Source organism: Pagrus major, chromosome 12, assembly GCF_040436345.1.
Source record: "Pagrus major chromosome 12, Pma_NU_1.0".
NCBI classification, from domain to species: domain Eukaryota; kingdom Metazoa; phylum Chordata; class Actinopteri; order Spariformes; family Sparidae; genus Pagrus; species Pagrus major.
In genome coordinates, this window is record NC_133226.1 from 14,479,976 (window position 1) to 14,624,154 (window position 144,179).

Consider the following 144,179-nt stretch of genomic DNA (forward strand, 5'->3'; position numbering starts at 1 on the left):
TAAAACACAAACAAGAAAATGGCCTGATCAAAGGGCCTTGTTCTGCCCATTGCTGTTACCCCCACCTCCAGACAGTATTGCTGCAATCATTCTGCGCTAAATCAGATGCAGAAATAAACATCTCTGGGGTGTGGGTCTGTAGCCAAAACACTCTCGGATCAGGGATCTCAGCCAACTACTCCACATCTATAAAGAGGGAAGGAGCACTTGTGATCTGGGATGCAGCACATGATAAAGTATTATTGAATGTGATCGATAGACAAGCAAAAATAGATTTGTAGACTAGACAGAAAACAGAGGGTGAATCCTGTTTAGGAACAAGACAAAATTACTTCCCAAACACTCTGTAAATACAAATAAACACATTCTACGTCTAATTTTATTAACATCATGACTGTCCACAATACACAGTGATGGAAAGTACTGTACTTAAGTACAATTCTGAAGTACTTGTACTGTATTTCCATGTTCTGCTCCTTTATACTTCCACTCTTCCACATTTTGGAGGCAAATATTGTACTTCTTACCGATAACTTTAGTTACAAGCTACTTTGCTGACTTCATGTGGCATCAGAGCCAAAGTAGCACATTGTTAAAGGAGACCTATTTACCTTTATTTTCTTTCACGTGTTTTATTTACCTTCTTGTGCATGTAAAAAATCTTGAAAGTTAGAAAGGTCAAAGTCCGCACCAACTGAAGCTCCTCTGTCCCCCAGAAAACACCGCTCCTGAAAAGCTTCGTCAGTAGCCCCGCCTTTAATTCAGTGACTTTGTGACATCACACTACATCACCATGTCACATATTCGCATAACTTATGCCTAGCAGGTAGCTTGGCACGTAAGAAAAAAACTGGGTATTCAGGAGGGGCAATTTATCGGCAATCTAATATTGAAAAAAGAAAACACACTCTGATAATCAGAAAAATGCTGAATATGTGATCAGATAATTGGCCAATAATCTGTCAACCTAAGGTTTACAGTGTATATATACATGTAAATATAGCCTGCGTATAATTTCTTTTTTTTAAAGACTCAAACTCGAGTACTATTTGTATGGGTGACTTTTACCAAAGTAATATTTTAACACGATATCTTTTGGGTACTTCTACAACACTGACGACACACCGCTCACAGTGTTTCTGTGCCGGTGAACCTCCCTGTGCTCTGCTGTCTTGTGGTCTTCCACAGTCGTGTAACTGTATCTCAGTGACCCAGGTTAGTGCCGCCAGCAGAACTGCAGTCGGCTCAGTGATGTCAGGAGAAAGCATCAGCGTGCCCAGAGATGGTGTAGTGGCTGTTGTAGGGGAACACCACTCAATTGAGGAAATCACATCTGCTATCATCACGGCAGGCGCAGCACCGTCAAATCGTCGAAGCGTATGGCTTTTTTCCCACAGCGAGAAACCAGAGATGCGAGGCTGTAATATGTGAAGTCATCCTGATGTGCCGCCTGGAGCAACAATCAAGATGAGGCTGAATTCTGTGAGATTATTTGTGATCTTTCGGTGTTGTTAGATTTGAGTCATAAAACGCACCTTTTCCCGGAGGAAATGTTCCAGCATACTGTTACAATCACCTATTCCAAGTTTTCCAATTGATTCTCTCTGGAGCTGTGCACCGGTCACAGATTGTTTAGCGTTTCTGACTGCGAGGGGCTGCATTAAATGTCCACATACAGGAGATATATTTGATAATGCTAGAAATATTATATTGTAGTGTTGTAATTCAGAGGGGCTCCCTCTGTGGCTTCGAGAATACTTCTCAAATAGAAGATCGAATCAGGACGGAGCCTCTGTCGTGACTCTGATTCCTCTCATCATCTCTTCTCAGTAATGCTTCATGGATTCTACCAACGAGCCAAATGTAGATCACTCAAAAGCATCTTTGCATTAATATCATCTTTTATCCATTAGACTTTGGTTCAAAGACCGTCTTAAGATGCCTCAAGGAAACAAAACCCGTCGATTTTGAGTCATTTTGATTTGGTTTGCTTCAGAGAGAAGGACTTTTAAGTGTTCTCCATCAAAGAAGAGCCTTGTAGTAGAATTAAAACCTTGTTTTTCACCAACAAAAAAACAAAAAATGTGTCTATGAAGTTTGGGCCGGTGCTGTGACGCAGAGTAAAGAGAAATTCAGCCATGTTGTAATTTGGAAACGCACTTTTTGTGTTTTCTTTACTGCATGTACCGTGTGTACACATGTTTGTGTGTTTGAATGCTTTTTTTTATGTGTGCGTGCGCACGCTTTCATGTGCATGAATGTGTGTGAGTGTGTTTGTGGGCCACAGTAGGCTGCAGGCGAGGTTACATCTTGCAGCAATTAAGCTGCATGCGTTACTTACGCCCCTCCACTCGTCTACTGCAGGGTCTTGTTTCAAGGCCGGCCTGTGTTAGACAAACTGAGAACATTTGACGGCTTGGTGGCTGAGGCTGGATGGGCGAACACAGCAACAACACATTTCACAAATCAGTTAATTGCTCGACAATAAAATATGGTCGTATTAGATAGAGCGTAAGTATGTTAGCAATGTTGACAAAACCATAGAGATGTGCAGCAGAGGGAAGAGATGAAAGGAAAGAGGGAAGGAAAGCAAAAGAGGTGAGGTAAGTGAAGGCTGTGATGTGATGACGCATAAAAACAATAACCAGTGAAGAAAACATTTTCAGATTTCTTCTCGGTTTCATGCCACCACTTCCTATCACAATACACACTTAAACGCTGCTGTGGTCTCAATGTCCTGCCAAGGAGAGAACCATGGCTCAGTGACAGTCACTCTCTCTTTCTGCCATCGAGTTCCCCAATGACAACACGGCTGTTATCGTGGCAGAGATTACTCACATGCCGAAACCTCCCCTTGTTTACAGCAGCCTGGATGCCAAATGCCAATAGTCCCCAGCATCGCTTAGAGGCACTTAGTACAGCTAAATGTCACAATATGATTGTTTTTAGCTGCAGCTCAGCGGATAATCATCAAACAAATAATCCTTTGTAAATGTAGGCTTTACATGGTTTTATTACATTAAAGAAATTTTGTGCTAGCTGAGTCTTGTTGGTGGTGGTGGTTCAATGGAATTTGCCTTAAATACACAAATAAATGAGGCCAGGCGGAGGCGTATGGAGATTTAAAGGTCACTTTCAAGTATCAAATGCCTACTACAAAAGTTTAAAATAGTGTCAATAGATGTGACACAAGTGCAGACAGAGGGCAAGCAGATGCAGAAAACAACAGTCAACTTTAGAAAACTGCGGGCATAATAACAGTGAAACTACACAGCTCACAACTCAACAAACAAGTCACAAAGACGGGGAGACAGGAAGTGGCAACAAAAAGCTGCATCGTTAGGGACCAAAGTCAGGAGTCCTGCTTGACAACTGTGAATGAAGCTCCTGTGCTGATTGTGGGATTTTTTTTTTTTTTTTTTTGGGGGGGGGGTGACTTCTTTAAAGGCTGGGCAACGAGACACAGGTGGTCTCCAACTGCTGTGGTAACTCTCTCTCTCCAGCTCTGTGCCCTTTCCTTTCCTTTCCTTTCCTTTCCTTTGCATTTTATCATGCTGCCAAAGTATTTACCAAAGAAACGTTACTTCAGTAAATACACCTTGCGTGTTGTGAACATGAATGATTCTAGTGCATAGAAGGTTACTGTGGCAATCGGAGAGTGGTATTGGAATTACAAATGTACAAATATCAGGTCATTTCTTGGTGAAGCTACCGTGGGGCAATCTTAATTCTTTGTGGGACTATAGCCCCACCCTAATGCCAACTATGGCTGGCTAACTGATGTTTGATGGGGTCAACATCAAGCCTTTGTGCAGTCCTGTTCTCAAAACTTTAAAACTAGGGTCAGAAACAAAGCAAACAATTGTAGACAAGGGTGTACGTGTACTCTTTTGTTACATAGAGAGGCAAAGTCCCTCTCTAGAGACAAGTAACTTTTTGATCTCGTTTGAGTTGTGCCACGAATTAAACATGAGATGTTGTGAAAGTGTGTAATTAGAAAGACTACACACCCAACGATGTTTAAGTGAAGCCGTCTCGTTCCCGCATATTAGCTAGCTGACAAACTCTATCTTCACATAAACTGCAGCTGATAGTAAGGCCAGACTTGTTCTTTTCTGGGCCAAGGTTACGTATTATGAGCGAGACGATGTAGTTTTAATAATCTGTTTCACTCCAAACTAAACGGTACTTTACTATCTTGAAAACAAACTCCTAAACTTACAACGGCCGTATGCGTGATTCACAGCACAACTGAACGGGATCAAAACGTGATTTGTCTCACCCCGTCAACCACCGCGCATATTTTTTCAGGAATAAGGACTTCTTCTGTCATGTAGGTTTAAATGCCTGACTGCACATTATTTGTCTGTTGACACTGTCTGTAATAAAGCAAATGGGGACGATCCCTGAAGATTAATCTCAGATCAATCCACCTTGCCGTCTGATGCAAACATCCTGTAAAGCCTGTAAAATCACAGCCCTACAGCGCTGTGACACGTGATGTTGTGTGTGTGCATCTTTTTATGCACACATGCCAGTCTGTATATTTCCCACGGTGGGTGGAAAATGCAAACCACAATGGAGTGATGCTCTTTAACAGTCTTTTTGATACAACATTTTATTGTGGGCACAACTAACCACAGTCACAGGGTTCAGCTGCTCCCAAATATGTTGAAGATTGTCCACCAGGCAGAAGAGCCTCCCAGCTTTAAAGGGCTTTAGATATAGATGTAGCAGCTGCTCTCAAGTCTCACAGCTTGTTACGGACACAACAATGTATTTTAATAAATATTTCAAAGATAAATGATTCACAGTCCAGATGTCTTCTTTAGCAGCCAAACGTAATAGGAAATACTTCACTCAACATCACGTACGTGCTACTTGAAGAGACAATTACCAACACTTGAGCCGATAACGCAGGCCTGCTCCCTGAGACCAAGCATACGGCCTCTGACGCACATTAGTGCGAAGCTGTTCATCAGTATTTACTGAGCACACGAACCTTGATTGCTAGGAATTACACAGTATAAACAAATAGTTAGCAAAGACACGGATAGAGCATTAAGAAATGACTTTATTGCTGCCTTGCTTCATCACTAGTGAGCCGTGGTCGTGAAGAAAACTTCCTCCTCATCAGCTCTTCTTCCCCTCCCAGCTTGTTCCCCTCATGCTCCTGGCAGCTAAAACAGGTTTATGCGCTACTTCAGAGGAGTCTCTCAGTCGCAGATTAGTCATCCCTCCAGTGGTTCAACATATACACTTGTCCCTCTCTCCTGATCTGCTGCTCTTGCTTCTCCATGTTTTTTCTCTTGGCCACAACCTCTTCTCATTTCCTCCCCGAATGGGCTCCTTCAGCCGCAGTCTTCCTCTCCTGGGCTTTGACCTTCTGTTATGACTTCTTCACATCGTCTAAACTCTGTCTCCACTCTTCTTTTCTGAGCTCCTTTTTCTCTATACAGAATTATCCACGATCCAGGGATATTTATGTAGCTCTACAGGGAGAATCAGTTCACTCACTTTTTTAGGATTCATATATTATTACCTTACCTTCTTTGTGCTTTTTGTGGAAAGCGTCTCAGTCAGAAAATACTTAGCTGCAGAGTGATGGAGGGACCCAGAACTAAACCCTGAGGCATCCCAGAATAGTAGAAAAAAAATCTATTAACGCGTTAAACTGCATGGGTTTAATTTATAAGGCTGTAATTTAAATTTCAAAGATGCGCACAAGATATTTACAATAGTCAACTAGATGGGATGTAATGGTGCAGTTGTACAAACCACAACATCTGGTTTTTAGTACTTTTACTTAGTATTTTTCATCACTGATGATTCTGCAGATCACTTTTTCCACTGCAAATCAATTACTATTTTGTCTGTAGAATGTCAGAAACAGAGCCAAAAGATAGCATCAGTCCAAAACCCAAACATACTCAGTCATACAAGATAAACAGAAGCCATTAATCTTCACAACCAGGGATTTTTTTTAGCATTTTAAGGTTGATAAATTATTAAAGGGGCTGTGTGTAGTTTTGGAGAAGAAATTCAAGCTCACAGTTTTAATATTTGCAACATTAATGAGGTAATAGTACAAACTCAGAAATATTTTTTTTTCCATGACTGAATAAACAAGCTGTTCTCAGTGGAAAATAAGGTCCCCAGAACACTGTTTGAAGCTAGAAAGGTGGCAGGGTCAAGTATAACAGTATAACAGTATGAAATTGTGTTGTCCTTTAAGGTCAGTAAGTTTATTCAGTCATGAAAACAAAGAGAAATGGTTTAGGCTTAAAAAAAATCAGTTATTGAAGATCTTTCTCTTCTGATTAAAATGTCTTCCTCAAAACCACATAGGGCACCTTTTTAATTATTTTTTAAAAATTTTTAATGATTACCTTTGTCTGTCAGTAATCAATTAATTGCTTTCTAGCTTGACCATTTTGAGCGTATAAAATAACATCTTGATTCAGTCCCCATCTACTTCATTTGTTAAGGAGAATCCTGCAATGCTGTCTCGCTGTGAATCTCCACAAATGTTTTGTGGACTGTGAAAACTTAACCTGACCCTACATCAGCATGAGGGTGAGAAGATAATGACAATCATTTTTGGGTGAACTGCCCCTTTAAAGCCACTCAAAGAAATTAGACATTAAAGGAAAACGTTGAAAGGTCAGTTTGATGTCAGTTAAATAACCAGGAGAAATACAGGAATGACTATAAAAAAAGGTCCATGTTTAAACATCCTCTTCAAATAACATCAAGTTGAATATTTCAGTTCGTCCGTGCAGAGTTCACAGATGTCAGAGTTTGAGATTTGACTTCAGCCTGCGATGCTTGACAAATATGGGCCCTAGCTGGATTAGGATCACAGCACTAGATCTTTCCACTAAACCCCCGAAGCCTGAGGGCAGAACGTGTGGGAAAGCAAGATTGACAGGAAGTTGTCGTGTAAAGGCAGAGGTGTGTGTGCTTTTCTTGCGTGCACACGTACGTGTGTGTTTGACCAGCGGGCAGAACACAGGGCCAGGACAGGAAACGAAGTGGTTGTGCCACCGGTTAGAGGAAACAGAACGGCAGATAAATTACTCTGAGTTGGGCTGGCAGGACTTCTGAGAGCCAAAGCTGAGTGGACATTGAGGGAGGACAGAGTGTTGACAGGGAGGACGGTGTGCCTAACCCAACGGGAAGATAAACAATGCACCTTTTTTTAAAAAATCACACAGTATTTTCAAGTGAAAAAGTTTTTTTCATACTCTGATTCTGGCAGATTATGAATAGAAACAGAACATAAGATGTAATATATCAAGTGTATGTATGTGTGTATAGATGGAGACAAATTAAAGAGAAACATTGTCAGTTGTTGGACCACAAGAAGCAACCAGAACAGCTTCAGGGCTCCTTTGCATACATTTTAGAAGTCTCTGCTGGAGGAATAAAATATCATTTTTAAAGATATCCCCTCATTATATGTTTTGTTGACGAATTTCCATTGAAATTCATACTCATCAAATCATTATGTTTAATTTTATTTTATGTCATTTATTCAGCTTTTCCTTTAATTTGTCACGCGTCTGTAAACTGTGAGCGGGACGGTACAGAAGCAACAAGAGATCCAATTTTGTCAAATGCTGCCATCTAGTGGTCATTTATCGCCAGTTCAGTCTCATCCTGCTCTTGCGCTTCACCTGTCAAAATCAATTTTACAATGAATCTGAACGAGAGACAACTTTGAGCTACTGTAGGAACAGCTTCAACAAGAACAGTTTAATGAAACTGAACATTGAATGGGCCCCTAAGAATCTCCAGCTGACATAAAAGCCCTGAATCATATGCCAAGTCTCTCCACAGATGCCCAGTTGACAGCTTGTGTTACTCCTGTGACCACTGAGGTTAAAAAATATTCAGGAGGAAAATAGACCGTGTGAGCATTGTGATTTGGGAGAAGTGGGCAGTGCGTTCGTTTTTCTTTGCTGTGATGGAAATACATTGATGATTTAAGAGTGTCAAAACCCGGACACATTCCAGTTTTGATGTGTTAAAGTTTGCAAAATTTGTCTCAAAAACAGGAAGTGTTGTGTTACATGAAAATGAATCTCTGGCTTGTATTAGTCTATGGTGGGTTGTTGAGTAGAGCTTCTACACTTAATCAATAAGCAGATCGAAAGAAAATGACTTGCTTAATTTTCAAGTAAAAATGTCAAATATTTGCTGGTTTCGGCTTCTTAAATGTAAAGACTTGCTGCTTTTCTTTGTCATTTATGATGGTGAATGAAACGTGATTGGGTTTTGAAATGTTGGTTGGACTAAAGAAGCAAGTTGTGGATGTCACTTTGGGCTCTGGGAAATTGTGATGACTATTTTTCACAGGTTTTTGACATTTTATAGAGTGAACAGTCAATTAATTGTGAAACTAATGAGCCGATTAATGGATGATTAAAATAATGGTTAGTTGTGTCTCTGTGGTATCCTTGCAGGCTGGGTGTACTGCAGCTGTATGCATGACACAATAAAAACTAGTTTCAGTTAATCACTTCCCGTTTTTCTGCTAAAATGCTATTGTTCTTTCTTACAGTTATAATAGGTCATTTTCATATGTTTTGATATATATAATTGACACAGACACATGATGGTACAGTATCTTGAAAATTTATTAATGTGGGCAGAAAAGCAGTTGGCAAACAAGCATTTTTTCATGTCACTACAAAACTGTTAGTGAAGAAACAACCAACAAGAAAGTTGTTTCTGTCTTTTCCCTTTCTTGTTACAAAACATCTCATTCAAGACCTACAGAGAAAGAGAGAAAAGTTGTTTATGATATTCTACAAACTGTGAAATAAAGCAAAAGCTCTACTCACAATCTCAGTCAGGTGTAAATCATGTTCAGTAAAAAAGTTCCTGAGTGAGAAAGGAGCTTCAGTCGGATACAAATTCATTGAATCGGAGCGTTAGTGTTGGGTGTGTTCTCAAGAGGAAGGGTGTATGGCTCTAAGTACAGTACTAAGGCAAAGGAGTGTGACGTGAAAACAGTTCAGAAGTCTCTTGAAGACAAGTTGTATTCTCAAACACTGTACAGTTTATGTCCGTACCTGCAATGAAACACTGAGAGAGACGGGAGCATCAGAGACAGAAAAAAACATTCCTGGTAAATGAAATAAATTAATGAGATTGTACAAGGAAGCCTGGTGAAGTTGGCAATGTGGACAAATGAGAATTGTTGACTGTAATTCCAGAAAAATACTGTCTGCTTACAGGCACGAGACGACAGACACAACTCTAGTTTTATGCAAAACTCAACATTTTTTGCATGCGTTTCAAGTAAGAACAAAAGAGTCAATATTGAGCCCGTACTGTCGGACATTTGTAACAACTGAAATGTTTTTCTATTACGGTAAACAATTATATTCAACCCTTTATGTGTAGAATATGAATACTTACAGGAAAAGCTAATTCAGGTGTCGCTAGACCAAATAGTGCGTTGTTATACTTGAGGAAAAGCATCTCATTCACTCGGACACAAAACAAGGCCATCAAAAATACAGCTATCAAACCTCTTCATTAAAGTACAGTAACTTAGAAAACATGACATGATAATACAATTCAGTAAAATACATTTTTTATAAATTTTTGTGCTAGTAGGAAAATAGCAATACAAACAGTATCATGCATTTTCTTCATAGAAGTGCGACCAAAAAACGTTTCTATGTGATTTTTGGGCTGGCATAGAGCAAAGTCACATGCATTGTTATTAAGAGGGCACGAATAATTTAGATTGTATCAGAAGCATTTCGACAACCGTGAAACATTAGACAAGTACAAACACTGTTGTATCATAAAATAGATACTATTAACAGCAGCGCTAAGTGAGGCTTTTAGTTCTCTAAGCGCACATTGTAACAGAAACAAAACACACTGAACTCACTATTTCATCAGACTGATTTATCACACTGCATGTGATTTAAAGTTACTGCACATTGACAGTGTTAACGTGCACATACTGAGATTACAAGTTTGGCTGGTACAAAGACCTGGTTCACCCATTCATTTGAATGGTCAGATGGCTGATGTACAGTATCTGTATGCTGGGCTAGGCTGGGCTGGAGTTTCCCAAAAACATCTTCAATCGTAACATTAATGACCTTCAGATCTTAGTTGGTCGATTTGACATTAACAAAGGCAAAGAGCATATGATTGTAAACCTTTTCCTCTTTAACAAATACTCGAGGTTTATCCGGAGGCACCGTGTGTTGGTTCCTTGCTTGTAAGCAGCACAAGCAACGTGTGAATTTGGATGGGAGGACATCAGTTCAGTTTTGTTCACATCGTGCTTTTGGAAAACTGGGCCCAGTGAGTCTCAGCAGGCCTCCTTGGCAGGGCTTGGCATCTTGCACATCATCAAGATCTGCTTCAAGGCTTTCTGCACGTCCTCGTCCATCTGACCCTGAAGGCACACACAGCACGGGTTCAGCAAATTCAATACATTACCATGTGATTTAAAGGTCATATGCATACTTTTATTTTGGGGGTCTACTAGAACATGTTTACATGAGTATTTGTAAAAAAAAAACACACACATTATTTTCCCATACTGTCCAGTGCTGCAACATCTCTATTCTGTCTGTTGCTTTAAGGCCCACCTCCTGAGCCCATGTCTGATCTGATTGGTGAGCTCTTACAGGCCTGAGCAGGCAGCGCCCACTGTGTTACTGCATCAGCTCAGTCAGCACAGCCTGGCTGGGGGCATGACTGAGGGCAGGGGATGTATAGTTGTGCCATCACAAACGTATGGTAGCACTGATGGCTCATTTAAAGGTTTCTGAATACGGGCTGTGTGCATTTCCCGTGGACTGAGCGTCTTGATACTTTCACAGTATTGGTCTCACCTAGACCAGCTTTATGATAAGAAAAGAAAAAGACAAGGGAATATGACTTTCTACAAGATGAAACCTTTAAAAGGGCCAGGTCACCCAAATAAAAACGTTTTGATTGATTTGGACCCGTTTAACTCAACAATATTGGAATGGAGGCTGAAATTGTAGAGATGAATATTTCAAAACCTTGGCAAACAAACACCACAAGTGAAAACATATTTTCCCCCCCATAATTTGGGTGAAACATTCCTTTTAAATTTTAAGCCGTAAGCAAGCTGTAGCCAAACTAATGGATGGATTTACCTGGACAGCGTAGAGGAGGTGCATCCTGTAGACTGACACTATCTCATGGTGCTGCTTCTTTGACTCCTACACAGAAAACATGAGGTAAACAGAAGGTTTTTCAAAGAACAGTACACACTCTTGTAATTGTGCTTTCCAGAACATGCTGGACAAATCTTACAGCTAGCTGGTACTGTAGTTGTTTGATTTGTTGCTGCATCGTCTCCAGCTGCTGGTTTTGCTGCACTCTCTTGGAGGGAGAGCCTGCGGTGTAGGAAAGCTGTGATAGGCTGTTTAAGGCGTCCTTCAGCTTCCCCACCTCCCGTGAAAGGTCGTCTATCTGAGAGGGGCAAATGGAAAACATGCAGTTAATGCTACAAAACTGTAAAGAGTTTTTTTTGTCTGATTAGTTGGAAGTTTAGGTTAACTGGTAAAGCTTCCACAGTATTACTCACCCTCTTGTTCTTCTCTCTCTCTGAAGCAACGTGATTCTCCACCAGCTGTTTGAGCTGACACACAGCATCCTGAGCCTCGGCCAGTCTGGAGGTCAGCGTCTGGTTCTCCTTCTCCCTTGACATCACCAGCTCCTGCAGGGCCTCCCGCTCAGCACCATTCTCCCGCGCCTGATGGATTGATGGATAAAGGGTTGTAAATTATACAAGGGAAGATTATTTATAGTCAACATTTGAAAGTTGTTTTAATCCTCCTCTAACCCTTTCTTCTCACCTTCTGCCATGCATCAGCAGCCTCCAGAGCCATCTCGTCCTGCTTCCTGAGGGCCCCCTGGAGGAGCTGCGTCAGGTGGTTCACCTCGCCCTCCAGCTGCTCTCTTGTGGTCTCGTGCTCCACACGTGAGACTGAATCATCTGGGGTGACATCCTTCTCTGCTGTCAGCCTTTTTGAGAAATAGACACAAGAACCACATGATGATAATTTAATAATCTTTATATTAATATCATTTTATAAACCCCACCTCCACCTCCACCCCAGCATTCAGCTGTAGTCTCTAGCAAACGCAGAAAAAGATGATTCTCTCAGCCACATCAGTTTTTTTCCCCTCACCTGTTCTGAAGAGCCTCCACCTGCACAGTTTTCTGGTGTAGCTGCTCTTTTAGCTCCTCTGACTGGCTTTCCAACTCTTTAATGGCATTTCCCAGAGACGACATCACCCTTGTGTGGTCGGCGAGAGCCACCGAGCTCTGCACCTGAGCTTCAACCTCTTGCCTCAGAGCTGAAATCTCCTCCTGAGCAGACGAATACTTCTTCTCCATCTCGGCTAGCAACGTCTGCAGCTCCTCCACCTTGCTGGTCAGCACCTGGACCTGCTGTTGTTCTGAGGAGGGAGACGAGGCTTCACTGCTCACAGCTTTGGCCTCAGCCAGCTGTTTCTGTGCAGCGCTTAACTGACTCTTAGTTTCACTGTAGGAGTGCGATAGTTCCAGCAAGCGGCGCTGCATCCCGGCGATCACCTCGTTTAGCTCCGTCTTCATCTCGTCAAAGTCTTTGGCTGCAGCTTCGACTGGTACTGTGCCCCTCAGAGCCTCCTGAACAACAAGAAGGAATCGATTAAAGAAGGAATAAATGAAATAAAAATAAAAATGTCAAATTTAAGAGACTTTCTACAGAAATTCAGAGAGAAAGAGAAAAAGAAAAAGAAGCCCATAACAACCTGGAGCATCCTAATCTCGTCCTGTGCCTCCTTGTACAGCTCCTCAATCTGTGCTTTCTCCGTTCCACTCTGTCTTTCCTCCTCCATCCTCCTCAGCGCCTCCTCCAGCTGTCTGATTTGTTGAGCTGCTTTCTCTTGCTCAGAGCGTCTCTGGACCTCCTGTTTCTCCATCAGCTCACTACCACCCATTCCCACCTGCACTCTCAGCTCCTCCACCTCCTCCACAGCCTGGTGGTATCTCTCCTGAGTGTCTGTCAGCTTCGCTTGAAGCTCCGCTAGAGTCTCCATCAACTCTTCCTCTCTTCCTTTCTCCCTCACGCTTTCATACTCCTCTCTTTCTCTGCTGCGCTCAGGTTTCAGCTGAGCCTGAAGCGAGCGGTTTTCCTTTCTGGTTTCAAGGAGTTTCGTTTGAACACTCTCAAGTGCCTGTCTCAACAGTCTGATCTCCTCTTTGCTCCCTCCTCTGCCTCCTTCACTCTGCTCTTCCTCACGGAAAACACCGCCTGATCCATCTTCCCTTCCCACTTGTGGCACTGACTCGAACTCGTCCTGGGTGGAGTGGAAGGAGGAGTTGGAGGCCATGCTGTTTGGACGGCTGGTCTCCTTCGGGTCCTCGCTTCCTTGGCGGGACGGATGTTTCTGTGAAGAGAGGGTGCAGGGTGAAGATTAAAAAGAGCAATCAAAAAACAACAAAAAGACAACGTATTACATCTGAGTTCAAGTTCTGTAGCCAAGGTCTGTCATTACATGGCACCAAGACCAAGAGAAGCAAAAATACTAATACTTCAGAGCCTTGAGTAAAAGAATGTTGTGGCATTTTGACTCAAAGAAATGAGTTCAATGATTGTCAAATTAGGCGCCAACTAATCGTCGCACAAATAATAAAAAGTAATTCACTGCATATAAAACAGAACTGGGAGAGGGAGGGCAATCTGAACACAGCCTCCTTTGGCTGGACTGATATTTCCTGGTATGTTTATGATGGATTAGCTTCATCTGTGAAAATATGGGTATATTACACCTTTACGTCCATCATTTGTTACTACATTGATTATAGCCAAGTTTGTTTCATTCATTCAATTTTTTCATTCATTTTTGGGGCTGTGACGATTAAGCGATTGACAGAAAATTAAAATTAGTCCGCAACAATGTTCATTCTTTTAAATTTTCAAGTACAAGTTTGTTCCTTATATGAAAGTAAAGAGAATATCTTTGGATTTTTGACTGATGGTCGACAAAAACAAAACGATATAAATAGATAACTTTGGTGGGAAATTTTGACTTTCTGCTATTTTCTGATATCATGTAAACGATTGAGAAAATAATCTGGGAACTAAAAAATTATTAATCTTATCATTAGTTGCGGCCCTACACATTTTCATTTTATACTTATAGATTATACATTACACACTTTGAAGGATAGGACCACATTTTTTCAAGATGACCTTAATCTTTCAAATTTTTACATGATAATTCTTTTAATTAGTTTCTACTACTATATAATAACTACATTAGTTGTACATTGACTTGTTATCTCCAAATAAAAAAGGGTCCTCTGTGAATTGAGGTACTCCCCTCCCTTTGACTGTGTTCATTCATTGCTTCATGGTTGAAGTCATGAGCATGAATGAATGGGTTACATACCTTGAGTTTGCCTGCAAGTTGCTGGTTCTCCAAAGTGAGAGCAGTAATCTTGGCTTGCAGAGCGGAAACCAGAGCTGCAGACGCTGTAAAACTGTGCTCAACCTGTCAACACACACATACATTCGCATTCACACAAGCAAAGCAATGTTAGGGACCACTCGCTAACTACTGAAAAACAAAACGAGTCGTGACACGTCTAAAGCTCAGGTTAGACCTCCTTCAAGAATGCCCAAGGTGAAAAGGTTCAGCGGTACACAGCTGGATGTTGTCAGAGTGTAGGATTTAACTTAGAGAAGCAGCGTTGATACATGATTTTAACAACAAGAAAGACTTTTGGTTAAGTTGTGATATACAGAAAAGTTAAAAAATAAAACGAATCAAATGAGAAAGTAAAAACATGTCATAGAAAGAGGAAAAAACATTTCAGTTAGAATGGTCAGATAATTCATTTACAATATGTTTATAGTTTTCAATAGTTATATTCAGAATATCACTTGTACTCTTCACTGTGTTGAAAAGCTCTACTTTTCAAAGTAAAACTCAGATGTCATTTACTTCCTCTGTTGTAGTCACCACATCTGTTTTCAAATCTGCTCATATGTAATCCGAACACGTCATTGTAGCATTGCTCAGTCATTAGTCACCTTTGTATCCGTTTCAGGTAAAGTCACCGTCTGCTCCACCGTCTGCTTCAGGTCTTCGATTGTCTCCAGCAACATGTTTCTCTCCTCATGGAGCTTCTCAACCTCCTCTCTCAGTGCCGTGCCTCCAACTTCGTCCTCCTTTGAAATGAGAAAGGGGAGGAGTGGTGGGAGAGAGGGAATGGGAGGAGAGAAGAGCAGAAGATGGACAAAGAGAAGAAGGAAAGGAAAAGGCGAGAGACGGAAGAGAAAGTAGAAGGCAAGAAGTTAGCTAATTGGATGGTACTGTACAATAAATCCAAATTAATTTATAAAAACCTCTTCTGCTGTGGTTGAAATGTAAGACTGATGCTTATTTGATGTCATTCTTGAAATATGTCATCATTTTTTATTCCTATTAGTTTTTCTATCCTTTTCTTAATATATTTGTTTCTCATTCCTATCATGTGATGTCATCCCTTACTGCTTTTATTTTTATATTATTTGTATTGCTTTTATATGAGTTAGCCTTTTGTATCACTTTTATTTGTTTTACTTGTATTTATTCATATTGACAATGTGTTTTGCCTTGTTTTAACTTTAACCTTAGACTAGGCGTCCTTGTGTTCGACCTGATCTTCAAGTGTTTTTTCAGTCATATTGTCCTCCTGAGTTTCCTACTTTGTCTGTCAAAGCACATTATAAACTCTGTTTTTAAAAGGTGCTATATAAATAAATACTATTATTTTTTCTATTGCATGTTTTGTGTAAATACATGAAATAACTGTATTTATTAAAATGTGTATTTTCCTTTGATACTTTTGTATGTCCTGAAGTCCCTGCAGCAAAAAAAATTATATTTAAAGAAGGCCGGTTGTTGACCACACATTTCCTATGGAATAAAGAAAAAGTATGGAATAAATTATTCAAGTTGTTTTACCTTGTAGTTGAATCTTCTGGGAGTGTCACTCTTGCTGGATGCAGGTGTCCCTGCAGAGGTAACAACTGAAGGAGAAGAGGGTCCAGAGCTCTGAAGAAGGATTAAGTTACTTTTAATGTGATTCTTTTTGGGATTTGTTTTCCTCATAAATGCTTGTCATGATAAGTGTTAAAAACAAATACGTTCATGTTTATAATCTGTTAGTGGCCCATTACATCTATTGAGTAACAAAATTAGTTATTACTACCCAAGATGTTCGTATTATGCACTTTATTTTATTTTAACTCTGGTAAACAACATATGTAGTAATATTAAATGAACTACATGAGTGAAATACTCTTTATACTATCGTATACTGATCTAACAGATAATATTTAAACAGACAAACAGACCACACACATACAGGTCTGACGATTCCCTTTGTGAATATACTCCTGACATGCATTAATATAAAGAGTGGCATACTGGTACAAGCAGACAGACACACAGAGAGACATGCATTTACCTGCAGTGGGCTAATAGGAGGTGGAGGTGCTTTTCGTTTTTTGGGAGTTGTGATCCGTTCATCACTTAGCTTAGCTACTTGATCATGCTGAGGAGCCAGCAAAAAAGACAGAAGAAAGGCAACAGGAAGAGAGAAAAAAGAAAGGTGGGATTCAGTGCTGGTTAGTAAAAGGGAGATAATCAATGAGTGCTACAGTAAGACTGAAGTTGTATCTTCCAAAAACAGCACCTGAAAGATTTTTCACAAGCTGAGAAATTTGAAATTGGCACAAAACTGATGCTAAAAAAAAATACTCATTTTAGCTCTTGAATCACATTTTAGTACTAGTACTACAACTTCACAGTGATGAATAGTCGATTTGTTGTCAGTTCGAGAGGTTTAGTAATCTTGATTCCCTGTTTGTGAGGACCTCTAAAGAAAAAGTATAGAAAAATTAAACTAGTGTCTTACCTGAGGACTTCTAGGAGACTTTGCATCTGTTAAAAGGAGACGGGAAGAACATACAATCTTAAAGAAGTAGTAATTACAGCTTTTTCCAAACATATTTAACATTTTTCTACTGCAGGTGAAGAACAGTTTACATCAAACAGAAAATAAGTATTACTAACGGGAGAACTCCTCTAGATGGCAGTGTTGACTTTGTGTTAAAACCAGAGAAGTACAAATCTCATTCTCCAGGCAAGTATTCATGTATCTGTGTGTGTATATTGCTATTGATTATGTTGTAAGGACAAAGACCTAAAAATGGTAACATTATGAGGACTTCATTCCCATCTGGGGCAAACAGGTAGTCTGCACAAGGTCAACCATTAAAAGGTGAAGACTTTTTAGAGTGGTACGGGACAATAATGCAAGTAAATGCAGCTTCCTTAAGTCACAGATCAAGTATGTATGTGTGTGTATAAGGCAGGCATAGGCTCATAAAATGTATTGTCTAGCTGATGTCATCTTCTGCTGCCTCAGTGTGACCTTCATGCACTCTCTGTGTGCATGTCATTGCATAACTCTTACCTGAGATCTGTTGTGTTTTCAGGGCAGCAACGAGGGCAGTTTTGACCTCAGAGTTGCCCAAGAGCTTAATGTAGTGTGTCACATCGTGGCCTTGTGAATCTACAGCCGACAGATCTGCTCCTCGCTGAACCAAGACTTCAACGACAGAAACGGCGTTGGACTCGCTGGCCAGCATCAAGGCTGTCCTGCAACACAGAAACATAGACATTTTTTTTCCCTGTACCGAGTATTTAAAGTTTAATCCTTTCCTCTTTTTTTTTTTTACTTTTATTTATTGGTGGAAACATAAGGTATACTATTTAACATTTCCACTTCCAACAAACCAGTGGAAACTATGAAACGTACAAATATTGATCACCAGTGCAACATCTATCCATCATCGAAGAGCACGAGTGTCTTATATCTGTCATCACTACTTTTACACATTATGTCTGAATTGTGTGTGTGTGTGTGGGGACTGTGTTTGTACCTGCCACTGTTGTCAGAAGCATTGATTTCAGCACCGCAGTCCAGCAAAGTGCTGCACACCTCAGCATGAGCGTGTTTGGCTGACAGCAGCAAAGGGGTGAGCCCGTCCTTTGGGACAAACAGACATAAACATTAGATATGCCTGAAACCATCCTATGGAGGGAGCACAACACACACATGCATGTGACAAGAGTACGAGGGCCTAGACATGAAGTATGCCGAGTGTCTGTGTGGTGAGAGAAATCTCAGATTCATGTGAAAAAGGAGTGAATGTCTCCTAAATGAATTTCCCAGCAGATAAACAGAAAAGCCAAAAGTTGTTCTACTTATAGAGCAGTGCAGCTTTTGGGAAAATCCCCCAAATGATATATTTACAGTTCTAAATGACTGGGCTGGCTCAGCACAGTTTATTGCCTTGAGTTAGGCAACTGGGGCAGTATTTCATGCAACATAGACATCCCACATTTTTCACCAGGATTGACAGATCCTAACCCCAAGTATGGCATTTAACCTAACCTTAACTATCTATGACCTAAGTCTGACATAAACATTTGATTGGCTGGGCTTGTGGAGGGCGGCACACAGCCTGGAAGGAGCTGCTGACTACATCATCAAGGATGAGGAACTCTACATTACACTGTTTGAATATATATTCCCATGGGTCATTTATAACATTTTTACACCACTATTGCTTATGTGTTTTTTTTAATCGCAGGTAAACCAGCTTAAAATGATAAAGGTGAATGAAAGGTGATTGACTTGTCTTTCCATTTTATTCTGCCATGTTGTGTTCGATGAACACCCCGAGGCCAGTGACAATGTAACGGTGGTTTCTTGTTTTAATATCTTTTATTTCAGGCTCTCAAACTCGACGGCAATGGCAACAATGTTCAAGTGTGGTTTGAACGGAGACGTATAAAATGTGATAAAAGATGTACTTTGGTCTGGAACACAGAAGTTCAAAAGAAGAGACAGATCCTAACCCTAACACTGGCAAAAGTAAAGAAAAAAAAAACTTATTTAAATGGCTATTTCATGCTAAATTCCTTAAAAAACATTGACAATGCATTTTTAAAAAATGAGCTAAGTTGCAACCCACGCATAGCAACACAAACGGCCTTCTTCAGGGTGTGAAGGCGGCCATTTTTGCTGCTATGCTGTGTACCAGAGAAGGGCCGAAAATGTGCGTGCCCATCCAGTTGTCGTGTCCATCACAGCTGATCTGAGCTGGAGCCGATAAACACGGTGACTGCTGCAGAGACGTTTGACCCGAGAATGAATGCCGATTGTACCCTTTCCCACTGAAGACAAAAACCAGATGTTAGTGGGTGTTGGTAGGTTTTTTGTCCAGTGAGAAAGAGGTATTACATTGTTAAATGTGAAAAAATCCAAAGTCATGTCCAACTGGAAAAAAGCTAAAGAATGTCGAGAAACAGTTAAGTGTGTCAGCATAGTTCTGTGTTTTATATTACAAGACTGCTGCTTCGACACGCCACAGAGAACAAAACTATGTTGTGGGCTCCTCTGAGCTCTGCTGAAGACTTTAACAGCCCTGAGTCTGCTCTGCTCAGTCTGTGTTTCTACTGAACTCTTCCTTCTCTGGAATCTAAAAGGCAGAAACTGTTTTTTCCTCAGAGTAATAAATTCAGTGTCTGTGTGACTGAATGTGAGAGCACAGGTGTATAAATGCTAGCTTGTCTACACTTATTGTTTACAACCTGTGGCCAACTTGTCACTTTCAAGCCAGAACACATTTGGCCAAGCAGCAACCATCGCAGCAAAGTGTGATAACTGGAGAGACCTGTCAATCAAGGCAAGCGCACACAAACAGGCACTTCTTTAAAGCTTAATACACTCCTTAATGGGACAATAATGATCCCAGCTGCCACCCAAACATGCTGTTACTTCTCCAAACATAGCACAGCTTCTATATTTACTGTGGTTTTAAAGCACTGAAGTGGGATGGCAATGAATTTGCAAAACTACAGTTACGACCTGATAAAAACAGGATCATAATTTCACAACAACTCTCAGTTGTGGTGGTTGTATCTTGATATAGACAGATACTTTTGATACAGATCTGTGCTGTATGATAGACTTGTTTGGAAAGGGAATTTTTCCATGCCACCACTTACTCATGAAAAAAGATATGTGAAATGACTCAAGTGGTGGTTGTGCCCCAACAAGTGCGCTACCTCTAACACTGAAGAGTAGAGAGTAGGGGGAGGGATAATATGAACCAGTGCCTCTCAACCTTTTTAGCATGGGAACTTGTAAAAGGAAGCTATATCTGTTAGTGCACCCTCATCACATGTTATATATGTCAAGGAGTTGTGAACTGTTGACCTGAGAATGAAAACTACCCACAAATCATTTTTTAAAACTCCATCTGAGTACAACTAAACATGTACTTCAGTACTGGTGGAAGTTATCACTCAACATGCTACTTCCTGGTACGTGGATGTCCAGTGGACCAGCCTAGACCTGACTCATCCCTGTTTAACTTTTACCATATTGCCTAGAATACACATGCATACTGTTATTTTGTCATGTACAACTCTTAGGTCTAGGATTCACAATCGGACTACAAATATTCCACAAACCACAGCGTACTGCCATCTGTCTTTAACATGAATAAACCAACAATCCCATGGAGCTAAACTTTTACTAACATGTGCTAAGCTAAGATGACCTTGCCCAGGCCGATTTATAAATATTCTCTAAAGAAACTGAAAAGTGTACTTCTTTCCAACTGAGAACATAAGGAAGCTTTTATACAACGCAGTACCACTGCCTCTGAGCAGAATTTATGTTTACATTTACTTGATTTTCTGTAAACATTCTTTGTTCTATGACCTGGCAGATGTTTCTCCATTTCTTCCAATATCTTTCTGTGTGTTTATTCAAGTCAAATATAGATCAGGTATAGATATTTGTTACACATCCATGATGTATGCCTGAAGCCAACGAGCTGGCATGTTCTGCTCAGCCCACAAACAGCAATATGTTCCAGATGACTCTGCGGTCTATATGTCCACTAACGGCAGACAGGGCTGCTCAAATCTCACACACACATTTGCGGATGATTATGGCTTTGTTGTCTCACACGTATGAAACCTTAAATGTCCAAGTATGGAGAAAACTAAATTTTGAGTGAAATGAGTCATTGCATTTTTCTGAACAATCTGGATTGATTAGTAAGAAATACTTGAAGACTCCATGTACATGTCACAGAAAAAAACCCCACCAAGTCTGGTTGGGTTTGCTCCAACTGTAAGCATTACAGACACCCTATACTTTAGCTTTAAAATCCTCACAGGCAGTGGTACAAAGTGGTAGCATGAACCAGTTTCTAAAGCCACAACATACAACTTGTCACAGGCTTAAACAAGCATGAGTCGGCAATAACTTTTAATGAACAATAACATAACATCTTTACATGTAGGCTATGAGACCACTGTGTGAGAGTGTTTATCTCCAAGACGCCAGCTGTGGCATGATAATAAAAAGGGAAATAAAGGGGCAACACATTCTCCTCTCTTCCATTTCTTTCCTCTTACACACACACACCAATATCATGCTCACACACCCCAGTTGGGTAAAAACCACAGGCATGGAGCATCGCTGCAATGGAGACCACATGTCTGCGGCTTGAGAACAGAGTTCCCACAGTAAACTGACCCTCTACCTCACACACATTCACACACTCACATATGCACTCACACAGAGAATAATATTAATCAATCTTTAAACAGAGAAGGACAAACAAGAGGAAATGTCAGTTAATGAGGATCCTTCACATTGTGGATTACAGCTGTGAGAGACAACTCTAGTTAATTTATGTTTTTAAAGCCCATATAGGGGTGCAAACAAAACTATAATTAGGCAAATACTATTTTTTAAGCAGGTAAATACAAACACAGAAACTATAGACAAGTAAATCTTAAAGCCAATCCAAAGTGTACAAACGATGGTTAACCTTCCTTGAACAAACTGCTCTCTGGAAAGCGATATGAATGAGAAGTGAATGAAGAATTTCTGTGGTCTTCAGTCTGTTTCAGAGCCTTTCGCTATCCTGCCAGGAAAAATAAGTCTGGGAGAGAAAGAGTGGAAGTAATAATGAAAGTACATACTGCATCTTTCATGTTGATGGGACTTTTGAGTTCACACAGCAGCTGGACGGTCTGGATGTTCCCACTGGCAGCTGAGGAGAAAATAAAACAGCAGTCAGACAATGAAAAGAAGCACACAGGTGTTCAGAGAGCAGTGAGGTTTAGCCTTGGATTGAATTAGGCAAGAAATGTCTCCCTCTCTGATTTCCAAAAGACGAAATTAATCGAAGAATAACATGTGTTGAACATGACTGGACTGCCTTGCTTGAGGTAGCTGTAAAGCTGTTTGACACTAGAAAAATATTGCCTCTACTTTAAAAGTTCAGCACTGATTAAAACGTAGAATAATTTACCTTAACAGTGTTGTCAAGAATCGAAAAGTAGCTCAAAAGAGATCTGTCATAATCAGCGTAGACAGACATTGTTAAAAAAAAAAAATTAGAGACAGAAATTGGCAGCCTCAAAATTATTAAGTCTGAGAATCTTCTCATGTCTGAATGAAAACAGTATTATGGGAACTTCTGATTGAAACAAACTGAGCTGAAAGCGAGCTTAATCACTTAATTCCAAACGTGGTAGATGAATTCATCCAAATAAAATTAGAGCTTAAACTTAATCTCACAAGAATCTTTTCCACGTTCTTGTCGAAGCAGACTAATCTCCAATAAAAGCACTTTTGTTATAATTAACTCTCAGGACACTGAGACACTTACCAGCGTGATGCAGAGCAGTCTTTCCTGAGCTGTCTGTAGCATCGATAGGTAATTTACTCTGGAAGAGGAGCAAAAACATATCAGACGTGAAAATCAATTGTTTGTTACTAGTGGTAAACAACGAGCCAACAGTTTGTGACTAACAAAATTTTGGCATTACTTGGTGCAACGTCTTGTGCAGTAAAGACAGAACACTTGTCAGGACAGTACAGTACAGTACAAAGCAGTTTGGGGCAAAAAGGTGTTTAGAGTTTTTAAACTTTGCTCTGTGTACAAGTAGACTTTTATGGATATTTGACCAGGCAAGTGTGTGCTGAGATGCTGCAGAATGTCTTGGGATAGTTACAACGCATGAAGAAGGTGTGTATATGTGTGTGTTTGTGCCTCCTCCTGCTGAGAGCTGCTGATCTGCACACACATACACACACGATCAGCAGACTACAGAAATGATTCAGTGACACTGTCTGGTTTCAGACATCTTAGAGGAAGAGTGAGACTGTTCAGACTGTATGTTTCATACAGTTCATGCTCCTGCCTTCACACATTCTTTTTTGTATCACAGAGTAATGTGTCCAAGAAAAAGTCCTGCTGGGTGACTGGATGCTGTGCCATTAAAACATTCTGACTTCCATGTTTCTTGCACTTTTTGTTTTATGAAGTAAATGTGGGATTATCACTCATCATGGTCATACATTGTGTGCAGAATGTATGGCTTGATTGATTGCACTAAGTGGTCACATTATTGGTCATTTCACTGCAATAAATACAGTATGTCAAATTGATTTTAAAGATACTTTATTCATCTTACCTGAATGAGCTTCTTGCAGCACTCAGTGTGATTGTTTTTGGCAGCCAGGTGTAACGGATTGTAACCTGATCATAAGACAAGAAATGTGTTAGTCAGGTTAATTAGGCCAAAGAATTTGGTAACAAATTGGATTCAATAAAAAAGAACACAAGCACAAGAAAGTGGCACTAGAAAGCATGTGAATCCTTTTGAATTATCAGTATAAAGTCGACCTTTATCAAATGCTAAAACCAGATCACAGTCCTCCAGTTAAACAAGTAAGACAACAACTTCATACTTTCTCTTTACAGAAAAAGAGGGGGGGGGGGAATCAAATTTATGCAGAAATACACAAGATTTGAAACAATTCTCACATTTTCTATCACTTCTAAATATAACTGCAGTACATACCTGCAGCATCAGTGATTGACAAGTCAACTCCGTGGGCCAGGATGACTGACAGACAGTCTGTCTGACCTCGTGCAGCTGCCACATGAAGACTGATTACACAAACCCAAAGCAAAGAACAAATTAGAAACGCAGTAATTGTTAGCTGTAACAGCTAAACAGAGATGTTTATAAGACTCTTAAACCACTCCACTCTTTAACGTCTCAGTGCAGTCTGTCACTCTGCCCTTAGAACTACAACTGGCTTTAGAACACAACATTGTTTATAATATGAGAGTTGGGAGGACGGCGCTGCATTTTATTTATTTACAAGGCACTTCTTGGCAAGCTACTTGAGTATCTAACTGCCTTTTCAAGTGAAGATCAAACACGCACAGTCCTTAAAAATCAACATATTAACACTGAGCTAGAGAAATTGGCAATGCCACTTTTCTGCCGTTCTGTCTAATGAAGCTGCCTCTTTAAGATCTTTTACTCCCTATCAAAATGAAATAGATTACATTTACATAAGAAACTAGGGCAGCATCTGACGATTTCACTGTCATGGGTTATAATCTGTCAACTATTTTCTTGATTAAATCTTGATTAGTTGCCTGGTCAATAAAATGTCAAACGGAGAAAAAAAAAATCGATCAATGGTTCCCAAATGTTTTGGATTGTCCACAACCCAAAGATATTCATTTTACTGTAATAGAGGAGCAAAGAAACCAGGAAAAAAAATCACACTTAAGAAGCTGGGATGAGAGAATTTTACCTTTTTCTCTAAAAAGAAATGCTCAAACCAATATATCAATTATGATATAGCTGCCGATTAATGCAATACTTGACTATTAATTGATTCATCATCGCAGCCCTAAAAGTAACAGTTCAACATTTTGGGAAACATGAAGCTTCAGTCAGTAGTCAGTTAGCTTAGCTTAGCATAAACATTGGAAACCCTGGGATAAAACTGGCCTGGCTATGACCAAATTCAACAAAACTGCTACCAGAACCTCTAACTATCTCGTCTTTTGAATTGTCTTTGCCAGGTGCAGTGACTCTACTCGAGTCACCGCACCCTGTCAAGAAATATTATAGCACATCACATAAAACCACAGCATTTAGTTTATACATTGTCTGTTTGTGCGTATGTGTGCAGAAGGCAATCAATACAACCACTTTCCAGCTCAGTGAGCAGGGTGAAAAAACACTACACATGCCAAGCTTTCCCTTGCTGTGTGTGTGTTTGTGTGTGAGAAGGGAACACACTCACACACTCTTACACACTCACAACTATGCCCACATGCCTTTCAATCAGGTTTTATCACCATAGAGATACTGTAGACTCCTCCTTTGTGCGCCCTGAAAAGACTGGAGCGCTCAGATCTCAAACCACCATATTCACTGTGATTTCCAAAGGCTGTGGGTATGCATCTGTATGTGTGCGTCTGTGCTCCAGTGGCACAGAGAAAAGGTCAAGGATGTGAACTACTGGCGAAACAAAAAGCCTGTGTGTTTGTTTCGGCATGTGAGAATCTGTGCATTCGTCTCTCCCTGCTTTTGTCCCTATGTTTTGATGTCCCTGGCTCCGCGTGAGCTGCTTAACACATTGAGGTCAGTGGGTGTTGTGTTTCAGAGAAAGAAAGAGGTCAAATATTAACAGTGAGCCTCTGTGTTATCAGCAATCTCAATCGGTGAGGCAACAAGCTCCCCTGCCTTATGCAGAAATGAACTGGCTCTCAAACACTGAATGTCAGGGAGGCTGAGTGAATGGTCGAAAATGTCGACATTTGAGGAAGTCATATTTTTAGATTGGCCATTCATTTTTAACATTGTGCTGTGGAGCGTGAAAGTGGTTGCATAAGCCCAAGAATCTTAGCGCATGCTGGAGAGAAAACACAAAAATCACCAAGACTGGATCATGTTTACCTGAAAATGAATTCATCCACTTTTATTTTACCACAATCAAACCATTTCTTATCACACTGTTGTGAAAGTGTAAGCTTAGTCCTACATAGCACCTAAATATAAGCACCTTGTTTTCCTATACCAGGCAGAAAATTGGAGATTTGCATATCTCATTCTCCTTTGGTTTTTTGGTCTGCATCCTTGTCAGTGTAGCAGATCTGAATTAGTGTGTCTTTCTTTTTGATTGACGCGGCTACAGAAGCAACTTCAGACCATTGTCTCTTACAATAAATTACCCAGCAGGAGTATTTTTTTAATTTATTTTGCACCAGGCATGTTGAGATTCTGTGTCCATGTGGAGCCTGGGGCCTACTGGGATGCATACACTGACATAATTCAATATGCAGCACAAACAAGCGCTAAAAAGTAAGTTTCCTTGATTACTAAATCTGTGCAAGAGCCATCTTTTATTCTTTAAGATATATAACATTAAGAATGCTTACGCTGATTTGCCCTCACTGTCCAGCTTTACAGCGCTGGCTCCTTTCTTGGCAAGAAGCGATGCCACCTTCTCCGCCTCGCCATGCTCCACCGCAGCAAGCAGGCGCTCGTCATTTTTGTTCCACTCATTGGCCTATAGGGAAAAAGAGCAAAGAGAAGGAGAAAATAAGAGGTGGTGTGAGAGAAAAGGCTATTAAAACTAATTAATGGGGAACTAGAGGGTGGAGGACCATACGATGTAAATCTCTTTAATATATAAGTTTTGTTATCATTGTGATGTATGTGTCCATGGTTTTAATTCTAAGAAGGATCCTAATCTCTAATAATAATGTGTACATTCCAAAGAATGACATACATTATTACACATCGACATCAACATTAGCAAATCTTACTCTGCAGCCAAAAAGACCAGGATGCCCTGATTGTGAGTAATGTTTCTCAGAAGGAGACAATGTTTTCTTGGCTCTGCTACGGCCCACACAAACATTTGTGTCCATATGTGTGAACACACACACACACACACACACATACATACACCCACACACACACACACACACACGCACACACACACAAGCAGCATCCAGTGTGAGCATGCACACTTACACACACTTACACAACGAAATGGCCCCACATTTGTATCACTGACAGGCTGTTCAGATAGAGAGAAGTCTGCTATTGGGAAGCTTCAAGCATGAGCTCATACAGAGACTGTGTTGCTACACTGCAGTCTGAAAGTACAGCACAGCAAGCTTTAAAAGCTGTACATTTGAGCATTTACTCCTGGAAAACACATCTACAAATACTGTATACCTACTCACAAACTACAATAAAAAAACAAAATCAGAAATACCAGCCTAAAAAAGAAGAAGTCTGGCCATAAACATACAGTATAAACACAAATTTGAAGGAAAACATGCTGTATAGAAGTAAGATTACAGAATGTGTAGAGTTGGAGAGCGGACTGAACTTGTGCACACCAAACAAGTTGGCAGCATGACTTGATCACTCAGCTCTCCTGGTCATATTAGGCTGCAGCACAGTATTAGATTTGACCTGATAGCCTACTGACCTACACGTGATAACGGGGTGAACTCTCTGACTCCATAAATACTTGAGGTGGCAAACTGTACCCTATTTTGGGGAGAGCAATATGCCAACGTGGTGATACACAGTGTAAATAGCCTCTGTGGCAAACACCCAGATGCAATTACTGCAATACATTTTGCACAGCTGGTGGAAAAATGTAAGGCTATAAAAATCCCCTCCGTCGCTCAAGAGCTTGGATGACCACTGAGCTCTGCAGCCCGCAAAGTCATTAATGAAAAATACTAAATTGTTGGTGTTTTGGAAAACTGGAAATGAGATGACTAAGAGTGGGGAAACATTCTTGGTATTCAGGCAAGGAGCTCTGGGTAACTGTTGTAAAAGAATACCCACACATGCTCCTTGTGATCCTGGCTTCAAAGCACTGAAGCAAGTGGTGAGATACTATTTAGGAGGCGGTGTAAGACGAGAAAGTTCTCCACCAGACTGGAAATAACAAATAGAAAGACACTCAGCCCCGCACTGACAGAGACACGTGAAGGAGATATATGAATCCACCAGGTGCACCACCAAGTCTTTGATGGCACACTTCAAGTATTTCCAAAAATATCCAAGAGCAGTTTAGAGTTACAACAAAATAACAGCAGGATCAGGGAAAACCTTCCTTTACAACACATGTACAGTGGAAAGAATGTTATCACAGGAGACTGATAAACAAGCCAGGATCCAAGAGTTTCAACCTTTTGTCAGTGGGGTTGGGAAATCTAACAATGTGAGTTCATTTCAGTTTTAATAGTTTGACTGCACAATTCCTATATTATTGGATATGCTAGCAATACAGCTAGCATTAGCTCTTTACTAATTACTAGCATGTTTATCAGTATCTCCCAGAAACCTCTGCTGTGTGCAACTCAGTGTTTCTGTATGTGCAGTGCATGTGCACATCTGTAAATTGCAGTTGCATTGAAGTTTTTCAGCCACTGTACCTTTATCCTTTAAAAAAAAGACCCACAAAATTGTGCATTTGACATGCATCGACAAGGTTCATTATGTAGTCAATTTGGCTCTGATTTCCTTCAGAGGATTGAGTTTTACATTTTATAGCATTGGTAGAACACCTTGCCTGACATGTTCAGCATCTCTGCAAATATCAAAACAAATTATAACACTTTCATGAAATAAAACCCTGAGGAGCTTTTTCACACATGAAAAGCCATGTCATCTATAAAAAGAATTGACCGTAAGATGAGATGAATCAGCACCTGGGTGGTTTACCACCTCTGCTAAACAATTTCCTGGGGTCTGGAGCAGAACATTCACAAAGGCACTGTGGGGTTTGACGGGTGAGCAAAAGTGGAACAGAGAAGTCAGAGAGCGTGCGTCTGTCCATCACTATGATCAGTGTGCAGTGAAACATGACACAGCAGGAGATAGATGCAGCTAAGCACATATCCCATATGGTTTAGGGGTAAGGGCTCCTTTTTTTCACAGAGGTCGACTGGTCTCATGATTTTCATACAGTCATGTGTTGTTCAGTCAGCGTGCAGGGTACTGAGGCAACCAAATACTAAAAATAGGTACACTCAGGAGATGGTACAGGAGCCGAACAGAAAAAAGATGAATATACATAACTGAGGCATGACTGAAGAAAATGGAAAGAAGTATGTACGTACACATGAACATAGCCTGTGTTTCTGTTGACCTAGTTTAACCAAAATCTTCAAAGGGAATGTAAAAGGAACCTGGAGAGTGGTTTGTGTATATAATTTACCACAACACACAGTAATCCTCTTATCATGTTTTGTGTACATCAGGAAGGGTGGGACTAGCTGCTGTAATTGAGTGCCTTTGTGACCCGGAAACAGCAGCAAAACAAACCCAGTCCTGTACATGACAGACTGAATAACAAGAGCAGTCACATCTTGCAGATAGTGTTGTCCTTTAAAGTGCCTTAATTAACAGTTGAAAAAAGAAACATTACAAATTCACTTGATATTGTATCTGATTCTTTACTGGGAATTGATGCTTTGGACATTAGCACAATAATCTTAACTGTGCTCATTAACACAGATGTTAAAAATATTTTAATTTCCTATATCTGACCCTGACCATTGCTTATATATGTGAAGACCTGTTATTAATGGCCACTTCTTGCCTGTTCAGCCGTCTGATCAAACCAGACTCTGTAAGTTTTCTAAATAATTTAAACCTGCACTCTGCTTATTCCAGGTCTAAAGACTATTATAAATATATGCATTTTTATGTTCGAGTGACTGAATTTGCTTTTCTAAGAGACATTTTCCACTCTAACATTGAGCAGGACAGGAATACATCTCAGTTTCTGAAATGACTTGCATGTCACAAATCATAAAGAATGACATTGAGAAGATAAAATACTGGTGCAATGCCTTGAATGTATATATTTAAACTACAAAAGTTTTCTGTGAAGATGTCTCACAGAGAAAAACATGAGCTTTTAAATGCACCATTCACTGAGAGTACAACCAAAGTTTATCTTTAAGATGTACCCACCCTAGATGTACATAAAAACCCAGAGTCAGAGCAAAGTTGCCATGAAATATGGTCAACCACACAAACCTGTCCAACCTAAGAGGGCAGTAAGAGGAGGAACATGGCAATTAGAAACTTAGAGGTGCGGTTATGAAGAAACAAGGTATAAGCAAGTGCAGCACTTTAAAAAACTAAGGTCCAGGGATCTGGGTACTGTGCACCATCATTAAAAACACTACCAACCAGTTATCACAACCAGTTCTGTGTGTACTCGCTTCAGTAAAGATTTCTTCATGCTGGCCTTGGTTGTCAGTTGCTTTAGATCAAGAAACTGCAGAACATCTAGGGCAAAGCAAAGGGCAGGAAGACCTATCACACTGTGTTTTCTAACAAAAGTTACACTGAAAGTTATGAAAAGCTTTTACGAAAGGTTTAACCTTATCTGAACCCTCACTGTGTCTACAGAGAAGAGTCAACACTCCGTTTCTCTATCAAATAGAAATATGTATTGTTATTGTTTATTAACATGCTGTTTATTCCAACCTAAAGGGGGTTAGATGACAGAGAAAGCAGTCTTACAACATCTGTGAAAACCCTGTGTACTTTCCACTGGTTTCATATTGAGCAGGAATTTGCCTTTGCACACTGAAGCGTCACACCGGTCACGCTCGACTGCAGCCAGGAACAAAAGCAGATACATTTATTAAGGACTGGAAATAACGGTTATTTTCATTGTAGATTAATCGGCTGGTTACTTTTTGTTAATGAATCAATTAGTCGTTTGGATTACAAAACAAAAATAGTGAAAGATGCTCATCATCATTTCTTAGAGTCCGAGGTGACAGAATGAAAATGAGTTTTCTTTTCTCCAAAAAAAAACAGTCCAAAGCCCAAAGTTATTCAAATAACTATTATGTAAGACAAGAAAAAGCAGAAAACTGTCATTAAAATTAAGGTGGATGACTTTTTTGGTCAAACCAAATAGTTTAATTCCTTATATGACTATGACACATCTCTATCCAAAACAGACACGTATACAGCTGACATTTCCACTGAGTTCTCTGCTCACGGTCTCATTAGCAAGAACTGCATGTGGGAGAGAAACAGGAATGGACTAAGAACCCCTACCGGGAGTCATAGAAAGAATTAAAGGGGAAATACTGATGTACTGTATCGCATGATCCTGCCTAATGGCTTCAGTGATTTTAATAGGCTAAACAAAAAGTGAAGGGCCGTCACGACAGGGCAGCATGACACCGATGGCGTCAGAATACATTGTAATGGACAGCTTTAAGTGGAGCGGAATGCACTGCTCCAGTTTCAGCCACATACACAAATAGTGTCATCTCAGGAAGGCTGATGAAATAATCATGCGCTGTCAGAGGTGGTGCAAAATCAGTGCAGGACTCGGCTCCAACAAAAAGTGATTAAACAAAGTCTATTAAAAAGAGTTCTAGTTGGAAACTAAATATGTTGTTCCCTGGAGAAAATGTTTTGTGTGTGTGTGATGGGAAAACTGGTTTTGAGACCAGAATCTAATGGGGTTAGTTTTCCAAATCTAAACTAAAATTTTGAAAACATGCTTAAAAAAAGTGTTATATTCAGGAGATACTGTTGTTGATTCATTTTTAATATCCTAGTGCCAAAACGAAAACAATAATACACGGCTGGCCCTTGCTGCTGGCATGTGTGCTAGCCCTGAAGTCCTCATTAGAGCTGAAACGATTAGTAGACAGAAAATTAATTAGCAACTATTTTGATAATCAATTAATCATTATTTTTTCAGCTTTAATTAAAACAATCATTAGTTGCCGCCCTACTCTTCATGGTGTGTAGTGTGGACACAACACAACAAGAACATGTCAAATATTGTACAAACACACATTAAAAAACAGCTAAACCAGTGCTCAACACATGAACTCTAAATTACTTACTTACAGACAATAACTGCTGGTATTGAACACTATAGGCTTAGCCTACATTGGCTTGCACTGGACAGCATGGGTTTGGCCCACATTGGTTTGAACCTGCAATAAATCATGGGCCACTAATCCTGAGATTATAAACACTGTTGTTCTGTGTGTGCCACCAGGAGGTGAAAAGGATCTCACTTCCTTGCTTGCTTCCAGTTTCCCTGACTGCCAGCCGTCCTCTCCTGCTCTATCCGTCTGCCTGCCTCTCTTTCAGGTTCTTGTGCTGCGATAAGTGTGTTTACAGTGGGATCAGGGTGTGGACGGTAGTGTTTGTTCCCTCTCTGTCTTTAGCCTGACACTCATTAAGACACACAAAGAGTGGGCTGATAACACTGAGTGTTTCCTGTTTGTCCAGGCCTGAGGCTGGCTGCAAGGACAAGGGCAAGAGAGCAAGGAGCAAGAGAGGTAAAGGGGTACGGAAAAGAGAAAGCAGTTCATTAACTTAAACATGTTGTAGACATGCTGCGAAACCTCCCTCCTTGTGTCCCCCTCTCCTCATTTGTCTCACAGGGGTTTATTTCTCTCTATAAGACTTTGTAAAGTACTAATAATTTATGGAACCACAACTTCAAACATCCAGTCATTACTACAGTTTTAGAATAAAGTGCAAAGAAAACATGCTCATCAAGTGTGTGTGTGTGTGTGTGTGTGTGTGTGTGTGTGTATGTTGTTAACCCAATGTTTTTTGCGTAACCATTTCTGCTCGGAGTGTGCTTCTCAGAACTTTCTCAGTTCTCTGAAGCAAAAATAAACTAAGACTGGGAAACAGTAACTCCTACCTCACGTTCTGTATGTTTGTACAGTTCAGCCACTGACTTAGAGTAAGTGGAGTTTAACAGAAAAACATTTACTTTAGAAAGCCTTTAGTATTTATCTACAAAACAGACCTAATAACATTTTTGTTGATCTACAGATAAAAAGGTGTTTGTTCTTCTTTCATTTTCTTGGTTGTCCTGTTTGCCTTCGCTACGTTCTAATTCACTACAACTTTTTTATTGGAATTGGAGGGCTCTACTGTTTATTTCAATGCAGATGCTATAACTGATACAAAGTGGTGACATCTTATAAAACTAGATAAAACTACGTAAAGCTTGACCTGATAACCAACGAGCCCAGGAGTCCTTTTGGCTTGTTTTTGCCAAAGATGTACATTTGTGCACTTGGTGAACTCTGGTGACACTGAAAAAGGAAACGCATGTCAAGAGAATCCTTTCCCAGGAAATCTAAAGATTAAGAAAACTTTATGAAAGGCAAAACCAGGACTATGGCTTATCCACAGTAAATTTCATAGAAAACCAGGAATTACTTTTCCAGATGTCTTGTGATGGATTACAGTGTTTTTTGAGGGAAATTTGACCTGACGGTGGCACTGCAATCACTGGTAATTATATTCTGGGGATGAAAAGAATCCTGAACAAATTTCATGGGGATCTGGCCAGTAATTGTCAGGAAATCTTGCTCTGGACTGACAGACTGACAAACCAGTTAGGTATTGTTATTGATTGGGCAAGAAGAATGAAAATGTTTGACATAAAGAGGAAATAGAAGGGAACTAGAAGGAAAAAGACAAAGTGACTTACTAGAAGGCTGACACATGGAAATGAAATGAAACAGGCCAGGTCAGGGTATGTCAAGTAGAAAGGGAAAAAATAGCCAAAGCGACACAAGATTATTACAAGGAAAATACAGGGAAAATACAGAGAGAGGACTGAACAGATCATGGACACACAACAACATACGATGTCTAAGGGATTACATTTAGAGATGAAAGATAAAGCTACAAAAATGCAGGAGGAAAAGTAGGTTAGATGGGAGGTAACACACACACACACACACACACACACACACACAAGCAAGACAGACTTAACTCCAGAGGGGAATAACCTTTACACAGGTTACAAGAATATTCTTTGTTTGAGCGTTTGAGAGACAGAGGAGGGCAGTACAGACAGGAAGTAAAGGAGAGAATGCACGAGTGAACAATGTACAGAACAGAAAGGAAAGAGACAGTGAAAGGGAGTAGAGAGATTGACACATCGACAATACCTCTGCCCTTTGATCAGTAGTGGCTGTTAACTTCAGACCCCTTATCTGAAACAAAGCAGATGCTCAAATGTCCTCAAACAATACATCCTTTCTCTCGGGCCACAGCTGAAACCGCTTACTACCCTCTGTGCTACAAACACACACCAACACGAGCACACACACACATACACACCGCAATAGTTTACTAGACTCTGAGACTCAAACCCAGAATAAGAGAGTTAGTAGACAGAACTGTTAAACAAAGACCAGATGTTTGTTCTCACAGTGAAAGATGCTGCCATGTATTTCAAAATACCGCCTTATCTGGACCGCATGTTTCAATAATCAAATAAGTTTACATCATGAGAACATTTTTCTAATGTGGCAACTTTGCATTAAAGTAACTGCAACTATAGTAGTAGCACCAGCCTCTCTTCTTTTAACTCTCAAAACAAGTGAATGTTAGTAATACAGCTGTACGATATTGGAAAAAACTAACATTGGGATATTTTGGTTTTCTGCAATATGAAGAAATATAGGAATTTTCAACTGGTAACTTCAATAGTACAGTTTGGAAATAATCTCCAATGATTGGGGTGAGTTGTAGGGAAGCACATTTTATCCAACAACCAAAGTAGCCCCAGTTTTGCTTAATAAATTGAACAAGAATGATCATATATTGTCCATATGTGAACAACAGATCCATCAATTTAGCATTGCACTCCTCAAACACTGCTGGACACTTTTACAGGGAAAAAAGGAACAAAAAATCGATGCAGCAGGACCAGATATATGTCTTTTTTATTCCACACTTTTTTGCCAAAGATGCCTACATTACCCTCAGTGCAACCTAACAAACCATAGTTAGAGAATTGGGTGTGTTATGCTAGTAGTGGCTAACTTGGCTATAAATTGTAAGCCTTGAGAAGAATTAGGATCAGGCTTCAGAACTCTGGTAAACTTCCTTTGTTTTGACTCCAATAAGCTCCCTCTGGAGTCCAAAAGGCAGCATCTTTTTTTCACATATGCAGTAGTACTACCCAAGAACTATAAACACACTTTGATGTATAAAAATTGGTGGAGGCCCCCTTTCCAGACACCAATGAGAGCCAAGTTAAACGGTGCCCTGATTAACACCCAATGTCTGCCAAGGGTGCTTCTTTGTACTAAATCTGCCAACATCCAAGACTGCCAAAGAGAATATCTGTGCCTAAGCTACACTTATGATAAATCATTTTCAAAGGAATCAAGTAGCTAACATTGATTATTTGTAAAATGTGATATGTTCGCCAATAATATGCAAAGGAAATGTTAATGTGCTTTGCATAGCGCCTCCAAGTCTGTATTTCAATTGTCTCTAGCTCTACTCTATTTATGTTTATTATTACTGAGATTCAGTCACTGTTTACATGGATTTTTCTTGGAATACTACATGCAGTGTAGTGTCAGCAGGAGATAGATGAGACATGCCTCTCAGATGGACATGCCTGTGCCAAATAAAGAACTGTGTTCACACTTAGAGTTTTTCAAAGAATAAACCATGAAGATAGTTCTTTCCAAAAGATGGTAAAACTGTTTATTTTTTAGGGCACGATGTGAACGTGTTATTGTTTAAAAGTCTCTCAGCCTTTTCACTGTTGACAGGGCATCAACACTAAGACTTTACAAAGAGGAAAACAAAAGAAAACCAAAGCCCCCCATTTGCCTTCACTTTTCTTTAGTACTGGAACTTGAAAAACTCACATTAGTCTACATTTCCCTCTGACTTCTCTAAATACCTCTTATTTTACTGCTTAACTGTGTCCCTCTTATAAACAACTCTTGGAATTACAGCAACACTATGAGGTCACCATGACTCTCCAAATTGAAATCCATTGTACCCCTTCACTTGTTCACAGATGTTAAACGTGTAAAATCTTAGCCTTAGTCCTTTGCTTGGTACATGACAGACTTCCCCCTGTTAGAAGATGCAAAAAGAAACAAGCCTACGACATACAAGTTATTTTCCCTTAATCTACTTATTTTAAAGCTCAAGAGTTGGTGCAGAAGTCAAGCATAAGACATTTATGGGTACAAGAAGACCTCCAGTAAAAAATAGCCCTCGTGCAACGCTTCCTCCTGACACAAATAGCCTTTCCTGCCCTATAAATAAATACTGCTGGACTTGGAAAGCAACCAGGCTCATTACGGGTTGAGGGCTGCTCATAAAGTCAGTGGAGTAGGGCAAAAATATATCCCTCACTTCAGTCAGAATAGGCTAATTCATGCACACTAACACACGCGCACACACACACGCACACAGTGTGAAAGAGTCAAAGTCAAATAAAAGTATACGTTACACAGTCTCACTGATCGTTCTGTTGTACTCAAAAGACAAAACTTTATGCAACAAATCCAAAACGGGAAACAGTGTACTACCCTTCTCTACTTCTTAGCTGTAGCCATAAAACTGTCTGTCACTTCCATCATTTAAAAATTACGAGACAAAACAAAAAACAATTCTCACAAACGCTTGCGAGCAAAAACAGTTTGCGGAAGTGCACTGCAAATCAAGCAGGCCAAAAGTCTCTCATGGAGGAAAGTTCTCAAAGTTTTTTCAGGTGAACTGGGTCTAACCCTCCCTCCATCCATCTCCTAGCATGAATATTGTTCCAGTTGTTCAGCGAAGGCCAAACTAAACAACCCGTCTGGACCAAACTGGGGGTGGGGGACTGCCTTCCTGCCCTTCTCGCCCAAATAGGGTTTCTCCCCTCCTCACTGTCATCCCCAATCTTTCGTCCTTCCTATCCGGCTCTTGCTCCTCATTAATCCTTCATCCTTGTCTCTCATCTCTCATTATTCTTTACAAACTTTCTCACAACCTTTCAACTGAACTCCCCTCATCAAACTTATCTGCTTTCATCTATCTCTCTGGTGCTGCCATCTTTATCAGTGATTAGTTGTGTCTGACAGCTTTACTTCATCGGTCTAATGAGTCATGCTAATCTGGAGGTACAGCCACTTTAAACTCACACTGATAAACATATCTTAAACAAATTCTCATAAAAACAAATGCACAAAAATACACAGTCGACTTCTGAGACCTGTACCATGTTTTTTTTTTAAACGCCCTCCACCAGAGAGCACAAAAAAGTTGTGAGTTGCCTCTCCATGTCCCGTTTATTACTTTCTTATTAAACCTACTGTGCGAGGCGAACCCAAAACACTCAGTTACAATGTTGGCAGCTGTGTTTCTTTTCTGTCGGTTGCTATTAGTGCTTCTCTCAATCGTGCCATTGTTATTTGTGTTTTCTTAGCTGAGCTTCCTATAGCTAGCCAGCTAAATGTGTGTCAAGCTTCTGAGGCTGAGTTACGGATATGCAGTGCGGAGGCCCTGCAAAGACCCTTTTAAACCCGGCACGAGAATGTATGTTGGTTGTGACTGGATGCATTTTTTTCCGAATGGATGAGACAGTTGGAGGTTGCTGTCAGAGCGACATCGTCATTTGCCAATACAGAAGACAACTCCCTAATACACATAAAGCAGCAGACAAGCACTTTGCATCATCACCGATCTCCTCACACCCACACCAGACAACAAACAAGCCCATGTAGAAACACACGCCCACACATAAATGAGCATGCAAACACATGCATAGGAATAAAGATCACACCCGCCTGCTTCTACCAGGCTCAGTGCTTCATGTACTTGCTGACGAGCAGGTTTCCTGGCTGTTTGTCTGCAGTTCATGCACACAGGCGATAAGGAATAAAGAGATCCCATGGGCAGTTCCTGTTTTAATTGGATCCATGTTTAAACAGGCTCTAAGCCATTTTCCTCTGCCTTTTCCTGGATTAACAAGACCAAGTCTGTATTTTTAACATTCTTTTGGTTCTGTTTAGGGCTTAGCTATTTAACTTTTATTTTCATTATCGATTATTTTGCTAGTCATTTTCTCATTACTTGTTCCATAGAAAACACAATACTAATGAAAAAAGCTTAGCACATTTTCCCAAAGCCCAATAGGACATCTTCAAATCTTCCCTGACCAACAGTCTAAAAATCAGTGATGTTCCTATACATTTTTACGGACTATAAAACAAAGAAAAGCAGCAAATCTGCCCATGAGAGAAGCTGGATTGAGAGAAAGTTTTTCATCAAACTGCTGGATGGAAATTTTGTCAATCAACAAATTGACCTGGGGTTACCAAGTGAGGGGGACCCAAAGTAGATCTGCCACAAATGATTTTTTTCTTCCGTTTATCTGATTAATCATTTGGTCTATAAAACAGTGGAAAATGTCCGTCCCCATGTTCCAAAGTCCAAAGTGACAACTTCAAATGTCCTTAATCTCCAACCAGAGAGAGGAAAGCAATAAATCTTCATGTTGGAGAAGCTGGGACCAGAGAATTTGGGTCTTTTTTGGTTAGAAATTGACTTAAATGGCCGATTATCAAAATAGTTTCTGATTCATTTTCTGTCAATCGACTAACTGATAATCAACTGATAGTGTCAGCTCTAAGTGTAAACCATGGCTTACAACATGCAAGTGATTGGCTGGCGGGTCACTTGTCCTCTTAACAATTATGATTAAGTGCTGTGACCTAGAGCTGCTAATGTTAATGATTAATCAATTAGTTGTTAATAATTACTGTGAACCCATATTACCCTACATTTTTCCTGTGCATGGGCTCCATATGTATATTTACAGCAGTGTTGACACTTTCTGCAGTTTCCCTGGATGTAGATAGAGTCTGAATACACTGTATACCTAGATATAAAATACTAGAGTAAGTGCGAACAGGGCCAGAGTTATCCCTTGGACCGCTGTACTATCTCCTGCTGACAACTGACAACACACACACAAAGACTGGCACCCTTCCTCCACCTCCTCTCCCAGATTAATGCTGGGTGTCCCTGAGGTTTAACTGTCACTCCCAGTACTAATACCCTTTCACTACACCCAGCCAGAACAAACCATTCCATGCCAAACCAAGTCAGACTGGGCCAAATCAAACAGAGCGGAGTGGAGATACTTCAGGCTCTGCTTCAGTTAAAAACAAACCTGCTATAATTGAAGGAGTACTGCATTTTTGTGTTACCATATAATGATTTTTATTTTACTGCAGTATGTTTCAACTTTCATGGAAAAAGTAGGCGGTTACATTTTTCTCTAATGGCAATATATTCCAAGAAGGCGGGGGAATATTTATGGTTTTCTGTTTTCAACCACACAGTGCATTATTTAGAAATCTTTTCAGATGATCATCATGTGATTTTCTTTGCGGTGCTGCTCCAGTTAAACACAGCAGACGCATTTCATAACTTCTGATAAGAACGACTCCATTACTCCCACATTTGTGCCGCCAAATTCAGATTCTACATTTTAATGAGTGCCAGCAAACAGTAGATGTACAAGTTTAGTCTCCTGTGTCATGTAGCTTGGATGAATTGAAGCCATGAAACAGCTGTGTGGAGTGAAAAGAGCGTAATCCAGACATCAATTAGACACAGCGAGACTGGAATGATTAGTGTAGTCTCTGTGTGTATGTGTGTGTGTGTGGGTCTGCGCATATGCTGTGGGTACTGGTCAACGTACATGGACGTGAAAGCGTGTATGTGTGTATGTGTGTGAGAGTGTGTGTGAAAGCCTTGAGTAATCCTGCTTAGTCTAGCAGCTGGGGGAGCAGATTTAAGTATTGTGACAGTATGAAGGGATGGGTGAGGGTTTAATACTACAACTACTGTCAACAGTAGAATACACACATAATAATAGAGTGTGTGCACACAACAGTACAGCCAGTGAGTAATGTGCTTGGTGGTAGTAGTAAGGGGCTGAGAGCAAGATAGCAGTCTAAGTAAATTAACTAATTTAGAGCAGCCCTGCTAAAACAGCAGGGACAGCGTCGTTAATGTGGTCTCAAAGGGTCGACGCACACTACAAGATTTAATTAAGATGCCTCAAACTAATTACACATGACTGTTTTTTTCTAACGCAAGTAAAATGTTTTTAGAATGGTTTTCTACATTTGGAATGTGATACTGTTTGTAAATCATTACTGAGAGCCTCAATAACTTTCTTTTCTTCTCAACCAAAATGTGTTGACAAAAAGGGTATTGAAAACTATTAAGAACCGACAGCTGGAAATGATTGTTTGTTCAGATTCAAAGTAAGGTTGCCACAGCACCAGAATTTTGAAAAATGTAATACAATAGAAGAAAAAAAAATTAGTCAATACGTCTTTCAGTACCACGGCAAAAACAAGATAATTCCTAGTTCGTTTTTTTGTTTTGCTTTGTTTCTTGAATAAACAACCTGAACACAGTCCTAGAACAGACAAAGCCACTTGGTCTTCTTGTATTCAAACGACATAAATGCAGATTGTGGCCCATATACTATATCTGAATAACAAGTAATCTTCTACAATTAAATAATTAAAGCTGCAATATGTAAAACATGCTCAAAAATGAGCTAAAATTATCAACAGAAAAACAGAAAAAAATAGTTTTCAGGTTATGACATCTATGTATTGTGTTGCAGGGTTATCTACTAAAGTTAGCATGCTAACCAGTTAGCCTATCCTAAGGTTGTAGCGCTGCAAGATCAGTTGATTAATCAAATAGTCAACTGAAAGAAAATTACCAAATTTTTGACTATTTTGTCATTTTTCAAGCAAAAAAAGTCAAAAAAAAGACTTTCGGGTTCCAACTTCTTAAATGTAAGGATTTACTGCTTTTTTTGTCATTTATGACAGTAAATGACAAGTCTTTGGGTTTTGGACTGTTGGTTGGACAAAAGAAGCAATTTGATGACATCACTCACAAATTAATTGATGTTGATAACAATCATTACTTGCAGCCCTTAAAGGTTGTGTGCATACCTCAGTTCTTACTCATCACACTAAAGTGAAACTGATTGAATTGTATGAAATCACATTAAATAAATTAAGTCTAGTTTGAGCACAAAAGAGAATGATTCATACTGACATTGTCAGTGCATGTCACAGCAAAACCATTTCTGACAACTGATTGTTCAGACATGGCTGAGGCAGAATGCTTGTAAGTCTCTCTGTGGCTGTTCGCCAACCCCATTCCCAGAAACCAGATTACACCGTCTGCTTGTCTTTAACACTGTTCACATATACACCCCCCCCCCCACACACACACACACAGACACAGACACACACACACAGACACAGACACACACACACACACACACACACACACACACACACACACACACACACACACACACACACACACAGAAGCTCCCTCATTATACTGGCTGTTTGGCCAAATAGGCTGAGCTGAAATGATCCACACGAATCCCAAAATTTCAGTGATATATTCCAAACACATATTCAGACAGACACAGACAAACAGAAACAACACTCAAACACAGACGCAGAGTCTAGTAGAGAGACATGCAAACATTTGAGAACACACACACACACACACACACAGACTTAGAGGAATTCCTCTGATTCAGTTTGACCTTGCATAACTACACACCTGACTACAAAGTCTGATAAAGCAACACTGGCATTACTCCCTTTTAGGTACAGGCATGCACAGAATTTGGTGGACAATTTTGATGTGGAAAAGTCAGACCATGACACAGCCACAATGACCCGTAGCAGAAAGAAAAATGTTATTACTGCTGCTGCAAAATCTGTGAGAAAAATCACACATTCAGTTCCTCTTCTTTGCAGCAATAAAGCTGTTTAATATTAGGGTTGGAAATACATGAGCACCTTAAGCGTAGGCGGCGTTTTCACACTACTTAGCCTCACAGCGCATTCACAGTGCAGCATTTGAGAAAGTAGATCTGCTTAACCTGGTGACACATTCTGCTGAGTCTGCCTGGCTGTGCAGTTTTAAGATAGTTTGCATGGTTTTTCTACTGCCAACATATTTTTATATAACAATTAAACATAATAGGAGGTCATATTTTTTCAGAAAACCAAAAGGAGGAGGTGGTTGTTAAGCTACATTTGTGTAGCACTGCTGTAAGTGCTAGTTTTGTTTTAATGCATATACATGACAAAGATTGCACTCTGCAGTGCACTACCTCAATCATCCCTTACAGTACAAAACTCACCAGTATTACACAGTACAATGGTGAATTGGTGCGAGTGTGGTGTGTGCCTTTTTCTTTTTGTGGGAGTGTGTGTGTGCGTGTAGTCTCAGAGGATCAGACTGATAATCTTCACACAGCCTGACCTTCACATCTTTCCTATCAGTTCTGTAGCTGGCACAATCTGGTACAGTAGCCTAATAAAAAATTCTGAACCTCACAACAGAAAGTATATTGTCGGGAAATGTTTAGCGTTTTATCCTGGAGGAAAGTGATGTGAAATGTGTCGAATACATCGATATATTATCAACACCGTTCTATACAACACAATATACTTCTACAATTCTTGTCAACTTTCATGGCAGAGAAATAGAAAGCATCCTGACTTCACAAACTGTAATGGTTCGTGCACGGCCCAGAATGAATAGGTGACAAACATTCAACAGAACCAACCAACCGAATGGCTTTATGTTAAACACTGAACAAATAAAATGATGAATATGTACAACAAATTGCTTGTTTCAAACGTGTCAAACATTTTAGAGGTAGTATACTGAACTGAACATGGATTAAAGAAAATAAAATAAAAAGGTAAATGTTGAGGATGATTATGCTGCTGCATTCTTGAGCTTGCAGGCAGTTGTTCAGTTCAGCTTTAATGCCTCCTGTTCCATAACACCTGATGTGGTTCGGACGTGCGAGCAGACCACATATCAGCGGTGACATCTCTGAGCTGCTCCTCCAACTTTACCCTACACTCTGCGTAGAGCTGATTTTTCAACCGTGCTTATAGGCACCATATGTTTATTGATACAGCACGTAACTGCGCTGGTTATGTCTTTGTGTCGCTTCGGTTTCTGCTCATGTGGGGTAATGGCTGAAAAAGCAGCGGCAACTGTTGGTTGAACTGAAGTTTGACTAGTAGAAGCAGTGGGGCCGGGCTGGTGGCTACTTGAGGGGAGGCTGACACTAGCATGACAGCGCTAACTCATGTTTTAAGAGTACTGTTTGGGACGGTACCTTTTGAGGTGATGGAAGAGGTTGGTGGTGTTTCCAGTTCTGCTGAGGACTGGTCACCGACACATTTTGCACCTAATGCTGGTCTGTCCTTTGTCAGACTTCAGGTAGCCGAACTTTTTTCAAATAACCGAAGTGGTATGACCTTTCTTCGGTACAATTTCTTCGTCTTTGTCAGTTTCCTCGCACTCGGTGTCGCTAGTCGGACCACTCATTGTCTTGTGTCGGCTCGACACGCAGGTGGTCACCGTCACTCTGAGTTGTTGTGAGTGGGAGGGGCCGGAAACATGCATCAACCACATGCATCTGTTTCTCTGCTGTGCGATTGGCTGTTGGTGTAGTGTTTTCTGGGTAAAGGAAAACGGACTCAAAAATAACTATATCGAAAATAAATGTCATAACTTTATCATCGTTATCATGGAAAATTTTATCATGAAAATTATCGAGATCGTTTTATCGCACAGCCCTATAAGTACCCATCTATCAAGCATCAGTGATATTGGTGAAGTGAGATGTCTGCACAGAGCCCAAAGGATAATAAAATACAACACCCACCCCAGCCACAGTCTGTTCACCCTGCTGCTGTCTGGCATAATACAGAAGTATCCGCTGTCGTACCACCGGACTACAGCACAGCTCCTGTCTTCAGACTGTGAGACTCTTCATTTCTTCCTCTGCACTCCACTTATAAAATAGGCATTAGATCAAGTATTTAAATAGAATGAAGCCATTGTTAATGTTATTAGCAACACCTGTCTTTTTCCTGCTATGACAAGTCAAAATGTTTGTTGGAAAGATTTAATAATGAGTTGTCAAATGAACAATGGCCTGGTCCTGTCAGCCAGTTAGAAATCCAGCAAGAGTACAATGTGGGCAAGTGCCTGAATGTTGTTATTTTCTCATTCTTGCACAGCTGTTACTGCATAATTGGTCTCATTGATAAAGTCTATTGTATGTGTTTAAATTGTCTAATTTGAGTAGAGAAACACAAATTAGAATATTTGAGGAATAAACAATCAAGGTTTTATTTTCAGGCTATATCATCCAGCTCAACATTTAGCCCTTTAGCACTGCCTGTTTCATATTACAGTAATAATAATACATCTTATTCTCTCTTCCAGTAACATTTCTACCTTATTTAGGCCTCATGTTCAAGAGCTGTTTGTGTAAAGGTTTGGCTGCCTGATGCATTCAGTTCACTGGGCTGTAGGAGGATCTTCAAAGTAAAACATTCAGCAGTGGTTTGACACTAAAACACAGATTCCATTACACATTATCTGGTGATGTCTTGACTTCATAGAGAAGCTATTTACTGAGAGATTAAGTTTCTGTTATTTTGTTTGAAAAAAATGAAGGGGGGAAACATTCCTGGGTAATCTGTCACTGACACACACAGCCTAAAATAGCACCAAGGAGATATTTTCTTTCTATTACGGTTGTTCAGTGTTTCTATAAAAAGCAGTGGAATGACTATTGCCTCAGAGGATAAACACGCTGGCCTGTGAAACACTTTTCTTCTGCATATCTTAATCATGACCATTAATTTTAATCATCATGTGTGTAGTGCACTACAATGCTGGCACTGTTTACTCAGGATCCCTCTGCATGAAAAATGAATGAGTACTTCACTGAATGTTATTTGTTTTCAAGGGTATATCTATGAATCTTTTTATACATTAAAAAAATGTTTTGTTGCACTATATTTCAAAAAATTGCCCGAAATAAAATGTAATATCTAATTTCAGAATACAGATGGTTAGATATGCTTTTCCATAATGCAGCAGAGCCGAAATACACTGTTTTCTGATTATAGCACATAATCAATACACACAGTGTGACATACACACATTGAGGGTGTATATTGACCTGGACGATGGAAAGGGCTTTGCGTGAAAAATAACATATAAAGAAATAAAAATGCTTTTGCAGTCAGATCACTTATGTAATTCTTTACAGCAAAACATTAATGCCTCATTTCTGGCATTTTATGGTATCATGTGTGTGCACTTTGAATGCAAAAGAATTGGTAACATCATCAAAACTCCTGACAACAGTTTTAGATGTTTGACTGTGACTATAAGACATAACAGTTCAGTCCTTTCCCCTTCTAAAAAGCATCCTAAAAATGCACAAATATGAAAACGGGGGTTTATTACATTTAAAGACAAACCGAAACATTATCAGACATCCAAGCAATCAAAGTGCAACAGTGTATGTGGGTGTGAGGTCTGCAAAGGCATGCATGACTGCAAATGGCTTCAGTCGTGTTCCTAAGCAACATTCACATCCACTGCTCTTCCCTTTCTTCTCTCATGCCGCCTACGACTGGCTATTTCAGCGTGGACAGGCATTTCACTCCGAAAGCATCCGCCTCAAACGATTTTACAACTCTTACTGTAACAGCAAAGGTTTTGACTGGAAAACACCCAGAACAGGTGAGACAGCCACCGTACATTTCAGGCACCAAGGAGGGACTATTGTGACCTTGCAGCCTGAAGCTGGACTGAACATTTTCTAGGACAATGGATGCTATTGTACTCCCCACATAGCTGACTGAATTTGCAATAATTTACAAATATTAGGCCACTGGTTCATGTCAAATTGAAGGATGACATGAAAGATTAAATCAAACACCAACAACAGGAATAAAATTGGTTGTCTTTTCCATTTTCAGATATATCTGTCTCTGTATTCCTTATAAACAGTTTTAACTATATAATTGATGTTCAAGATGTTCCAAAAGAAGATCTCTGGTAATTTGATTTTGCTCTCTCTATACATCCACACACTATTTATGTCTTGCAGTGTATTGTGGCTATAATTGAGTAAAAGCAGGGATGTACTCCACCTAATTCTTCCTCTGCGGGACAGTCTCTCTCGCTCTGAACACAGCATGCCATTTATTTAACCAGAGCACACGCTTAATCTCATGGAAACTGTCTACATAAACCAAGTGTCTCATTTAGTTGGCATTCTTCTCTCCATTGGCCAACTTCTCTACTTCTGACACTCCCTCCATCCTCTTAAAACTTATCCCATTCATTCAGCAACCCTCCAGACTTTTCCTGTCTGGCATTTGGCTCTATGTCATTACGGTCACCGTGACAACAGATGAGTCAGCCGCTGTGGAGACGCCTCACTTCCTGTGAGTGTAGAGTATCATAGAGCGAATGAATGACTGAACCAACATGTAAAATTTCCTCCCTAAAGACTGATTCATAGTCAGCAGGGTCAAATCCTCCTCTGGAGATATTTGTGGTCTTTGTAGGATTAAAACAATTCGCATCACACTGTACAGTCACCTCACTAAGTGACTTAACATGTCTGTCTAAAAGTGTGTCATACCGCTAATACCATATCATCATGGTTTCTCAAGTTCTTGACCCTGTTTTATGTCCCATATCATGATGGCACGCTCAATTAGAGCTGAGAAGCTGTCCTGTCAAGTTGAGTATGGCAAACTTTTTCTGTTCACAAGAGCATGGATGGAGGAAGCTCTAACTGGATTACACCAACATTATGATTTAGTTCTATTTATTTTATCTCTCAAAACTATTTATTTTTTCTTGAAAAGCAAAATATCAACAAGCTGTGGGGTGCTGCTGACCCCAGGGTTGAGAAATTCTCCCATAAATCATCCGATACAGCCATGTTTACACAGACACTGACTCAGCCATGCCGACGTACACACACATGATTGCATGTACACACACATGCTTTACGCAGTCATGAACATGTGTTACAGTACTTACATCAGTTTTTCTGAACTTGGCTTTAAGGCTCTTCATGTTCAGTCCGGTCCATGCAGTCACTCACTCAATCACTCAGTCAAGGCTGCGAAGAAAAGAAACACAGATGTTGAAGCTTGGCCTCAGTGATGTTTGCTTCCATTTCAGATGTGATTTGGTGTTTCTAAAAAGACTAAGCTACTTGACTAAGAGTGTTTTGTGATGCTGTATCCACACAAGTTACAGCAAATATGAGGTGTGATTTTGCAGTGCATTGACATTGGCAATAGTCAACTCTACAGCATTAGTAAATCAACATTTTCCTCATAAAAACTAAAATTTCATGTTTGTTAAAGCCTCATCAGCAGCACAACTTCTATTGCTACAGTGCGTGACATAAGCATATGTGGAAAATGTTTTGATCACGCAACTCTACACTCAAGCTGTAACACATTTAACCATCCCTCACAAATAGTGGTAATTTTGGCAATGGATTTCATACCACATGCAATTCTAATTTAGACCTGTTGCTGGAAATGGTAACCAGCTTTTTGTTGTTTCCTATAAAGGATGTTTTAAATCACCACAGAGGCCTTGGGGAAGTGTGGCGACTGTATTTTAGCACCTCAACTGCCTCAAGCAATTTCCGACTTTTCATGCCTGAAATGTCAATGATTTCCCCCCACAAAAAAATATCCTTCTGAGCACTCCAGTCCAAATAGTCTGCGTACTTTGTTCATTATTATCATTTCCAGGGTCCTCCGTGTATGCTTATATTTCAACCAAGAGCACCATGTAAGCAATTTGAGCCTCTTTGCAATTATTACTGGCAGTTATGTCGTGAAAGGATAATATTTACTTTTTATCTCTTTGCTCTACCGCCATTGCTTCTTTGTATTATTTTTACTGTCTAGGACATACATAACAGTTGACTTGTACAGACTCTTGGTCATGGTGTTGACCACTGGTGTGATTTAAACATACTGTATAGACACCTACTTTCTTCAAACATGTTATTAATCAGTACTGTCCCCATTCTTTATTCTTTACCTTATTTTAGCTTTTGTTGTCCTTGTTCTTAGCTGTGTCTATTTCTGTGGAAGTACTCCATGAGCAATGTAAAACCAGAGTCAAATTCCTTTCATGTGTACGCATACTTGGCAAATAAAGCCGATTTTGATTTCGATTTATATGTGTATGCATTCATAAAGGTACTGCAGACACAAAGGCATAAGTGAGAAAGACTTCTGAGTCTTTAAGTGGGCAGATACTGATGTGTTAAAAGGAGGTGTACTGGAAGTGGGAGCATCAAGGACAGCCATGTCTGGGCTCTTCTGGCAACGTTCAAGCCATTCAGATTAACCTATATTGGCCTAGCATATTCATAAGGCACATTTTCTGTGGACTCTTGATGAGCCAAGCATTAGCAAATGGGATCAAAACAACAAGTAAATGTACATATCTGTGGTTACAGAACCACAGATATCTGGAACAGATTCATCACACAAGTAAGCTAACTTTACTACTGAGTCCATTGTCAAACTTTCTATTAGAGCACACATGAAGTCCAGTGTTACAACAAACAGTTCGGAGCTGGGTTTATCAAGTAGTTACCTGTGTACATTTGCATACCGCTCCTCAAACAATGAGAGCTACAGCTACAAACATGAATAAAGCTGCGACTCGTTTAGCACAAAAAGCATCAAATGCGCGCCGTCTGTCATTGTACACCAAACACTTGAGCGGCACATCAGATCTGGAGCTGCCGTTGAGACTCACAAACAGTTTAGTTTAGTTATGAGGCTTTTGTAAAAAAATTAAAAAAAATAAAAAATGACCAGCCATCACTTCGTGACCAACAACTGCTAACATGATATGAAATGACTGGACACACTTACCCGGCTCTGTGCTGGGAGTCGCAGGAGGAAAAGAAACTGACACACAACGGCGTTTTGTGCCAAAAACAGATTAGCTACCGAACCGGTGAGAAAACAACGAGCCGTTGTTGAGCTAAGTCGAGCAGGAGGATGCATAAAGGAGGGGAAAACAGTGCGTCCCTGCGAGCTACTCACTGGCCCGGCTCGGCCCGCATACATTAAAAGTTGTTCACGGACTCCTGCCTGCCCCTCTCTCTCTCTCTCTCTCTCTCTCTCTCTCTCTTTCTCCCTCTCTCCCTCTCCCTCTCTCTCTCTCTCTCTCCCTCTCTCTCTCTCTCTCTCTCTCTCTCCCTGCTGCCCGGTTTAGGAAAGTGACGTCACTCCTCTCCCAGCGCTCTCGTGACCGCGGCGAGCGAGCCCTCTTGTGTTCTCCATTGTGCCCCATTCATGTTCTGCTTAAAGGGCTGTTTCTCTCAAAAAAACACACGCTAACACAGCTAGAATATAACAAATTAGAGCATATTAAAACTCTTTTAATCGCATAACTTTCTCACCACAGTGTAAAATGTTTCGTATTTTTGCTCAGACCCCTGAACTCAATGAATGCCCCCCCCCAACCCCCTTGAAAATGGCTAGCTTTGAACAAACTTCCATGCAGAGGGAGCTCCAATGTAACAATGACATGTTTCAAACCATTTAATGTGTTTTTAATTAAAACTAATAAATCAGTCAATATATGTAAAAGGTATATTCCAACATATAAGTAGCCTATTGCACCCACATAAAGTTGGGGGATTACCGAGAAGTGGTGGAATTTAACTAAGTAGGCTACATTTACTTAAGTACAAATTTGAGGTACTTGTACTTTACTTACTTACTTTAGTATTTTGTTTCCTCACCACTTTCTACTATATGAGGTTTGGACTATTGGTTGGACAGAACAAGCACTGTGAAGGTGTCACTTTGGACTCCAGGTTGCCTAAATTTAACAGTATTTTTTAACAATTCTCACAATTTTTACAAACCAGTTGATTAACGGAGAAAAAAAATCAGCAGATTCATCCAAAATCAAAATAATAATTACTTGAAGTCCTGCACAAAATAGTTCAAAATGAACTCCACCCCAACCAACTACAACCGCAAAATGCTGCTTTTATATTAATACGTAATATCTGATTTAATATATAACTGCAGGAGCCATTGACTGAAGAACTTTCAGTTCCAATACCTTAAGTAGCTGCATTTTCTTGATTATTTTACATACTTTTAGTCAAGTAACATTTTCAATAAAGGACTAGTGTAATATTAGTACTTCTATTTCAGTAAGGAATCTGAATTCTTCCTCCAAAACTCCTGGCAAAAGACAGATATTGATAATGGTCAAAATAATTATATTATTAAATAAATAATATTTTTTATAATGCATCTCAGACTTGACAAACCTCCTCCAGATCCACAGAAGACTCTATTCAGCTGTGTTTTCAGGCTGTGGTAATGCTCTGCTCTTCATGTGTAAAATCAGCATGTATTCTCAAGATTGAGGGACTGCCAGTCAGACAAGTCATGTCAATGATCTGGGCCTGTGTCGCAACAGCACTGCAGTGAAATTTATTAATGCAGGTAAGAACATGTCTGAGCAGTGAGGCTGTAATGTTGATGCTATCTGTTGAGATAATGCAACTGAGGCTACCTCATTGTCTGTGTATCTGTCATGACCAACTAGAGTCATTCAAAGCAAATGTTTGGTGTTTTTAACTTACAGCCAATGTTTGTTGAACAAGGCAACCACTTGTTTTTACTCGTTTCAGTAAAGAATCATTAAATCCACAGTAGTTTGTTCAGATTCTCCTGGCAAATATTTCCTAAACAAGTACGAACATTATCATTGAAATTATGCAATATCTGTGTTTATAATCAGAGAAAAGGAAACGAGAGAGAACAAGAGAGAGTATGACACAAATGCCTGCTCATAGGTTAGTCTGCTTAGCCAAGGTGTGTCAACTTTTGTATAAAATTTTGACTCAACAAGTACAATGAGTCCACTTTATGGACCAGCAAATGATGTAGGTAGTGACATGAAGTCTCAGTAAATGTCAAGACAGTGACACCTAGTGGACAAGCTATTCACTTAAATTGTTGCTCTGTAGTATAAAAAAAGGCCATTTAATAGTAAAGGCAACAAATGTGTTTTCTAAGAGAAGCTGAATTCTCTCTCAACACAAATGTCTCATATAAACCATAAATACATGGACTATTTGTGTAAATATGTGAGAAAATATTGAACTTGTGTACACACCTGGTTATGTTGTAAACATGCACTGAATGCATTCACACACGCACTTATTACAATGTAGTTGACTGAACAAAATATGTCATTCCAGGTGGTTTCTATGTTATTAAAGGACTGATGGTTCTGTCTTTTGATCTCCATTCTGTCACCACCCTTCAGGTAAGAATGCCTGTAACACTGGAATGACCTGAATGATAGGTAACAGAAAAATTAGTCGCTTGGCCAAGAAATTATACAAGGAAACTGATTTCATTGCCCACGGGCATTTGGGCACTGAAAATGATTGGATTTATTGTAGGTATGGAGAGGTTGGACAAAACTGGGAAAGGAAAGTAAGGTATTTGTGTGTAAAATTAAAAGTAGACTGAGACATTAGTGGATTTATCTTTTAGAGGGAAATATGAGTTGTGGGCCTCAATTGGCACCCATTTATGATAATTTTTTAAATGAATAAAATATTCTGTCTAAGGGGGGACTTTGTGGGCCACTTTGTTGGTTGGGTAATCCAGCCTTGAACTTACATCACAATGCACAGCAGAAGAATCTTTTTGTTATCATGTTTTAAGGACACTAAAACAATGGTGCAATAAAACCTCCTGGTTTTGTTTACACTCAGATAACCCAAGTTGGACCCGAGTTTCGACATGGCTGACATTGAAACTGTTTAACTGTATTAAATTGCCACGTATGAAAACTCAAATGTAATATTTACAATTTAAGATATATTATAATATGATATAAACATTATAGTTTTGCTTTATATAACATATTGTAATATTAATATCAATGGCTTATGGCCTACTTTTGAAACAAAATGGGCCACAAAAACTGAGGTTTCACTGATGATGACGTAACTGTCATGTGATTCAAATCAAAGAGTCTTCATGTGCAAAATAGATATGTCCCCTGGAGTCGGGCTTCAACAACCAAATAATGTGGAAAAACATAATTTTATCCGCCTTTAACTGGATTTCTGGAGCACTATCACTTTTCACTTTGTAAACAAGAGTTTGCATTAATTTGGCTATTCTAATTAAGGCTCTGTAGAGCATTCGTCACAGTTGAATGCTTCAGGAAGCCGTCGACTGTCGAAGAAAGCGGAAGTGGTAGAAGGGATAGGTTTCGTTCTTGATGTGTGTCTTTGCTCCACCGAGCACTTTGCTGGGCCATCAAAACAAACACAGCCCACATTCACTGAAGCTAATGTCATCTCAGGCTACTACTGTTCGATAACAGCCTGCTGCTTCACCATGCTACTGAAATCATGCTGCATTTACACCATCGGAGTTTTTTCTATACTAATTTTGATTTCGGGTATTGTTTTGGTCTTGTCGGACGTGTTTCCACACATTGTTCAGACGGTGGTTAAGAAGGTAAGCCTATTATTTAGGCTAACGTTTTATAACTGGCGTCAAGCTAACTTTAGACATTTTGTTGACAGCTAACGTTAGCTAGCTTGACTTGACAAAAAACCAGAGACAGTCTGCCGTGTAACGATTCAACCACTGAGTTTTATTATTAAAATGTCGCCAACTTTAGGTCTCTAGCTAACTTGCATGTTTTGCCACTGAGTCACATTTAGGAATGTATGCTCATTTGAAACGACTCCCATAGTTAAACATGATGTGTTAGCTGCCTGTAGACACTCTGTAATGCCCAACAACAGTGTTGGTGCTAATTGTTGAAAGTATGGTTGCTCAGGCACAATAGACCATTGGAGGGACACACCCAAATGACACACATGAATGTGAGAATATGTACAGTGAAGATATACTGTAATATGTACAGTTCAGTTTCCTACCAACTGTTTTTTTAGTTGAGCATGTTTTAACTGTGTGAGGATGTAATATGTTAGTGTAAATATTTTCAAGGAGCACTGTGTAGTTTGGAGAAGTAATTCAAATTCAAGAATTCTAATATTTACAATATTAATGAGGTAATACTACAAACCCAGAAATATTTTCTTTTTCCATAACAGAATAAACAAGCTGTTCTCAGAGGAAAATAAGGTCCCCAGAACAATGTTTGAAGCTAGAAATGTGGCAGGGTCCGCCAAATATAAACAAAGTAAACCAGTATGAAACTGTGTTGTCCTTTTAAGGTCAGTTTGTTTATTCAGTTTGTTCAGTCATGAAAATGATGATCATTTGTTAATTTAGTTTAAAAAACAGTCAGTGAAAATAAAAAATTCTTACCCGAAACTACACAGTGCACCTTTTGTTTTGTATGTTAGTAGCATTGGCATGATGAACTATGATACACTCTGTTTTTTGTTTTTTCAAGCTTTCAGTTATTTTAGTCTACTTCTGCTTTGTGATTGGTTAATCTCTCCCCATCGGCCTACTTTAATGTGTAATAAAAGACAGATATGGTGATGTGCTCATGTGCATGAGGTTTACAGAGAGGCGGTTTAGTTGTCATATGATGTGAGGACAGCTTAGTCAGCAGCAGACTATTCTTCTTAAACTGTGCAGGAGTATTAACCCACTGCCCTTTGTCCCCCATAGGAAGTAGTTTTGAAAAATGGAACTATGGCGTTTGAGGCCTGGGAGAATCCACCAGCCCCCATCTACATGCAGTTTTACTTCTTTAATCTGACCAATCCCATGGAGGTGCTGGATGGGGACAGGCCTGCAGTCGTGGAGATTGGACCCTATACATACAGGTGAGAGAAAAATCGGAGAACTACTACACTTTTACTTCTACACTGTCTATCTATATATAAGACAGAAGTGCATATCTCACAATAAAAACCAGTCACACAGAAAAAGTAGTTGCATTCATGATGCCTCCCTCTAGATTATACACACATGAATGAAAACAAACCGAAAATTGAATTTGCATACAGTTGCACTGCTATTTTTGGGTTGAGTACAAAGAAAGCCAAACGTATTGTCCATACACATTTACATCTCATGAAATGTAATCAAGGTCTGTTGTCCCTCATGGTAGAAAAGGTGCCAAAAAGCTGATGATTAGATTAACTGAAACACAAAGAGGAAAGAAATGAGGGACCTAAAGATACTCAGGGCACAACATGCACAAGCAATATATTATACAGTATAATACAAAATGTTTTGATTGATAAAGAATAAACCTTTTAGTCCACATGTGTCAGTTATCTATAAAGATTTTTTAAATAATTCATTTTAAATGATATTGTTGATTTGAAAGAATAATGTTCATTCCCTGTAAAGAGATTACAGCAACAAAGTTTACCACAAAAAATGTAGATTCACAAACGGAATTGATAGAGGTCTGAAATATGTTTGACTGTGCATTTATTTTGAAAATGATTTCGTCCAGGCTTCACTCAGATGCTTTGTTGATGCATTTTGCTGCCCTTTTTAGTACCACAAAGTAGCTACTGTAAATAAAGGACCAAATTGAATCCATTTTGTTTTTAAAAACAACCTTAAAACCACGTGTTTCTGCCATTACTAAATGATTATCTTTTTAGAAGTGCCAGTGACAGCTTGCAGAGACACAACAGTGCAGTCCTGTTTCTGGCTAGCTTCAGGCAGCTTGTTTGCTTCATTTACTGTCAGCACTGACAGACACAACAGCTTTGTACAGCTGCCAGTTTGTCTTATGAGAAAAAAGAATTGCATCACTGAGATGTAAAAATCAGTTTACTGCAACGAAGAGCAGCTCTTTGGCATAATGGTAGCTCAACAGTTTCATTTTCCAAACTATAACTTGAAATACTTCCTTTGTTATATCATTCACATACTTTTAGTTCTCTTATTCTGTAACCTCAGCTTTGGGGTTTTTTTTTTCTTGTAGTGAACTTTGTAACATACTGGAAGTGAGACAGAATGCTCTGTTCTGAATCTCTGATCAGTTAAACTCAGTTCCCAATTTACACTTTCACATTTTTATATTTTAAGTTACACGACTATGATATGAAGCTAAAACAGTCTGAAATTCTCCTTTTTTTGGGAAGTGTTTTATTTTTATGGATTGTCAGTGAGTGCATCGCAGCGGCTGTCCCCATTGCTCAACAACTGCAAAGATCAGTCATGTGAAATTGAGTCAGGAACAGAAATACGTTTAAAGGAAACCTCTTCATTCTGCTACTTCTAAGCCAAATATATGACACTTCATTTGACAATAGCCTTTCTTGGCCGTCAGAGGTACTTGTACATTTACATGATGGGAAAAATATTATTTTCCTACTTTAACGTGTTGTATTATTGTAAGTATTTTTCATTAATATTGCACATGGGCCTTTGAGAGTCTAGAAAAAAAAGATTTCTTGAACACACTTACAAAATTACATTTTTTTTTGTAACAAGGATCTATCAACAGTTAACGTCCTTCAACCTTAACCCAGTTGTTTTTGTTCTGCACAGAGAGTACCGGCCTATGGAGCAAGTGAATTTCCAGGACAATGGTACTAAAGTATCAGCTGTCAACACTAAGACCTACATATTCCAGCCTAACATGTCCCGAGGTCCAGAGAGTGACCTCATCAGGACAGTCAACATCCCTGCTATGGTGAGCCACAGACATCTCTTAATACATAATTACAGTAATATTATTTTCATTAAAAAAAAAATATATATATATATATATTCCATTGAGCAGGAAACATGGACGTTGCATTATATTAATATTTCTTAGTATTTAGAAACATTTTTTAGGGACGATATCAAAGTTCAATAGATTTATATGCCTCCTGTGTTAACTTTAACTTAAATGTAATTAATCTTATCTTGATGTTCTATCTAATAATGTCATTTTATAAATAATCTTAATATTTTCTTAATATAATCTTAGTTCGATGTAATTTCCGTCTGCTGTTACAAAAATATGTCAGTAAATTATGTATTGCAGCAATGAGATTGATCATATGCCTGCTGTAATGTGGACTGTCCTATAGGTTTCTTTTACATGCTACTTAAGTAAATGATTCATTCTATAACATGGTCTTCTTTATGGAACTTATGCAATTTCTTTACATAAGGAGTAGTGTTTAACAAGATCCCTTCATTTCTTCCCCCTGGTAGACGGTGATGGAGAGATTCAAGGACAGCGCCTTTGCGGCCAATTTGATCTCCTCCTACATGTCGGGCACAGACCAAGGCCTGTTTGTCACCCACACAGTGGGAGAGCTGCTGTGGGGATATGAAGACGGCCTGCTCAAAGCTCTCAGAATTGTACAACCTGACCTGGATGATGTCTTTGGACTCTTCTATAAGGTCTCATCTAAGCATATGAATACATTATTGAATACTTCGTACAAACATGAATGTGGTTATTCATAAAAAAAAGGTGCCAAAGATATCAGAGTAGTGTGCAGAAAATTATCTGAGAGATGTTTGATGAAAATATTCCTTTTTTTTTCTCTTGCAGAGCAACGCCTCCAATGACGGGGAATATGTATTCCTCACTGGACAGGAAAACTACAAAGACTTTGCTAGAGTGGATACGTGGAACAGTCAAAGGTAAGTGTCTCCACTCATCTGCAGCAAAACACAACAATGACTGAATGAAAATTATCTCCAGCTCTGTAAATCTTATAAGTGAGGTCATCCAATTTGAATTGGCGAGAGTTGGATAATGCGTGATTGCATCAGTCGCAGACAGGAAAATGATCAAGGCCTGTTTCATCCTGCTGATAAGACACTGTACCCGTGGCTTTAATCATAGCTCTTCATATCAAAAAGCCACACTGATGTTAATTGATGAGATTTTCTTTCATCTTTGTCTCCTAGTTGTTTCAGAGTCCCCTGTCAGTAAGCTATAACAATGATCCTCAATACTAGTCTTGCTAACGAGCTAACACAGCACTTTAAGAAGTAGTTTAATATTTTGGAAAATACACATATTTGCTTTCTTGTAGAGATTTGGATGAGAAGTCGATACCACCCTCATATCTGTCTGGAATTTTGAAGCTGCAGCCAGGAGTCAGTTGGCTTAGCAAAATGCCAAACTATTCCTTTAACACACAAAGGACTGCTGTACAGCAAAAGCAGCTTAAGCCAAGCTTTTTATGACCTACAAACATTTTCAATCTTGTTCTGCTGCACTATGTAAAACATTTTAAAAAACCCTACTTTTTGGTTTGTTGTCCTTCAAACAAACTGACAAGAGAACTTTTGGATTTGTAAATACATAAATGACAAACTGATAAAATACAGAAACATGAATAATATTGTTTTTTGTCTGTATTGATGCAGCTCGCTGGATTGGTGGTCGTCTGATGAGTGCAATATGATCAATGGAACCAATGGTGCTTTTTTCCATTCAGTCATCGCTAAGAATGAGACGCTCTACATGTTCTCCTCTGACCTGTGCAGGTGAGTAGACTGTTTCACAGACAGCTAAGGAGCATGCTGTTGGAAGAGTAGTTATGTCCACACTTGTAGTAGGGCTTCAACCAAATCAAGATCAAAATAGTTGCAATATGATTGTTTTTGTACCATATTGTGCAGCCCTAGAAACAGTCCTGTGCATCATAAAGCATCTCCAGTTCGAGGTAATTTGAAATTGATATCAGTTAGGGGTTTCTGCTTTGTCTTTTGCTGAGTCATTCTTCTTTTGGTCTTATCTTCAGTTGGCCAGTGAAAAGGCTTTCCCCTCACTAATCCTAAGAATGTCTTCCTAAGCCTTTCCCTCAGCATTATTCATGTCTGGAAATTGGATTAGAGATACCATTTTAGGCTGGATGGTTGCACAGCCGGTCAGAGTCAGCCTCTTGAATGAGGTCACAGTTAGTTTACCCCTTCTCCTATTTACTGATGCTTAAAACAACTGATATCAGCTCTCTTCGACTGTCCATACATCAGAACTGAGAGTGCAGCATATGCAGGTCAACTAACTGCTGACTGAGGTTGTGACCAGACAGACGAGGTTTATGAGGCAGTAACATGTCAAAGACTGGTTCAACCTTTTCATGTAAAACCTGTTTGTACCGTGCAAGTTTTCTGTAAATCAGCTTACCACAGAATTCCCTCTTTTGTTGCAGAATGTATTTGTGCCTGCAAAGATTAACCAGCATCTGGCTCTGTTTCCAAGGTCTCTGTACGCTCTGTATGAGGAGGATGTGAACGTGAAGGGGATCCCTGGGTATCGCTTCAGTCCCCCGAGTGAGGTGTTTGCCAATATGACCGTGAACCCGGCCAATGCAGGCTTCTGTGTCCCTGCAGGAAACTGCTTGGGCTCTGGCGTGCTGAATGTCAGCGGATGTAAACAAGGTGGGAAGTGCATGAAGCAGGCGGTCAGCATGTTCCTCAGAAAGTGAACCGAGTCTTAGATCTTTTTATTTCAACTGAATCCTTTGTGTGTTTAGGAGCTCCCATCATAATGTCCTCACCACACTTCTACCAGGCAGATGAGAAATATGTTCAAGGTGTATTTGGGATGAGCCCGAAGAAGGAGCAGCACCAGACTACGATTGATATCAATCCGGTAGGAATTTCAACTTCAGTTCTTAAAGATCCCCTCCAGACATGTTTTACAACATATAAAATACTAATAATATAATTTGTGTATGTTTGTTCCTTTTAAAAAGTTAACTTAAGGTGTAGAGGTGCACAGGTAGCAATTTTCTTGGCCGATTTCAATTTTAAAGTCTGACCTGCCGATTTAGATTATGGCCAGTTCTGATTTTCTTTCAAAGAACTACAATTGACAGCATACACAAACATTTGTATGTTTATAACAAAACGTAGACTATTACATTTCTTACATTTTCTCCAAAACTGCACCACAGGACTTTATCTCACTCTCACAAACAAGTCTCAAAATAAAGTGCCTTCTGGTGTCAAACTCTGCATATACATTATTCTGCACAGTGAAGGTCAAACATTCAAGTGAAGTAACAATTAGCAAAACATTTCTTATTTTACATGTAGAAACCTAAGTTGCAACATAGAAAGCTGATATAAAAACCTGCAGTGACATTCATCTACCACTTGGTGGTGAACTACCTCAGCTTTGTGCCCATAAGCCAGTGGTTTATCCATGAGGTAGCGCTTCTATTTTTTTTAAAACAGTGGTTAAAGTTTACAGCAGAGGTACACGGAACGGAGCTGTCACCAAAGATAAGCTCAAACAGCTCTTATCTTGTGAACCTGTTATAAATCCTTGATAACTAGAAGCAGACTGAAAAAAAGATTAGTATGTAGATGTGGATTTAGTGCAATTTTGGTGTTCATTTTTATGTTTTTGCATAGTTATGTGTCATTGATGGTGTTTTGCACCACCTGTTTGCACTTAACTACATTCAAAAACATTTTAACAAAGTACAGTTGGAAAAGTTGGAGCTAATAAATTACTGGTAGTGATTAACCCTTTTTTCCCCCTTTTTTATGACACTAATTTGCTGCAAGGAAGCAGACGGAGTACAAACACAGTTAAATAAGTATAAATAAGTTAAAGCCTGTTGGATGACAGAGTCTCAGTGTTTAAGATTGGTATCTTCCTTTGGCAGCCATGCGGTGCTTGCTGTGCATGAAGAGGTTAACTGCTTTTTTTCTTGCTATGGTCTAGGACTGGACAGTATATTAATATTAATAAAAATATTTGGATATTTTGTCTATTTCCCTAATCGAGTATGCAACAATGACACACACACACATTTGTTACTCGGTCATGTACACCTCATTAACACCAACATGTAAGTTGGCAGCATCATGAGCTGAGATTAGTCTTTGAAACCGGTAAACAAGCTACTGTTTTTATCTGTTTATCCTCCTTCACCATGCCACTACATGAGATTATAAAATTGATCAAAGTCCTGAGACTTCTGTCATAAATTCTAGGTGTCACCCTGTTTAACCTCATGGGTAAAGCAAACCACCCTCGCTGCGAGTGTGCAGATACATCTCTGTTGGAAAATTCATTGGAAGATGACGACAACATACTTTATTAATCCCTTAACAGAAATTCTGCTTTTTCAGTCGTGTGTAAGCTCGACAACATGTAGTATTGGTGCTGAACATGCTATAATGAGGCATAAATTAGGAGGGACAGGTGTGAATATAATTCTCCACACAATTCTCTTAAACCATGATTTTCCCAACAGATGGAGCCTAATTTTCCACTACAATCTGATCGTTTCTCCTTGGTTGGGATAGTTATATTCTTTTTGTGCATGTTTGCCCCACATGGGGGTAGCATTAGGTGACGCAAATGAGTTTCCTGGAGGGACAGAAACATGGCAAATGTATAGCATAAAAACACTGCTTTAAGAACTTGTACTAATTATCTCGAGTTATACATTGATGTAAATCCCACAGAAGTAGAAGAAGAAATATCCCTTCAAACAAAAAATATCAACTTATATAATGTTGCCATGATCATTTTCACCCAATAAGCGTTCCTCTTAGATGGTCTAGCTGGTAACTTGCCCATAAAAGTTTAAATTCTGTTCAAATAATTGTTGCTTTGTCAATTAGACTCATGCCGAATTTACAGAAACTTTGTGCTCAATCAGTCGCTATCATGTTTCAGGAAGATTAGACGTTTCACAGCGGGTGGAACCACTTTGAGCATGTCTAAAAAGAAAAGTTAGATTTTGATTAAATACTTTGAGGCAGGCAAACACAAATCTTAACTGATCATTGGGATGCTTCCAATCAAGCTGAAGGAATATTGTCCTTGGAACTGCATCTAATGTTTAATTCTGTTTTGCAGCTAACAGGAATCATCCTGCAGGCAGCAAAGCGGCTCCAGGTCAACGTCTATATCGAGAAACTCCCCAGTTTCAGGTAATCGGCTCATTGCTTTCATCCGTCTCTGTCATAAACTCCATTGTCACCATATTAATGAAGCTGTGATAGCTGTATGACTACCAACGCCAAGGAAGTGTTGCCAGGAAGATAACTGTAAAGCAATTGTGCCACCATCATCGTTATAACTGGACTTTTGGACAGTCGTGGCTCACTTGTTATGCATCAGCTTGACATTTGATGGAACAAACAGCGATGTCAAGCTGAATCCAGACTGAACAGATGGACAACTAAATTAAAATTTGTCCGAATGTTTCTAAATCTTTGTTCATTAACTTACAGGCGAATGTCCAGATCACAAATAAGAACAAATAAGGACAAATAAGGACAATAGAATACATTATTATGATTGCAGGAGACACAATGTAATTAATTTTATTTTTCTTTCAGTCAAACAGGAGACGTGAGGACAGTCGTCTTACCTGTGGTTTATCTCAATGAGGTACAAAAAAACCCCCACACAAACAGAGTTTTGTCATTTATTCATATACTGAACACTGGTTGGTCAGATTTAGGCCACATTCAAAGGGCAACGAGTTTCACTGACCTTGATCACACTTGGTCCGTCCACTCATCGGTCACACTTTGATTACGTGTCATGCATTACATCACAGACACCTTTAACATGATTTTGAAATGAGTCAACTCTTTTCTCAGTTTCACAATTTCAACATCAATCTACTCCCATTATAATGTTTATATTTTTATTATAAATGTGTTGCGGATTGGCTCAGACGGTGGTTTGGTAATGAAGTGGACTACCTTTTATCATCTAGCCAGTGTACTTAGTTAAATTATTCATTTTTCAATACGCACCTTACTTGTTTTTGTCTTTTTAAAATTACAATCTTCGTTAAAATCATCTTGGATTTAATTGCTGTTCTGTCTTAGGGGTTACAATAAGTCTTTTTTGTCACTGACAGATTTTTAAGTAGAGCCTTAACACTTTTATGAGAACATTTAAAGTATGGAGGCAAAGAACGGCCATAATGATTTGAATTATTAAGAAACTGAATGCTCAATTGTGAATTCATCCACTACCTACTACTTAGTATGGACATTTTTGTACCACTGAGTGTATGTATTGAAATACTTTACTTTAAAAGCCATCTATATAAAGTTTTGTGGGTTGTATTACTAAGTTGACAGATTCAGACAGAAAATGTAGGTGTGCGGGGTCATCTTAACTTCTTTTTCTCGGATCATGTGACTGACAGAATGTAACCTGATCGGACAGAGAGATAATGTGGTCTGAATCATCCTTGGCAGCCCGGATGTTCCAGATTTTCATCGTCACCTTCACTTTTTTTTTATTAATTTCACTAATCCAAACTGAGCAAACCTTTGAAGTTTGAAGAATCTAAGTTGTGAACCCTAAAATGAACTACTAAATATCAATTGAAAATTTTAACTCAGACTGCATACTTTCAGACAGGTGTTTTTCAGTAAATCCTGTATTTCAGTGCTATAGATTCAGTGGAAGTTAGAATTTCAACATTTGGTGTTCAGAGGTTGTGAAATACCAAATGAAATGGCAGAAGTATCTGTGTTATGCTGATCTCTGCCTCTAATCTCGCTCTCCTGCCATCTTCTCAGAGCGTCGTCATTGACGACGGGTCAGCAGCGAAGCTGCAGGCGATTGTTACCGAGCAGAATGTGGTGGTGAACATTCCATTCATGCTGATTGGTCTCGGCATCGTTCTGGGAGGAATCTTCATGTTCCTGATGTGTCGACAGAAAGTCCCTGAGGTGAGACATTAATATGTTTGTGTGGCCATTAGAGCTGCAGCTTATGATAATCTTTCATTAGCGATTAAAACAGGCAAACAGAAAATCTTCACATTTTGAGTAAGTGCACTGCATGATGTTTGCCCTTTTTGCTTGCCTACTGTATAGATTAATCAATTATCAAAAATGTTATGAATAAATGATTAAGATTCTGGCAATTGACTGTCTGTTTAGTAGAAGTTTGTTTTGATTTTCTGTTGATTTGTTTTTGAGATAATGTGATAGTGGCAAGGTTTTGTTACCTGTTAACCAGGTCAATGTTGATGTTAAATGTGTATTATTGTAGATTAAACATTTATATACAAATGTCAACAACAGGTTTATTTTCTAAAGTTTTTCAGCACTATCTTAAATCACATTTATGTTTCTGGTTTCATTTCTCAGAGCACTGCTGCTGAGCGACAGCCCCTGCTCTCATCATAGCACCAAACAGGATGTGAAAGGAGGAGCATTGCCATCTTTGCAGTATAACACAAAATTTCAATGGTTCAATACAATACAGTTATTCCCATTAACCTCCCAGGTCACACTTTTCATCAATAACCAGAATTTCACCTTTTAATCTGTTTTTTTTAATCTAATGGTTTTAAGGAAACTCAGTGAAGAGGGCAGTATCCTCTCTTTGTGTCATTTGTTACAAGGTTGGGGTTAACGTCCGCCTTTCCAATCAGTAATGTAAATCTCCTACCAAATCCAATGTCATTTGTTTGGAGAGTTTGCTCTTAACTAATCAAACCTCCAGGAATTTAAGTGGAAAAAAAGTCATTTTTTAAAAATGCCATTATTTGATGAAAGTATTTTTGTTTTGTGTATCGCTGCTGAGTGTGCGAGTGTGTGTTTATAAGATGAATGGCTACAGAACTGTAAAAGTAATGAAGGAATTCTGTCAGCGTATGTTTTTAGAGTTGGGCCAATAGTCACTTTTTAGCACGATCTGCTGAAGGTGTTGAGACATCACAAAGAAGAAAGTTTATACAAAGTTTTAGATTCTATATGTGAGGACGATTTAATTCCTGTTGCCTAAAATGTTTTGCTCCAAGAAAAAGGCTCTCAAGTCATTTTAATAACGGAGGAGTTGGATGTTTTTTTTGTTGTTTTTTTTTAACTTTTCTTCTAGTCTGTTGGGTTGGCTGGAGCTCTGAATTTTTAGTGAACCTTTTCCCAAATAAGTATTGTTGTAACATTCAGTGGAAATCCAGTAAATCACATAGCATGCAAGTACAGTTGTAAATGTGGAATAACATCCAAATAGTATTACTTCAACAGCAGCAGTATAAAGGGAAGGTTTTTGCCTGATGTGTCTTATGATGGTGTGAGGTATATTTTCTTTCCCCTCTTTTCCAATACTTTTCCATTAATGTGTAATTTTCTACTGACATTATCCTAAAATCCTTCTATGAATCAGCTGTATGTTTCTCTTGTTCACCACTAGGAATTGGCCATTATTGTCGATGGTCTGCACTATTAAACTGCGTGTATAAAATTATTGTGACTTTATTTAATTTTTTTTTTTCCTGTTCTTAAAATGTCATTGATTTTCTGCCCAGCAGTAAACAGAATGTCAATATAACGTGTCATTTATTTGCAGTTTAAATAACCACTGTGTGACAACATCACTGACAGGTCATCTTGTGTCAATATTGCTGTTGTATTTGTTTTTTATATATATATATACACATGAAAAAAGAATAGTGTTTACACTACTACAAAGAAAAATCAATATGTAATCACTGTTTACATGTTCTCAATAGGTCATATATCTCACAATTTGCACGTTGTCTTGTCATTTACTACAACTCCAATAAACCTGCCTCACATTCTCTGAAGGTGTGTTCATATTTCCTATTTCCTCCATCACACGTTGCAAAATGGTTGATTAAAGTGCTGCATCATTGCATACATTGCTTTTTCCTTTTTGTATAGAGGTTACCTGTAGAGCAGGAATAGCGTTACGATTATGGTCACACCTTTAGAGAGGTCTGACTAATCCATTATTACCTGATGCTGAACGTCTGTGTTGAAACTTTTCTAATTATGCCTGCAGTAAATGCACACACGCCCTCACAGACACACCCCTGTTCATTTCAACGGATGAGTAAGTGAAGCAGTAGTAGTTGTACAGTGCACTGTAGCCTAGTATTTTGAAAGACTTACTTAAGCTACAAACCTGCTTTATACTGTATGTTAATGATTGATTTTTAACACTTTTTAAGGAAAGCTGTATTGGAGACTAATTTAGCTTTACATTTCTGTAAGAACGTCAGACTCACTAAAAAAAATTAAAGTTGATGCAGGACAGCAGATAGTGTCTTTTTTTTATTCAATGGATTCTTATTGCCCATTGCCTTATTGTCTTCTTGCCTACATGATCCATAATGCAATACGACTGCCGACTAGTCATGAGAATTCTACCTCTTTTTAGTGACTCAGCTCAACAATGAAAGCCACCTCTTGGCTCCAGAACAGCTCTTTGTTTAGTACCAATTCTGGCTTTTATATTTCAGCCACATTTAGCAATGCTTCGACCTGTGATTGGTATGTTTGCACATTTATCATTTACACTGTTCAGTGTATTTTTTACTATACCTTATAATTTCCATGATACAATAATTTTACATTATGAATCCATAAATAACGTAAAAACATCAAACCCTATTAAATATGTGTGTTGGACAATTAACTTGCTACCTATTTAAAGTTGGGATATGAGAGAAGTATCTATCTTCTCATCTAACTCTGTTAGAAAGCCAGTAAGTTTATTTCTCATCATGTCTAACTATTCCTTTGAGAATGGATGCTTTTCTTCAGCAGTACATTCAAACTGATGTCCACAGCTGTGGACTTTTGTTTTGTTGGACAGTGAGAAGCTCCAGTTGAACATTTAATGGATGACTCAAGAGGAAATCAGCAGCAATTTTTGCAACCCTAATTGTTTCTAATTTTGCCAAACTTTGTTCACTTTCATTTGCCAGAAATTCTCAGCCATTCCTGGCATCCAGTCTAGCTGAGGACCTTCAGCTATTAAGGGTAAGACTATTCATATGGGCGGCTTAATGGTCAGCAGCATCTCAGATCTGAATCAGTGACTCCAAGGGGGAGGTAAATGGATGGATGGATACATTTCTTTTGCGGTTTCATTTAGATCCCGCCAACGTGGAATTGTCCTTAATTACCGGGTTAAAGTGTACTTTGGCTCCCTGCAGATAAACTATGACCTCAGTTGTCATTATAAAACTGATAAGTACCACTCTGTAGAGAAGTTTGCCTCATTGGCTGTGACTTGAGATCAGCTTCCCTGCCAAACCTCAACCTCAGTCATTAACAGAGCAAATAGGAGGATAAATCTCTCAAATCTGTCAGAGTGTAACTCCTCCCCAACCCAGTTTAAGCCTTTAATACAAGCGGCATGGGAGACCATATCAGCCCTGACACAGAACAGCCTCTTTCTTGTGCCTGAAGTGCAAACATCATGAGGACTCTCCAGGAGAGAATCATCGTCGCCTCTGTTTTATTGTCTCTGATCTGTGCCGTTCAGGTGAGTCAATAGCTCTGCATTTGCTGTTTATGGCCTGAGAGTTTGCTTAGTCTCATTGCTTTTGATTTTTGGAATTTGCCCTTCATGAGTTATTAAAGCATCTTATATTTGCCTTTACAGGTCAATTCACTGCCTTTACCTGACGACTGGAATGGCTTGCTGCAGCGGACCAAACGGTCACTTCTGTGGCGATGGAACAGCATGAAGCCTGTGGGCGCCAGCTGCAGGGATCACATGGAGTGCGGCACAAAATACTGCAGGTACGGCACCTTTAGGAAACTCAAACATTTCCAGCTGGCACTCACAGTCAGAAGACATTTATGAATAAATGAATGCGCTTAATTTGTAAATTTTAATTTGAACTTTTTTTTTAATTTTAACTCATTAATATCTGTATCTATTAAATATTTTATCATTAATGTGAAATCACATACATTCCTCCATATGATATTAAATAGATGTAATGTTCCATTTCGTAGTTTTCAAAGACTGCATGCCATAATATCTTTGTACTCTGTGAGTGTAATGTGTCATGTTTTGTCCACGTGTATTGTGCATGGCATTTTCAGTCATAAACAAATGACCCTACAATAAAGTTTCTCCTTATCTTCACAGGAAAAATATCTGTTCCTTCTGGAGCACCTGATAAGGACACACAAAATAACTCCATCAGGGTGACAAACAACTTTATGGATCAAAGCTTCTCAAAATCAACCCTGTAATAAATCACTGCTCTGATATGCTGCTGGCTCGAACTGAAGACCGTCTGGCTCTTTATCAGTATTCGTGTTAATGTAATCTGATCTGGCACTGCACTGCAGCAAAAACAAAGCCATAAACCATATGAGTGGTCAAGTGGCTCCATCTACAGCAGAATTGATTTTAAGGATTTAATTTGTCTAAAACACTCGCAGGACAGCAGAACACACATACACCGGGCTGTATAAATCTGTCTTTGATAAGAAAATATAAATACTCATGCAAAGTTTGTGAGGTGCTCTGAGTTTATTGGTTGGATTGGATGTTATTATTTCATATTTATTTGTACATATTGTAAACTATGTAAATATTCATACTTTTATAAAAAGAGGTTGTATTGACCAAATTTTGTTTGTCGGCAAGTTCAGAACCAATTCAAATCGCCCAGAGAAGCAACTTTCCTTTTACTCTTTCAGTGCAATGGGAAAAGATTATAAAAACTTTGATGCTGTTTGTTAAAAAAAAATGACTGGGATTTTTTTTTATTGAATTTATTTCTGTACTTTTTCATCATAAGCCATGTGATACTATAAATCCTAACTCTTCACCGACCAAGGGACAGGCTTTGTCTCACTGTTTTTACATGTTTTGAACTATTACTTATTCTTTATTGCTGCGACAAAGTACCAGAGATGATCAAAATTCAAATAAATACACATAAATATTTCTCGTCTTTGTAAAAAATGACAGGAAAACCTCCATAGCTACTGTGTTAAAAGTCCTGAAATGCACAGGAGGTTTGGGAATGTGAGGATTTTGATTTTGCCATGTAAGTATGTCAAATTCTTGGTAGTGTGGAGAAACCAAATATTAAAGCTGCTCTCAACTTTTGTCTTGTGTTGATGATGAGAGCTGATCAAAGTAAAAATCAGAATCACAAATACTTCATTAATCACCGAAATCGAAACTGGGTTACAACACAGTGCTCCTTCATGATTAGAAATGTCATGGCATTGAGAGATAATAAGAAAAAAGATAAGAAAAAATAGAAAAGAAAACAAATAGGTGGAAAGATTAACATGTGCATTAAACTATGGTATATGACCCTGATATATAGAAATAGAAATATGTAAAGATAATCTACAGTGCAAATATAGTGTAGATTGTAATGAGTAAAATTGAAATAGGCAATAATTTACAGTAAAAACTGCGTGGTAAAAAAGATGTCTGACCTCTGATATCTGTCCACTGCAGTACTAATGTTTGTGGCTCAGTGCAGCAACATGTATTTTTAAAGGTTAATATTTACAAAAAGCATCCAGCTGAAAAACATCTGCAGAAAACCTCAATGAGCTCCCAGAAGGAGACAAACTGTCTCTTGGTTACTGAGGATGTCTTTGATACCTACAGAGCGGTGTTACCACCATGTGTGCTTTGACTTTAGACATAAAGTTTACCCACAGAATATGACAGGGGCAGCCAAGTGATACATATTGTACAACCACCCTTGAAAATGGATGCATCAGTAGCTGAACACTGACTGCTCGTTTTTCACCACTGGAGGGCGAGCTGAGACAGGTTTAGTGAGCAGACCTGTGCAAGCGTCTGTGATTTGACCAACAAACTGCAGTCATGTATGCATACTAAAATGGTACAAAAATGCTAAAATTACTATAGCAACAGTTTAAAAGTCTATAACTGATCAGTTTATGGTTTCACAATTTGGACTTTTTATGCATCATGTCTCTATTTAGGCACTAAAACAGTCACTGATGAGTTCTACAAGCATGTGAACATCATTTGTTACTGATATGTAGATTTATTACTATTATTATTTGCCTATTTTCATTTTTACTGTCGATTCATCTGCATTTACATATAATGATTAATCATTAAGTCTATAAAATGCCAAAAAGAAATGTGTAAAGTGCTCATCACAGTATCCCAGAGCCCAGAGTGACATCTTCAAATGGCTTCTCTTGTCCAACCAACAGTCCCACACCCAAAGACTCTTCATTTACTGTCCTAAATGGCAAAGACAAGCAGCTAATCCTTACATTTAAGAAGCTGGGAGCAGAAAATGTTTCACAATTTTGCCTAAAAAAATATGACAATAGCTGGCAGCTGATTTTCTTTTAATTGAATGTCCATTTGAAAGGTGAAAATTAAAATAACATTCATTTTATATCATACAAGGATTTAAGTTAGGAAGGAGGAAAATCTCTGATTAGTAATAAAATGGCCATGATGTTAATTCGGCATAATTAATTATAACTAAATATGTTTTTTCTTCAGTAGGCTGAATGTCAAAATATGTGATTAAGCGCCTCATATGTGTGACTCATCATAATAAAATGCCCAGTCATGGTTCCAGTCCTCGCACTGTGTAACTGGGACATAAGTTACAAGCCTACTCATGATGTTTATTTTTATCATTTTACAGATTTTATAAATAAACCATTTCCTACCAGGTGTCTCGGATGCGCTGAGTGGCAGTCGCTTCTCCCTCCTCATTGGCTAAAGCCGGCGTGACGTCAGATCTCCGCCAGGGTGCTGAGCGGTGCCGAAGCGGCGGCGTGTGGTCCCGCTGAGTCTGTCCGGACCGTCAGAGCTGGACCGGCTTCATCTGACCTGATAACAGAGTTATGAAGCTTATTGATCCGAGTCGCAGATGTCAGGTAACAGCGCGGGAAATATGAGCTTCCTGATGCAGCTTTGACGTCAAAGGTGCGTCGAGATGAGATGATTTATTTTTTTTTTTTTTAATATTGTTAGGTTGCAGGGTTTTTGGTCCAAATCAGGCTATTTGGAAGAAGAGGATGGACATCACCTCCGGCTGACGACCGAGTCCAGGTAGGTGTTAGTGTAATAAATCCAGCAGAGACGCTGCTCATATAATGGATGCGCTTGTCTTTTTATGAGCTTTAGCTACTTTGCCTTGAAGTCAATTATTCAGCTGTGTTTTGATGCTAATTTGTTTTACTTTATGTGAGGTTTAAGTGTGTTTGTGCGTGCGTGTGTGTGTGTGTGCTACTTCTGTCATGGTGTGTTCACTGTCTCTTGATGTCTAACATGTTGTCCTACTTGAATATTTCACCATTACAGATACCTTCATACAATACACTTCCCATAAAACCTCCCCCCCTCTCTTCATCCATATAAATGTATGTCACTTTTCTGATCCAACATCATCTGGTCATGTTTACTGTTAATTAGCATCTTACTGAAACTTTTCCTCACATGATTATGGACCAAAATGAGCTGTGATGTCTCATTGTAGAGAGCAGCGTCCCAGCTGACAAGCCTCAACATCTTCTGTCTCCAAGCACAAGAGCAACAAAAAAATGGGGCGCTCTTTGCCTCCACGGTCCCATCCCTCATGTGAGATGGCTGACTCGACCTGACAGACGAATATCCAGTGAAATACTTCCAGTTAATCACGACCGTCTCCATCCCAGTGTGCTCCAGTGCCCAGACGACGATTGTGCCGCAATTTCAGAGACAACAGTCGAGTCTGTGCGGTGGAGTTGTTAGTCCTCTGCAGACAGCTAGTCAGTCACGCTGGCCTACTTTCTCCTGTGGTATTGAACTATTGAACTGTTGAAAATAAGATGAACCAGGCGCGACAGGATCGAGACTTATTCCATTATCTTTCATATTTCATCACCAGAGATTTTTAATCCAGCCAATCGATTTAAAATAATGTGTGACTGCTTTTTACAGATTAACTTACAAAGAGATCATGTCTGTTTGGCTAAAGGTAAAAAAAAAATCAGACGTCCAAAAGCATTCTCTTCCTTTTTTTCCCCTCACCTACACTTAAAACTGTGGGGGATTCAGTGTCTTGCTCAAGGACAAAACACCAGCTCTATGATTAAGGTCCTACCTGATCTACCTCCTGAGCTGCAGCCATAAATAGGATGCTATGCTGTGGAGTTGAGCAATAAGCAAACAATAGCCTGATTTTTTAAAAACCAGCTTGATGGCTAATCACATCTGAATATGTGGTTGCGATATAAGTCACTGGACATTGCACTTATATAAAACTTGGCTCTTCTGTTGTAGAACAGATTTTCTTCTAAAATGCTTGATTCTTAACATTTTGTTGTTTGAATCAATGCTCTGAGGAAGGCTCACCAAGCCCTGCTGCAGCGAAGCCACGTGCATCCACTTTTTATATTGATCAGATGAAGCAACGACTGACCGACATGGCTGAATGTTACAGCCCCAACAACACAACACAACACAAACAATGGGCTCAACCCCATGACCAGCAATATACAAGAAGGGCATCATACCTGAGGATTAGTTTGTCAGGCAAAATGATTTTATTTAAAAATAATGCCATAACATAACCAAAACTAAAGGAAATTAACTAAAGGAGGGAGGGAGTCTAAAGCAACTAAACCAGTGTTTTCAGTCCTGTTCCTGGGTCTCCCTGCCCTGCATGCTTTAGATGTGTCCCTGTTCCTCCAACACACCTGATTCAGATGATCAGCTCGTCATCAAGCTCTGCTGAAGCCTGATAACAAGCCGTTCATTTGAATCAGGTGTGTTGGAGCAGGGAAACATCTGAAACATGCAGGACAGGGGGACCCAGGAACAGGACTGAAAAACACTCAACTACACTAACAAACAAAACAGTGAAAAAAACAAAACAAGGAGCAAAAAAACCAAAAACTCTAAGACGGTCAGAAACTGCTGCTTTGTCTGGAGGAGAGAGTTGCTCCTCCACCAGCCCGTCTTAAAAATGGGCAGGGCCGTCTACTAATCAGCCAGTCACGAGACACTGCACTGATTCTTGACCTATAGCTTTCAAACCAGAAATCACCATCACTGGGTAAATGGAGATGAAGAGAGGCTGATGTTGTTCTGTCTGTAAGCAGCTCGCTCAATACTTTAGAAATCTTTATTGCACTTGCTTTAACAGGCAAGAAGAAGAGAGCACTCTGTCAGCCTATAAATGCACATTAAGCTGCCGAGAAACTGCATAATATACATACAACCCCAAAAGAAAGTGCACTGTAATGTGGCTACAGTATGAAATTCTGTTTTACCTCTAGGTGCTTTTGTCGTACATCGCACCATAAACATGTTTGTCACAGATGCTATTTCTGATTAAAAGAGTATTGCAAAGGTTGTTTTCCATCAGTAATTTGATGTGTTTACTATCTGTCGCCATGGTAAAGCTGTTGTTTATCCCAGCGACGTGATGATAAAGAGGATTACCCCCTCATGGTCGTCTGCAGCAGATGTTGTTCAGATTGTTTACACATTAAAACCGGACAATAACACAGCAGTGTGACGACTGCAGCTTGACGTACGATGTAAAGGCCAAAAACAGGATGTTACTTCTGTGATATTGGATTTTCTGCTCATGATTTTCAGTCTAGTTTATATTCACAACACAGCACCAGACTGAGGGCAGATATCAGTGAATGGTGTGGGACTGTATCCTAGCAACATTAATGGACACCGATAACTTAAACTCTATTCTTCATCTGCATGGTTTTTATTTTACGTGTTTAGTTTACAGACGCTTTATAGTTTATAGTTGTTTTACTTATCACCAGTCCTCATAGTTGTATTTCATGACGGGATGATGATCATTATTCATTTTATTTTGTTTCAGGCTTGATGTCTGTACATTTCAGGAGTAATGCAGACGAATATGGTGGAATTGAATTAACTAAACTGATGTGAAAATGTATTTACTCTTAGCGGTGCCAGTGGAGCGTCTCTGCAGTGCAGCTGCCCTAGTTACAGAGCCGCTGAGTAACTGTGAGAGACGGTGGTTGGCCCAGGCGGAGAGAGGAGGAGTTTGTTAATGGTTGACTGAATTATGGAGGCTAGGCTGTGCTGAGGGCCACAAGCAGACAGCAGAGTAGGACTGTGACTGGAGGCCCAGCGGTGCGATGTGAGGGAGCGGTCGCCTGAAGTTGTGCTTTATGTTTGTAACTTTTTCTATTCTGTCGGGATGCTTTTACACCCAAACATGAGATGCATTTTTTTAAAACTACAATCAGTAATGAGGTCTCTGAGGCTTTAAGCTTGTCACAGCGTTACAGCTAAGAGGGGCCACTGAGGGCAGAAAACAGAAAAAATCAAGAAGCACATCCTCAGAGAGATCAACATGAACACTTCACACAACAAAGACATTATTTATCCAGATTACATTCACATGCAGCATTAAAACATGTCTCCAGGGTCCGACTGTGCAAAATTGAAAACACTTTCACACAAATACAGAAGGTCCACAACGTGACTCTGCTCATAGGGCCAGGTCTAAAATCACAGAATGTGAAGAATTAACAGTCATGATGTAATGACGTCCGTGTATTGTGTTGCAGAGATACACTACTACTAAAATTAGCATGCTAACCAGCTAGCCCCGGCCTACTCTGGCCCAAAGCTCCTTTGTGAGGGTTGTAAACACCAACACTTCCCAAGCTCCAGGTCTAGACTGCTAGCTGCACGGCTAATTGACCAAACTAGCTAAGGGCAGCTACAATTAGCAGCAGAGAGCGGTTACTCTCGTAGTGTGCTGCTCCCTGTTTGCTTTTAGTATGAATTTGACAGGAGGCCAATTCTTACATATTGCATCTTAAATTCTCAAGGAGTAGGTTTAATGCATTTCCATCACCATGACAACCAATCTGAGTTCAGACTGAATACACAGGAGCAGTAGCAGAAACTGATTGTTTCATGTATGTTATATATCCACACATACAATCTACATATACCCACCTTTGTGAAACCCCCCTCTGATGTCACATTTAAAGCAGATCCATCACACTCAGAAGCGATTCTGTTCTTTTCTTTCAGGATTTAATTTTAGGAGCATGGAGACACTTTCCATGGCCCAGCCTCATCCAGCATCATGATTGGGACGTCCAGTCTCTCAGGGGACACCCTGATAGCATGCCACTTCCCCGTGGTTCAGCTTCCCACTTGGCAACTTCCTGTCCAGGCCCTGTGCAGCACGGCCAAGAGGCCCGGCCGGTTGTGCTCAGTGGGCCTGACCCGAGCCGTGTCCCTCCCAGAGCAAGACTCGCTGAACCGAGAGCATGCCTTCACCGGTGGCAGAAAACATTTCTCCAGCAGCTACAGTATTCTCAACGAGGACCGGGCGGAGGAGGAAGGGGGCAGCGACAGCAGCGGGAGGTACGACTCCACCTCGTCACCTGAGGAGACGAGTTCCCATCTGAAGAAGGAAAGCTCTGGAGCCCGAGGCAGCCTGCGGTCACACAACTCATTTCTTCCCAACGCAGACCTCGACGAGGATGAAGAAGATGAAGATAGTGATGGAGGTAATCTACACAAATATCACGAGGACTCATCTTTTGTGTTGCATGGAAATTCCAACTGGCCTGTGAGCAATGGTGCCAGGAACTATACGATGTCCCACAGGGATGTGGACAGTGAATGGAGCAATGAAGGGACCATGTTGGGTACTCAGAGCGACAGAGAGTGGCTCTCTAACCAGCCCAACCAGCTGGACTCACTGCAGGCTGAATGCCAGTGCTTTCACGGCAGCAGATCTGGCATCGTAGCTTATGGAGAGCATGACTCAGACAGACTGAAGGATAACATGTCCTGCTGCATCCACAGCCAACACAAATGTTCCCCAGTGCTGTTCTCCAACGGCCACACAGAGTATGTCAGCGACTCCTCCTGCAACAGTTCTGATGGTATCTTGGTTAACTTCTGCACTATCTACAACAGGAGCAACAACCCCGCCACGCCTCAGGACCTCAGCAGTCCTGCAGTTCACCCTTCTCAGTCATCTGAGGGATCCGTGTTCCTCAACCTCCAACCTGTTCCCAAAACTCCAGCCGAGGACCTCCAACACTCTCCCGCAAAAGAGGAGGTTGATACGACGCCCTCTGCTTCCTGCTGGTCTCCTCAGGGCCTCGACTCGAACTGCAACCTTTATTCCCTGGAGCCGCTACCCCCAGGTCTCTCCTCTCTGGAGGTATCAGACCTGACTGCTTGTCTCCAGAGCCAGGCCACACTGGCCATAGGGACCAACCAGAAGTACTACAAGCTCGTGACCTGTGACCTCTCCTCCCAGTCGCCCAGCCCGGCCTGGTCCAGCCACACCAGCTGCCCCGAGGGTCAGAGCAGAAGCAGCCCCTTCCCTCCCTCTGAGCACCTCTTTGTTGACCATAAGAAGGAGGGACAACATAAAGAAGTCAAGAAGGTAATGTTGGAATGAGACACCTCCTTTCTTATAACTGAATTAGATGGTATAGGTATGCTCAGCATTGATTTTTACAAGGAAAATGTCAAACAAAAAATGCACAGGTATTTAAAAAATAAGATTGTTGCTGTCTAGTCTAAACCCCGTACAAAAGTTTTCCAACATCGTACCAACATCTTCTATCTTTTCTGAATCACCATCAGGAGAAAGAAGATCAGCAAAAGGAGAAGAGGTTCTCCTCCGCACAGTGCAGCGCCGGGTTTGACTGCTCTCAGCTGCAGACCTATGATTACCAAGTTGCCACCACCTCCACTGACAAAGCCCTCTGCAGGAAGAAACATACAGACAGCATCCAAAGCTTCTCCCACTCGCCCTGTTCGCTGTGCCCCAGCCAGTGTAGCCCACATAGCAGTAAGCGCCAAGGCACAAGCATGGCATCCACACAGCCATCTGTGATCCTGGACCGGGAGCACTGTGATACTGATGCTGCGAAGGGTAAGGCAATCAATAAGAGATTTTTGTATTTGTTGCTTTGTTTTATAAATAAGAAAGAAAAATCTAACATCTGTTCCAAATAGAGTTTCTGTTTCAATACATCAGACAAATGGGAAACATTTCAGTCAAATATTTTCTGTGTTTATTGAGCTTAAAACCAAAGCATGGAGACAGCTGACGCCGTGCATCACCATTGACTTTGCATGTAATCACACCAGGCGAAAAACTATCTTCATGTTTGGTGGAGAACTGTGTGTGTCCGACAGTGATTATCAGACAACAGAAACTGCTGTTCACGCTATTTTTTGTATCCTCTCCCTCCATTTCAGGAGCATGTTCTTTGGAAAATGAAGTGGTGCGCTTCAGTAAGGCCCAGAGACCAACCTCGCTGCCCATCCAGCCGTTTGTCCTGGTCCCTGCAGACAAACCCCAGACCCAACACTTGGGCTGCCTTCTGGAGCAGTACATGAATCAGAAGAGCAGCAAGTCTGGAAGCACCCAGTCAGGCTTCAAGTTCAAGGGCAAAAGGAGTCAATGCTTCTCTAATCTCCAGCTGTCACCAATGGGCGGCCACTACCCCGTCTTCCTGGAGGCTCCCTCGAGCTCTGACACCTGCTCCACCTGCACGCCGAGTCCAGAGTGCTTCAGCCGCAGACACACGTGGAGCCAGTCCAGCAGAGGCCAAGGACACCCAAGTCCCTGTACATCAAAAAGCAGCCTCGATCCAAGTCACACCAGCCCAAAGCCACCACAGGTTCAGGTGCAGGATAGAACGAGCCCGTACTCAGGCAAAACTCAGACTAAGACTTTTATAAATCTGACCCCAGCCCCAAATCAGTCCACTCTTGTTAAAATCCCCACCTACCAGGACCTTATTAACCTCACACCTGAGCAGAGCCGTGCCATCAATCAGCCCCAGACACACACGTCCTACCATTCGATATTCTCTCATACACCACCCACTTTAACCCTAACCACTGACACCCATCACCCAAACCTGCAGGCGTCCCTCTCTCCCCCAGAGAAGAAGCTCCCTCAGTGCCAGGCAGCACCTGCAGCTGACTCTGGCTTTTTTCACAGTGGCTTTACAGCTGCCCTCTCCTCAGTAGCTCCTCTCTCCTCTATAAGTTCTCTGCTGTCGTTTGCTGCTTCTGGGCTGCACACACAGCAAATCCCGGAGTCTGCTGGGAAGAGTCAGAGTCAACACAGTGAATCTCTGATCCTGAGCGACAAGCCGCCCACGGAGTTCTGCCTGTCACCCGAAACATCTTATGAGTCTATGTCTATCAGCCATCTTCAGAGGAGAGGTGAGGTCGATGAATGACTGATACACTATATCAGTTTGTATAAAACATGATGTTAAATGGAGTATATGCCATACACTGAATTCTGAATGGAGTTAAAAGTGACCCAGTAACAGTAACGACTGTATTCCTCCTTGATTGGATTGTCTATCCAGTGATAAGCTTTTGAGAGCAGCAATAAAAACTCACTGTGCTGCAGCAGTGCCTTCAATACCCTGAAGGGGCTTCCTCTCAAACATGACCTATTTTTAACTCTCCCTGCACAGGATTGGCCGAGCCTTCTGCTCTGTAGCCTATGTGTGTGCGCGCGACTGCGAGCTCCAAGAGAGGATGAGAGGCAGAGTGATGCAGTAGAAACAGTGTTAATGATTTATAACACACCTAATCATTTTGTTTCAGCGCTGCTACCATATGGTCCACTCGGTGCAAATTTGATTACATAAATGTGAGCCTTCTGCAATGGATAATCAGCAATGGAGACATTAGCAGCAGTGGTTAACAGTCAGTCAGCGTGGTGCAGCACTGCAGGCGCCATCAACATGCATAAAGAATTCACCGTGACATTTGCAGAGGCTAGAGATGAAGAAAGAAAGCCAAGGGAGAAGCGAGTCAAGGAGGATCGCTGCTAAAATGGAAAACTCACCCTTTCATCTTGAGTTCTTGAGCACATTTGCATTCCTGCGATATGATAATGAACCCAGATGCCATCTCTCTCTCTCTCTCATATGTTGTATGCATTGACCTAGTTAGTGAGGTGAAAATCTAAATCTAGGGAGTTTTCTTTATTGAGTCATTTTTTTCCTGAAACAAGTACATCAGCAGTACCAGCAGTAACATCACTGCAGCCTGCTTTTAATATAAATCAAGAATTTTCTTGAAATTAGTCTGCGAAGAGGACAGACAGAACAAGGGAAATCGCTTCAAGACAGGAGTTGATTTTTACAACAGGTTAAAGGTGCAATATGTAAGAATTCATTCTCAAAAAAACAGGTGGAGGGCAGCACATCACCAGAGTTACCGCTAGCCACTGCTAACTGTTGTGCCATTAGCGGGTTAGCTCAATGAGCCGTGCAGCCCTAACTGGGAGCCAGGAGCACTGGGGAAGTGTTGTTGTTTACACCGCTAGCACACGAGCTTTGGACCGGGATGGGCCGTGGCTAGCTGGTTAGCATGCTAACTTAAGTAGATATCTAATTTAATTTAATTTTTTAATGTTTTCAACTAAGATTCTTACATATTGCACCTTTAAATCATCCCACCCTGCCCAAAGAAACAGCTTATTTGATGAAAATAAGGCCTTCAACAGTCAACAATACACAGAAATGACAAAAGATGGAGATTTGCAATGTACAACCACGATTCCAAAAAAAATGGGAAGCTTTTGCCCAAACAATGAAGCATCAGCTCATCCAACCACTTTCCTTGTCCACTGTCTTTAGGTTTACTGAGGTCTGTGAGCCGGGCGGTGGATTTAATCATGGCTCATTTTGGCAGCAGCAGAGACCCTGAAGAAAAGGTATAAATTGGCAGAGCTAAGCAGCATCACAATGGAAAAGTGCCAAAGTGATATTACTTACATTCATGGACTGGAGTCAAATAACTTGTGTCAGCAGGAAATATACTGGATCATATTTCTCTCCTCTTGCCACAGATGCGTCTGGGTAACAGCTCTCGCAGTCCCACAATCGCCGGTCTGGTCCTGGAACATTTGTGTCCAGCGATCCAGAATATTCTAGAGGACGGTCTAAGGGATCACAAACTGGATATAATCATCGGGCAGCGGCGCAACCACTCCTGGAGTGTGGTAGAAATCTCTACTAGGATTGGTAACTAGTGATCATGATTCAAATGTAGTCATGAGTGTACTAGTTGTCTCTTTGATGAACTCTTCTGTCAAACTCTGCTACAGGTCCATCCACCAGGGTCCTTCACAGCCTGGTCACCAAAATCAGACTATGTCCTCAGCTCACCAGCCACTGTATGAGACTGAGAGCCTTCCTCATGGGCCTGCTTAAGTAAGTGCCGAAGAAACCTTTGATCATACTGATGATGTGAAGAATGCTAATGAAATTACTGCGCATATTTAACTTTTGTTGGTCATTTTCTCTCTTCCAGCTTGAGAGCTTTGGAGTTCTGGCTCAGTCACCTTCAGAGTCAAAAAGGTGAGCACACAGCCAATTTACTGTACTTTTTATTTTTGGCCACACTGCACTGTATCAGCAAGGCACAGTGTCAAATGGCAATGTCAGTTGGACAATCGGTTGGACGTTTGGTCGACCACTTTGGCACACACTCAAATATGTCATGTCAGCATGATGATGTTAGCAGTTAGCTCCATTGCAGCCTCAAACAGCAGCATGTTGACTCTTTTTATAATTGTTAATCAATAAGTAGTTCTGACCCAGCAATCTCAACTAGACACTTATAACGTGATCAAATAAGTGTCACAGGTCATCATAAAGGACCCAACAAGAAGAATCCAGAAAACTAAACAGTCAAACAAAAATGGAGGACAAACCAGAAAGCCATGGGGAACAAATCAACAACGAGGACCAGGGAGCAGACACAGAGACACAAGATTGAAAAAATCAACTGATGTACCACTGGACTATCCAGAAAAAGGGGTGGGAAAAAGACAAAGACAGGAAGTGGAAAGTATCACATGACACCCAATCTGCAAAATAAAAACAGGAAACAACTAACCAAAAACCCAAAACATGACAAGCAGCATGACGGCACTACAAGCTCATCACTGAAAATATTAGTCTATTTATTTTTTCAGCAGATATCTTAGTTACAAAAAGATTGAGCTAGCAAGGTTTTGTGTTTATTTGTGGGGTATTTATTCAGTTTGGAAAATCCTACATAGCTAGAAAGTGTTAACGTTAGCTGAAGTTGGTTGGCTGACTTACCAGGGACTAGAAATCGTCTCTGCTGCTACAGTAAGTTGTTACTAAGGTTCGGCCTATTTGCTGGAGTAGTAAACTATGTCTCCTGATGTGATGGATTGTTTTCCAGTCATTAGTCAGACCCCAGAGCAAATTTCCCCTGAACATGAATACCTTTTGATTATATCTTTTATTTTGTCTGTAACTTTTACAAACAAATTATTGCATATGTTTGTTCACACTCACTACTGTCTCCACAGATGTGGTGACTACATACTACCATTCTTGGGGCTTCCTGTCCACGTCACTGGGTCAGTGTCAGCCCTTGTTTCATGAGCTGCTACTTCTGCTGCAGCCGCTCTCTGTGATGCCCTTCGACCTCAACTTGCTCCTGGAGCCCCGACTGTTACGCAACAGACAGCTGTGTTCGGAGGAGGAGGGTGTTTCTCCACCTCCGCCATGCTCAGCCCTCCTAGTGACCAGCTGGCCATTACTGCAAGCTGACAAAAAGCTAGACCGTACCGGCAGTGGTCAACAAACTGAGATGTCACAGCAGACAGTTCTGCATCACCAAGAGTCTCTCAGTTCTGAACGGATGCAAGCCAACAGGAGTCCATCATTAGCTCCTATTCCAGAGTGGTGGCCGAAAGAGTCTGACCTTATAGATGGTGTGGATGAAGCGGAGGACTGTAGCCAGAATAATGCAGACGCTTGGTCTCAAATAAGTATGGACAGCAGGCAAGAAGAGAGGAAGGGAGAGAAAGACAATGAGACACCAAATTCATCAACTTGTGTCCAGGATGAGAGTCCGTGTCAGGGCTGGCCTCGCTGGGCCAAACTGTTTGGAGCAGCTGATACTCCCACCAGGACAGAGAGCCTTTCTCACAGTCAGACTGGAGCACAAACCAGGAGGTAAGAACCTGAGATTTTTTATTTCATTGTGAGACTTGGATCCAGATTAATGGAGGACAGACGCTGCAACACTCTACTCATAACAAGTAACTCTTTATTGTTGCTTTCGTAGGTACAAGCGACCATCACAGTGGCTGCATTTGGACAGATCGCAGCTTGGACTGTTGGCTCAATCCATCAGGTCGATGAAGCTTGGAGGAGCTCAGACTGGGAAGGATTCTTGAAAACTAAACCCTCTGTGGGTGGAGGACAGAGCAGAGGCTATTTACTGTAATAACAAAAAGTCGTAACTGCATGATAATACATACACAGTGCTCGGTCACACTGCCAAACTGAACAGAAAGCACACAACATACAGGATTAACAGCTTCGGCAACGGCCCACATTCATCAAGCTCTGCGTTGCACCAACTATTCGTAAACTCATCACTGAGTTTGTGCGTCCTTTATGTTCTTATCACCGATTTTCCAAATATAATGATCAGGTTGCACCATTTACAACTTAAGGAATGTTCCTGTGAACATTATAAAGGAAACATTTGTAACACTGTCAGGAAGGAAACAGGAAGTCGCTGTAGCATCACAAGGGACTCCCAAAAATCTTGTGCCTGGGGGCGGTGCCTTTCGTCCTGCGTCAGCATTCATTGGGTGTCTTCTCACTTGTAACTTCAAACAGAGATGTTTTTTAGTTTTGCGATCATCATCGTCTGTTCGTGTCCCATGTGAAATCAAAAGTGAACATTGACTTATTATTTTAACTGACTGAAAACTGAAAATATTTTTTTAGATACCGGCAAACAATAAATCTTCAAAGTCTAAAAGTAAGTCCTCCTGAAGGCGCTACAACAAGATCATTTGGTTGGTTTAAAGACACAGGCTAGAGTGTTTTTGCAATCGTTGCAGCCAGACCTTTCTCCGGTGCCGTCACAGTGCTGTGGAGGTCTGGCTATACAAGACTACCTGGAAGTTATAGGGTGTAAATATACAGCAGTCCTAACAACTGCTCTCTATGTAAGAAACGTTTGTGTGGTGCAACCAGTCTTATAAATCTGCACTAGTTAGGGCTTAATTTAAACTTTCGAACAGCTGGTGCAAACATCTCCTGGTGCGATTGATTCGAGTTCCTTTGGTTGTTGTTTTACCGGTGTACTTTTGTGTTTTGTGCTTATATTAGTTGTGCGATAAAGCCTCATGAATGTGGTCAGAAGAGGCAGGATCATTTTCACAGTCGATCCTGAACTCTTATCCAGGACGTAGCTTGATGAATGAGGGCCGATTCCCTACTTACAATGATAATTGTAAGTAGGTGCCTCTGTTATGTTACTCTCCTCGTTCCTTTAGGCGAATATCAATCACACAATGTGAATATTGACCTGCTGTAGACTGTTGGACTTTCTCGTGGTGCAAAACTATCCATTTCTCATAAGTCACTGTCATTCTCTCCATAACTGTACCTTTAATCTGTAGGTGGAAAAAGCGAGCAATACACTCTTACTAGTGCCAAATATGTTACACACCAGCCGTGTGGATTGTCTGTGATGTTTTATTTCCAGTTATTTGCTTTTCTTGAGCGAATTCCCAGCATGGATTTACCCTAGGTGCATGAGTTACAACCATACAGTACAGTGCTTCAGTACTTACTAGATCTCTTTTCTTCCTGTTAGTGTTTTTATAGCTGTGGAGTTTTGGACATTTGCTGCCACTGAAATTGACAGTGTGCAGAATTGCTTGGTATATACAGTAGTATGTCTTCCAGTGAAGTTTGTTCAGTTGCACAAATTTAAGCCACCTTGTGGCTGTTTCAGGTATTTAAATGTGTGTCAGGTATATTTTGATAGAGTGGTGGTTAGATAAGAAAGAGGTGTGTTCTCCATTTGTGAAATAGAGAATTTTTAATGTTCTGCAATAATGTGAAGTCTGTGAAATTACTCCACCTAGTATCATTTTTCTCGTCCTCTGAATGCTTCCTCTATTGCCCAGTGACAATCAAAGTCTGTCAATAAAGACTCAAACTTAAACATTTTCATCTGTCTTCTTCTTGTCACAGCGAACAGCACAGATGTTCATTCATGTGCCACATATGTTTGAAATCCAACACAAACTGTGTCAGGACTTCCTGATAACCTCGTACATTTGACTCATGCCACAACTTCATCGTGCCAGTAATCGTCATTTTATTGATGGTTTTATGACTGCCCCTCGATGTCGCTCTTTTCCAGTGCAATCTTGGACAGCTGACCAAAGGTATGTCCATACATGAACTTGTATCCTGTGGGATAGTTAGACATGCTTAAACTTTATATTAAGATGGCAGTTCACCCCAAAATCAAAAATACATATTTGTCTAGTTTGTTTGTCTAGTTCCATTATATTCACTTGAATATAATGAAACTAGACGGCACTGTGCTCCTGGAGCTCAAAGTGCCAAAAAAATACATTTGAAAAACTCAACAGCAATGTCTCTTTCTAGGAATCATGACACGGTTACTCAAGATAATGTACAGACCTTGTTGTGACCTTGTCTTTCTGCCAAACTACACTTGCCAATCGTATCACTACAGAGAAGGAAGCGTGCATCTACTCATGGGCGAGAGGCTTGTGCTCGTGACCGCATGTGATGTACACATAAATGGGGTCATGATTTCTTCTTTTTTCAAATTTTTGGCATTTTGAGCACCACAAGTTGGTTGCAATCTAGTTTCATTATATTCAAGGGAAGGCAGACGTATTGAAACTCGGCAGCTCACACCAAAACGGTCTAGATGGATAAAAAGCACTACAGCTAAGAGGAAAAATATGTATTTTTTTATTTTGGGGTGAACGGTCCCTTTAAATTCGGACAGAGGAATTGATGAATAAATCACAAGACATTATCGTGTGAAACACTGACCTGGGATGTGTCCTGTGAATGATGGCACCACACCCCTGTTGGCTGGATTGATTGTGGGCAAGGGAGTTATTGTGCTGTTCCTCCTCTCTGCGAAGTCTTGGGCGTTGGGGTCACTTTGCTGCTGCTTCCCAAACTGGATCAGTGCCTCGTTGGTAATCATGGGGTAACTTTTGCCCATCAGGAAGCGAGATTTTGGCACATGTCCTGTGAAACCTGGAAAAAGACATGACTTCAGTGAGATGATGGTGAATTTTAGGAAGATCTTTGGCATGGTTTGCAAGAGATAGAAAGTGTGAAAGCCAGTTTAAATATTGTTCATATAAATGTAAATAACTAATGATTAAGAATTTGGTTCATTTCTACAAAGCTTTTCAGTCTCTTTAAGCTCTCTGCTTGGTTGAAAAAAAATGGAAACAACTGTTAAAGTTCCTGTTGTGGTACCTGAGATGAAGTACTTGCGCGGGTCATCATCATCCATGGAGTATGGTTTTCCAGCTGCGGTGAAGGGCTTTAAGGGCTTGTAGTCGATCACATGGTTGGACATTGCTATCAAAGGGGGTTTCGGCCTCTGGACAAACATGCATGACTCAGATATTATACAAAATGATGACGTACCAGACCTGTTTACGCTTTAACAGAAAGTTTGTTAAGATTCTACAAAAAATTCATGTAAATCTCAGAGACACAATGCCTGCATCTGTCGTCGGTCCCTCTGGAAAGCTGACCAGTTCTCATTCTCTTTAAAGGGTGGATAACATTACAGTGACACTGGAGTTCCACCATGGATAATTGAACAAGTGTGAACCTACTCAGAGCTGCCATGTCAACATATATGTGTGTGTGTGTGGGCAATAGAGCGAGAACGTGTGTGTTTGGGTTACCTCAAACTGTTGGCTGCTGTTTTTGGCAACAGCTGGCGGGTCTGACGATTGCCGTTGGATCCTCGAACGGCGCTCCTGGTAAAACTCAGACAGCGCTTTCCGACGTGCCTCAGAGTAGCTGCAGGCGAAGTAGTTCTGACTTCTTGGAATGAAGCCTGAAACACCGACAGGTGACATCAGAGCTGGTTCACCTGAATTACTAGTGGCGTCGAGCCATGAGGCCAAAAACCAAAACAAGGACTTTTACTTTGAAATCACCAATGCGAACACTACAAATATGGCTGCTTGGTGTACGTTATCGTGATTTTCAACACTGATCTACGTAACTGGTCGTTTATACTTAATAATTTAGCAAGTGGACACAGATTATTCTCATGTTCTCGTCGTCTCATGTTATTGTGCCGTAGAAACTCACATATTTAAATGATTATTGCCAGATTATAACTGACACATGCAGCTGAGTGACACTTCACATCATAACTCGGTAATTAGCTTGTAACTTTACCGAAAGATTTTTGCCCCCACTATGAAATTATTTCCCATGAGGTGTTCAGTTACTGTGTTGACCCCTGCTGTGTGAGTGTGTGATACCTGCCTGTGTATGTCAGAGAGAGCACTGTTGGACCCTGCGGAGGGGACGTGACCTGAGTGGAGGACCAGATGACTGGAGTGGTTCACATCAGGGCTGGTCAGCAGCTCAGCTGTGAGCTGGCTGTAAGACTTCCCCATAGTGTACTTGAGCTGTGGACAGTAACCTGTGTAACTGAAAACAACAGGCAGTCACAAACCCAGTAGAAGCTTTAGGTAACACTTTAAAGGGACACTGTGTAGGTTTGGAGAAGAAATATTGACAATAATAGGTAATAATACAAACTCTGAGAAACAAGCTGTTCTCAGAGGAAAATAAGGTCCCTGAACACTGTTTAAAAGGATAATTAAACTTTAGTTAATGAGTTAGTTATTTTACTGTTACCAAACAATGAAAAGCTTCATAAACCATTTATTAAGCAATTAATACCTGATGTTTATTTTTAGTAAATACTGTGTAGTTCATCTATAAACATTATTATGATGGACTTTATAAGGTTGTAACTGACGTTTATAAACCTTTACAACTGCTTGATTAATAGTTAATAGAGTTAATAGAGTTGTATTGTTTGTTAACAGTGAAATAACTATGAGCTAAAGTTTAATTAATTATAAGTTAATTTTAATTCTCAGTTTGTCACAAAGATTTAAAATCAGCACATTTGGAGCTACATTAAACTTAAATATGTAGTTGAGGCGAGGTATCAAGTTGCATCAAACGGAAATACTCGAGTACATAGTACACGTACATACTTGAAATGTGTTTATAAAGTATCATATGATATTTTCACTCCATCGCAGCATTTTATCTCATTATATTGTGTTTCATCTCACGTGTCCATGTCTCCTCCGATGATATGGAAACGACATTTCACCAAGTACAGTCATGCAACATAAATGATTTCATCTCTAATATTAACATTATTCGCTCATTTTCTGACCGACCCTGGCTTCAGGAGCCGTGTACTCACCCCGGGATGTAATGTGGATCAGCTGTTACCAGAACTTTGCTAAACTTGGGGGCGTATTTGTCCATGTTGGTGCTGCTGGAGCTGCGGCAGCGGGTCGGTGCTGTTTACTGGTTGCTACACAGAGTTAAACACAAACACACAGATGGAGCTCAGTCACTTTAAACCTCTGACGTCTCAGCGACACGTTTTCTGGAAGTGTTTAAAAACAAACATTGTTATGCTACGAGATGACGTGCAGGAGAGGAGTTCAATACATTTATAGTCCTGGTGCTCACTTTATGTTGTCAAATCCAGCTGTAATGTTGCCCTGCGGACTTCTTGTTGATTTGTAAAACTGTGGCGTCACGCTGGTTTTAAATAAGAATACGTTGAATAGATTTAAATGACTACAGATCAAACATGGAGAGTTTCTGCTGTCTTTTAAATTGAAAGATTTTTAAAAAAATGTTGGTTTTTTTTAAATAAATGCTCAACAACGACCCCTAGCGGCTGAATGTGATGTGGGAGGAATGTTTACAGTGACCAGGAGGCTTATACTGTAAAGACCAGGGCCCTTTATTTATTTATTTATTTATTTATTTATTTATTTAAACTAAAACCACTGATAATTAAGAAATAACTGGAAAAATAAACATAGATAAAGTAAGATTAATTAAAGTCCCCCACTTTATCTTAATTATTTTAATAAGTATAAGAACCTGTAAGGCAGTATTTATTTATGTTTTATGTGTAAATAATGGCTGCACAATTAGAAATATGAAACAAAACAGCATTATAATGAAGATGCCTCAGTCTTACATTTTCTCCAAATGCAAGAAAACAGGTTTGTTTTATAAACAGACACGAACAAATGTCACATCATCATGATTACTTCAGTGAAAATGACAATTTAATTGACATTTTCTGTACATAGTTATCTGGCTTCATGAAGACCTAAAAAACCATCGAGAATAACACGTTAAAGGTGCATTATGTAGTTTTGGAGAAGACATTTAGAGGATCAGGAGACTGATTTAGAAACTAAATAAACAAACTGACCAAACACAATTTCATACTGTTTTACTTTGTTTTATATATGGCGGACCCTGCCACCTTTCAGGCTTCAAACAGTGTTCTGGTGACCTTATTTTCCTCTGAGAACAGCTTGTTCATTCAGATATGGAAAATAATATTGTATGATTACCTCATTAATATTGTATTTATTCAATTTCTCAGTTTGAATTTCTTCTCCAAAACTACATTGTGCCCCTTCAAGTTTTGTTTTTATTTTCTCCTTCATATTAAAATATACTGTAACTCTCACCAGATTTATCCCACAAAATACAAACAACCTGAGCTCAGTGTCAGTTGTAGCTACAGCCCTGATATGGACATTGTGTAATTTATTAAGACAGAAACATACAAAATTAAGGTGAACAAACATAAATAAATAGACAATGGATTCAATTTGTGTTTTTTATTGTTGGTGGAAGAGTTATTATTCATTACTGTCTGCACACACTGATTTACAATAACCTGCTTCTGTAGTGTGTGTGTGTGCGTATGTGTGATAAGATGACCCACTCTGTCACAGTTCACCCAGGAAATGTAGATCAAATCAGTTCACAGGAGTGTCCATTCTCCACATTCCTCTCAGATAATTCTTACCGGAGTGACGAAATACCATTTACTTTTCATACAGTCCCCCTTTTCACACACTCACATACCATCACACTGTAAATCCACTGAGGAATTCAAACATATCGTGTTCCTCATTCTCATGTTCTCACTTCTGTTAAAGCTTCCATCTCAACTTGTGACAAAGATTAATGTCTGAGACTTCTTGTTTTATCTGTTTTATCAGCATTCCTTTACAGCACCTCCGTGTCTTAAAAGCTTTCTTCGACTCAAGTTTTATTGTCTGTGCGCACACACGCAGGGCAAATCTATATAATCGTGTCACGGCTTGTTCCTGTTATGTCTTGGATTTCTTACAGATGTGACGACAAATCCAACAATTCAAATAACACCACAGATGAGTCACTGTTTTTTTTTCCCAGGACTGAGTGACAGGAAGGAGCAGGTATGAACATGCAGCTCCCGCTCTGTGACAGGACAGATGTTAGGGATGGGCGGGGTGAAGGAACGGAGGCGGATCACAGGGGATGTTTTGAATTCTGCTTCAGCCTAAGTCTGCGTAGGCTGTCTTTAACTGGTGTGCAGTTTCCAGTCGGAGTTCAGACGCAGAGGAAGGTGTGAGGGGCAGCGGTTTGGAGATGAATCTTTACAGGAGCTTTGGAAACCTCATGGAGACTTGGGTTACTGAAGGAGGCCAGAGTCCAGACTCAGAATGGCTTGGAAGTAACGATGAAGACCCTTCTACACCGTCCTCTGACACGGGGACGAACCTGCGCTCAGAATCTGTGGACTCTGGAGTGGAGACAGCCAGCTCCGACACATCCTTCCTTGCTATGTCCTGCTCCGTCTCGTCAGACAAAGCAGACATAGACACATTCACACCAGAGACAGGAGGACTCACTCCAGCCTCAACGTCACGGTCTCCCGTCCTGTCCTCTCCTCCACCTTCCTCTTCTGCCTTGCACCAAAAAGTGGAGCAAACTCTGCAGAGGACTGACTCCAAACACCGAAAGGACAATCTAGAGCCCCTCACAGTGGAGGAGGTGCTCCGGCGACGACCTCGAGCATCTTTTCAACCCAGAAGGCACGCATCGGAGTTAGTGAGAGGTCAAAGGCCACAGAGCTTTGGGCAATGGACAACGGTCAACACAGTAGAGCCCATGAGGCTGAGCCGCAGACGACCAGCGTCTATGATTTGTGACAAGCAGCCAGTTCGGAAAAGATTAGAGGTGAGATATGTTTATGTCGCAAAGCAAACTATGTATAAATATTTACGAAATTAGCATTTTAGGAAAAACAGGAGCGATACAAACATTCCCATGATGTGTTTCACTTCTCTTTGTGCTTATTTGGAAGCAGTTTCAGTGTGACCTCAGTTTCACAGTAACATGTATGGTCTTGCACAGCTCACACAGGCTTGTAACTGTAAAAGGAAGGAAAGTCCCCGAGGTGTGACAAGGTCTCTACTTTCTTACCTTAGTTAAAAGGTTGCAACACACAGTTTGCTCTCAAATCTAAAGTGGGCCGGGAATGTCATTACTCATGCAGGATCTCTTTTAAGCTAGCAGCCCGTCACGAGCCCGTCTGCGGTGCGAGGGATCATAAACCAGTCTGCCCAGGTGACTTTATGCCCACAGGCATTAGAGGAATGGACATGACATGTGGGGGAATTTAAGCAATCTGTGTGGCTTTAGATACACGCTGTTAACCACAGAGCGGAAAAAAATGTGTCTTGATTTAAAATGAGATTTTGAGCAAAGGTGTAAAAGAAGAATGAAGAAGTTCCTCTTTATGAGTCAGTGAGCGACAAACAGGTCCTGCTGACAGCACACAAAGGTGTTGAAATAACTGGATTAGTTGTACCTGCTGTATCCAATTAACTTCTTCAAGTTGTTTTAGTCCGTAGGTGTGCGTGCACACTGTTCGTTTCTCTGAAAGCCAGCATTAAAGGGCTTTGAGAAATGCATTAGCCTGCCGACGAGTCAAACAATGTAAAGTTGGCATAATTACTCAATTATATACTTTGCTACTGGTACTTTGCAATCACATGTAATTACAGTTTAATCATCCTGTTTCATTGTTCTGTTCAAAGTTCATGCTAAGGACAAGTTATATTTAATATTATCATTTAGTGTGATCCATATCCTGATATTACAAATATCAAACTCCCATAAAATATCTACGAATGGTTTGGATATTATGTTTTATTAGTAGTAGTATTTTACTATTTATCTTTTATTGTATTCTTTTCTAAGTTTGTGCTGAATGAAGTTACGATCAACGAAAAGTTCACTGATAAAATGTTGTCAACTAATAACTTGGCTTGGACGCAAAATGGGAAACATTTCATTTCAGCTTGTTAAAATGTGAGAATATTCTCCATCTTGCTCTTTTGTTTTACACTGTTATGAATTTAATATCTTTGAGGTTTGGACTGTTGGACGACTGTTGGATGACACATTCAATGGAGACTGATGGGGATGTCATTAGTTTTGCGGGTGTAAACCATTGAAGTTGAAAAATGTAGTCTTCAAAACCACAAATGTCTGCCTGCTGGTGACACTAGAGGATGGACGGGGATCACAGATGTCAGTAGCACCATCGTCTGGGCACCGTGATTGTGTGTTCAAGATTTCACGTCAATCCATCGGGCAGATGTTGACATACTTTAGTCTGAACAGACTGACCAACACTGCCCCCCATAGAGCCCTGCATGGCTAATAACTGCTGCTGGATAATGTCCCCTATGATTTGTTGCCTCCATCAAGGAGGTTTTTGTGTTGGATGGTTGGTTTGTAAGCAGGATTACACAAAAACAACTGAACGGTTTTCCATGAAACTTGAATGGAGGATGGGTCTCAGCCCAGAATAGAGCCCATTAACTTTTGGTGCAGGTCCGGTTGAAGGGACAGATCCAGGAATTTTTTTTCTCATGTTCTCTAACATTGTGAGATAGTAAGATTTTTGACATTTTTATTAATTTCTCAGGGAATAATGCATGGATCTTGATGAAAAACATCAATGGTTTTTAGGTTGCTGGTGTCTATGAGTGAGTTTGATGTAGATCCTGAGCTTTAATTATGGAGAAACACTTACGGGTGATATAAAATTTAGAGTGATACAAGGTTATCCAGTTTGATATTGGATGAGGCTTGAATTAAAGGTGACTGTCAGGCCTGGGTGGAGATATGCGCTCTAATGAGTGCCAATTTATGTTTATACTACAGTATTTTGCAACTTTGAATTACAGCTTGACTAAACTTGTAAAGCTACATTACATTTCTATCCTACAAGGTAACATTTTCTTGCTCGATGATCTGTGCAGGACCTCGGCGAGGAGGAAGGGAAAGGACTGAGTCCCGGGCTCAGCTACCTGGAGCAGGTGTGCCAAATGTTAGAGGAAGTTGCCAGACAGCAGATGCACAACCAAGCCTTACAGATGGAGGTGAATGCCCCGCGGGAGCATCAGGAAATGGAGGTGAGCCAGGTGAAGACATTCATGTACAACAACTCTGCAAAGCAATTATGAAGGAGTCACAGATTCCACATCAGACTTTATAAACATGCCATGAGCTTGTCAATCTGGTAATGATAGGATATCATCCTGTAGCCTGAGGGTTAATACAGATCAAAGCCTGACAATATTGTTTTTGTTATCACTTGGCTCTCGTTTAGGCCTCCCAGAGTGACTCTAAAGCTGCTGAGGAGGACCTCTCTTCTTGTCAGAGTCTTGAAAGAGCAGAGCAAACTTCCAGTGAACCCCAGCAACGGAAAGATTATCGTCCCGGACATTTTCGGCAGAGATCATCTTCGGACACAAGTCTTGCAAAACTACATTTAAGTGAGTCCCAGTCGACCTGTTTCTTTCCATTTTCACCTTTTGTGTTGATATGTTTTGTTTATTCAATATCTTCCTGCCAGTCTGATGTTCTTGTGTTTACTGTGGGCTTATTGTTGTGTGTGCTTTGTGCAGGAAGGCTGAATGCAGACTGCAGGGGGCAGCAGCTGAGTACAAATGACCTGCTGGAGAAGATAGAGGAGGACCACGAGAAGCAGGTACGATACACTCAAACACATAATCAAAACAACAGCCCTTATGTTGTAATAAGATAGATGTTCTATTTTTGTCCTCATAGACTTCTTATCATTTTGATCCACAAATATTTATTGTGTCTTTTCAGGAGTCTAAGAAAGAAGAGAATAATAAAACCTACAAGAACTGGAGATTTAAAATTGGGTCTCTCAGAAGAGATGACTCTGCTTCGAGAGATTTAAAGAGGTGAGATATGATATTTATAACTGTAACCTCTAAGAATCATTAATCTCACATGATGCATGATGCTCTGAGGAAATGTGTGTCCTGCTCCAACATGGCAGCCGGCCACAGCGACGCAGTGGTCCGGAGGTAATGCACAGTAGACGCAGAGGCTTTGCTGGGAGTTCATTTTCACTCCATGCTTCTGCTCCTCTTGAACATTTTGTCCCCTGTTTTTTCATGAACCTTAGCTTACATACTGCTCGCAGCTTTTCCTATGATGGCTTATTTCAGCTCTGTTTCATGAATTTTTTATCCATACAGCCAACAGATGCAGCCATCTGAGAAAAACTCGGCCCGGAAACGGTTGAGCCAGCTGTTCAGGAGGAACAGGAGGAAAACTCTGCCTGTGTAAATGATGACGGATGGATGTTTTGGTTTCAGCTCTGAAGAGGAGAAAGACTTCCTTCAAGTCTGAGCACTGTCGCTGCTTTCAAACTGACTGCCTATTCAGCTCCTGTGAGGGAGCAGTCTGCCATGTTTATTTATTGTCTGCTACATGTGCCTTCATTATTTATACCGATAAACAATATGATTTTCTATAAAATTGTGATGGGGAATTTAATTTCTCACAGCACTACGCAGCTTGGAATACATATATCAACCTTGTATATATATATTTTTTGCAAATCTGTAAAGACTACTGGTGTGCAGTTTACAGTATGTTATTCTGTAAATGTCAAGTAATATAATGTAAATATAACTCTCTCTTTGAAATTCTTATTCATATTGTCTTGGTCTATATTTCTGCATTATGAGAGAAACATGCTTCAGATCCATCAAATACCCAAATACTGAATGTGCACATATGAGCCTAAGCCTTTTGTGGCTCTAGAAGAAGCTGCATGCAATTACCTCCAGTGATGTCACTCAGGCTAAATTGCATTGTGGGTTATGTAGGCCAGTTTTGGAAAGTGTTTCACTCTGATAACACTGTTGAAACTCATTATCGACAATAACCAGAGGTATTGCCTTTTTTATTCTACACTTTCTTCTTCCTTTTTTAAAAACATGCTGCCTACATTACCCACAATGCAACCTAGCCACTGAGCGACATCACTAGAGGCAATTTATCAGATTACATGCAGCTTCCTCTCAAGCCACTTAGGCTTTATACTACTTTTTCACAAATTTACTCCAACATGTACTTTACAACTGTAAACACACTATAATGTGTGAAATTCAAGTTATCCTTTAAGGGTTTTTAAGGAGTGAAAAAACTTTCAAAATGAGCAAGCGTGAAAAGCATCCTTGACTTTGTACCTGAAAATTACCTTATTTTTTTAAGCATCATAGTCATTTCTGATTCTTCCTCCTAAATTGCAAAACATAGGTTGTAGATTTGGGGATGTCCTTTGTGGTATTTGGTGCATTTCAACCCACTCAAATTGTCCAGAAAGCCCATTAGAAAATACCTCAACATATTGCAAAACAATACAACCATTAAAGGTGCCAATTCTGTAGAAAAATAGTTGATTGTTGAGTCTCAGGTCGCCAAATACTGACCCTTTTGGCCAATTACCAGCTCAAAGCGTTGCTATTTGACTACCTGGGAATGAGACTACTTCCTCCAGAATCGCCTCCTTTACCTTTAACTATGCTCTTAAAGTATGCATCAATATTTAAGACAAAAAAACGAAGGGCTCCAGTTTCATAGTGCACTAAGTAATAAAAAGGAAAGCCAGACTTCTGCAGCCGTCTCCTTTCTTGCAGCTCGGCAGATAACAAGTGCAGGCCACACAGAGTTACTTTTATCATTTATTTAATCTTTATTCACCTAGGTTGGGGGGATAGACCTCCCCTGGCATTCCCATGTAAAGAGATGTCAATGACAAACACGTCCAACCAAACGAGAGAGGGTGAATAGGATTCCAGTCCATACATAAAATACATTTATTTACTATTTCTCGAACCATCGGCATCCGTTAGTCCCACACAGCATCCATCTGTGCTATTAAATATATAGAGATAACATCTGTGGAGGGATTTATTTACTGTATGTCTGTGAGAGAGGGGGGGAGGGGGGGATTGGCAAAGAGGGTGTAGCTTATAGACGAAAAGAGTGGTGGCGGCGGTGGTGGTGGTGGTGGGAGGGGGCAGCGTCGAGTCATGCCTGCAGCGTCCCCCCTTGTCTACATGATGCCACAGGAGGACAAGGGGTTGGCGATCTGGCAGGTGCAGGCTGACTGGCAGTATTGGCGCACAGTCTGGTAGCAGCTGCGGTCGGCGTCCCCGCCCCACTGCACGGGCCCATTGGGGTCAGAGGGCAAGCGGCTCAGGATGCTGGTGTTGATGGCCAGAGCAGCCAGGCCATAGTCAGTGAACAGCACCGTCTCGCGCCGGCATGTGGGGCAAGAGATGAACTTGTACTTGGGACAGGACTCGTAGAGGATCTGCAGGCACTCCTCACACACCGAGTGCAGGCAGGAGAGGATGCGCGGACGCTTGCCGGCGAAGTTGTAGGTGTGACCGCAGGTGGGGCAGTCCAGGGGCTCGCAGGGCATGACGGGTCCCGAAGAGGAGGAGGAAGAAGTCGAGGAGGAGGTGGAGGAGGAGCGCAGCACGTACTGGTTGACGATGACGTCCTCCATCTTGTAGTGGAACTGGTGGTAGCAGATTTCATTGGCACTGGTTTTGCGCTGCGCCAGGAAGCTCTGCTCCCTGCGCAGGACTGGGGCCGCAGGGGACACCATGGGCCGGGGGGAGCCTGTCATGTCCAGGGTGATATCGCTGCAGGCCTGGTTGACGATGATTTCGCCTTCGCCTCCTCCGTCCCAGGCCACTCTGGGTGGCGGGGCATAGCGCGGCTGGGTGACGGGCACAGGGCACTCTCTGGGGAACTTCTCCGACTGGATGATCTTAACCGTGTCCATGGGGATGGTGACCGGCTGACGCCTGAGGCAGGACATTCGCACGTTTTTGGAGGTGGGAGAGATAGGGGCTGTGGCTCTTATCTGCGCTGGACACACCTGCCTGGTTCTGGGCAAGGGGAAAATAATTGGGCTCTTGCTCATAAGTCAGCCATTCGAGGGAACATGGGGACGAATGGTTGCCTCCATGTTTCCCTCAAAGAGATCCCCCTTGTGGTAGACGCGACTGTCAGCCTGAGTCTTTATGAGGGGCAGACAGATAGGAGAGCTCAGCCAGAGCACCACAATCTGCAGCTCTTATTCTGTCACTGCTGATATGTACAAATGATTTAACAATCCAGCTTACACTATCTGACCAGTGTTGACTACTTAAAGGTAGTTTTTTGTTGTTTTTACTAACTTATTATGCTGATGTTCCTGTGCTGTCTCTGATGGCTGTTTGCAGAATATATAGACACAGAAGGACAGTGAGTACTTTAGCACAAAGATATGTTCTCACCAATAAATAATCTCATATGCACACAGATGCTCACATATATACATACAGTACAGGTTGGTGGCTTGAGAGGGGTGTTGGGGGGTTGAGTTCAGGCAGTTCATAAAGGTCCAAGAAGTTATTGTCTTGAACTATATCCTGTGGCCTGCCAAGGAAACTCTTGCCTTCTCGAACTAGCCCTTACATGTGTTTCTTGCTAAAACGCCGGCTTAACTTCCTGTTTTTGGCTGCGGTCGTGCTCGAGTGCGTGAGAAACATAGAAAAAGCTGCAGTCTGTCCCTTTGCTCTTGATCCAGTTTGGTCAGGTGACCCTGTGTGACCCTTTAGGTGGCTTGTTGATAAGAAAGAGGGAGGAGGTCTTTCTCAGGGGAGGTCTCCTTCAAGCTCAAAGCCTCCTGAATTCCTTCTCCAGAGGTGGGAGTGAAGGTGTTTTTGGGACTTTCAAACAGTCCTCCCAGCTGAGAAGAAGATGTGATAACAGTCTGAAGGATGCCTCTGTGCTTGTCTCCTTTTTTCAGTGTCTCAGACTCGATTCCTTTGGTCCATCTACCTGTGAAAACAGTAAAAAGATGTATTCAACACATGCATTTTTGCTCCTATAAACACATTGTGTTATCGTGAATTTTAAGTAGATTTAATATGGAAAGAACAGGAACAACACAAGTTCACAAGAAACATGCTTTTTTACATTTTCATTGCATTTTCTTGAAAGCATGCTGCACGGCTGCTTTGACTGAGTTTACTGTAGCTGTATGAAGATCAGGTTCTTTGTGTTGACAGAGGCTGCTCACTCAGAGAAAAAAACCTTTTGTCCTACTTCCTTTTGCATCTTGGCCTCTGCCCAGGTGAGTCTCTTTAAAGAGCTGAGAGATAATTATTATGTTGCCACACGCTCTGGGGAGCGGCACGGAGCGTACGCCTCGCTTTTTAACTAAACAAAATCAGCGTGCCACAAAGTCGGAAGATTATGTGGATATGAGGTGTACTGATAATTTCAAACACAGAACCTGCATGTCTGAAGTTTGTGGTGAGTGTAAATCAGATCAGTTTAACCTCTCGATCAGATGCAGTCCACTGCACCACCACTTTTAACTATGGCCTAAGTAATACAATTTAATTGATACATTTTCACGACAATGTGACGAAAAACTGAAAATGGGCTTTGAACCACTGAGTGTTTCTGCAGTATGTGTTTTATGATAATCCTGAATACATTTGAGCTTTAATCACACTGTAGATGTCTCAAAATCATGTTATTTGTCATGAATTAGATTTCTTTTATTTGGTGTGGTGAAGATTATTCGAGATGTCATTTGTTCTGGCACATACACACATACATGTTATGCATCAAAATGTTTGCCTTAAGCAAATGTTTGCCCCCCTACACACCCCAAGAGAACACAGACAGCCCCCTTTTCACCCCTATATATTAAGATAAGCTCCACCATTTTAAAGGAAACATACGTATTATGCCTATTTTGGGTTACTACTAAAATACATTTACATGCTATAGTGCTCAAAAAACACACCAGATTTCTCATACTGTCCAGTGCTGCAACATTGTATTCCTCCCTCTGTCTGAAACGTTTTTTTTTTAGCTCCTGTCTCTTTAAGCCCCCTCCTCCTGAAAACCCAGTCTGCTCTGATTGGTCAGTTCACACACACCTGAGCCAGCACCCCGACAACAAATAAATCAATTTAATTCTTACGTGCCAATTATGTGACATGGTGACATAGTGTGATGTCACAAAGTCACAGAATTAAAGGCGGGACTACTGACGAGGCGTTTCAGGAGCAGTGTTTTCTGTGGGAGAGAGGAGCTTCTGTTGGTGCAGATCTTTTTAATTGTCAAGATCTTTTACATGCACAAGAACCTATAAAACACTGAAGGAAAGGAAACAAACAAAAAAGCGCAATAGGTCTCCTTTAAGACTTTTTAAAATGTTTAAGAAATCGTAGAGTGTTATATCAGTCTTACACTGTGCTGTAAGCAGTAACTATAACCTGCCTCACTGTCTGCTCCGAGCAGGTGATTGTGACACACATTGTGGCTATGTATACTTCCTGTTTCCTATCAGCATCATCTTGTGAGTTGCGTCAGTTTGACTCGAACATGCGTGGGAACAGTTTATAGTCCCCATTGAGCGTTTGTGTCATACTGTGTGTGGGTTTCTGGAAAAAAAAAAAAGAACAAGTGCACGGACGAAAATCTTTAGTTTGACCATAACAAAAGCTGCCAAACAGCAGAGGAGGGAGGATGACACATCTCTCATTCTCTGCACGGCTGTCAACACTGATGATTCATTACAGGAAAAAAAAAACTGAGCAGAGGAGGTGACCTACATGGTGAGGAAGAGAGAGAAAAAGAGAGGAGAGAGAGCGCATGCAGTGCTGGTTCTGGCTTCTATTTATGGTTTGTTTATCTATGTACCACTCAGTGGTTTCCTGCCCCCATCCCCTGCTGAAGATTCACACCGAATGAGAGAGATGTACCTAACAGGCGGAAGTGCTTCAGCCCAGTACTTTCACGTGATGCGGCGAGCCATATTGGGTGAGCAGGCAGACGTTTGTTTCTCCCCTTTATCCTCTCTCAATGTTGACATATCTGCATTGTACACCTCAACACACAGAGCTGTTTACCAGAATCACTCACAGTCTCACCACATGTGTTCCTCCAGCACTGCAACACCTCTCCTAAAATAGGCTTTCTCATCCTCTTGCAAACGCAGTATGTATTCATACACGTTTGGTAAAGACAGTGATATATTTAGGGGGTGACGCTTGGTGCTTTTAGAAGATATTTGTGCAAGGATTTTTTGAGAAACAATCATCATGAATGCGTGTATGATGGCCTTAAAGGTGCAAGCATTAACAGTAAGAAGGACATTTGTACAAAATGACCAAAAATGTAACAGTGACTGAGCCTATAAAAGACAATTTTCCCTAAATCAAAATATTATGATGACCAAAGTCACATTTCATGAAACAAACACTGAATGAGCCACCGACAATCTAAGTCATGATATTAAACATAACTGTTTGATGATGATTTTTGGCTTCTTTGGTTTAAAAATGTGTCGAAAAACTCTATGACACTATAGTATACTCCATTATAATCATGTTCCTAGCTCTATTATTGGTTATGTAAGTGCTATAGTGTTACTTTAGGCCTGAATGTTGAATTTAATTCAAATTATAGTAATTAATGATTAGAATTAGAGCTAGCCTGATAAATCTGCTTATATTAGCTAATTGCAGACATATCTGTATTAGTGTGTATATGGGCCAATAAATAACAGTGAATTGTCTCACAGAAATGCCAAAGATATGTTTGAGGTAATTTAGAATAGAAACAGTGTCCCTGCTACATTAACTGCAGAAAACAAAAAAGCTTACAGGATTTGTAAAGTATTTATGTTCATGCAAAGAAAAACAAAACAAAACAAAACAAAACAAAACAAAACAAACTGTACGCTGTAAAGTTGGAAACCGATTACCTCAGAATAAGCAAGTTAAGTTGTACTAAACTAAAGTTGTATGAGCTAAAAAGTAAAAAAACAAACAATCAAACAAAAAAAACCCTTAAATTATTAGTCTACTTTACTTGGTAATTTTGAGGTAATCCATTTCCTTGAATTTTTAAAGTCACTTTCTGTAAAATAGTGATATTGGTATTGGCCTACAAAGTCTAGTATCAGTTGAACTACTGTTTTAAAATCAAATCATCACCATCATCATCAACCATTGTTAATTCAGGAGATACGTGACTGAGCATCAAGCTCTTTTACATCAATGCCGAGGCTAGAGGGATACAAATATGGTAACAACCACAGTACTAACGATTAAGAAATTCCCAGGCCAAAATAAGAGCAGATAGTTCAAACAACCATGTATGTCTGGACACATCTTGTGGATATAAACAGCTTGTGAAAACATGTCTGTCTGCTGGTGACAGGGGTCGAGTTGATAAAGCATCCAGGCTGCATGAGGAGCCTTTGAGCCTGGGGGAGATGAAGCAGCTAAAATTACCCTCTAATTTGGTGACAGTGCTATGAAAAGGGCTGATAACTGACGCAGGCTGCCTGCTGATGGGCCAGCTTTGGCGCAGCCTCCTCCTAATCGACGGAGCCCTCTCCTGTTATGTAAGGAGCTCATCTCCGACCCAGCCACCATATTAACACGGTGCTGCAGCTCTCCCACAGTCTTGACATTGAGTGTGTGTGTGTGTGTGTGTGTGTGTGTGTGTGTGTGTGCATAGCTCTGGATCCTCTCCCTGCAGAGGAATTATTACACTAATGAAATCATGGCAGGCATTTGACCTCGTCATCACAAGCACAGAGGAGGAAGAGGAGAGCTGACCACAGAGTTGTCAGAGGAGTCTGTCTCAGCAGCAAATTCCTCATACCATTAAACACACAAAGAGCTGCATACACAGTGTAAAGTCACACACACACATATCCTAGAACATTCTCACCCTCGGACGACTCCCCATCATGTACGTGGCACCACCCTTTACATTCCAGCCGACACACAAACAAACAGATAACACACAGATAGAGCCACTAAGAGGGACGTTTTTAAATGTGTGTATCATGCTGGATTTATCTCCGACTGATTAAACTGACACAAACACACCTTAAGAGAGAGGAAAACACATACACAGATCCACACGCCTAGAACATTCCTATCCTCTCACACTCCCACTATGCTCACACACACGCACACACACGCACACACACACACACACACACACACACACACACACACACACACACACACACACACACACACACACACACACACACAGCTCAGGTCATCATGATCAAACTGGATCGATTCCACCTGTGCAGATCGGACAGCAGACGAAGGGCACCATGTTCTGAATGACTCATGGAGACCCCTCCCTCCCCTCCCTCGCTCTCTTTCTTTTCTCTCAATGGATATCTATCTATTAATCTCTCCATCCATCCATCCATCCTGTCCATCCATTCATCTGCACGTGCAGTCTGTTCGTCTGGTCCGAACAGGCAGTCCGGGTATTTGTGCCCCGACACCACCACATACCAGCAGTATGTCAGGTATGCCAGCTATGTTGAGATGTGTATCCACATTCATGCCTTGGCTGGTAAAAAACATCGCTGCATCTCTCCTCGGACCTGTGTGGGGTATTATGTTATTTAGATTACGTAACAAGTTATGACCTTAGCGTGATCTGAGGACAAATCCTCAGATTTACTGTATATTTGCTGGCTGCAGCTTTTCTCTGGAAATCGTGGCATTTGCAGGGGATTCAGTGAAGTATTGTGAATGATTTCAATACGGGAGGATTTACTTCTGGGGCATGTTGTACAGTTTGAGTGCAGTGCAGCTGGTTTTTATGTCTATAATACCAAGATGTCCTTTTTGTATAATATTTTTTTTATAAGTCATGCCTTTCTCAATGAGCTTTGGTTTGTAATAATCTAATTTGCATGTAACAAAGGCAGGTTGATGTCAGGCGAATGCAATTTAAAGATTTTAATAGAAGATTTAAATGTTTTCCCCAGGACTCACATCCAGATATGATGTTTAGGTCTAGTTCTTATTTTTAGAGTCCGTCCATCAAGCTGTGATTACATGCAAGTACTCCACACAGAAGTGTATGATGGCAGTCTCATGTTTGTGTTTTAGCATGGGCAGAAAGTGCTTAGCAAGTATGTGTGTGGGGGGGGTTGTTTTTAATAATTCAGCCTGCTGTCATTCATGGCAGACATCGGCCATTTTGCCTCGCAATTCATTACAGCCAAGTGCTCTTTGTTCTCGTTTGTGTAGCTCCCACGGCAACATGGCAGAGCTGCACACACAGGCAAGAAAAATAAAAGCAATAACCATCATCGCTCTGCCTGACAGACGCCTCATCGAAGATTTATGACGGAACGGTTCAGCGAAATGTCTGGCTCTTCAATAAGAACAGCCCCTTGATTGATTAAGACGATTGATTTTTCTTTTGAGGAGGCTGCTGTCTCAGCTCAGGGTTAAGGTGGACGGCGTTGCTGATGTCGTGTGAGCGGTGACCCGTGAAGGGACTGTGAGATAGAGGCGAGGTGGCCAAAATATTTAGAGGGTGAGATGGAGCTGCTCTAGCATGTGGGAGGGGTGTGTGATCAGGAGCGGTTATGCAATCGCAGCATGGTGTACCCAGCACTCTCACTGCAGCGCCAATGTATGGCCAATATGGAGATGCCTTAATGCTGCTGACATCTACAGAACAGGCCGTTCTTGCCCTGTCCCTATCACCCCCCCCCTCCTCTTCCTCCTGCCCCCACTGTCTGTCTGTGCAGAGGTCTGTGAAATGTCATAACCGCTGGAGACATGACACCCTGAAGATGCACATCTACACCGAAACCCACACATCGTCGCAGCCTTGTTCACAGATCCTAATCGTTGTTTGTGGTCGATGCAGATAAGCAGGCGTGCAGGTGTGTTTCTCTGTGCATATATGTGTGTCTTCATTCATGCATCCATGTGTGTGAGTGTGTGTCTGCAAAATGGACGGCCATGATGCAACAACCATGCAAATCCCAGCTTAACATAACAAAGCAAAAAGGCAAAGGCCACCTCTGTTTTTTTTTGACTCTTGCACACAGAGAGCTGGAAACCAAAGATCATTAGTTAGAAGCCACACCTCGTGGATCTGAAACATGCAGGTGCAAACTATGCAGATTAATACACTCCCCTATCTTTTCTATGACACAGATACAAGCCTTTCTCATCCTCACCTGTCTGCCTACGCACTTGTCTTGTTCCAGTCCTTTCTCGCTCCTGTTCCAGTTGTTGTTGTTGCTCTGTGAAGAGAAAAATGGAGCCGCTCGGTCTCTTTGTTCAGACGTTTGCCCGACCAGAGGGAGGATGCTCTCTCCTGTCCATTCGATTCTAGCGGGACGAACGACGAGCAGCAGCAGCAGCAGCGGCAGCGGCGAGGCAGGGAGAACATGGAGGAGATGTAAGATGGAGGAAGCTGTTGCAAGGTGGATGCGTCACGTCTCGGGCTGCTTTCATCGAACTCCGCATCCCTCGTTCCTCTCCTCCTCTTCTCTCTGGTACTTCTGTCCTTCACTCTCCCACCTCCACACCTACACCTCCGAGCAGTGGCTGAGCGTCTCCCTCCGGTCTCTCTTTCTCCATCCCTCGGCCACCGCTGCTCAAATTATTCAGCTTATTCTGAGCTCCTGCACTGTTACGTCCCCCCCTTCTCTTCCTTCCTCGTCGTCTGGTCTTCAGGTAAAACCTCTCTTCCCTCTCTGTCCCTCTCCTCTGCTGTTATCTCTCAGCTGCGGTTCATTACTCCTCTTTCTTCTTCTCCGTCTGCTCCAGTCAGTGCGCCTCGCAGTCACACATGCGCAGTGTTTTCACACATACATGCACACTCACACACTCTCCCTCTCTGTCTCTGTGCCTCTGGCTGCCTCCTTATGCATGTGGCTTGTTTTGCCTGCCCACCCCCCATCAGTCTCTCTCTCTCTCTCTCTCTCTCTCTCGCTCACTCCCTCTCTCTCGCTCTCATTGCTCTCTCTCGCTGCAGCACACACTGCAGTGCCTCTGCAGGCAGGATCACGTTTTCTAGCTGCCAGAGAAAATATTTCAGCCAATGAGGAACGTTAACAATATTACCCACCCTGCCCAACCCCCCCCCCGTCTAAACACACATATGCATACACACATAAACACAGATGCATATTTATGCACAAGTACGCACACACCGTCTGAGATATTGAGAGCTATGAATCATATGTTAATACACACGTACATACATAAGTACAGCAGCCGCGCACACGCAGGAAATACAGGAAGCTGGGACAAACAGATCTAATCTAGGCAGTGCAGCAGATATGAGAGGGCAAAACAAAGCATAAATTCACTTAAATCAAATTTCTATCAGGCTGCTGACTGGAAAAACAGATCTATCACACTCAACACTGGCCACATTTATCTCACTCATGTTCGCAGAAATGGATTTTTACGAGCAGACCCTCAAAGCAGAAAACACAACGTTGCAGAAGGTGCCATTTGTGTTCATTCCTCCTTGAGAATCCTCTAAAAGACGTGGCACTGGAAGGCAGCATCCTAAGCTCCCACCACAGATCTGCACAGTCAGTGATGTTGCATAATGCAGATTTTAACAAATGTTGTATCTGCTCAAGCCTTCATGCTGACCCATAAATAATCCTCAGATCAAAGTTGGATGAAAAAAAAAAACACAATGTGATTTTCAATCAGTGTAAGAGCTTACATAATATGAGAATCTAATGCAAAGTGTAATGGGAAGAGATAATGGAGCAGTAAGTCAGAGAGATGAGGGAACATCTGAAAACCAAAAAGCTCCTGTTTAGAGGAGTTTTAGCATAAACTTAATCCTCTGTAGATTTTCTCAGAAGTTTGAGAAAGATTCACAGTATGTGCTCAACACATCACTGATGCAAGTTAAGTTCCTCAAACAGACTCACAGTATACCATGGTATCTCTTGTTCCTTTTACCAAGTAACCTTTTTTAGGCAACTGGATTGCATTTCATATTCAAAACCATGCTGTTAAAGCCCGTTACAAAAAATAATTCTCTGTAACATTAAATATTCAATATCAAATACTGTAGGGGATTGTGACGACACTGCACTTTATGTCCCCCCAAGCCAGTACATAACATTTATGAGTGGTTTATGACACACTTTAATGCACTTGTAAGCAGGTAAGTGTTTAGAAATGTACATTTTTAACAATATAAAATGTTTTCATATGCAACATTATAATTGTTAACAAATACTGTACAACAACGGTCACTTAAAAATGTCCTTTAAGCTGCTTGCAACTACATTATAGGAAACCATTTATCAAACAATTGTTTTCTGCATATAGTTAGGCTAGTAATTATGGGAAGGGTTACCAGGATTAAAAAAAAATCAAAATTCAGCAACTACATATGACTAATCCCAGTAATTCTGTGTTACTTTGACATTTTGGTTTATATTCAGTATTTAAGTCTTACCAGGAGTTGTTAAACGGTTGATGTCTGGATCTGGAAGGGTGGGGAAGAAGGAGATAGATAGATATAAGAGAAGAAATATACAGTACATACATGAATCACTTGGTTTTGTTCAGAGGTATTGAACCTGTCACTTCATTATGAAGATGGGACTCCTGAAGAGCTGCATGGGTTAACGTTAAAGGGGACATATTATGCAAAACTCACTTTTTCCTTGCTTTAGTATGTATATTTGCATATCCGGAGTGCCTCCCCACCCCTTAAGCATGATTTTTCGACAACTAAGTCAATATTTCGTAAACTACTGGAGTCAGGGATTGGGTCTCTAAACGAGCCGTTTGGATTTCGACCGGATTGTGACGTCACAATCCGGTCTTTTGCATACTCCAGTCCTCGCGCTGGCTATCTCCTCCCACACTTGGCCAGCTACCTGGACGAGGATCCGCCATTTTCTCGTTCTCGCTTAACTTGTACGCGACAGCCTGACCGCTACCATGTACAACCCGAAAGCCGAGCACTGCTGCTCTGTCGTCGGATGCACGGATCCTCCTGTTTCGCTACATGGCCTCCCTACCAAAGAGGATATCAGAGCGAAGTGGCTACATTTTATTTATCAGGGAAACGTCCCAGCTTCAGTGAGTAAAAGTGTTACGGTCTGTTACGGTCACTTCACGCCGGACTGCTTCAGCAACCAGGTCAGGTCTGGAAGCTGGACTGGCAACAAGATTGTCCCTTAAAAGATGGATCCATACCCACTGTCAATGATGGAACTGTAAGTATTTAAAAAACAGTGTAGTTTGTGTTACTTTGGCCGTTTAGCACATGAGCTAACGCTAACGCTAATGCTAACGCTAATGCTAACGCTAACGCTAACCGTAGATGTAAATATGAGGCTGAACTAACGCGAAGTTATCGACGTTGGGCTTACTGGCCGTAGTATTCACGATAATGTTAATGTTACCAAACGTTAATTTGTCATATCAGCACTCTTTTAAAACATGACAGTGAATTGAGAAAATGAATTAGGATATTGAGATTTTATCGCTTCTAACCGGCCGGTGAATCACTGCTTGGCCGTGAACACGCAGAGGAGACGGGGTGAAATGTCTCGGTTGTTAGCGGACGGTGAGCTACGTTAATTCATTAGCATGTTGTGCTAAAGGACAGTGACCTGCACGTTACCTGCAGTAAAGCAATCACTACTTTGTTTTGGAGCCGGAGACAGGGGTTAGCTGCTACATGTCTGCTGTGCTACTATCGGTTATATGCAGGCATGGACACAGAAAAGTTGCTTCGCAAATGTGTATAGCTCGTTGCCATGGTCACGCGATGCCGTCCTCACGTCTTCCGCCCGGCAGGAAGAGGTGGGCGGCGCACGCAGTAGCTCATTAGCATAAAAGGGAAAGGCACTCAAACCTGCCGCTTAGAGCAGGGCTGTGAAACTGGTGTGTAAACACCCCTGCTGTGCTCAATCCTTCGGTTTTTTCGACCAAAGCATGTTACTATCATTCCATTTAGACATCAAGGAACCATGTCAACAAGCAGAAATGAGCATAATATGTCACCTTTAACTTAGCTCACTAGCAAATATCTCCAACTCTAACGTGAAGCTAGCTGTTCAGTAAATACCTCCAACTGTAACGTGAAGCTAGCTTTTCAGTAACATTAAATACATTCAACTGTAAAATTAAGCTAGCTTTTCAGTAACATTAAATACATTCAACTGTAAAATTAAGCTAGCTTTTCAGTAACATTAAATACATTCAACTGTAAAATTAAGCTAACTTTTCAGTAACATTAAATACATTCAACTGTAAAATTAAGCTAGCTTTTCAGTAACATTAAATACATTCAACTGTAACATTAAGATAGCTGCTCAGTAATAATAAATACTCCAACTAGCTGTTCACAATGTTAAGCTAGCTATCCAGTAACCTCCAACTAACGTTAAGCTAACTGCTCAGTGAATACTTCCAACTGTAATGTTAATAGCTGTTAAATAAATACCCGCGTCTGCTGGCTGCTCATTAAATGACAATGTCCTGTTTGCCTTCAGACAGCTATGATCTGATTGGTGGAGGGGAGCAGGCCTCCATGTGACATCACGAGTCAACTTAAAACCAGTAAAACCAACACAGGCAAAAACACAAGTACAGACATTCACAACTGGTCTGAAAGTTTAATATGGGTCTTTAGGGTAAGAAGCCGGTTGACAAAATACATTTTGGAGGGGCTTTAATTTTTAAGAAAGCTTGAAAAGCAAACCATTTTGTAACAACAAACTAACAGCCATGGCTGGAAAATGCTCATCCCCTATGAATAATTAATTAACACATTTAAAACCTGTTGTAATCAGTTGCAAGCTTTTAATATTTTACCCCTGTGTGGCACAAAAACAGGAAGTCAGGTTCTCTTGATGTGAAGCTGTTCTTAGATCAGTATAATCCTATACTGAAAAACTAGGCTGAGAGTCAAGATGTTAAAAAGCACCTGCAGTACTAATTGTTGTATGTTTAAAAATAGAGCAGAAAGCTGTAATTATGAGCTTTTACAGATGTCAGTGGACCAAAACATTACAAAAATGTGTGTGGGAGGTTTACACCCAGGTGAACTTAGCTGGCTGTAAACTGAGGTTCATGGCCAAGTCAAGGTCTTTGGTGTGTGTAAGCTGTTTTCTCCTTTACTACTAATGGTTTGTTCAGTATTCATTTCATTTTACTCAGGCTCTTCCTGTTCAAACAAAGACTGACTGTAACACTCGTGTGCGTTTTGTTTTTTTTGAAGAATCCAAAACATGTCTTCCTTCATCAAGGCTCGTGCGGTTAAAAGTGGCTGACAGATGGCATTTGGGTTCCAGCGCTAAAACAAAAAAAGTCTTTTATGATCGTTGACCTTTGACTGGGGATTTTGGGCCAGCGGACTATCTCTGCCAGACGTATGATTCAAAACAGATATGAAGTAATATGCAGCTTGTGGGGAATTAGGCGGGGATAAAACAGATAAAAACTGCAGAGGGCGAAGCCGGTCAGAGCCAGAAATCATAAATCATTCAACAGCAGTGCACACATTCAAGGCCTCCATCACCGCTAAGTGTACATTAACCACAGAGTTAGTGATAAGAGCGAGATGATACGTGTCTCGTTATGGGAATGACTCACAGGTCTTATGGTAATATAGAGAGGGATCACGTGTTTACCATTCAGCATTTATTTACTGAGTACATAAAATATATGATCTACCTCAGTGAGAGCAGACATCACGGGAAATGTAACGTGCAATAAAACAAACAGCCGACCAGCATCTCACACTAAACAGTCAACCAGCAGAGGGAGTCATGAGACGCTGCTCTGAGGAATTTACAGCCCTCCTTCCCTCAGATGCTTTTATTCATTAACACCTAGAACTACGTCGACGAAGGTGCAGACATTTGCGAGGTGACAGCAGTCATGGACTTTGAGCGCACATGATTAAAAAGAACAAGGTAGAACGAGGTAGCAGATACAGTAGGAAATGTATTATGTATAACATGTAAGCTGCTGCCATTTTATTCATCACGTGATCTCTTTTCTGTTAATGATTTAGTGCAGCACCCTGAATAGCAGCATTATTACATTTCTAGTGTGATTAAGAAGAAGTGCTTGGAATAAATAGCTTGCTGCCTAAAATTACTGCTTAAGATGAAAAGATCACTTTATTGCTTTCCCGTGGAAAAGGGCTGGCAGAGTGCAGGTGAAGACAAGCATGAGTCACAACACACAAGCAGCAGTAAAGAAACAAACACTGGAAGACGACTGTGCAGGAAATACATGCGTGAATGTTAAAGCACCGCATCAACCTGGTTTAAAGAGTAACTCATTAACCGGAGATATCGCCTTTTATATTCCTGGCATTCTTTGTCCCTGTCAAAACCCGGTGCCTACATTACCCACAATGCAACGAGGCAATTGCGTGGCATCACTGGAGGCACTTTATCAGATTGCACACAGCTTTACACTATCTTACAGTGTTGTTTACTTCAGCTGCAGTTAACCAAAATGAAAAATGACGTACCTTAAGTTTTTGTTTTTTTTTACAGGTTTTGTACAGTCACATACTTTACAAAAAATATATTTTATGTCCTGGACGAGATCAGAAGCCAAACACGACTGTACAGTGTGCATAGTAATAATGATTCGGTATAGAAAGATCTGCAAGTATGTATGTTAGCTGAATGTAAAAACAATGACTGTGGTTTTTAAACTGATATCTTTTCTATATTCAGCTCATTTTCCTCACATTTGAGACGTAAATTGTTAAAAATAAGTTTATGTGTCATAAAAAGTTAAATATTAAATCTAAATCTAGATGTTAAATCTATCTAATCTAAATATTTAGCTGTACACTTTGCGACCGGTTTAGATTTAACTTTTCACATTCACATCTAACATTTACCTTTTATATATAAACATATACATCTCAAATGTGAGGAAAATGAGCTGAATAATGAAAACACATATAATATTGAATATGCAACAGAAACCTGCAGTCAAAAGTTTCACCTTCGGCGCCCCGCACAGAAGTGCATTATCTTATTTTGGAGTGTGTTAGGGCAACAGTTCATGTGGTCATAAATTACATTCAGAGAAAATCCTGTGGCTTAAATATAGATAATCTGAGAGCGCTTGAGTTTCTTCAAGCGAAGAAGCCGTGACAGAAAACAGCCACACACAGCAGGATGACGGCGTTGGCGTTGACCACATTCCTCCATAGCGGCACCTCTGTGGTGTCTGTGAGCTTCTTCTGCAGCTCCTCCTCCTCCTCCGGGGTCAGCTTGACGGCTTTCGACTGCTCCAGACCGCAGAAGCACATCACTGCCTTCTTGCACAAGCCTGGTTCCTCCTCCGGTTCTGTGGTGGAAGAGACGAAGGTGATGAGGAAAATCTGCTTGTATGTTTAAACACTTGTGAAAGCTTATGTATATGTTTATACTGAACGTCTGCCGGTTACCGTCTATGTCCATTTTGGAATCTTGGTTATCGATCCAATCGTCCTGTTCGAGGTCCACCCTCTCCTCCGTGCAGTCCCTCAGGCTCCAGCAAAGCCGGTACAACTGCACAAAACAACACAACACATGGGTTAAAACTAGTTATTCATGAAGTTGGTTATCGCAACTAAATGAATGATTCATCCAGCCCCGTGTCACAGCGGTCACGTACGTGCTTGTCAGGGATGGGTTTTGTCATGAGAGAGACTCCCAGGATGATGATACAGGAGATAACAAACAGGATGATGGAGAAGTAGAGGTAGTGGACTCCACATATGATGGTGGGGCAGTCACTGGGGCTGACACAGCTGCCCGTCCCATAAGCAAACTCGGCGATCATCCTGGTCAGGCCGATAGCCAGTCCGATCATGAGTCCATAGAAGGCACCCTGAGGGAATACAGAAGAGGGAAAATGTGTCAGGTTAGACTGTGATGTTTGTTTTAGGAGGACAAAGAGTCTACAGTCATGCCAGCAGCTCTGTGAGGCTGCATATAGTGGTCGAGTGGTGCTTTCAGCTACTGGAAATGTTAACACTGGCATTGCAACATGACCGCAATGACAATGCTATCATGCTGAGTGTAATATTAGCTGTGTTCACCGTCTCAGTTTTGTTGGGTTTTTGTTGCCTTCTTGCCATCTTTTGGTGCTTGTATTTTGTTGTTTTTTTTATTTTGTACTTTGGATTATCAGCTAACACTAAAGCACTAAAGATGAAAAGCCAAAAGAGTCAGTAGACGTCTCTCTCTGGGGACCATGAATATATGAGTATTTCATGGCAATCATCCAAAAATTGGCCTTGTCAACCAACCAACCAACAAATGGATAAAAATGGAGATTGCATCTACGGTATACTAAACTATGGTAAGAAGGTTGTATTTAATGTCTTAATAAATCCATGTAATGTAATTCTGTGCAGAACCAGTCAAAGGAGCTGCATCAAGCCGAAACATACAGCAAAGATATGAAATATACATAATGCAGATTGCAAGACAGGTCATTGCAAATGTGATTACTAAGAAACCAGAGCAGGAGGAAGAAAGCAAGAGAAATGAGGCAGAAGGAGAATTAGCAGCAGCATGAGCGAGTCGTGAGTTATAAAAACCTCTGCACTGACTCGTCTGAGTGGGACTGTAAACCTGTTGCTAACTAACATAACATCAGTAAACATGAGAGAATCATGTCAACACAGGGTCCGTGTTTACCATCAGGTCGCATAACATATGTCCATGTTACTCAACTGCTTTATGGTCAGGATTACACAAGAAGACATGAAGCAGTAAAAAGAGAGACCCTTGGGCAGTAATTACTTAACATGTTGTCATGGACTGCATTTGACCACATACAAGGGTCAGTTCACCGTTTTCCAGACTGAAATGTCTCAACAACTATTGGATGGATTACCATGAAATCTGGTTCAGACATTTATGGTGCCGAAAGCATTAATCCAGAATGACCACTTCACTTACCTGCCATTGTTGTTTGCACACGAACAGTCGCTTTCAGATTCTCAACTAACGCCAAGAGATTCAATTTGGTTCCCATCAGCCTCAACTATGCTACTTTGCGCTAACATGCTAAACTAACATGGTTAGCAATTGTAAACATTAACATCAGCACATTAGCATTGTCATTTTGAGCATAGTAGCAGTACCACACATAGTGGCTTAGATCTACATATCAAGATGTAGATTTCACTCAGAACTGTGTGTGTACATAAAGAAGTGATTGATTTAGAAACTCACAGACTCATTGACACGTTTGCAGAAGATGGCAAGCATGAAGACAGCTGCAATGGGTGGCGTGAGGTAGCTGGTGATGGACTGGATGTAGTCAAAGAGCTGACCGCTCTGGGCTGACTGCACCACCGGGATCCATGCTATGCTCACACCGATCAGGGCCAGGATAAACACTCTACACACACATGTGGAGATAGTGGCAGTGAGACACATGAATTCTCATCATCAGAAATCAAACTGAACCCAAAAAGTGTTTTACCTGCCGGCAATCATGAGTTCCCTTTCACTGGCTTTGCTGCGAACCTTCGTGTAGATGTCCATGGTGAAGAGAGTACTGGCACTGTTGAAGATGGAGGTGAGTGAGCTCATCAGAGAGGCCAGCATCACCGACAGCATAAGACCTCGCAGACCTGAAATACATAGAATAAATACAATAGTCAAAACGGTGAAAGCTGCCAGTTGCATTCTCATCGCAGAGAGACAGTGGTCTGTAGCCACGCACCGTTCGGCATGAGATCCACCACCAGTTTGGGATACGCAATGTTGGTGCAGCCCACACTGGCCCCGCAGTACTTTAGACATTCCTCCGGGTCCACACATGCCACCACATCTGGAATAAAATCAATAAGATCAGCAGGATGTAAAGAAATACTATAAATCTACGAGCTATAGAATACAACACGCTCACCGGCATAGAGGATCCTGCTGATCATGCCAGGGAAAACCATGAGGAACATGGGCAGCAGCTTCAGGTAGCCACACAAGATACAGCCGGCCTTTACGTGAGACAAGTTCTTGGCGGAGAGGCAGCGCTGGACAATCACCTAGAGAGACACAACATGTCACAGATGGGAGACGATGATTAGTGCCATGATACAGTCAACGGTAAATGGGATATTTATGGATGGAAAAAATGGTTTAAGTGGGCTATTCTTTCAGCTCGAAATATTTGCAGAGCAAATACAACACTTAGGCACAAGAAGCCAATCGGATATGCTCGCTGATAAGTACTCTTTCCTATTACTGTAGCTGAACTGGGAGGCTGACCATAATGTGTTTATGTGTGTGCTGGATGTCAACATTTGAATAAGCATCTCATTCTTCACTGAGATCCAGCGTTAGTCTGCCTGTTAATCTTATCTCATTTCTTGGGAGTGCATTAAGGTTGAACTAAAAGCACGTCATGTCAGGTCACCTCAGACTGCTTCAGTGATTCTGGCAAAAACAGGCAAGATAAAGGCGCATAGATGTGTGTGCAAACGCGTGGGAATCAATTCTGTGTGTGTTTTGATGGCCATTGATTGTTGCCAGTAAAAGCTTAAAGTAACTGACCTGATCAGTGCACCAGTACCAGGTGGCCTGAATGGTGAGTCCAAAGACAAGGCCGGGCCACGGCAGGTCTCCTGTGATGGCATTCCTGAAAATATGGAAGGAGTCTGGCCGAGGCTCGAAGCAGTCCGCGCTGATGTTATCCGTGATATTAGGGACGGCTTGCATGTATAGATCCTGGAAGTTGTTATAGCCTCCCACCTCATGGAAAGCTGAGGACATGTTTGGAAGTTACAGCATTAATTTGTCAAAAACAGGAAACTGCTTATAAAAAGGCAAAGGAGCACAAGGATAAAGAAGGAAAATATCGTATTACCAAAGCCCATGAGGATGAATGATCCAACAACCATGATGATGGTCTGTAAAGTGTCTGTGTAGATCACTGCAGCCAGTCCACCTGTGATTCAATAATAACACAGTGAGATTTTTGATCAGTAATCATCACTAATGTGGATTTAATGACTAAGCAGGTAAAGGCAAGTATTAGAACAAGTAAAATAGTCTGGTAAGTTCAGAAAATGACATGACTTTACTGTAATGCAGCCTTTAAAAGAGACATATTATGATCATTTTCAGGTTCATAATTTATTTTGGGTTAATACTAGAATAGGTTTAAAAGCTTTTAATGCTCATAAATCACATCAGTTTCTCATACTGTCCAGTGCTGCAGCTCTGTAATCCCCCCTGACTGAAATGCTCTCTTTTAGCTCCTGTCTCTTTAAGGCCCCCCCCTCTTGAATACCCAGTCTGCTCTGATTGGTCAGCTCACACACACTTGACCCAGCACCGCTAACAACCACAGAGCAGCTGTGCTAAATTAATTCTTATGTGCCAAGCTAGCTGCTAGACATAAGTTATGCAAATGTGTGACATGGTGACATAGTGTGATGTCACAAAGTCACAGAATTAAAGCTGCTGACGAGGCGTTTCAGGAGCGGTGTTTTCTGTGGGAGAGAGGAGCTTCTGTTGGTGTGGACTTTGGCCTTTCTAACTTTCAAGACCTTTTACATGCACAAGAACATATATAACACACTGAAGGAAAATATGTCTCCTTTAAAACCAGGAAGTGACAACACTGATGATATAACAAAATCCAAAATCTAGATGATATATGGTCTCGAATCAATATATTGCCTGAACTGAACTTATTGGAGAGAATAAAATCAATTAGACTTGATTATATTCATCACACCAAATTAGATATTTGGTGCTAAGTTTGTTGTGTAAGTGCTCTTTCACGGCTGTATTGTTGCAAAACAGCAGCAGAAGGCCACTTCCTGCTTATCGCAGTCCACAGGTAATTAACCAGAATAACTCACCACAGATAAACTAACCAGGCGGTGCGAGCGTGTGTGTGCCTACATGTCTATGTATGGCCTTGAGAAGACTTTACCCCCAGCCATGGTGCCATTCACACCGTAAAGAAGATAAGACTTCTAGCTAAAGAGTGATCAGCAATTTCAGTGAAAAAGGAAGCGAGTGCATCCTGCGGACGGACCTGTGACGGTGTACAGCGCAGTGATCGATAGCAGCATGATAACAGCCAGGTAGATGTTCAAGCCGAGAGCCTGGTTGATAAAAATGGCGCCAGAGAACATGTCTGCCTGAGTGGAGGGGAGAGAAGGAAACACTTTATTTCAGTCAATAACACACCATACTGGTACGATGATGATGATGTCACTGGATGTCACAGAGGGTTAAGCTGTGGTGTCGCTGTGACTTACTGAGATCTTGGTGAAAACGTAGAGGAAGAGGGATAGCACAGAGAGATAGATGCGAATACGCTGTCCTCCAAACCTCTTCTTCAGGTACTCAGGCATGGTGACTACCTAAACCAATCAATAATAAATGAGATTTTTTATTTATGGTTGTTTGAATGACCTCTAACTCCTACTTTTGCTGGGAAAGTAAATCATGTATTGCAGCAAACACCCTATCATTCTGCCTTCACAGATATATAAGAACTTGATGATTAAACTGCACATTAAGAAACAAGTTTACAGTGGTAATAAGTGCACATGTGGATAGGTGAAGTGAATATGTATATCTTTAAAGGTGCATTATGTAGTTTTGGTGAAGACATTTTAATCAGAAGAGAAAGATCTTTATTGATTTTTTTTCTGCCTAGATAAACTAAATAAACAAACTCTCTTCGTTTTCATGACTGAATAAACAAACTGACCTTCAAGCACAACACAATTTCATACTGTTTTGCTTTTATATGTGTCGGACCCTGCCACCTTTCTAGCTTCAAACAGTGTTCTGGGGACCTTATTTTCCTCTGAGAACAGCTTGTTCATACAGTTATGGAAATGTGTATTGTAAATATAAAAATTCTTGAATTTGAATTACTTCTCCAAAACAACACAGTGCCCCTTTAAAGGTGTTATTTGTAGGAAATGGCCTGAAGTTAAAGGCAGCTCCAAACAACGTATTTTAACACATATCTTACTCGGTAAATTGAGGATTTATTTCAGTCAAACTTGCCTCTCATTTTCCGGTATATTCATATGGTAAACAGTATTTTTTCTATTATATTTTTTGTTTTACATTTTGTGAGTTTATTTTGTTATTTATTAGACGAAGAAACAAAATCGCTGCTTCTATATCTCCCGAAACTACGGGGGCTATCAGATTATCACCTCTTGAGGTACAAAGTGGTATTACGAGACAGGACAGGGTGGAGCTAGCTGGATGGCATGCTAACTTCAGTAGACACCAGGGTACATAGCTATCCTTGACATAACATCAACACTGTTTTCTTACTACTCTGTTGGTAAAACATTTTTTTTTATGTTTCAAACTTAAATTCAGGCCATATCTTGTGTTTCGCACGTCCAACATGTGGCCTGTGTGTTCTGTTTACCCCGGCTTTGATGTAGATGGGCACAAACAACCATCCCAGAATGACGACCACTATAAGAGCCTGAAACACACAAACAAACAGGAACACAACCTTTAATTAATCAATGCCACCATTTACTCAAAAATGTTCCTATATAAATAAAAGTTACTTCTGTTGTTGTCCTGTTGCCATTCATTCCTAATATGTGGATTTATCAGCTCACCTGTATCTATGTCACAGGTTAGACATACATTTGTGTAAGAAGTGATAATGGTGTAATCAGCACATCAGACACAGTTACTCACATTCCATTCAAATCCACCGATGGCGATCCCTCCAGCTGCAGCAGTCCCTGCGATTCCCACAAAGTGGCCGCTGCCAATGTTGCTGGCAAAGAGCGATGCTCCGATCTGTGGAGTTCATAGTCATATTTAAAAACAATGATACATAATGCTTTATTTTAAATCTTTTTTGGACTGCATTTGATACCAGATATCAGGGGAGAGCAATTCAATTGCACTGAACCCTCTAGTGCTGACTATGCTTTTTCCGTTATGTCACGTAGTCAGGTATGTCCCATAATAGATGATTAATAAAGGATTTACACACCTAATTACTTTAATAAAACCTGAGGTTACACAAAGTGCTTCCTTTATCACACACAGCATCGTGTTTTATATTAGCAATTAAAGCATGACAATAAAAACGTATCAGCTGCCATAATACCCCTCCTATCTGTAAGATTAGAAGATTAAGATGGAGCTCAGAGAGTTTCTTTCATGTTTATTAAAGCTGCCTCATTGTCGTCAACAAGACACCCACCGGCCACCACACCATACTCCTGCCTGCGAGGAAGAAGCCACCGACAGTGGCTCGGTTGGTGCGGACCATAGCCTGCAACAAGAGAAGGGCATGTTTTAGAAAATTCATGAACAGAAAAAGATTATTTCAACAGTCTGTGCACACTTGTTAAAGGCGTTAAAGGTGCATTATGTAGTTTTCGGGAAGACATTTTCAACAGAAGAGGAACCTCTTCATTGACTATTGATTATTTGTGCCTAAACAAACTAAATAAACAAACTCTTCATTTTCATGACTGAATAAACTGAATAAACAAACTGACCTTAAAGGACAACACAGTTTCATACTGTTTTACTTTGTTTACATTTGGCGGACCCTGCCACCTTTCTAGCTTCAAGTATTTGAAGCCGTATTTTGAAGCTTGTTTATTCAGTTATGGACAAAATACATATTTCGGCGTTTGTTCTGTTACCTCATTCATATTGTTAATATTGAAATCCAGATTAAAACATTTTAGCTGCTGTAAGAGTGACTGAAAGAGGGAAGGACAACAACTAAATTACTGCATACAACTCAACAAAGATCTGCAACGATTAGTCAGTTAATTTATTTTGATAATAGATTAATCTTTTCATCATTTTTCAAGCAAAAATTGTCAAACAATTGCTGTGTCAGGCTTTTTAGATATAAGATTCTGCTGCTTTTCTTTGGTATGAAAAGTTGTTGGGTTTTGGACAGTTGGTTGGACAAAAGAAGCCATTTCAAGACGTCGCTTTGGGCTCTGTGGAACTGAGATTAGAAATTTCCACAATTTCTTTTTGTCATTTCAGAGACTAAACAATTCATCAACAGATTCAGCAATAATTTATCATTAGTTGCAGCCCTATTCAACAAAATCACTGTAACATCTTTGCTCATAAAATGCGTTCTGAATCGTAAACGTTCTCTGATCTGCTATAAAACGATTGTGGACACGTTGTTGAGTAAGATGCTGTGATTGCTTGGTGTAATCATTCACTCCGAAGTGCTGTTGCGAAGATACAAGAAGCATTGTTGTAACAATTGTTGCTAAAACTGAGATTCCTCTTATCAGTATTTAAATCATTTTCACATTCTTTCCTGGTTCAATATAGACAGAATTTTTTTTCTTTTCTCATATTAAAGTAAAACAGACCAGAACTCCCACCACTATGAACCTGGAGTAAAATATTCAGGGGGAAGAAGGGTTTAACTGAAAAGTCAACTGAAAGACTGAACAACTCACCCATACTCCCACACCAAGGACCACCAGGAAGTAAACCACAATAACAGAGATATCTGCTGCATTGTTGAGGACCACGTTCGGGGTGTTTCTCGCATCGCTCCTTACTAAGGAGAATCCAAAATAATCTCCAGACATTTTGCTGAGAAGTGTCGCCTGAGTCGCTCCTCTCTGACTGAAGCACCTGCACGGATACTTATGCACCTGTTGGTGGAGGTGTGTTTATGTACGTGTGTGAGAGAGAGGTAGTGTGGGAAAACATGGGGGGCTGGGAGGAGGAGAAAGACAGAGAGAGAGTGTTTATCTAATAAATGGTCAGATACTCTGTGTGGTTGAAAGTGCACAAATAAACTTTGCTGATACACTGTGGATATGAAAATAAATGTTGTTCATGAGCAAATATTTAAATGAGTAAGCTTTTAGCAAATAATGTTGTTAATGATCAACCTACAAGGAAATATCAAGTGTTCCTTAAAAACCAAGAAACTCCATCTGCAGTACAACAAAAAGTCAATTTAATTCAATTCAATTCAGTTCCAGAGGTGGAAAGTACTCTATTATGTAGTACTTTATTAAAAGTATCAATAATTGAGTGTAAAAATCCTGTTTTAGAAGTTGTCAAATAAATGTAGTGGATTAAAATGAACTATATTTACCTTTGAATTGTAGTGAAGTATGAAGTGGCAGAAGATGGAAATACTCAAGTAAAGTACAAATACCTCAAACTTATATAAAAAAAGTGTAACACTTGAGTAAATTAACAAAGATATTTTCCACCACTCTTCATTTCAAGCACATACGAAGACAGACTAAATTAGCCTAAACCAGTGTTTTTAACAGAGCTCTTTAAAGGGGCTAAGCCTGTGGACAATTTGTTTAAGCTGTTTGAAGGGGCAATATGTATGTTGTGTGAAAATGTTTAAAAATGTTATACAATTAACAACAGAATGTGATTAAATGGCAGTTTTAGGAATATCTAGCCGTCTGCAGTTACTTTAGTGATATGCTGCCCCTATTTGTTTTGTGTATGAATTTGACATGTGGACAATTCTTACATATTGCACCTTTAAAAGTCATTTTGTTTTGTTTTTTAATTGATATAAAAGAAAACATTTTGGTATTTTTTCAGATACTGTGTTCTACAGCACAGCTAAGCAGCTGCCTCTTGACTGAAATGAGACTGGGTTACTGTATATTAACCAATAAAAGGCACCTCGGTCAATAAGTAAAGCAGGACTACAGGATATGTACAGCTGTTGATCACATATTTCACTGATATTTTAAGTGTTAGAGAAAACTTTTGGCTATTTGTGTTTACACAACAGCACAGCAGCCCAGGCATAAATGACTAACTGTAAATTATTATTGATCTCGTAAAATGTTTGCGGCCTTGATCTCTAAACAGGTCTGACCGTTAACAAGGAAATACTTTCTTATTTACTGTAAGACAACTAAAAGGTGCTTAACCCCGACTTCACCCTGTCCACAGTGAGCACTAGATGTTGACTGTGTGTGTTAATTATTAGTCTAAAGGCCAATGTTTGATGGAAGGCACAACAGAGACTGGAAACTTAACCATCATCACTTGCTACAGCCATCATCATGTTATATGCCTTTCAGAGATGTGTGTGTATGATTCCTGAGAAAACAATCAAATGTACTATGAGCAACCACTAGGTGTCTCTGCAGGATATTAAAACTGACATCATTCAGGCGTCTGGAGCCCATTTCAGTGAGTTGCAGATATTTAAGGGTGTGGTATTCACCTTGTATACATTTTTTAAAATACATATTATTCCCTGTGGTGGAAAGCAAGAGGAAGGAGGACCCAAGGTACACATCTAAGGTGTTTTACTTGAGTATTTCCATTTATGCTTCTTTATACTTCAAGTCCCCTACATATCGGTGAGATATGTGGTACTTTTTACTCCATTAGCTGCATTTATTTGAACATTTTTGGTACTTTGCATATTCAGAGAGATAATACAAAATATAATAGACAAAACAATTATAATGTGCTGTATTATGGTTTCAGGTTATTGCTGATGAACAAGTTAATGATTTTAACTCGACATCCTGGGCATAAGCATTCTTTTATAGTGCTCATTTTTCTGTTACATGTAATTATTTCAGATGTTTGCTGCCATTGATGCACAGTTTGCTGAAATGGGAACTTTGCATGTAACTATTTGTTGAGTTTATTACTGATGAACAAGATCAGCGGCAGGTAAGGTAATGATTTCAACTCAAATGCATTATTGTATAGTGCTCTTATAAATAATTACAATGTCTGGATTATGGTCATGTGTTTTAAAAATGTTACTACGCACATGATGGAATAAAATTAAAGATCTGTTGGGGATTTACAATTTGATGTGGTGCCATAATTAAACCCAATAGCATTCTTAATATTGATTAACAAGAACATTTAAGAAATTAGCATTTTATATCAAAAAGGTTGCCAACCCTTAATCCTGATAATTTCGTGAATGGGATCACTTTGGGTGTACACTGTCATTGCACTGTGAACTCTTACAACCCAGCAGATGGCAGCAATGCAACAGTTATGGATTTCAGCTGCCATAAAACTCAACAGAAGACTCAGCAAAGACCTGTGGAGGGCAGCAATATGCCTTTGCTGCATCTAATAATCTACTTCACCTGCAAGAATTTGATGTTTTTCATGTGATGTCCTTGCGTCAGATTGTCAGATGTCTCCCCACTGGCAGTCAGTACGTCCTTTCCTCTGGGGATACATGGAGGGTTGGAATCCCCATCTGAAAGCAGGATACTCACCACCAATTTGACAATGTATGCATGTGCATGTGGTGAGTTTTCAAGTGCTTTTGGTTGATTATATTGAAAACAAGCATCCAAATGCCTGCAGTCTGTTTGGACCCCGATCATCGCTGCATGCAGCTATAATAAATGCATTATTCTTAAACGTGCCAGTCTGCTCAATGAGTATTTTTACACTCTTTTTGCTAGTACTTATTTACTGTAACATAGGTCAAACTGTGAATACAAGACTTCTATCTGTAGCAGTATTTCTATACTGACATATACTTAGAAGATCTGAGTACGTCTTCCACCACGAACCATACAACAGTGTCAAAGCTCACACATGGTCCATCCACAGAGGTGTCTTCACTTGTTGCCTGATCAGATTCTTTTCAAGACTGTGTGGACAGACTGTGTTTGATTGACACTCGCCCTCACTCTCCTGTTAGCTGCGTTCAATGTTTCGATAATATGTAGAACGCTGACTAGTCAAAGGAACATTATGTAACTTTTTGACCTTAAAGTAACAGCTTCAGAATCATGTTGATGGTACAGTGTCTTGTAACAGGGTGAATGGTGTCTCTGTCTCAGCCACTCCGCCCCCCTATGACTTGTTTTTGCACTATGTAACTTCAGTGAGAGGGTAGGATCACAGCCTTACATACATGTTTACTTCAAGATACAAGCTTTCAACACATTACATCGTTATGACGTAATGAGTTTTGTTTGTAGTTAGCACCTACATTACATCTGACAAATTGTTACAGACCTGTGGTTTGTATTTACCATAGTGGTGTTGGACTGGGGGGCACAAAATGCCAGTTTCTACATAACGTTGCTTTCACTGTTTTAGATTCTGCACAGGCTAGCTTAGCTTAGGTCAGTCACATGATTGGTCATGATTGCATGAGGAATCATGGGTTGACTATTATCAGTGTTTTAATGTAAATTAAATGGGTTTTTTTTTGTTTGTTTTTACAAATTAATATTTGGTGGATATATATGAATATGTTGGATTAATGTTATTGATGTGTATTATCAGACATATATATCATTGAAAGTCAGCCTGCCTAATATTTCCACATTTTCACAAGTTTAACACAATCAACAACAACAACAACAAAACACTATACATATTTTATCAGCACTAATGGTTGGTTAATGGATGATGGTTACAGATTCAACACAGATTCAAACACCCATTTATGGTTTGTAACCCAACAACAGCTGCGCGTTTATAAGCTAAGCAACAATGGCCATATACTGTAGTAAATGCATCTTTAAAATGTGAAATACCCTAATTATAACCTTCTGTAATTAAGAGAGTTGAGCCCCTTTATCAAATCGCCAGTGATTTGTTTATTGCAGGCTGCTGTATTAAATTGCATTAGGTGTACCTAATGATCTTATAACTCAGCGTAGACGATGTGTCCAAATCTGAGTTAACTTGCTTTACTCTTGGCAGATGTAGCAGAAACCTTACTGTTCTCACACTATCTTAATTTGAACCACATTTCTTGCACCAGCCTTTAACTTTAACCGTGTATGTCTCAGTGTTTCTTGACTTCTTCAACCCAGTGGACTGCTGCCTGCAGCTTTATTCATCATGATGCTGACATCCATGTCCAAGGTTGTAGTGCCCTGTCACAGCTGATGACGTGGAGAAGAGAGGAGCACACAGGAGAGGAGGCAGAGAAATTAGAATTAATTAAAGAATTTCTGTCAAAAAATACAAATATTGTCTTTTTCAGGCCTGCTGAAGTCCGATAATGTAAGATACTGATTAATTTGTATGTAAAATAATAATAGTTTGAATCTAAAGAGTAAATCTAATACAGTGCTCTATAATTCAGTCATTATGAACAGTGGAAGACGGTGTGTATTATCCCCAAATCTGGAGGGGAGGGCACAGCAGGCATCACATCAAATTATGGAGGGTTAACAGGGAGCCGAAGCGTAAACATATGATCTGTGTTGCATCAATGTTCCACATCAAAAGGGCTGAATAAAGATGCCAAGCCATTAGAGTGACCGCCTCAGCCGTCGACTGAAATGTGACAGCTCGGAGGGTGTGGAGAGGAGGAGAAGTGTAAGTGAGTGAGATGGGGGAGTTATCAGACTGGTACTGTTACAAATGGCTGCTTGAAATCTCTAAATGGGGACAATCAATATTCACTTGAATGAGAATCAATCTCTGGAATGAGGCCAGTGCTCTGTGGGGATTAAGGCTCGGTCACACTCGCTGATTTCAGTTCTGATTTCAACCCCAAGAGGAGACTCTGGCCTTCTGATGGCTCCACACAGGTCAAGATTTTCTCAGATGGGTTGGTTTTGTGTGAATTGTGAGCATAACCCTTGCAAGAACCAGTCAGTGTTTAAAACACAAACACACCACAGAGCCGATCACATCGCAGGGCAGCAAGACCACAAACAAACACTGCTGATTAGTGCAAGAAATTGATCTCCTGCAGATGTCCCTTCCCCACACACAGTAGCGTACATAGTGTCAGTTTGTCTGGCAGACTGAGCAGTGATTAAGTGCCCTGAGGTCAAAACAGACACAGTTGTGTCTTATGTACTTTTCCTTGTGTCTACACATTCAGGAATCTCTGGCAGAGGGGCCCATGTACTGAAGCAGGGAAACAGACCCGTAGGCCTGGCCTCAAAAAAACAGACTTATGAATAGTATTTGTCTTGTGACATCAGGGGTAAGTGCTTCACATTGTGCTTTGTCCAAATTTCCGTGACAAATTAAATTTAGTTTAAAATAAATCAATATTATAATAATATTCTCAGATTTGTATTGAAATTAGTTAGAATTCAGTCATTTTCTTATATTCATATTTGTCTTGTTTTACTTTCCACTTCCTGTCTTTGTCTTTTTTCCCGCCCTTTTCCCTGCTCACCTGTGTTCCATTAGTTATCAGTCCCTGTACATTTGGTGCTACATTCACATGGTCCTCAGATGGTCCCATTTCCTGAGTTGGGAAGTCGTTCTTACGACTTCGGTGCGTTCAAGTGCATCACGTCAGAATGGGAGAGCAACATGGACACCAAAAGGAAGTTGTTTTGTATTTTCTCACTCAGATGGTTTAAACAACACATTGACATCTGTTTCCAGTATTTGAGTGACAAGGAAGAGCAAAGTAAACAATACATTGACTATACAAATCAAGACTTTGGTAAAACTGTCTTACTATCAACCCAATGATGACTTCGTCCACCGTGTGTAAGAATCCAATTTGTAACTAACACACCTGTGATCCATAAATCTTAAATCAACTTAAATTCACAACACCTGCCTTGTGATTCCCCCTTTACATAAGCCAGGCACAAATGAGGGTTTAGTCAGGAATAGCCATGGACTAGACGAGAAAATTAACTTCTTGGAAGACAAACTCACGGTGATGTTAGAGGGGATGAAAGCCAGGTCAAACTTATTATTCAGTGGACTAAACAGACCCTTTTCACAGCAGACATTTTGACTAATCAAAGAAGGAAAAGCACCGGTGCAACCAATGACGTTACCCATGGCTCCATTCCAGCAAGTGAGCATGCAACAATACCAAAGCCCTTGAACTAGCTAACCTAAATGGAATGCAGCCATCATTAACTTATAAATTCTACCTGTGTTTTTCCTGTCAAAGTCAAAATGTCTGCCATGAAATGATCTAGCCAAACACAGCTTGGGAGTGTGTGCTGCTGGCTGCTGCAGATTTGTTCGTAAAGATCATACAGAGTTCACAACTGCCTCGGACGTACTTGTGTGTGTGAAGCTGCATGTAATCTGATATATTGCCTCCAGTGACTAAGTTGCATTGTGGGTAATGTAAGTTATGAAAAGAAAGAAGCATGCATGGAATAAAAAAAGTCGATCTCTCTGGTTCTGCTGTGTAGATTTTGATCAATTGTGTTTAAACTGTCCATAATGAGTCCTCTGGAGCCACAAAAGACTTAAAACTACTTTTATCACACATGCAGTGGTGCTCCCCAAGACCTGTAAACACACTTTAATGTGTAAAATTGGTGGAGTTACCCTTTAAATCAAATCCTGACTTTGTTTGGAGATACATGTCAAAGTAAGGCTCTATGAATAACTACGTTTATGTGATTTTCTGCTTAAGATCAAACTTGATCATGAGTCTGTTTCTTAACGAGGCCCCAGGGCACAAAGATACCAAATTAACACGATCATTTTCACGCTATCCAAGTTTCCTTGTTTGCCTCTCTGATGTTCCATCTTGGGATTGCACTGTTGTTTACCCGGCTCTCAAATCCTGAATGTCAGAGCATCCAACCGTCATCACACGAACACCTGTTTTCTGTAGCTGCAGGGTCCTGCTATTTGTGTATGCTGGCTCACTGTCACACTGCAACGGCTTACTAGGACACCTGAAGAAGCTAGACCGACAAGTCAAAATGGCTGCTTTTTCCTGTGAAAAATAAATAAATAAACAGAGTACTTTTAGCCTAAGATCGTATTGTGTTTCAGCTTTATCTGTTAATCTGCAGCTGGAGGTAAGTGTCTAACCGAAGTCTGTTTAGGGTTTCATCATTTAAAAAAAAAAAAAAAAAAACTATAATAAAATCTCAGTTCACATACTGCATTAAGAAATACCACTTTCATAAAAGCAGACGCAATCAATTGGCTAAATGATCGCTCTTATCTACTGTGCAGTCAATAAAGAAGGATGTGACAGAATTATCACCATAATTCATGTGCATTAGTTCAAGTTGTAATCACAACACCATCTCTTGGCACGGCTCCATATTCAGTCACAGAGGGCCATTGTAGACACAAGTCAGGACATAGACTATGGGGCTTTCACCCAGGGAGCTGTCACACAGGGAATAGACAACATGGGTAAAGGAAGAGCTTCAGGGTGATCAGCTGCACACGGGCCCTGGGGCAGTCATTGTAGGTGAGGCTCACATGTATGACACAATCACATTTCCCCCTGCCTGTGATCACACTGAGGCTCACGTGAGCAGAACTGTGGGAGCTGGGACGAGGCGTCTAACTTCTATCTTTAGCTTCTTCATCAGCTGATAGCCACTCATCTTCAACAGTGAGGGCAACAGAAAAGGAGGGAAACAACTCCTTAGGTCAGAGGTTCTGGGGCCTTCTTCACAGCAGTCATTTTGACATGTAAATCAGTAAAGGTATTTTCCACCTGTGCTTACCCTGCTACGCAAAGTCAAAATCTAAAAATAACATGTTAAGTACAAGATGCACGGTGCACGGCAAAGTTTAACTTCCCAGTTTAATTTGAACAACAGAACTGAATGAAAAGGTGAAATAAGCAAAAAGTTAACGTTCTTGAACATGTTATTTCAGTAACATTCAACTGGCCTGTTTTCTTGTAATAATTATTGCAGTAAATGGGTATGCATCACAAGAAAAATACTGTGCACAGTCACAAAGAAAAAACCCTCACTCACTCTGCCTCACTTATATATAAAACCATACAAGAGTCCCCTGAGGAAGTGTTAGCCACCAGGTGGCACAGTAGCACAACACAGCAGAAATGGTGCATCACTAAGATATGATGGAGAAGAAAGTGGCAGAAATGAGATTGATTGTAGTCTATATTTCCAAATTGTGCCCTTATTCTGTGGGCTATACATACTTCTGTATATTTAAATGGTAGTTTTGAGGCTATTTTTCAGCTGTACGTCATTATTAGCCAGTGAGTTGATATCCCAGTTAACATATTTCTTATCATCGGTGGCTGTGTTGATTGGTGTGAACCACTGAGTGTGAAGGCAGTCCATTTAAACACCGTATCATGGTGTGAAAACAGCTAAACGGATACCTTTTCTGCCCTGAAAACCATGTACCTACTCCAAACAGCAGATGGAGCCAGTGAGCCTGTCATGCTACTTTGATTAAGAGGGTGTGGTTTGTAGCTGTAATGTTGCTATGCTAACCAGTCATCGACCCAGCTGTGATTATTACTGCTTATTACTTCAGTAGTCGGTCTCAAAAGTGTCCAGTAAGTCCAGTTTAAAAAAACAGGGATTTTGTTCTGCTTGCTCCTGTTTTGTTGTTAAAAGGGAAATAGATTTCTAGCAAGTAGAAAGAAGAAGAAGAGGAAGAAGTTGAAGGACATCTTGCTTCCAACCGTCAACAAACATGGCGGCACTGAATGTCACTTAGATGATGCTAATGTTCACAGAGAGGACATGAATGAAATAGGGATTAAAGTATCTGCAGTCTGTTTTGTAGCTATGGGTAAGCTAGCTATAAAAGAAGTTACAGTAAGGTGAGATTTCTGCTTAACTGAAAGTAGTCTCAAACAACACCTTTACTTAACAACTAAACTGACTAGCCAAAAAAAAACTAACTAACTTCCTTAACTCGTTAAAAAGCAGGGTAAAATGCAACCTTTACCTTATACAATGCTAAAGTAGCATCCCAGCTAAGCTAACAGTGCCATTCAGCCAAAAATCTATGCTAGCTGGCTAGCAAATACTAAATGTGTGTCTTTAGCCAGTTGCTAATCTTGCCCATCTGCTGTTTTCTTGTTGGCAGGGAGGTTAGCATAGATTTAATCAGAACTGCTTCCTGTAAACAAGTGCTCATGTTACACATTAGATTCAAAGCGAATGTAAGCGAATATAAGCAATATTAGTAAGAACGGGTGAAGTAAACCTCCCACCCAGGGTACAAAACAAATGTTTTTGTCCACCTGCCAATGGCTAGTGAATGTTGGAATTTGGTAGCAACTCAATAGAAAACCATTGTTTGGCTGGTGAGTGAAGCAAATCTACTAGCCACCTGCACATTTTACCAGCATCTGGTTGGTGGCTAATTTTGTGCCCTGCTTCCATCCCAGACAGGAGGATCATTTACTGCCTTACCTGTCAGAGCGTGAAAGAGCACTCCTGGTAAGTCAATGTCATTCAGTCTGGAATAACAGTCATGATTTTTTTTAACTCCAGGTACTTTTTCTTTCCCTTTCTCCACATTACCTGCAACCTTTCTGTTGTTTTGTGAGAAATATCACTTTGAAACAACCTCCGAAACTAAGGCAGTGATTTTTTTTTTTTTATTACCAACTGTGACAGCGTCAGCTGGTATAGTTTTCACCTCTTGAGTCTGTGTGTGTTTGTGTGTGTGTGTGTGTGTGTCTGTGTCAGTGTTAGTGGCAAACTGTGGAGACACTTTTTGTTGTGGTGACAACCACAGAAGTGGTTTTGAGTGTTGTGCCAGGTGTTTATATTTCTGTCTGTCTGTGGACAGATTTTTGTCAGCATGTTAGCATCACATCCAAGATGCAGTCAGGAAAGTGCAGGTGTGTAGTAGAGATCAAAATGAAGGCCATATTTAAAGATAGGTGGTGTTCGAGCAAGGGAGCTGGAGGTACACATGCTTTAAGCCCTTGGCTCACATTCTACTTCCTTGAGACATCTATTGTAGCCGAAAGTACCCCAGAAGCAGTTTTGAGTAAGTTTATCAGCACTTAGTACTCATGTAGCCTAATGAGTAATGACTACTGAGTGGCTGGTGTGATCCCATCGCAAGATGCTGTCTAATTCTCAGGCCTAAAATGTATCTGTTGGTGAATGTATGTTATTTGTGTATAGAGATCTCCTCTTGTAACAAGTAGGGTGTATGCTCATGATTCAGCTCTGTGTATGTGTATGCAGACAAAATCAAGCTCTTTAGTCTCCATGTTTTTCTCCATCAATATGTAGCTCTGTTGTTTGAAGCTATATCAATATTTTTACTTGCATTGTAAGACATCAGTGTTCAACTGAGCCTATCCCATTTGCTGAACATGCAGACTGAGCATACCTAAACATTAGATCAATATTATCAACAATGACATGTTGTTCAAAGGTTTCATGCCACAATCTGATCAATGCTGATCTCTGGATTTCAACAAAACATCCATTATAGATTTTCTAGTATGTTTCTCTGAGGAAACCTTGATTGGGAGCTGCAGTAGGGTTTTGTTGATTGTGATGAGAGAAGCCTGAAACATGATAATAATAATAATACAACTCACAGGATATGTAGAGATACATGTTTTTACTTGTATTCATCTGAGGAGTACACAGTCATAATTTCAAACAAATATAATCATGATAAGAACAAAGAATATTATATTTCCTTAGAATAATTCATCATCTTATTTCATCATCGAACCGGAAAAGCGACTTCTGAATAGGAAGTTAATCAACTCAGTTGAATCTGTAATATATTAACGCATGTGTTTAAGAGGCCCAGCTGCACTCCTGACCCCCCTTATTATTCCCAGTCTCTGTGGATTGTCTGTGTACCCTGCTGCCATCAAGTACCCATCAATGAAAGCAGCAGACTTTACATGGCATCTTAATTATAATTTTTCGAGAGCCCAAGAATCCAATCAGTTCCTATAATCAGTACTACTGCCTGACCCCGAGTTTGCCATGTATCAATTAGTGGCAGTTTGATTAAACACAAAATTAAATAGGAACATGCACCATATGTAGACAATATCACACAAACTAGATTCATAAGAATAGATAATAATGCAGGAGCCATTTTAAGGTCCTTGACATTTTAGTTAATGTTGCGCTTTAGTGATGCATACAGCCAGACAAATGGGTCTTTTTCCCAGCAGAGGTTTTGACTTGTCGTAGCAGGAAAAGCACAGGTGGAACTAATACCGTTAACAACAGCTTTACAATGGTGTCCTCGTGAACCAAGCCATGAGTTGAGCGTGGTCAATAGCTGGACTCCACCGCCTCCACCGCCTCCATTAATATCATTAGTTACAGCTGTGCTTTTCCGAGTATGATATGTAAAAAAAGGTCTGTTTGCAATCAGTTGTAGAACAGCTGGCACACAGTGAACATTGTGCTTTTGAGGCTCCTGTAGGACTGGGACAGCGGGGCAGTAATCCTTAATTAATTGATTAAACAATTATCAATTCATTGTTTGTTGTATAAAGTGACAAAAGACAGTGAAAAAAAAACAGTCACAATTTCCTCAAGTCCAATAGGGCATCATCAATTGCTTGTGTTGTCTAACGAGAAGTACAAAAATAAAATGCATTTTTGTTTAGTATCATGTAAGACTAAGAAACGCAGCTTATCCTCTCAACTGAGAAGCTGAATGTTTGGCATTTTTACTTGAAAATGACTTCAGATTTGACTCAACAACCCATATAAGTTTGAAAGTAACTTTTCAATAAGGAGAAATTAAAAGGGAAATTATAGTATAATCTGACTGGACTGTGATATTTTGGAGCATGAACTGATCTCCGACCTAAGTAGGGCTTGTAGGAGCTTCGGATCAGGGTTAGTAAGGTACCTCAAAACTGTAGTTAGTTAAATTTACTTTGTGACATTCACCTTTGGTAGTAAGCTTTTATTAAAACAATGAAACTATACATTTTTGATTATCCCCTGGTCTCTGTGTTTTGCTGCTTAGAACTTCCAAAGCAAGAACCAACTTGTGAATTATTGAAAAATACAGAGAAAGGACTGCAGTAAAACTAGGTTGGGCCTTGATACAAGGAAAAATACCAGATGGTAGTAATAAAGTAGCCATGACATTTTCTTAGACTAAGGTTTTAGTACTCAGGATTTAGGGTTTTGATAAAGAAAATAAGCTCTGCTGGACAAACAAAGATTTCATATATTTTGCTTAATCTTAATTAGTATTTCAAAAACGTTGTAATGGAAGAACAAAATGTTCTTTGGGCATATTTGGGCATGTTTAACCACGTATATTATTTTAAAACAGAAGGTAATATCTGGGGAAAAACATCTGACCTATTTTACAAGTCTTGTCTCACACTCCTTTGAATGTGTCAAAAGCAGAAAAGAAATGGAAACAACAAGGAAATAAAATTTATAATGTTTTCGAGTGGGTGTCTGTAATAAATGCAATTTGTATTATTATTAGAAGAGGATAAATCAGGGCTAGAATGATCAAAAAGGTTAGGTTAGATCATGGTAGTGATAAAGCATTAGGGGCATTTTTAGACTCCCATAATAAAGTATGGCAGGAGGGCAGGTTGCCCAGAAGTTGGAAGCCAGTAAGCCTATTAATTATAGGTGGATTGCTTCTCTGAAATCATATCTTTGTGATCTTTGTGAAGTAATGGAACATATGACAACTAAAGGACTTCCAGAGGCTGGAAATGAATCATGTCTTTTAAGTGGGGTCATGGAATGGAGGGTCACCATGGAAATAGAGATAAATAATAGACACATTGGGAAATGGTTGCAGCTTCATTCTTGATGTTAATGAAAATTATTTTTTAATATATAAGGGTTAATTATAAATCAAAAGGAAGGGATTCAGAATTTATTAGTTAAGTTTTTTTACAAATTATTGCATTTACCCTGTTCTCAATGTTCAGGAGAGAGTATGTATGAATATTCTCATCGTTTGAAATCGTCTTTGTTCACCAGAAAGTTCAAAATCCGACTGAAAACACATGTACATGTGTGGCCAGGACTTGTATACCTCTCCTCTCTTAAGCCAGTTGATTACATTTTGGAAATACAGTAGCAGAGAAACAATAATACTTAACTTCCTGCTCAGACTATTTATTATATTTTATATTTTTCTTTTTACATATATGACAAATCCCATTAAAAGTCCAAAACTAACAATGAACTGATTTCAGTTTTATTGTCTGCTTATTTTAAAGCCTTTAAAACAAACATGTAGTAATCCACCACTGTAAGTAGTCTCCAAGGTTTACTGTTCAGTAGCACTGAGAGATGTACTGCAACAAATTGCAGGTTTTGGTCTTTTCATGGGAATTGATTAAAAAAAAAGTAGAACGACCAGCCATTCGCTTTAAAATGGCAGCTGGTTGGAGTGATGCATTGATTCAGTTGTTTTCCAATTAGAATAAAGCAAAATGAACCAAACAATAAGTCAATCAATAAAACATCCCTCAACCAGGTCAGGTCTTCATACATAGTATCTACCAAGGCAACAGCAAACAGAGTATTGTCATTTTGACCAGGAAAACCTGTGATTAATGCACTGCAGCTTTTGCTTCACAACCTTAACCCCTCCCTAAACTGCATTGGTATTACAAGGGCAAGCCGTTGATTTTGTGCACATGTACATCGATATGTCTGTCAGTCAGTCACAAACATGATTTACTGGAGGACCATAGCAAATCAGGGTCATCCTCATGGAAAAGTGACACACCAGTTCACTCACAGAACAGCAGATACACAGAGCCGCACAGTCTGCCAGTAAGGGAAATACACAGTGTGGCTTTGTGTATAGCAGGCAGTCCAGCAAATGACAGGTGAAGCTACTAAAGTCAGTATATTTATACTTAGCCTAATGATGCCATTCCGCCAACATCCAAATACCAAAAAAGTGTTCGAAGATAGTCATTTTATTACAGACTAGGCACAAATTATGGCAATTATGGGAAGCGAGCATTTAAGAAATGTGAACAGATCAGGATAAGTATTACAGTTCAATACAGAGCAAGCTATTCATAAAATAGCTGTGCCAAGATGAGGCTTTTTACACCCTCTGCTTAACAAAAGCAACAGCATGGTGAGGCCTAATAGACATGGCATTGCCTGTGGAAGTTTGTGTTTATTTGTAAAGGGTTGAAAACCAGAAGAAACTACCTGCCAACCACAAGGACCTCTGACCAGAACCAGTGATTGGCAGATACTTTGATCAAAGCTAACAACAGAAGCTACAACATACTGTACCATTTCTCAGTAAGCTATGTGTTAACCATTACCTACAAACAGTAACAGTAACATAGCATTGTCTGTAGGACGTTACTAAGCTGAAGTGCTTTACTGAATCATCAACCAGCAGAAACATATCTTCAGTCATACGCAAATCTGCAAGCAAATAATTTATCGTCAACATTTTAGCTTGTTCTCGCCAAGTGTTAAATTCAAACATTTTTCTTTAATATCTCTGGTGGAGTTTATTGCAGACATTCACATTTGGATGTGAGAGAACGTATAATTGTTAGCAACACCTTGGTTTGAAAAAATAGCGTTTAACATTAGTGATGTTACAACTGTACCAGTTCTTCCATGAAACCACTGTCCACTGTTATGCCCCATAATGAACACTCTGTATGGAGTTTCAGCAACGACATGTATCGGCTACCCCAGAGGATTGCGTGTACCTGTGCAGGTGGATTTTGACAGAGTCATCGTTTGGCAAGAAACATGGTCTGCGCAAATACGGGAACGCAGACACTTTAAGCGATATAAAGTAGTACAGTTGGGCCAGGCGTAGTCCTTGCGTACTTGCCTGGACCGTGTTTCTGCCATCTGTCTATAGTTGGTCTATCTGACAACGCTGTGTTGGTGTTATTCCTGGAACATCATAATTAATGTTGCTCCAGGATGATCTGTTTCTAATTATTAAAAAAATGACAGATTGAGTTCAGGACTCTCAGCTTTCATTTTTACTTTTTAGTATTTTGTTGCTGTTTGGTTAGGTTTAGGAAAACATGGTTTTGGATTAAAATAGACACTTTAAAATAGACATTTGACATGTGTTACAAAGGAAAACTTCTCCCATTTGCATATTTTGGCTGTGATTGTGATTGGCTGTGACTGTGATGCTACATCCTTCTACCAAGTTTCCTGAAAATCGGACCATTATTTTATCACTGCTGACAAACAGACAAATAAACAAACCGATCAGAAAACATCCTTGGCGTAGGTAATAAGAGAAATGATAATTTAGTGCTGTAGCATTCCAGTGATCAGCTCCTATTGCTCATATCAGTTGTGGCGGTGTGACTGCCAGTACACTTTTTGTCTCTGTCCATCAGTCTGACAGTTTATGTTCCAGTCTAGTCGAGTCCCACACTGCAGATGGCACGTACGTGGGACTAGCAGGCTGGCATGCCTACCAGTGCTACAGAGGGATGGGGGTGTTAGTTTATGTATTTGCTTGTGTTTTCTGCATTTTCATTGCGTTGTTGAGTCTGTTTCTCATTTTGCTTGTGTTATATTTATCTTCAGTTTTCTGTCATCTCTTGAGTTGTTGATCTGGTCTATTGTTGCAACATTAATTGAACTGGCACAAGGTTATGTTTTTAAAACTGAAGGAGGTTGAACCCTGATCATGGGGATTCCACTGAAATGAAAAGATTTATTTTTGACATTTATAAACATTGGTGTGACTGAGGCCAAACCCTCTGCCTTATTGTTGTGATTCAGTCTGCATTGGACACCCATGTGCAGTCACACCCAATGTCCGTGTTGAGTTAAATATCAGTCATATTTATGTATATCCTTTGCTTCAGCAGAGGAATGTTGGCCCAAAACTTCTTTGACGTCCCAAAGCACTGTGAGACTTGATCCAAGCTTCAGGCATCACCAAGGACCTGATAAGGGAGGCCCATGTCTTCAGTACATCTCTGAGGAGCGGTGAGCAGCCATCGGACCAACTCAAGCCTGCGCTTTTGGTCAAGGTCAGCGACTGGAGAATTAACTGAATATGCCTGTTTTTAATGTATGTTGGGGAAACTGGAGCACCCAGAACAAACACACACAAGCACAGGGACAGCATGCAAAGTCCACACAGCAGCACAGTAATAAGTTACCTTGTTAGGCCAGACATTGTTCTCCTGTTGATAATATCAAATGAGAGGTTCAGTCTTGAGCTGACTTGTTAATGAGGGCATTGTATGGAAGGCTTCCTGGAGAAGTGCTAAAGACAGAGGTTATGTTCACTTAATATACCTGTAGAGGAAGGCTGTGGACGGTTCACTTGCCAGTCCGTCTGCAGGGCCCACAGTCTCCTGGCATATCCGGCTGGCACAAGAGGAGGGCTAACAAAACGACAACAGAGCCTGCGGAGAGGGCCTCAAGTTGGCCTTGGATAAAAAGAAAGGATTTCAGCACAACACATATTTGTGGGATTGTAACAGTCCTATGTACAGATGGCAGAGGCCTTTGTTATTAAATCCACGTGGCCATTCATTTTAGCTGCTTGTCCTCAGCAGATAAGCATGTACGTAGGGTTGAGCTCGCACTCTTCATGACCTTGTGCTCGCGGGGCCAAATTTGTGCACGCTGAGCCGAACTGCTCCTTTTCAAAGATTATGTGCACCAGTTTGAGGTTAAACACCATGGAGGGGTTCAATTTCTTGGTCTTAACTAGTCTTTTGCCTCCTTTTTGGTGCAGCAGACACGTCTACTTCCATTAAAAAAATGTAAAAAACAGACGCATTCGAATACCGATATCGATGTTGATTACCATGGCACGTGGAAGCTTTGAAGCATTCAGGTTAGCCCTAGTGTTACTGCTAATACGCATGTTGCTAATAATTAGCGTATTAAATATTCATTATACTTGTATAGACATATACCTGCTATGTAATGGTAATGCTGTTGCGAACAGTGGGCACTGGTTGCATTTAATTTTATGCGCAGTCTTTTATAACTTCCTTTTAGAAAGCCATTCGTCTGGACAAACTAAAGGTGCAAACAGCGATTCTGGAGAAGGGTAGCTGACTGTTGATTCTCATTCCGAGATCATCAGCTACCGAGCCGTCCACCAACCCAAAGCATCTGTTTTGACAACCTGAGAATGAGACTCAACAATCGACTTAGAAGTTGCATCCTATAGAAATTGACATAACGACTTAAAGTGGCTGCATTAGATGCAAGTACAGTTTAATGCAGAAATTACCATGGGATGCATGCTGAAGAAAAGCTTGACAGAAGCTCTAATGGATGTCATATGGGTCACGAGAAGGTTTTGTGAGGAGGGCAGCAGCTCTAACCAACTCAAAGACAGATGGTTCGCCGCCAGATGTCAGGGAGGGGGTGATGATATGAGTCGGGAAGTAGAGCAGATCAACAGCGATGGTCCCCGGGAGGGGGAGAGGGGTCAGAGAGAGCAGAAGTTAAGTCTGCTCATGGGAATCTTTTTAGGATGTCATTAAGGACGGGTTGAGGCAGACATTAAGCTCATGTTAGAGGGGTCAGAGAGGGGGAGACAGTGACTGGAGGGTAGCCTGGAAGATGAGCCTTGGCTGTCATCGCTCTCTTTGTGGAGTGAACAGAGGAGGGAGGAGTGACCGCTGAGACGACAGGGGAGGATGATGCTGAGCTTCTGAAGCAGGAGACTGGGGGTAGTAAATGTGCCAGCAGAGAGAGAGGAGATACTAAAACTCCCTCAAGAAAGCCAGACTTATGGAATTTTCTCCTCGCTGCCCAAAGGCTTGTCCATTTGATTCACCAGCTGGTTTACAGCCAGGGAGCGGGTGGGAGCAGATATAGAAGCTTAGAGGAAAGGGGAGAAGGTCCATGGGGGATCACGGCAGGTATAAATGTTGAGGTCACTGAGGAGACACAGCAAGGACTCATCTGGAGGGAGTAAAGACGGGAGCTGGGCGAAGGTAGAAGCAGAGAAATCACAAGATATACTTTGTGGTGGTGTGAGGAATATCAGTTAAGAAAAGATCTTATAAAGGGGAGTAGAAGCGCAGGTCAGCAACTGGGAAAGGGTCAAGTTAGATCAGTGGCAAGGCCCTTCTTCTTCTCTCTTTTTTTCCTTTAAAGAAATGTCTGAATGATTCAGGAGGCCTAGAAATAGACTGGGCTGTGGAACATGCCAGGGATTATAGATATTTATTGTTTCAGAACTGTCATCATAGGGCCAAGAATTTCTATTTGTGCCCATGGTTGTTTGTGAACTACTTACGTTTTTAGAAGTGCCCTCAATCCCTTTTATGTTATTAGATATTGGATGTCTCGATGCTGATGACAAATCTCAGTTCGGCATGGCCCCATCTTAAATCTTCAATCTATAAACTAAGCTGTTTTGATGTTTGAAGTAAACTATTTCTGTTCAGGATTCCTAAGAATTATAGCAACCTGTCAGAGATAAGTGAACTTGCATAAAATATCTAGGGTTGATCAACCCATTTCTGGGATGATCAAGGACCCAAGTCTGGTCCTTATTTACCAATAGCAAACCTGTGAATGTTTACCTTGTGTCTTATCCCAATTTCACCCAGTTCCTCCATACTATATCTGATAACATCTCATTTTATTGGACTGTCTGTTCAGTCTATTTGAACAATTGATAGGCGGATTTGCTTTCTTATAAAGTGTTATGACAAGTGACCTTTCTTAAACATCATATTATCTGTTTCACTGTCGATACAAAACATTAAGGCCCAATCCCAGTATACCCTTGCCCCTACCGCTTAGCCCTACTCCTCTGTTTTGCTGTTCCTGCCGAGGGTTAGGGTGTCCTGATTCTTGTTGGGCTATTGCGGTAGGGTACATGGCCGTCCAAATGTGTTATGGTCGTCTTCTTTATAACAAGCATAAAACAATCGCTACTACTTTTGCTTAAGTCTTGGTCGCTAACTAGCTAGCTAGCTAATGCTACGTTGTTATTACTGATTTGTGCGTGACTGTCTGTGTTTAAATTTTAAACATTTTAACATTTTAACTTAAGTCCAGCAGCAAAGTTGCTGCACCTGTACCGCTCCTCTAGTATCAGTGCAGACTGGCAGGGTAGGAGCACTGGTCGCTAATGTTAGCCTTTAAAGCGCTTCTAGTGGCCAGGTAATGATGTAGTGTTCTTTATTATTCGATGACTTGATTGATAGAGTGAAGTTATGAATGAATTGTGACCACATTGTTTTCCCCATCAGATAAATGGCAAATATCGTTGTGATAGTACCAGGATAGCCACAGTAACACAAGAGAAATCATCACAGCTGAAGATGACATATTGGAAATGTCTGGTAGTGTCTGTTGAACAGCTACTGATGATATGTGAGGGTCTTGAAGGGTTATCCCATTTCATAGAGGAAGATTTCAACCGCTACCCCTTGTAACTGTGTGAGGGGCGAGTGTGCACTTGAAAACAAGGGGTTTTTTTGGACCAAAGTGGTAGTAGTCCTATTCCTTAACCTCCGTTTTACTGTATCTGTTGCATTAGTTACTTTGTAGTGTATGTTGTACAAGTGCACTTTTTTACTTATCCTATATGTATCTTCTCAGTAAAACTGTATGATACCCAGTCCAAATTGACAAATGTATTGCATTGAGCCATATATACGTACTTACACCACAGTTTAATGGGATTCCAGCCTTGCACATATGCACAGTGTGGGTTTGGTCTGGATGATGGTCTCTCTATTTCTTTCTACAACCTTGTACAACTTTTAAGTTGGACTTCAACAGTTTTTTGTGGTAAGTTTTGTCCATATGTTAATATAATACATCTTTAACAGTAAATACTAAGAATGGGAGGCATGTGAGTTAAATTCCAGTATCATTGTTTCTGTTATAATAGATTTAGGAGATGTGGTATTGGCCAAATAATCTGGAGTATTTGTGCTTCTGCATTTACTTAGTATTGCTTTTTATTGTCATTCCAAGCAATTTCACTTAGATCAACGAGACTTTTAATAAGTGGCGCCTATGTTAATGTGTTCCAGACACTTAATTGCTTTAACATCAGCTTCTTAGCACCACCTTGTGACAAAACAGTCATGAGAAAACACCACCACTTTACCATTAATACTTGGAATTTCACGTCAAGTTACTTCCTGATTCGATTGAATGTATAAATAAAGAACATTTCTATACCTCCCTTGATTTCTTTAGCAGATATCCTCCCAGTCTGTAACTCAAGTCATTTTATGGTTGGCACCATCTCCTACCACATGACAGTCACAAGGCATGATTTCAGCGGGACTCCCCTCTCAGCAGTGGATTTTATTTATGTTCATCTCTCAAACAAATTCCCACTGTTGCTTAAATCAATCCACAAAAGAATACACCCGTGACCTGCAAGCTTGTTTTTTATACAGCAATGTATATTGTGCAAGTAAAAGATGAATAAAATAGTTTTAAAACCATCAACCACACAGTACTGTAATGTTTTATGTATGGTCCTGAGTCTGATGCACTGGTAGCCTTTTGAATATTTAAGTAATGTTTAAACATAGTCATAGCACATGAATGTAACATAAAGGTAACAGACTAGCGTGCTTGTTTAAAAACACAGCCAGTGTATCATTTCGTGTCTAAATGTCTTTCAGAAGACACTAACCATGTTAAGTGTTGCACTTTACAATTCGTAGAATTTATTGCGGTATGCCAAAGTCTCACTGCATAAATATTGCATTGAGTAACTTTTATTCTTTGACAGGCCCGTCAGCTGACACGTCAGGTCAGCTGGGTTGTATACACTAATTAGAGTGGAAACTGTACAGCCCTGTATGCTGTCAACCCATCACACATAGGCCAAGTTCATTCAGGAGTAATTTAATTGCATACTTTATGTCCGAATTATTCTCGCCCCAGCGGCTACATTGTATGACGAGGACAAAAACACTTTCTATGTCGTGATTTGGACACAGGATTTCAGACAGTATGTTCTATTCCATGCCGCATATCATTTGATGCCGTATCATTATGAGCGATAGTGGCATGGAGCGCCATCATCCCCCAAACACATTTAAAGCACTTTTGACACAACCACCACCACCCAAAAACACATTTACTACACCATGAAAATTTGCATAAGTTGTTTTATTCATAGTTATTGTCCTTTTTATACTTCTTTTTTAATTGTTTTGTCTTTTGTTGAGGTGGACATCCCGTAAAGTCAAGCCTGAAGCCCTTTGCTGAGTTGTTTGCACATCACCCTCTGAACTGAAAAGAAAGGGTAAGAGGAGGAGTGGAGTGGGCTTTTTCCTCCCTCTCTTTCTCTCGCTCTCTCTTTATCTCACTTACAGTATCCCAGCTCAACCTTTATTTTCATTTGTTTGAACAAAGAGTGTACCTTACAGTATATTTACACATCATACTGACTGGCTGTTTAACAATTTCCACTTAGATAATGCAAGGAAGATTGAACTTTCAAGGTTTGCTTCATCGTTTTCATATTTTTCTACAGTCTTGTTCTCCTTTGATCCACTTTCTCCTCTCATGCTCAACTATGTAGTGAGATTTTCCTTGTTATCATTGTAGTCGTCATCACCACTGTCATCATCATCATCATCATCATCATCATCATCATCTTTTCTATCATCATCATAATCATAACATTATAATCACCATTATTATATTGATATAACTCTTTTCAATAGATTCCTCTCTGACAACTGTACAATCGTACACAGTGTTTGACTTTTATATATATTTTTGGGAATATATTATTTAAACCTAAGAAAAGAGGAACATAATCCCAAAGAAAATATATTAGTATCCCAAAGTAACAAAATCATGCATGTTTTAATGTATTTGTCCATAAAAACAAAACAAAACAAAATATTAACGTAACGGATGGGATCTGGTTTTATTTACAAATTGATCTTGGCACTGTTTTTGTTGTCTCTTGCTGGAAACTGGAATGATCATAAAGAATACTTTTGACTCTGCGGAGCATAACATTCTCCGGGTATTATAAGTCAGTGACCTGCTATAAAAGGCAGGTTTGAGAGACATATTCTTTTTTTTTTTTAAAGCACAAAAAAGATAAAAGAAAGAGGGAAAAAGAACAACATTAGATAGTAGACCAAGGGGCAAAACAGAAATAGTGTGTAGAAAACATATTTCACTTCAGCTTTACACTGTGGCAGTTTCCTCTTTTAGGCAGAAACCCTGTGACATCATGTCTACTGACATTTTTTTTTTTCCTCAGAAATACAGGCTCTCCCCACATCTCATCAGGTGCACTCACTGGTTACCATTGTTAGGGTGAAAATCCAAAAAGAGAACATTGATTCTGTCAAAATTCTTCCTGTAAAGCAGCATTAATTGACTCTGGCAAATAAAACAAAGTAGACAAACGTAACCGAAAACCACCAGTACAGACCTGCTACCTCAGGTTTGGCAGGCAGGTAGGGGTAGCTGTCTAAAATTTCCAGTGTTGCCTTGTCAGACAAGTGCTTGACTGTTGATCCAAGGATCTTGTGTGTGAGCAAACGTAAGGATGTGTGTGTGTGCATGTGTGTGTGCATGTGTATGTGTGTGTTTGGGTGTCTCTGCATACTCATATTCAGTGCAAACACATTGGGTAAAAATCCCATCTTGACCATGGCCCATCAGCTTTGTTGTTTCGACTGAAACACTTGGATCTACAGTATCGTCTAGCTCTGACCATCCTTCAACCTCATTTCATTTGCAGTTCTCTTTTGCACCTCCTCAAAGAGATAAACTGTCAGGCAGACTGACATGCCTTTTTGTTTATCCAGCCTGATGGTGGGCCGACCGCTTCACCCTCCCCCCACCCCCCCACCCAGCCTCAGGTCCTAGCACAGCCCAATGTACTTGAGATTGTTCTGGATGATCACGTCCGTGACAGCGTCGAACACAAACTGGATGTTGCTGGTGTCAGTGGCACAGGTGAAGTGCGAATAGATCTCCTTGGTCTCCTTGTTGCGGTTGAGGTCCTCAAACTGCCGTTGCACATAGACAGCTGCCTCCTCATAGGTGTTCTGACCTTTGTAGTCAGGGAAGCACACTGTCAGAGGAATGCGTTTGATCTTCTCAGCCAACAGGTCCTTCTTGTTGAGGAAGAGGATGAGCGACGTGTTGGTGAACCAGTTGTTGTTGCAGATGGAGTCAAACAGGCGCAAGCTCTCGGCCATGCGGCTCTGTGCGAATGTGAAGAGAGAAAGGGGAATAAGAAAGAAGATCAGAAAAGGATTTCACAGCTAAGAAAAATCTCGTAAATACAATGATTCCATTGTCATAACAGCAGGTGAGCGGTGTGTGCAGGAAGCTTGTTAATTATGTAGACAATCAACACCACGATGTCGCAACAATCAAGAGTAGGTTTTACAAAACAATGACAGTATTCACTTTTTTGGGTCTGTTTAGGGCACTGGCAGTTAAGGTTAGGGAAAGATCATTGTCTGTTTTAAAAAATAAAAAGTCAGATGTGACTTGGACATAAGATTTTTAATTTTTTAAAAAAGGGCGTGATCTTTCCGTAACCTTAAGGCAACAGTATGTAACACGTTTACCTTAAAAAAACAGCTTCAAAGCAGAGAAGTTGTCTAGTGGCAGTAACAGTACAGTACAAGTTACAGTTTGACCATGAATAAACTCTGCAGCTCCTCAAAACACAAGAAGAACTTCTGTTTGAGTGACAGCTATCACTATCCCTGCTAATATTCTTGCTATTTCTTATCCATGCTAATATCGATGCTATCCCTAATCCATGCTAGTGATGTTGATTTTGCTAGAATGGCAGTGTGGTTGCAATGGTAATAACTACGTATGACTATTAATAACGCCCCCCATTCTCTGTCTGAGAAAGAACGTTAGACAAGAAGAAACACTGGCTGGAGGGGGGCTTTAAACCTAAGTACAGACAGGAGTTTAGATTGGAAATGCTGCATTCTGGTATGACTGAACTTTATATGGCCCCCAATCACCTTATTTCACTCAAAGGGTCGAGTCCGAACATAATCCAGGCAGCGATTTCATTTCACAACCTTATCGTGACAACAATTTAGTACTTTACAGAAATAATTTCTAGGAGACAGGGTTGGTTCAAATGAAAATGAAGACAAGATAAGAGGAGAACTGAAACCCATCCAGAACAAGTCCCAGATATCCACTTGACTAGCCAAAGGTACAGCTTCCTCTGTTTTGTCAACAGAGACTTGAGACTCAGACAGATGAAGACCTGAGTTTGAACTCTCACATTCTTCTCTGAAACAGCTGCTAACTTATTTTACCACCAATCTTGGTCTCCAAGTCAAAAACTGTGATCAGTGATCAGCCTTGTAAAAAAACTCACTGATGTCTAAAATATGTGGCTGGTATCTGCAACAAACCAGAACCCATAACACTGTACCACTGTTCAAAATGGGTTTTTTTTATGTTATGTAACTTGTTTATCATTTTTTTCATTAGACTCCACTTCAAATACGGCATGACATTACAAAAATGCATTATTTTAAATAGAAATTCAACATTTAATTTGCAGGACGGTAAAAGATAATAGTTTCAATACAGAAGAAATATCTGTCTGTGTGCGTCCCTGTGCTTACATACAATTTGAGCTCATGTGTTGTTAAATGTTTAAGAGAAAAGAAAGAAAAAGAGAGTTGATCTGTTCATGGCTGCCATGTGGCGACTGGCCAGTAGCTTGTGACTGGGAGGCTGTCAGATGGAAGACTGCTGTTTAAAAGGTTACAGACACAACATGATGCTCTGAGCAAATCACAAGACCTGCACAGCATGAAAAAAAGATATTGAGGGAATAGCAAAGGATTAGACAATCCTAATGCAGATTCAAAGCACACCCTGATTGTTCAGTGGTGTAAGTGCGCTATTTTTGGGTAATGATGAAAAGGCTATGAAACACAAAGATTCATATAACCTTAAAATGTAGCCTCAAAAATGTTTTACAACTTAAAATGTACAATAGGTTATAAGGATTATGTCACCATATTGTATTATTTGTGTCCATAAAAGTTGCCTCTTTATATTAAATTAGTGTGTGTGTATGTACAAAAGTATGAATTGAGACTTTAACAAATAAAGAAATTAAATGATTTAAAGCCTGACAGAAACTTTCCCAGTGAGATTAATGTCATATGTGTCTGTGTTATTTTGCCATGTTTTTGTCGTATGTGTGTTCTATCTGATTCTTGGGGGTTAAACTGAGTGGGGTGCCATTATAGCTTTCAGCCAGTCAAAGCCCTGAAGCCGCCCCGCTACTTAATAATTTCTATAACATTTCTCATCTAAAAAGAATTCACACTCGACATTAGACTTAATTGGGTCCTCAGCAATACACGTGCCAAGCGTGAAGTCAAGCCAAGTGTGAAGTCAATTTGATGAATGGTTGTCGAGATAAGCGACGGACATACAGACAGACAGACTATTCTGTGCTTTATGTAGGAGTAGATACATTTTAGATTCTTTAATTACTGCAACACACTCATTGCAAATTAAACAATTAGAGAGACATAGACATATTTTCAGTAATGCTCTTGAAGAGGTTTATAAAAGCTACTAAGCGTGATCAGAACTCTGTCACATGAAAATAAAATGTTGATTTGTGATACCCAATACCAATCCATACATATTGCCCTATCAGTACTGCGCAATAAAGGGAAAAAAGGAAGAAAATGCAATAGCTCACTTGACAGAGGAAAAATGTTTTTAATCCAGAATGTTAGTGATAAAGACTTGAATAAAAAAGAAGCAGTGTGATGAAGTAGACAGTATGAGTTTATGTATTACATCAATGAGCGTGTGTGTACATAGATATATACACTTAAGATGTGGTTTACATATAGATATATATGTATGTATGTATGCATACATATAGCTTCTGGGCTTGATGTGGCCCGCATGCCACTAACTGAATAGACTGCTTGTGAAAACATTTTTCCAAAAAGACTTGTTCTACTAATGAATGAGCTATTGTTTAAACAACAAAAGTAATGATAATAACTTCATTTATAAAGCACCCTTCAAAACATGTTTACAAAGTGCTTTACAAGCAGGGTTACACAGTGCAGTGATAAAAAAATATGATAACTGATAAAAACTAATGAAACAGGAATCGTGCAATCGGATAAAATAAAGCTGCACCATTCACACAAGTTTTTAAAGAGGACACTGATGTTGCTAACCTAAGATTCTCTGGTAGGAAGTTTCATAAATGAGGGGCCCTTATTCTTAAAGCCTGGTCACCTTTAGCGACACAGTGGAGTTAGGAACTGTGAAAAGGGTCCCAGCTGAGGTTCTCAGGTTACGCACCAGCTCATAGGAGCCAAGAAACTTAGAAATATAGTTGGGGCCAAGACCCTGCAGAGCTTTAAAACTAAGCAATACATTTTTAAAACTAGTGAAAGGAGGCAAGGAGAAAAGTAATCTGGTCTTGTAATTTGGAGTTGATTTAAAGCCTAGCAGCTGCATTTGGAACAAGTTGAAGGCAAGAGTTGGCTGTCTGACTAAGACAAGAATAAAGGGCATTGCAATAATCTAGACATGATGAAATAAAGACATGAATGATCTTTCCAAGGTCTGCTTGAGGTGGAAATGTCTTTTTTGAGGTAGAAGGCAAAGGTTAATGGGAGGTTGACTGGATAACAGTAATGATATTTGCAGGAGCAAGAAACAACGATTTCTGACTTGGAATCATTTAGTTTAAGGTTTTGTCAATCACTAAATGTCCGAGAGGCAAGATAAAACATTTGCCAAGTTGCCTGAATCATTGGGTCTGAAGGGGACATAAAGCGGAGTATTGTCTCCACAGGAGGAAAGATTAATGTTATTTTTGTGGATAGTAAGACC

General features: G+C 40.4%; 8 protein-coding genes across 10 annotated transcripts in view; 3 read left to right on the plus strand and 5 right to left on the minus strand.

Annotated features, from left to right (window-relative positions):
* Positions 1–8,624: 8,624 nt before the first annotated feature.
* Positions 8,625–71,059, minus strand: rai14 (retinoic acid induced 14). 2 transcript variants are annotated; one of them, XM_073478522.1, is made up of 22 exons: positions 70,992–71,059; positions 69,162–69,324; positions 46,789–46,870; positions 26,412–26,542; positions 24,025–24,113; positions 23,635–23,699; positions 22,827–22,884; positions 22,135–22,205; positions 18,003–18,109; positions 17,534–17,718; positions 16,973–16,998; positions 16,523–16,609; positions 16,018–16,107; positions 15,102–15,239; positions 14,458–14,559; positions 12,814–13,452; positions 12,207–12,688; positions 11,871–12,039; positions 11,600–11,767; positions 11,326–11,484; positions 11,166–11,231; positions 8,625–10,432 (listed from the first exon to the last, which is right to left on the minus strand). In XM_073478522.1, the coding sequence occupies exons 3-22, from the start codon at positions 46,822–46,824 to the stop codon at positions 10,346–10,348; spliced, it is 2,955 nt and encodes a 984-aa protein (XP_073334623.1). In that variant the 5' UTR covers positions 46,825–46,870; positions 69,162–69,324; positions 70,992–71,059; the 3' UTR covers positions 8,625–10,345. The 2 variants fall into 2 exon arrangements, with proteins under 2 accessions (XP_073334623.1, XP_073334622.1); XM_073478521.1 differs by lacking the exons at positions 69,162–69,324; positions 70,992–71,059 and adding an exon at positions 48,663–48,863.
* Positions 52,089–64,285, plus strand: scarb2c (scavenger receptor class B, member 2c). Its single transcript, XM_073477701.1, has 12 exons — positions 52,089–52,304; positions 53,439–53,596; positions 55,287–55,431; positions 55,944–56,135; positions 56,290–56,381; positions 57,117–57,236; positions 57,955–58,133; positions 58,229–58,347; positions 60,577–60,650; positions 61,062–61,113; positions 62,268–62,420; positions 62,844–64,285. The coding sequence occupies exons 1-12, from the start codon at positions 52,182–52,184 to the stop codon at positions 62,880–62,882; spliced, it is 1,446 nt and encodes a 481-aa protein (XP_073333802.1). The 5' UTR covers positions 52,089–52,181; the 3' UTR covers positions 62,883–64,285.
* On the plus strand, positions 65,670–66,318 carry LOC141006250 (liver-expressed antimicrobial peptide 2). The gene is made up of 2 exons (XM_073478404.1): positions 65,670–65,710; positions 66,093–66,318. The coding sequence occupies exons 1-2, from the start codon at positions 65,670–65,672 to the stop codon at positions 66,316–66,318; spliced, it is 267 nt and encodes an 88-aa protein (XP_073334505.1).
* Positions 69,310–82,414, plus strand: LOC141006343 (AP-4 complex accessory subunit RUSC2). The gene is made up of 11 exons (XM_073478520.1): positions 69,310–69,371; positions 69,469–69,546; positions 73,519–74,896; positions 75,100–75,391; positions 75,721–76,698; positions 78,135–78,211; positions 78,347–78,521; positions 78,605–78,710; positions 78,811–78,857; positions 79,844–80,495; positions 80,608–82,414. Exons 3-11 carry the CDS (start codon positions 73,574–73,576, stop codon positions 80,717–80,719), a joined length of 3,762 nt encoding a protein of 1,253 aa, XP_073334621.1. The 5' UTR covers positions 69,310–69,371; positions 69,469–69,546; positions 73,519–73,573; the 3' UTR covers positions 80,720–82,414.
* Positions 82,415–82,680: 266 nt separating this feature from the next.
* Positions 82,681–85,889, minus strand: cimip2b (ciliary microtubule inner protein 2B). Its single transcript, XM_073478405.1, has 6 exons — positions 85,825–85,889; positions 84,883–85,028; positions 84,266–84,447; positions 83,826–83,952; positions 83,385–83,597; positions 82,681–82,763 (listed from the first exon to the last, which is right to left on the minus strand). The coding sequence occupies exons 1-6, from the start codon at positions 85,887–85,889 to the stop codon at positions 82,681–82,683; spliced, it is 816 nt and encodes a 271-aa protein (XP_073334506.1).
* A 7,622-nt stretch (positions 85,890–93,511) lies between these two features.
* rnf208 (ring finger protein 208) lies at positions 93,512–102,524 on the minus strand. 2 transcript variants are annotated; one of them, XM_073478144.1, is made up of 2 exons: positions 101,881–102,524; positions 93,512–95,672 (listed from the first exon to the last, which is right to left on the minus strand). In XM_073478144.1, exon 2 carries the CDS (start codon positions 94,768–94,770, stop codon positions 93,889–93,891), a length of 882 nt encoding a protein of 293 aa, XP_073334245.1. In that variant the 5' UTR covers positions 94,771–95,672; positions 101,881–102,524; the 3' UTR covers positions 93,512–93,888. The 2 variants fall into 2 exon arrangements, with proteins under 2 accessions (XP_073334245.1, XP_073334244.1); XM_073478143.1 differs by having other exon boundaries at positions 93,572–95,672; positions 101,897–102,518.
* A 3,832-nt stretch (positions 102,525–106,356) lies between these two features.
* Positions 106,357–117,307, minus strand: slc5a1 (solute carrier family 5 member 1). Its single transcript, XM_073478225.1, has 15 exons — positions 117,138–117,307; positions 115,895–115,966; positions 115,378–115,482; positions 115,094–115,153; positions 113,952–114,056; positions 113,726–113,831; positions 112,544–112,624; positions 112,231–112,439; positions 111,587–111,722; positions 111,401–111,508; positions 111,158–111,308; positions 110,905–111,073; positions 109,334–109,549; positions 109,125–109,227; positions 106,357–109,024 (listed from the first exon to the last, which is right to left on the minus strand). Exons 1-15 carry the CDS (start codon positions 117,270–117,272, stop codon positions 108,810–108,812), a joined length of 1,971 nt encoding a protein of 656 aa, XP_073334326.1. The 5' UTR covers positions 117,273–117,307; the 3' UTR covers positions 106,357–108,809.
* Positions 117,308–140,167: 22,860 nt separating this feature from the next.
* Positions 140,168–144,179, minus strand: part of gnaz (guanine nucleotide binding protein (G protein), alpha z polypeptide) — a 14,024-nt gene continuing 10,012 nt past the window's right edge. The window contains exon 2 of the mRNA XM_073477951.1: positions 140,168–140,512. Within this exon, the coding sequence (XP_073334052.1) occupies positions 140,168–140,512 (345 nt within the window). The remainder of the gene's footprint in view (positions 140,513–144,179) is intronic.

Coding starts and splice junctions, on each gene's coding strand:
- LOC141006250 (XM_073478404.1), top strand. CDS start 65,670: ATGACCTCAGTTGTCATTATAAAACTGATAAGTACCACTCT. Junction 65,711..66,092: donor AAACTGATAAGTACCACTCT/GTAGAGAAGTTT, acceptor GAGTTATTAAAG/CATCTTATATTTGCCTTTAC.
- slc5a1 (XM_073478225.1), bottom strand. CDS start 117,272: ATGTCTGGAGATTATTTTGGATTCTCCTTAGTAAGGAGCGATGCGAGA. Junction 115,967..117,137: donor TCCTTGGTGTGGGAGTATGG/GTGAGTTGTTCA, acceptor CTCTTGTTGCAG/GCTATGGTCCGCACCAACCG. Junction 109,025..109,124: donor TTCCAAAATGGACATAGACG/GTAACCGGCAGA, acceptor CTTCCACCACAG/AACCGGAGGAGGAACCAGGC.
- rnf208 (XM_073478144.1), bottom strand. CDS start 94,770: ATGAGCAAGAGCCCAATTATTTTCCCCTTGCCCAGAACCAGGCAGGTG.
- scarb2c (XM_073477701.1), top strand. CDS start 52,182: ATGCTACTGAAATCATGCTGCATTTACACCATCGGAGTTTTTTCTATA. Junction 52,305..53,438: donor TTCAGACGGTGGTTAAGAAG/GTAAGCCTATTA, acceptor TGTCCCCCATAG/GAAGTAGTTTTGAAAAATGG. Junction 56,136..56,289: donor TCTTTGGACTCTTCTATAAG/GTCTCATCTAAG, acceptor TTTCTCTTGCAG/AGCAACGCCTCCAATGACGG.
- rai14 (XM_073478522.1), bottom strand. CDS start 46,824: ATGAAGAGCCTTAAAGCCAAGTTCAGAAAAACTGAT. Junction 26,543..46,788: donor CCAAGTTCAGAAAAACTGAT/GTAAGTACTGTA, acceptor TTTTCCCTATAG/GCCAATGAGTGGAACAAAAA. Junction 13,453..14,457: donor AACTTGCAGGCAAACTCAAG/GTATGTAACCCA, acceptor CTCTCTTCACAG/AAACATCCGTCCCGCCAAGG.
- LOC141006343 (XM_073478520.1), top strand. CDS start 73,574: ATGATTGGGACGTCCAGTCTCTCAGGGGACACCCTGATAGCATGCCAC. Junction 78,711..78,810: donor TTCCTCATGGGCCTGCTTAA/GTAAGTGCCGAA, acceptor TCTCTCTTCCAG/CTTGAGAGCTTTGGAGTTCT. Junction 80,496..80,607: donor ACTGGAGCACAAACCAGGAG/GTAAGAACCTGA, acceptor TTGCTTTCGTAG/GTACAAGCGACCATCACAGT.
- cimip2b (XM_073478405.1), bottom strand. CDS start 85,889: ATGGACAAATACGCCCCCAAGTTTAGCAAAGTTCTGGTAACAGCTGAT. Junction 84,448..84,882: donor CCCCTCCGCAGGGTCCAACA/GTGCTCTCTCTG, acceptor CAGGTGAACCAG/CTCTGATGTCACCTGTCGGT. Junction 82,764..83,384: donor ATTCACAGGACACATCCCAG/GTCAGTGTTTCA, acceptor ACTATCCCACAG/GATACAAGTTCATGTATGGA.